This window comes from Ursus arctos, unplaced genomic scaffold (genome assembly GCF_023065955.2).
Source record: "Ursus arctos isolate Adak ecotype North America unplaced genomic scaffold, UrsArc2.0 scaffold_32, whole genome shotgun sequence".
NCBI lineage: Eukaryota > Metazoa > Chordata > Mammalia > Carnivora > Ursidae > Ursus > Ursus arctos.
The window spans coordinates 23,157,014-23,296,407 of NW_026623008.1; the positions used below are offsets into that span (position 1 = coordinate 23,157,014).

Below are 139,394 nucleotides of genomic sequence, written 5' to 3' on the forward strand. Positions count from 1 at the left end.
GGGCCCAGTAACTCCCGCTGCTCCGTGCTACGGTGCTCTTTCCTTAAGCAATAGGGCACAGGACGCCCGCGCAGGATGGAGAGGGCGGTGGGGACCCTGCAGAGTCTGGGCACACCTAAAGAACAGGCTGGACGCCAAGCCAAGAAGCAGCTGCTCCACAACCAGCCCTGTGAACAAAGCAGTAAACTGTCTCTGGCCTCAGGCACCCGAGGCCCAGGCCTTTGCCCTGGGAAAGGCCCCTCAACCAACACAGCTGGTGCTTCTAGGCAGGGCTTCTGACCCTCCCGTGATCACAGTCAGGCCCCCAAACCCTCTCCTCCCTGCCCTGTGTTAGAGCCCTCACCTATACAGGGGACAGAGCGCCTGGACAAACACACAGGTGCTACCGGCAGAATCCTGCCAATAGTCCTGTAACAGAAAAGCGGAAGCTATTAGTAGGCTGCTTTTCAGACGAGGAAACTGAGGTACGCAACCGCAATGACTTCATCTAGCAAGCATTTAGAGAGTGTACCGTACCAGGCATGGGGCGCAAAAAAATAGGGCCTGTCCCTAAGAGTCCCATCGGTGATTTGGATATGGTTTGATCGGTGCCATCAGAAAAGTCTACTTAAATGCTATCGAGGAGGCACAGAGGAATTTGTTCTGTTTGTTGAATGGTGGATGCGCAATCAAATGAAGCAATGCGTGAAGTGGGTCAAGGAAGGCTTCCTGGAGGAGGCAGGAGTGATACTGGAGCTGACCTTGAAGGATGCCTAGGCATTCCCCAAAAGGAAAGCAGGAAAGGACATTCTGGACAGGAAGGAGAAGACAGGCACAGGCCTGTGAGTGAGCGCAGACAGGTGGGGGGATGGCTGAAAAGCAGGGGCGGGGCAAGAATGCCCCCAGAAAGGCAGGCTCTTTACACTTCCCTTGACCAGGCTCCCCTCCTGCCGCATTTCAGTTAGAGGGTGAGTTACTGGTGTCTTAACGTACTTTCTGTCTGTATCTCCTCCACGCAACAGTGGGCGCCCCAAGGCCAGACACTGGGCCTCATTCATCAGGGTCCCCAGGGGCCAGCACAGGGCCTGGCACCTGCAAGCCTCCATAAATATTTGAACAGCTGAGTCCCGCTCTGAAGACTTTGGGCTTTATGCCTGAGGAAAGAGAGTGCCATAGAAGGGTTTCCAGGAGAGGAGGAACGCGATCAGAGCCTTGTTTCGAGAATTAACCAGCAGCGGGGCGGAGGATGAGCTGGCGGGGGAGGCAGCAGCCCAGGTGCCAGGCAGGGAGGGCTTCCGCCAGACAGCGGACTTAGACACGGAGAGAACAGGATGGATTCTGAAGCTATTTCAGAGATAGGCTAGACATGACTTGACGACTAATTCGATTAGGGAGGAGATGGAGGGGGACAGAAAGGCAAGGGTTTAGCATGACTCAGGTATCCAGAGTGTACAGATGAAGCGGAGCCACCAACTGAGGCAGAACCCAGGCCGGGGAGGAAGTCTGGGACGATGGTTCCAGGGTCACTGAGTTGCTAGTGAAGGTCTGAACCAGACATGAAAACCGGAGTCCCTGACTCCCTGTTCTTTGATGCTACTCCACGCTGTCAAGCCTTTCGAGACTTTTTCCAAGAGCATTTCATGTTGATCAACACAAGATTGTGAGTGAATGAATGAATGAATGAAAGAAAGAAAGAAAGAAAGAAAGAAAGAAAGAAAGAAAGAAAGAAAGAGAAGGGCAGGTAGACAGGAAGAGCAGCAATCATGGTTTCTGAAGCATCACAGAAAACTATCCATCGGTCTTTTTTTTTTCCCCCCAAGATTTTATTTTTAAATAATCTCCACACCCAACGTGGGTCTCAAACTCAACCCCGTGATCGCGAGTCGCAAGCTCCGCACCCCCGCTGAGCGAGCCCACCAGGCGCCCCTCCCTTACTGATGGCACACAAACTACATCCGATACACCAGGGTGGGGGAGGGGCAATACCATTCTCCTGAGGCTCTGCTATGTGCTTCCAGTTCCTCAGGCTCCCACTGATCCCCAGTCCTTCGAGGGAAGCACTATTAACCCCATGTTACAGATGAGAAAATGAAGGGCCCGAGTTTCTGAGCATGCCTGTGATGATGCAGCCAGAATGGGGGCGCTGGGATTCAGAACAGGGCCTCTACGCTACTCCCCTCTGCTCTGTTCCCTCAACTGTGACTGAACAGGGACTGTCCTCAACGTAACTGACCGACGTGACAGATGTCTACAGTGGACAGGTGGAAGGGGGAAGGGCTGGATTAGGTGAACTTTCAGAGGCTTCCAGCCCGGAGATCAGGGAGACTTGGAAGAACCCTACTCTTTTCTCAGCCCAGCACCTAGACCCAGTCTGAGAGGCACAGTGCTGCAAGGGAGTCTCTTGGGAGACGATGGACTCTCTGCGGCACCATCTCGGATCTGTTCGCACTCCCGCAAGTGGTGGGGAGCTCCCCTCCCCCTAAATAACCCACTCAGGAAGTTCCCTATCTTCTTTTGGCTCCAGGGTTCGTTCTTCTACCCCCAAGACCCCTGTGAAGTTCAGAGATATCAAAGTTGGGTCTGTGCGGAGTCCTGATGGGGAGGGGCGTAGGCTTGCAAAAAGAGGCTTGTGCTCTGCCGCTGCCCCTCAGGCGTCGGCTGGAGGAGAATAAAGCACATTCTAAGGGGTTAAACAATCAAGAAGACAGAAGAGATCTGGACATTCGCCAGCGGAGCCTCCTCAAATATGTAAAGGCCAGAAACCTGCAGCCAATGAACACTGGGCCAAGAACTGTCCCAAGACTTCAATTACCGCCTGTGTGCTGACGCTCCAAAATCCTGCTGTCCAGCGTCCTCTCTCCTGAGCTGCTGAGCCACGTAACCAACCACCTCCTGGACCTTCCCTCCAAATCTATTCCTCCCTCTGTGTCCCCACCTCAGTGAATGGTACCTCCCACCCAGTCCCCCAAACCTGAAGCCCTAGTGCCCTCCTGGGCACCTCCTCTTTCCTCCCCTCCACCACCCCAATTAGGCACTGAGTTTCTCAATCCTACCTCCCACACGCTTCTCAAATCCACTTTCACCAGGCCGCCGTTCTCTCTAATCAAGGGTACCTCATCAGCTTTGAGACGGGCCTCCCTGCCTCCAGCGTCCCCTGCTTCGGTTCATTCTCACAGTGCCCCATGGCACCAGCTCCAAAGCACAAATAAGACTCTTCTACTGCTCCCTCATTAGTCGGGATGAAGTCCACACTCCCCCAAAAGGCGTACAAAGTCTTTGAGGATTTGGCCCCTTCTTACCTTTCTGGTCTCATTTCTTAGTCCCTTCCCCTTCTTCACTTGGTATTGATCTCCTGAAATTCCTCCAAAATATGGGCTCTCATCTGCTGACCTTTGTGCGCGCTGTTCCCTCTACTTTCTTCAATCGGCTAATGCCTACTGGTGATTCAGCTTCTGGCTTCAATGTCACCTCCTTTAAGAAGCCTTATTCCCGCACACGCTTAGTTAGGCATCCGTCCTGTGCTGTCCCAGTACCTTACACTTACTCCCATTTAACATTTATCACACTGATTCCACAGTTTATCTATTTGTATCACTCTTTCCTTGGAGTATTACTATATGCCAAACACCACACCAAGCACTTTACATGGATTATCTCCTTTAATCTTTACAGTAACTCTTGAGATAGGTACTCTTATGACCCCATTTTAAAGAAGGGGAAAGTGAGTCCTGGACTTTGGCAAGAAATTTCTGTGAGGAAATGGCAGAGCAGGGATGTGCAGCCAAATCTCTCAGTCTCAGAGACTAAGCTCTCAATCACTGAAACCCATTAAACTGGCTCCCCGATCCAGGACCACAGGGTACTTGAGTTTCACTACCCCAACACCCAGGCCATGCTCGAGGACCCCGGGGCTGGAGGCAGTGGAAAATTAGTTTTGGCTCCTAACAATAGGTTGGAATCCTGCAAGGCTATGTTCTGGGTAGAGGGGAGGCAGCACTAAGCCTTTGGATGCTTTGAAACAACCAGGTATTTCCTTGGAATATCCTGGACCAGAAGCTGCACCGGTGGGGGATAAAAGCACCACTTCTTCTATTCTAGACCCATTTCTCTCCATGCTCCTTTTCAGTATTTCGCTCTGAGCAGAAGCCCAGGCCGTGGGGCATAAGAGCAATCACAGCCGCAAGGGCCGCCACCAGGCCCTGGCACACACTTGCTATCAACAATGTGCCAAGCTCGCTGCGAGCTTTATCAGTCTGTCTTCATTTCAGCCCTATGAAGTAGTATTCCTCCCTTTTTAATGGTTGGTCCAAGGGCATACAACTATTAAGTGCTAGAAGTAGAATACTGCCTAGTTGTATCCAACCTGGAAGTTCGGGCTCTTAATTTCTATGTCACCGCCTCTAGCATGCATACAAAACACCTCCAGAAGCTTATTAAGATGTAGCCTCCTGGGCCCTTCCTGGGCACAGAATAGGTCTGAGGTGGAACCCAAAATGTGCACTTCTTTTTTGTTGTTGTTGTTGAAGATTTATTTATTTATTTGAGAGAGAGGAGAGAGTGCGACAGGCAGGCACAGAGGGAGAGGGAGAGAGAATCCCAAGCAGACTCTGGGCTGAGCACAGAGCCCGACACAGGGCTCATATCTCACAACCCTGAGATCACAATCTGAGCCAAAACCAAGTCAGATGCTCAACTGACTATGCCACCAGCACCCTTGTTTAAAAGTGTGCTTTTTAAACAAGCTCCTAGGTGATTCTGATACAGACCATCCAATGCACCACTGCAATGTTTGCCCAACCTGTGTTCCTCAAGAATACTCGTGTTACCAAAAAATGACCAGAAATTTTAGAAAAAGGGGGTTGGGGATGGGAGGGAGTTCCGTGGTTAAATAAGTTTAAGAAATACTGCATACTCTATCCCTCTCTGGCAAATTTACAAAGCATATTAACAAGTTAAGAATTCTGAGAGGCCTCACGTTGAACAAACTTATTCAGCTGTATTTCACAGAGTATTTCCCAAACTTATTTAACCACAGACTCCTCCTCTATTAGCAATACCTATTAACATTTCATAATACCCAACAAATGAAATGAAGCTTCAGAAGCCCTGCTAGGTTATACTTCCTCCTAACTAACCTCAGCCCATGCTAGCCTCTTTTTGTCTACCTCTGCTAAGTATGAAACGAAAGGAGTTCTAAGTTACAGTCCTGGCCTCACTCCCTCACTTGCTATACTGTGACCTTGGGCAAGCCACTTTAACCTTTTTGGGCTCCTTCCTCAGCTATAAATTGGGGATAATAATCTCTGCTAGCATGCTTACTGGGCCTTCTTCACTGGGATTAAAAAGGTCCAAATACTATGTACAAAAGCCATACAGGGCTGCACTCCCTCACCATTCTTTTGGCATGTGACTGTACTCAGTTGAGCGTTTCTAATATCCCATATAATTTTGTTTTCCAATTTTCCCTGCGTGGGTTTTACCTCCTAAATTAGTATGATCTTGGGCAACTCAGGAGCCCTCCCTAGGCTTCAGTTTCTTAAAATACAGGTACGATTTTGAGGACCCTCCTGGCACTGACCTTCTAGGAGTCGAGAAAAAAATCCAAATACTAAAATACTGTTACACTCTTAGAAGTACCAAATACTTTACAAGCGTGACTTCATTACTATTCATGACAGCTCTCTGAAGTAGACCCTATTATTGGGCCCAATTTTACAGAGGGGGAAACTTAGGCTCACAAAAACAAAATACCCTGCTTAATGGCTCATAACTGTTTAAGTGACGGAGCCAAGGTGTGAACCTTCTTCTGCCTCCAAGTTAACTGAACCACTCTACCGATCTGTCAACCAACAACGGATTCTGGCCACAGAATCACTTTGCTGTGGTGTTCCTGGATGGATCAAAATGGGCTGGGGAGCGGGGAAGAGGCATTTGCTGACAGCTTCCGGGTTCTGCTGCCTGCCCGGAGACTGCAGGTTAAGTTCTGTGTCTTCTCTGGGTTTCACTTTTCCTATGCGTGAAATGGAGGTGTTAGACTAAGTAAACAAGGTCACTTGAGGAACCTGCGGAAACCACAGATTCTCCGGATCATTCGCATACAGTACGTCAGGGGTGTATTTTTATCTGACGCCCCGAACGATGCCGACGAAACCAGTACTCTACACGTTCTGTTGGCGTTGCTGAGCCCGCCGGGAGCCCCCGCGGGAGTCCTGAGAAGGTGTGGGGCCCCGGCAGAGACCAGCCTGATTACGTGGGGTCCAAGGTCCCCAAATCCTCAAGGGCGCGACGTCAGAGGGGGCGCGACGAGACCTCCCAGACCTGTAGTCCGGCGTGACGTGAGACAGGCGCGACTGACCAGCCCTTTCGCCTTCTCTGCCGCGCGCGACCTCGCTAAAGCCAACCTCAGCGTGGGAAGGGCGCGGAGAATACCAGGAGAAAGCAAAGCGGGGTCCGGGCCTGGACTCGGCGAGGCCCCTACCTGGAATCGCCCGCCCCCTCCACACACTCACCTGCCCGTACGGGTAGCTGGCCATGGCGACTCGACGTCACACGTTGGCGAGGGGCGGGGCTTCCCGGTCCTAAGCCTGCCCCGCCTGGGCCTGGGGGGTGGGCCCGCTTCTGATTGGATGTCCCCGGTTGTCAATCCTGGGCGCAAGGGTCGACGGAAGTGACGTTCTAGGGCGGCGGTCGGGTGCCTCAGGGACAGGCCCGAGACGCCAAAGATTGGGTGAAAGTTTCCGGAAATCTCGTTCGCTTACTGGAGGGGCTGTTCCTCCCTTTCCTGCCCTAGCTTAGGCCCCAGGGCTGCTCAGGCATGGGTATTTAGTGAGAAGCTTGGGTCGGTTGTTGTAGCGGTGGCCATGTTTTAACCTGGCAAATGGGACACCTGATAGTGGGTAGTTGCGTTCGTCACTGTAAGTTTCCGCCCGCCAGAGGAGGGCTCAGGCGGTTGCCGTGACAACCGGGAACAGATGTAGGCCTCCTGGACAGGGTGAGGCAAGGGCGGAAGTACTTCGCTCTAATGTTAAGACACCAATTAGTAGCTTTAGAGTGAGATTTGTGGTCTTTGCGGAGGAAAATCCCAAGCCATCAAAGTGAGAGGAAAATTAGATCATCTGGGGTCTCTTCTTTCATAAAACGGGGATACTGTGGTCCAGAGAGGCAGTGACTTGCCCTAGTTCACAGTAGGTTGGGGCAGAGGTGGCCCAGAACTGGTGTCAATGGACGCCATTATAATGATTAATCCCCAAAGTAAGTCCACTTCTGGTTACTGAGTGACCACATAAAGTCATGTACTTACTTGCTCTTGGTGGTTCAGGCTCTGCACTTGTTTGCATGCCTATTTGACGAATTGTTAAGTTCTTCCGTGTGGGCATAGATTGTATGTGGCTTTACTGGTCATATCCCCTGTACCTAGTACAGTGCTTGGCACTGTATTTTTTTTTAATCAATAAATTAATAGTGTTATGAGGTGTTATCCATTCCAGCCCATCTATCTAACCATCTAGGCAGGCACTTTCCAAAATCGCTCATCATACTACTTGTCCATTGGACAATGGCTACAATGGCTCCTCTTCATCTGCATCTGCAAAAAAAGGCCCAACCTCTTCATTCCGGCACTCTAGGCCCTTCATAATATGACCCAACTTCACCTTGGTATTTGGTACTGTTACTGTGCTATATTCCAGGCTGCCTCATATAAGAGTTCTCTTTGATATTTTCCCCAAAACTGATTCCCCTCTTTCATCTCAGAAAATTCACCCAGTCTCTCAGGCAGAACCTAGGATTGTTCTAGGGTGGACTCTGTTTCTCCAGATGCTTTCCCACCTCCATTTGTTCCACTTCAAAAGTAGACCCACATCTCCTTTCTTCTCCCTGTTTGCACTATCACCCTAGTCCAAGATTCCATCATCTGTGGCCTGAATCATTGCAGTAGCCTCCTGAGCAGTGTCCCTGCTTTCGTTCTTTCTCCCACTCACTATTCTTCATGGAGCAGCCGAAGTGCTTGTCTTAAATGTAAATTAGATCATGTCTTTCCTGGGCTTACTTTCCTTCCCATAACCTACAATAAAATCTAAACTCAGCCTTATGACCTTCACAGCCCTATGTGACAAGACCTTGCCTGCATCTCCAGCTTCACTTCCTGTCCCTGCTGTCCCCCTCAGTTCACTCCAGCCACGCTGGCCTGGTCTCCAGCCCTGGAACTGAGCTCATTCTCACCTCCAGAGTTTTGGATGAGCTCTTCCCTCTTCCTGGAATGCTCTTCCCTTGGCTCTTCACTGGCTGGCTCCTCTTTGCCATCCAGGTTTCAGTTCAAATTTCACCTCCTTGGAGGGGGGCATTCCTTGACACCACATCCAAAGTAGCATTGCTCCCCCACATTCTAGTCATCTATCATATTACAATGTTTCATTTTTTCATAGTATTTGTCACTACTTGAATTGTCCTCTTTAAAGTTTACATGTATATTGTAGCATTGTCCTTTTCTTATTCTCTCCTATATCCCCAGTACCTAGAATAGTGTCTGGAATGAATTTAATAAATGTTATTAGATGTCATCATCGTCATCGTCGTCGTCCTGTATTGAATACTTACTGGGTGCCCGATGTTGTGCTAAGTACAAAGTGTTGTTCATTTCCACCGCAGTGCTTTGAGATAGATATTACTACTCATTTATAATGAGGAGCTGAGGCTGACGGAGGCGAAGTGACTTCCCTACTAGCAAAAAGATAAATGGAGAGGTCAGGATTTGAACCCAGGTCCACAGCCTTTAACTACTCAGGAGTTTAACTACTTAGTAGTCTTCTTTACCTTTGTAAGCCCCCTACCCAGTCCAAAAAAAAAAAAAAAAGGAGGTAGAATTGAATTGCAAAATCTCAGAGAGGAGGAAGTCCTGTAGTTTGGGCTGAAGGGCAAGGGGTATAGGTGACCCCCAGACTACAAACTGGGGTCATGTGATGTACATGTTCCTCCGCAAGTATATTCAACCTATTGAGTTCCCACCCCTTACCAGGCTGTTCTAGGTGCTGAGGATTAAGTTTCTATGAAGATCTCACACCCCTCACCCCCTCTGCCCAGCAAAAAGCTCCTAGGGAACATTCTGTTGGATGTCTGTGTTCCTTGGGGGCAAGAGCATCCAAGTCATCTCTCAGGCACTGAGACTAGCCAAAGCCAACGTCCAGGGCTGTGCCTCTGAGGACTTGGGGCAGGCCCAGGTGTGTTTATTTTGGAGCAGGCTGGATAACAGGAGATCAAGAATTCCAAAGACTGAAAAACACTCAACTCATTTCCAAAACCTCAACTACCTGAGGCAGACAGAGGTGGGTGGGAAAGTTCCTGTTATTGTTTCAGCTTTAGCCAAAGGGGAAAACTTGGATTCCAGCCCTTTTTAGAGCACAGAGCACTTTCCTGAGTTCATGGAAGCCTTGTGGTTGACCCATTAGAGGTGAGGCAAAGCTTGGTAATGGAAGGTCCATCCACTGGAAAATATCACCTCCCCTAGGGACACATCATTCCCCCCAGGCATCCTGGATCAGCTCCAAGCTCCAGTATTGCTTACTGAGAAGGAATACCAACAGCCACCTAATTATTGTGGAATTAATTCTCTTTGATTCCAACTAGATCCAGTTCTGAAATTTAAATTGCAGTTGGATGCTGTGGATGAGAAGTTGATTTGCAGCTTTCCACAGAACCAACAGAAAAATGAGAACAGCAGACGTGGCACTTTGGCCACACTCCCCTTCCATTATGGGATCATACAGAGAGTACATTGATATATTCTAGTCCCATAAATTATTCAGGACCACACCAGAAAGATCTAGTCTTGTAAGGGGTTAACAAGCCACATGTGAAGAAAGCAGCTCGGTTCTGTTGAATTCTGGTGACAGGGGAAACTATTATGACAAAAGGGAAGATTTAAATTCCAGAAGGCATCAAATTTGGGATTTCTCTCTGCAGAACAAATCTGCAGCAGCCTTTTCTCCGTTTTAGAGAGCAGAGGGTTCCTCAAATTAAGGATCCTCCAACCCATTTTTCACTTTGCTGTCAGTGAACTTCCCAGCAGGCAAATCTGCCCCAGCACCCCCTTGCAGAAAACCCTTGCCTCCCACTGCCTGCCCGGCTCACCACTCCACATTCCAGCCACAAATGGCACTGTGCCCTGCACTGTGCCCCTGTCACTCAGCATGCTGCGCTTAACCACCTCTGGACCTTGGCACGTGGTGTTCCCTCCGCCTCCATCCACCTGTGTCTAGACAAGGTTAGGTCCCTCAGCCCTGTGCTCCCCTGGCGCCTGGTACTGCCCCGCCATCCCACTTTATTGTAATTACTTGTTTAACTCCCTGCTCTCTCTGGAGACACCGTGGGGCGGGGGCCAGATCCGTCTTGTTTGCCTCTGACTCCCCAGAGCCTAGTGCAGTTCCTGGCACAAAGTAGTGAGAAGAAAACGGACTCATCACGTGCCGATCTGAATGATCTGTCTGCTGCCTTGAAAGCCTGGAATATACTAAGAAATGAAGACCGAAGAATAACAGGGCGGGAATGTGAGAAAGCTGCCTAAAGCTTGTGTCCCTCCTTCCTTTCTCTTCAGCTTACCCAGCTCCTGAACTTATGAGCAAAATGCGTGGATTTTTTGCTGACCACAGTAACAGAAGAGACTATAAAATTCAGCTTTCCATCTGGTTCTTCATGGTCCAAGAAAATACAGCAATTCCAAACTCCAGAGAGACAAGCACTCCAATCATGAAAGCTTAAAGCAGCCTGTTGTAGACTCCCCTAAGAGCTGCGTGAATGTGACTCAGGAAGAAAAGTGAGGAAAGCGTCATTTACTATGCAAGGATGGATTCCCTGGTGGCCCTCGAAGGGTAGGAATTTGATATTTCCCCATAGTGATATTCCCCTCTGGCCTTCAAAGCCAACCCGCCTGATCCAACAGCTGGTCCTTGCTTCCTTCTCTACTCACGCCAATGTGCTCTTTATCATGACGCCAATCGTCAGCGCTTCGCAGACTGGGGCCGAAAGTGGGAGCTGGCCTTCCAATAGGAATGCTTTAACATCTGTCCTCATGCACCGTCCAAAACCGGCTGCTACTTCAATGGAGAGATGAGACATTTGCTTTCTAATGTCTGATGTGAGAACCAGAGTTAACTGAGAATTGCTGATGAGGGGCAAAATAAGAATTGACGCGCCATTGATCTGAAAGTGTCACGTGAGACACTCGGGCATGCTCGGGAGTCGGCCCGATGTCATTCCCCTGGCCACTGGCACGCCTCTGCTCCTGGCAGGAAGAAAATAAGGCAAAGGTTCTGAAAAGCCATCAGTAGGCTGGTCTATCTGGGGCCCAACTGGAGAAGGGCATTTTCAGAACTGTGCTGGAAATGCCAGCTCTGGAGAGGTGACAGCCAGTTTGAAGGCTTCAGGCAGTTTGGATAAGCATCTAGACTCTGGGTGAATTTCTGAGCTGGCTCTGTGATCCCTTTGAAGTTTATCCAACTTGAATAAACCTTCCAGAAAGCAGGGACCAGTAAAAAGGCTTTCCTTAAAAGTCCCTCTGGATGTGCCCTGTTGCTTTCTCACAGGGCAGCCAGCCCATCAGGACAAGAGATGTGAAAAGAACAGAAGGAAGAGGCTTGAGAGGGAATAGTTCCATGATATTCAACTTGCCCTCTCCCCCCCCCCCTTTTTATATGTGGAGAAGGAGACAGACGGTAGATCACCGAATTCCCAGCGGACTTTGGAGACCACACCCTGAACTTAGATCTGACCATGGCTTGCCAGTGACCCCTTTGCACCGAGGCAGCCTGCTTCTGAAGGCCTAGCCTAAGATGTGCAGGAAAAGCATCACATACATTAGACGAATGAAGTTTAACAAAAGACCCGTTTGCAGCCCAGGAGAGCTGGTGTCAGGGCCTGCCCTGTATAGGCAGAAGGTTCCGTATCATTTCCTGGAGAAGCAGTCTTGGCTTGCCTAGGCCGGGAGCTGAAGCCGATCTTTCCTGTTTGCACAGAGTTCTAATCACAGAATTACTGGAGCGGCAGGAAGAGCCTGCTCGCTCGGAGATGCTGCCGGCAGGTGAACACCCCCGCCTCCACGCTGGGTGGCATTTCCCCAAGTGCACCCTGGATCGGCTCTGGGCCACTCTCAAGAAGTAACAATGGTGGGTGGGGTACCAAACGCTGGTTTCTCTGGGGAAGCAACCAGGGAGGCGCCTTTATGAGCCGTAAGTGGGGCCTTCAAACCTGCCTTTGGCTCATTCGTGGGGACAGGCTAAGTGATGCCCCTTCTCTGACTGAGAACTGTGCCCCAAAGGGCAGGACCCAAGGTCCCCAAGCATGACTTGGAAGCATCTAGAGAGGAGAGCTGAGCTGAGCTGGGGGCACCCCCGCCAGCAGCATCCCACAGTTCCACCGGTTGACCACAGACACAAGAGAAAGGCCCTTTCTTGACCCTGGGCCCAAATGACAGGGGGATGGCAGAGAGGTGGTGGCAGCAGCAGAGAACCCCACTGGAAGTGGGGTGGCAGGTAGTTTTGTCCATTTATTGATAAAAAAATATTAATAGCAATTAAGAAAAACAAAACATTCACAACCCATCACAGAGTCCTGTAAGTTTCAGCCACATGTTCCCAATGGAGTCCTTCATCTGACGGAGCTGGTGATTTCAGCCAAAAGGCCCCTTCATGTTCTTCATGGGTGGGTACTGCTGCTCCATGGGCATGGCCCCAAAGCAGTCAGAGGGGCTACAGTGGCCAGCCTTGCCTGGCTGGCCCATAGGACCTGGGGGGCCAGGGATGCCAGGAATGCCTTGCTGGCCCATCGGTCCAGTGGCGCCCATCTTGCCATACCCCGGAGGGCCTTGAGGACCTGGGTGGGGGGGAGGGAAGAGTCAGAGAAGGAAGGTCAGGAGACCCAGGTGACAAGAAAAGAAGAAATCGTGCTCATGGTAAATAATACCTTACGTGTGGTAAATACGTGTCAGGTTACAAGAGGTTTTCGCGAAGACCTGATCTGATCCTTACGTTAATGGAACAATAACAACATCACTGGCCAGTTTTAGTGGGAGCTCCCATGTGCCAGGCACAAGGCGAGTGCTTCTGCACAACGATTCCGTAAGAAAGAAACTATCGTCTCATTCCATAGATGAGGATGCAGGCTCAGAGAGGCTGCCCCCGCAGGGTACGCATTCAGCGAAGCTGGGTCTCAGAGCCAGGCCGGCAGGCTATGGTCACTTCTCTTTTCTTTCTTTCTTTTTTTTTTTTTTTAAAGATTTTATTTATTTATTTGACAGAGAGACAGCCAGCGAGAGAGGGAACACAGCAGGGGGAGTGGGAGAGGAAGAAGCAGGCTCCCAGCGGAGGAGCCCGATGTGGGACTCGATCCCGGAACGTCGGGATCACGCCCTGAGCTGAAGGCAGACGCTTAACGACTGCGCTACCCAGGCGCCCCACTTCTCTTTTCTGCTCTACAGCCTGACTTAGGGACCTCGGTCAAGTTTAGACAGACAGGATGATGCCAAGCAGGACTTGAATTCGCCTTCCCTGGCCCCACCATGCCCGATGGCCTTCCCCTGTGTCCTGCTAGCCCGGTTTAAGGACTCGAGGACGGGCCCTGGGTCTTCCACGCCCACCTCCGCACAGCCTGGCATCGCTGTAAATGGTGGCTGAGAGGCCTGTAGTGATTTGGGGTGCTACACAGCTATACTGTGCTGTAGAAGGGACATGAGCAAAGCAGATCTCGGCTGCTCAAGGTTCATGCTCTCACGTTCTGGCTCTTCCTACCTGGGGGGCCGGGGAGACCATTTTCTCCTGCAATGCCGATGCCAATATCCCCCTTTTCACCTTTGGTCCCGGGCAATCCTGGGACAAAAGAAATAAAATGAGTCCTATTCCTGAGCAGAAAAATGACACACTCGGTCAGATTATTTGAAACACACACAGGCACATGAGTATCAGAGTCACGATAGGCCTCAGGCCACGCTCCTGGTTGCCCCCAGAGAGCTCCAGCTGCACCTCGGGAACCAGAGGGCAGGGCTACCTCTCATTCCTGGCACGCCCTGCCGTCCTTCTCTGCCGATCTGACCAGGGAGTCCCGGCGACCCCGGAGCGCCTGGCCGGCCTGGAGCACCGTCCTTCCCTGGGGGCCCTGGGCGTCCCGGAGCTGCGGCCATCTCCATGGGGAACTGCATCCTGGAAGTGTAGTAAGCCATCCTCTCTGCAAGAAAGGCCAGGGACAGGTCACCAGGTGCCCCAGGGCCTCACACTGGTGCAGAGAGGCTGCCAGCATGGAGTCTAAAACGGCCTTTCTTCAAAGGGGAGTCAGAGCAGGGAACACGGGGCCTGATCTCCTGAGTGGCCTCCTGTGCCCTCGCCTCCACCTTCCTTTGCACGGTGGTCTTTCAGCATCACGGACTTGAGGATGGCCTCCCTCTTCTCCAACACCCTCATTAGTCCACCACTGGCTTCCTTGCTTGGCATTCAAGGTCTGCTTCCCAAGCAAGATGGCTAGCCTCGCCAGGACGGGGTCCATGTTCTCCCCAGGCCCTAGCATGGCAAGGCTGGATGAACAAATGAACAGGAAAAAAGCTTAAAAGTGAAACCACCCCGGCTATCTTATGGTTGCTGCTCGCCCCTCTATTTAGAGCTCACTTCACGCAGACTCGTTTGATTTCAATTTTCTTGTCTGTCTCCTTTGCTCCAGTGGGGGCTCAGGGAGAGCGGTGATGGGGGGGGGGATCATTTTATCTCTGAACAGAGCAGGTGATAAGGAAGGTCTGATGTCTAATTGAACATATGCCTGTAAGTGGAGGGGGGTGGTGGTGGGTGATGAGGGAGGGGAATTGAGCCTTAAAGAAAAGGAGGCCGGGGCAGGGCGGAGAGACAGCTGGGAAGGGCCAGCGGCGCCCACTGCCGCCCAGCCAGCTGCCAATTACCATCAAACATTTTAATGATCTCTTGTCTGATGAACCTCTTGATTTCATCGTAATTCACCATGTCTCCCTGAGGAAAAAGAAGACAACCTGCCTCAATTATACTTCCAAGCCTGGTGCTGTCCCCCTGGGAATAGATCTTATGGAAATAAAGGATAAGGAGGGGGACAAAGCTTCTAGGAGCCTCCCACAGATGCTTAATCCAGGGTCCTAACCTCTCTGAAATGGTGCAAAGCATTTTGTGGACCAGAGCATTTTTCTGGGGAGAGGGTTCCCAAACCTCCCCGCTCTCCCACACATGGGTGAACCATCTATATAAGAGTCACGCTCTTTCCCTCAGAGTCAGCCGGAGCTTCCAAAATGGTCCCTGCAGCACCCACCCTGCATGCCTGCTCTGTGGGACGGTGCCCATGGCTGCCAGCCTCCCTCCTTACCATGGAGCCAGGCATCCCAGGCAAGCCGGGGCTCCCTGCAGGCCCCGGAGAGCCAGGGTGGCCTCTCTCTCCTGCCGGACCTGGTGGCCCAACAGGCCCCATGGAGCCACTCTTGCCAGGCCCGCCAGGCATGCCAGCTCTTCCCTTCTCTCCTGCCTGGCCCTTCTGTCCTGAAGGTCCCGGATCACCCTGCAAGGACAGGAAATCACATCCAGCATGGCCAAGTACTATCGAGTCCACTAAGTGATGTCGCAGCCATTGGTCTCTCTCTCCATCCCCCCAGCCGGTCCTTGGAATCTTCCTCTGCCTGTGGCCACAGCATCCTGACAAGTTGCCCGCCTCACTGCCCCCAGAGCGGTCCTCTGAAAAGACAGTGTCATGCCGTTACTTCCTGCTTAGAAATTCTGATGGCTCCCAGCCACCCTCAGGATAAAACCTGATTCCTTGGCCAGACATTCGAGATCATTGGTGATGTGGTCCCGATCACCTCTTCTCCAGCCCCGTTTCCCCGTCCCTGCACCTGCAGCCATGCCTCACTGGTTAGAACTCTGCTTCAGCCACACGGTCTCCGCATCCCTCCCCCCGGAATGCCCTTCCCCTCCTTCCACCCGGTACACTCCTCCTGCTCCGCTGGAATGCTCCTGCTCTTTGCACAGCCTCCCTGACTCCCTAGGCTGAGTTGGGTGATATGTCTAATCTTCTGTAAAGGCTGCCGTGCCCTAGCGTTAAGAGTGACAGGACTCAGTGAGCCGTTATTGTTCAGAGACCTCTGTTTACCCAAGGCTGGGACAGAGGGTCTGGAATATAAGTGAGATCAAGCAGATGCTGGCAGCATGAATGAATGAATCCATCCACTGGTCAATGAGCGAATGAACTTGAGATTTCCATCCTCCCAATCAGGGCTAAGAGACAGGCCCAAGCGAGAAGTTTTTAGAGATGAGGTTGCTCCAGGTTCTGAGTTCTGCCCATGTTTTTCTTCCTGCCCACTGGCCTTCTTGTGTCTTCTCTCCATGGCTAAAGTCGTAGTGTGGAGCTGGCCTTCATCCCTCATATGAGTTTTTCCCCTCAAAACCAGCCAGTGCCCACTCACCTTTGGACCAGGGGGTCCATAGAGTCCCTGTTTTCCGGGGGGTCCCTAGAGGAAAGCAATAGTCAAGGGTCAAGTCTGGACAACATCTCCAAGCCATCCCGGGGAGGTAGGTGTTGTGAAATGACCACCTTCCATGGCCCTGGGGTCTCTGGCTGTGTCCAGCTGGGTTCTGTGTGAGGAAGGACAACAGCTTCTTTCTGTTGGTTGATGGCTAGAAGGGAGATGATCCCCCAGGGCATGGCCTTGTGTGATCATGTTGGTTGGGTCCCTTGTCACAGATGAAAAGAGGTGAGAAGTCAGAGCAAAAGGGCCAGTCCATGGCATGTTGGAGGGCCTGGCAAGAGCTGGTGTGCAGGAAATGTCTGGAGTCTGCCACCACCGCCACCACGACCATCATCATCACCACCATCATCATCACCACCACCACCATCATCACCACCACCATCATCACCACCATCATCACCGCCATCATCATCACCACCATCACCACCATCATCACCACCATCATCATCACCACCACCATCATCACCACCACCATCATCATCACCACCACCACCATCATCACCACCACCACCATCATCACCACCACCACCATCACCACCACCACCATCATCATCACCACCACCACCATCATCATCACCACCACCATCATCATCATCACCACCACCATCACCACCACCATTATCTATCACCACCATCATCATCACCACCATCACCACCATCATCATCACCACCATCATCTATCACCACCATCATCATCACCACCACCATCACCACCATCATCACCACCATCATCATCACCACCATCACCACCACCATCATCACCACCACCATCACCACCACCATCACCACCATCATCACCACCACCACCATCATCACCACCACCACCATCATCATCACCACCACCACCATCATCACCACCACCATCATCATCACCACCACCACCATCATCACCACCACCACCATCACCACCAACATCACCATCATCATCATCACCACCATCATCTATCACCACCATCATCATCACCACCACCATCACCACCATCATCACCACCACCACCATCATCACCACCACCATCATCATCACCACCACCACCATCATCACCACCATCATCACCACCACCACCATCATCATCACCACCACCATCACCACCACCACCATCATCATCACCACCACCATCACCACCACCATCACCACCATCATCATCACCACCATCATCTATCACCACCACCATCACCACCACCATCATCATCACCACCATCATCTATCACCACCATCATCACCACCACCATCACCACCATCATCACCACCATCATCACCACCATCATCATCACCACCACCATCATCACCACCACCACCATCATCACCACCACCACCATCATCACCACCACCATCATCACCACCACCACCATCATCACCACCACCATCATCACCACCACCACCACCATCACCACCACCACCATCATCACCACCACCACCATCATCACCACCACCATCACCACCACCATCACCACCATCATCACCACCATCATCTATCACCACCATCATCATCACCACCACCATCACCACCATCATCACCACCATCATCACCACCATCATCATCACCACCATCACCACCATCATCACCACCATCATCACCACCACCATCACCACCACCACCATCATCACCACCACCACCATCATCACCACCACCACCATCACCACCACCACCACCATCACCACCACCACCATCATCACCACCACCACCATCATCACCACCACCATCACCACCACCATCACCGCCATCATCATCACCGCCATCATCTATCACCACCATCATCATCATCACCACCATCATCACCACCATCATCATCACCACCACCACCATCACCACCACCACCATCATCACCACCACCACCATCATCACCACCACCATCATCATCACCACCACCACCATCACCACCACCACCATCATCACCACCACCACCATCATCATCACCACCACCATCACCACCACCATCACCACCATCATCATCACCACCATCATCTATCACCACCATCATCATCACCATCACCACCATCATCACCACCATCATCACCACCATCATCATCACCACCATCACCACCACCACCATCATCACCACCACCACCATCATCACCACCACCACCATCATCATCACCACCACCATCATCACCACCACCACCATCATCATCACCACCACCATCACCACCACCACCACCATCATCATCATCACCACCATCATCTATCACCACCATCATCATCACCACCACCATCACCACCATCATCACCACCACCATCACCACCACCATCACCACCACCACCATCATCACCACCACCACCATCATCATCACCACCATCACCACCATCATCACCACCATTCGTCACCACCATCATCATCACCACCATCATCATCATCACCACCATCATCATCACCACCATCATCTATCACCACCATCATCATCACCACCACCACCATCATCATCACCACCACCACCATCATCACCACCATCATCATCACCACCATCATCTATCACCACCATCATCATCACCACCACCATCACCACCACCATCACCACCACCACCATCACCACCACCACCATCATCATCACCACCACCATCACCACCACTATCATCATTACCACCACCATCATCACCATCATCATCACCACCACCACCATCATCATCACCACCACCATCATCATCACCACCACCACCATCATCATCACTACCACTATCATCATCACCACCACTATCATCATCACCACCACTATCATCATTACCACCACCATCATCACCATCATCATCATCACCACCACCATCATTGGCTCTCTTTGACCAGGGGCACAGTAAGAAAAATAGTGAAGAACAAGTGTCATGCATCCTTCTCCCCAGTCCCCAGTCCCTCTCCCCAACGCAGCAAGGGCCACTAATTTCCTGCATCTCTATCTGGAGGGACTCTGGGTTCAGGGAGTGTTTAGTGAGTGAACAAAGAGGGGTGAGGGCAAGGTGAGGCACAAGCAGCTGCACACCTCCCCCCCCAGGAAAGGAGAAGCCCCGCATGACAATACCTCTTTGCCGTCTGCACCGTCTGTACCGGGTTCACCCTGTGGAGTAGAGAGCGGGAGACATGTGATGGGCGTCCCCCTAGCATGGCGTCCCTCCCCTGCCACCAAGGGACCACAATTCTCTAGCTCTCACCCTCAGGCCCATGGGCACGGGCCATGGAAACTTAGACCACCCCCCCCAACTCTAGCCTGTTCTGGAGCCCTACTCCCTACAGCCCTGGCCGCCCCCTGACCAAGCTGGGCAAGGGCAGAGCGGACCGCACACTCCCGGCTCCTGGCTCGAGGTCCTGGCCTCTCGCAGGAGCCCCAGCTCTGAGTCTCTGTTACACATTTGCCACGCGGAGGCAGTGCTTGTGAACCTCTGTCCTCAGTGAGGTCCCAGAGACAGGCCAGGCAGCCTGAGCCTGCTCCCTCCCCAGGACAGGATGGGCTCAGCCTGGGCCCAGCCTGCTTCTGGTGAGATGGTGGGAAGAGGAATCTGTGATTGCCAGGCAACTGGCGGATGCATCCGGGGACCCTGGAGGCTCCAGGGAAGGCCAGAATGTTGGAGGGACCTGCCTGCCCGGGGGCCGTGGCAAGAATCAGAGTGTGTGGGGCGCCTGGGTGGCTCAGTCATTAAGTGTCTGCCTTGGGCTCAGGGCATGATCCCAGCGTTCTGGGATCGAGCCCCACATCGGGCTCCTCCGCTGAGAGCCTGCTTCTTCCTCTCCCACTCCCCCTCCTTGTGTTCCCTCTCTCACTGTCTGTCTCTATCTCTGTCAAATAAACAAATAAAATCTTAAAAAAAAAAAAAAAAGAATCAGAGTGTGTAGGGGAGACTCGGCCCTCTTGGTAGATGGGCCCACCATTACCCTTGCACGGGCTGGAGTCATCCACCCCATTGAGGCCACCAGCCCCAGGGTCATGGCTACTGCTCCCGGAAGAGAACGCCCTGACCTGGGGGCTAGGAGACCTGGGTTCCTGCCTCAGTTTCCCCAGGAGACTTCATCCCTAAGACTGGCAATCCATCCACCTGATGTGGGTCACTTGTCCGGAACCTTTGAAAGAGGGAGGTGTGCAGAGTGGCTAAGGATGCAAGTTTTGGAATCAGGCAGGCTCTTCCGCTCACTAGCTGTGCGATTCTGGGCCACTTACTTAACCTGGCTGAGCCTTGGTTTCCTCATCTGTAAAATGGGGACAATCAGACCTACTAAATAGGGTCGTGGTACCAATTAAATGACAGAATGTCAAGCACTTAGGTCACCATTCAGCACACTGTCAGTATGGCCAAGACAGCACAGCTCTTAGTATTAACGCCAGCGGAGACCAGGAGTGGTTTCTGAGCTGCCGAGGGGCTGCGGTAATGGCGCTGCATGTCTGGTTCCCGACATTTACAGATTCTCTGTGGTGACCGGCCAGCTCCCCTGGGGAGGGGGCAGGGGCAGAACAGGTGCCAGGTCTCCCCCTGCCTGACACCAGGTCAAGGGATCGGCACGAGCGGTGCATAGTCAGGGGCGGTGGCCTGGTGCGCTCCTGGCAAGCGCTGGCTGGCAGGGCTTGTCCTTTCTTCCAGAAACGACGGGACCCTCAGGTGCAAGCTCCAGGCTGCTAGCTCCCGCGCTCACAGCCTCTCCTTCCCTGGAGACCCCGACATGCAGCACTGTGCTCAACTGACAAAGCCGACTGGCCCTTTTCCTTGGGGGCTATGCAGTGAGATGTGGGGTCTTACCGGGGGGCCAGGGTGTCCGGGGGGGCCAGGCTGGCCTGGAAGTCCTAGAAGGCCCCTTTCTCCAGTGGCTCCCCGATCTCCTTTTAGGCCCTGGAGAGAAAGGAGGTGGATGGTGAGAGGGGACAGGAGAGGCAGCCGTGAACGCCACACAGCAGAGGCAGGTGTCACTGTGTGCCTGGGACCCCTGCGGGGCGGGGCTCGCTGTCCCAACCTCAAGCGGGGCCCCGTGATGGCCTCCAGCCCCCTCCAAAGGCCTTTATACATGCCACTTGAGGAGACGCTGGAAGCAGGAGAGGCTGAAGCCAGGGAAGGAGGGGGACGGACACAAACTCCTCTCCCCGCTCCCGGCTGTGAAAGAAGCCCCAGCCAGACTCCCGGGAGGGAGGGACACAGGGAGCAGATCACTCACCATTGCAGAGATCCCAGCTGGGCCCGGCTGGCCTGGAGGCCCTGGTGGCCCCTAAAGAAAGATGAAGTCAGTGGGGTGGAAAGAGTCTCGGGTAATAAAGCCCCTGGAGACAAGCGAGGGACCAACGACAACAGCGGGGACAGACCCTGAATACAGCTGCGTTCTCTTCCCTAAACTCTCCTTCCTTCTGCTGTTGCACTTGAACTTCTGCCCCAAGATGTGTGCCAGAGCTGACGCCTAGGGGGCCCCTGAGCTCACAGGACCTGAGCAGACCCTCTGGGACCCACGGCCAGAGCTCAGGGCAGAGGGCAAAGGCCTGAAGGTTAACTATGTGGGCCTGGGGTTGTCTGAGGCCCCCCGCGTCCTCCTGTTCTGTGGGAGAAGCAAAGAGCAGGAGCAGGGGGCTGCGTGGCAGGGGCTCAACCCCAACCCCAGAGACCAAACGGATAAGGCCAGCCCTCGGACCCCGGACCTCCCTGGTCTCCTGCTCTGCGGCCACTGGAGGGCAATGGGACTCACACCTGGGGGTGCTCCCACCCCGCTGGGCTGGGGCGATGCCCCAATACCCTCCCCATCTTAGAGTCACAGCTCAAATGCCAGCTCCCTGGTTAGAGCTACACCTGCTCTGAAGCCCAGGGCACGCAGGTCTCTCTCACGGCATGCCCCTCCATGCTCCCAGATGGAAAGTTCTGGAGGCACGGACCCTGTTCTACTTATCTCTAGACCTCTGGGGCAGGAATGTCCAGCACTGGGACTGGCATAGAGCAGGGGCTGAGGCTGGGCAGACAGAAGGGAGAGAAGGCAGCTCGCGCCCCCTTTCCCAGCCCCCAGCGAGCTCCCAGAGGGCTCACAATTCAGAGCGTGGACTTCCTTTCATCTTAAATGTGAGCAGTGACTGGGCTACACCTAGGCTCCCCGAGCCAGGGCCTCTGGACCCTTCGAGATCCACACACACGGTGATGAGGACCCGAGAGCTCCTCTTTCTGGTCTGAACTATTTTTAACATTTCCAGATGCCTCTTGGAAACTGTACGTCTGCCACAACAGGCCTGCAATCAAACGCCAGAGTGTTTCCTTTGCTCAGGAACCCCATCAGCTCTGGCGTCACACTGATCAAAGGCGCCCGTCGGCAGCCATCTATGTTACTGAGGAGCAAATTCAGACAGGGAAACTCATTACTGCTTAATAACTGTCCTCTCCAAGTTGTCCTACCTCTGTAAGTGCACCACCCACGCACCCGGCCGGCACCCACGCGAGGAGGAATCATCCCGGCTCCGCTCCTTTCACTGCTCCCGCCCCTCCCCCCTGCGTGTCGGCAGCAAGTCCTCCACACACAGCCCCTCTGCCTGCTGCCACCACTCCGTGACCACCCCATCCCGCAGGGACACCTCGGCCTCCACCTGCGCCCCCTCCCCTCCTGACCACACCCCCGGGGGCCAGGTCTGCAGCAGGTCCTCTCCAAGCTCAGCTTTCCGGCTAAAGCTCTTCTCAAACTCCACTCCAGCCACGCTGACCTTGGGGCTCCCTGCACCCCAGGCCCCTCCCTGCCTCAGGCTCTTGGCATCAGTTGCCCCCACACACACACACCCTCCCTTCCGGCCTGGACATTCTTCCCCCAGACTGCCAGACACATGGCTCCCTTTGTCATTCAGGCCTTGGCTCCAATGCCACTTCTGCAGGGAAGGTGCCTCTAAAGGCGCCTCCCAGGCCCTGTCTGTGACATCACATCCCCGCCTGAGGCCTCCGCATTAATCTGTTTGTTTGTTATGCCCGTGCGCAGCTCTGGGATCAGGGGACCTTGTCTATCTCGCTCACCGCCTTAGCCTCCTGCTTGGAGCCGTGCCTGGCACGGAGCAGGTGCTCAATTACTGTTTGTTGAATAACTGAATGATGCCAATGCGCCCAGAAAATAAGAAAACGGCCGAGAGCCTGGGGGCCACTGGATGAGAAGGGCCCAGAGCCCCTCACCTTGCTAAGGGGCTGCTCCTGGGGTCAGCTCTTTCCGGCCATCGCCCTCACCCACCCCAGTCCCGGCAGAGTCCTCACTCTCATAAAGGCGGAGGCAAAAACGGGGTAACTCACAACATGGCCGGGGGGGCCGGGTCTTCCCTGAGGTCCCATGGCACCAGGCTCACCCTGTAGGAGCCAGGAAAAAAAGGAACACAGGAGCAGACTTACACACACGGGGTCGTCAGGTGGGAGAAGACTGAGCAGAGCAGGTGGAAAGCCAGCAGTCAGAGACGCGGAGCTGAGTCCGGTCCTCCAGGCGCGCGCTTTCCAGGGCCCGAGGACCAGCCCTGCCCATGAGTATTGTTGGAGAGAGAAATCGGAGCCCGCAGCCCGAGAAGGCCAGGCTCTGCTTGTTAGATGACTACCCACCAGGCTGCAGGAAGGGGGAGGTGAGGAGGAAGAAGGCGGAGGTGTGCAGTTTGGGGCAAAACCTCCCCCAGAAGGCCCAGGAGAGGAGGCAGCCCCTGGGCCAGTGAGAGGGAGGGGGTGGCTGTGTCTCGGACTCAGCAGAGCCCAGAGGCTGCCTGAAGCGAGCCTGTGCCTTTACCTCTGCTCCGGGCCGGCCACTGCTGCCTGGGGGACCTGGTTTTCCACAGTCACCCTGGAAGAGAGAGGGCTGACTGGAGCTCAACAGACCTCCAGCCCCAAGTTGACCCCACATCCGAAGAGGCCTGCCCCCTGCCCTGACTCCGGCCAGCAGTGGTCTGATGCCTTCAGGCTGGTGGACGGCGAAGCCTGACGCACTCTGCCTGTGCCGGGGGTCTCGGGAGGCTCGGATGCTGCCATGGCGTCCAGCCAAGGCCCGGGTGGCGCGTGCACTCCCACTGGGCTGCCCTGTCTGCCTGAGGTCAGGCCTTGAGGAGAGCTGAGAAGGTCCGCTTGGCAGAAGTCACCAAGCCCTCACCTTTGGTCCTGGGAGGCCAGGGTGTCCCGTTTTCCCCTTGAAGCCCTGGAAGAAAAAGCGGGAAGCTGCCACAGCCCTCGCCCCAAGCAGAGGCCACTTCCCTTGCCTCCTTCGTCAGGCCGAACAGATCAGACCCATCCACAATCATCACATGGTCCTTGGAGGATCTGGATTTGAGCTGCCCCGCTCCCCGAGGCAGAGCCCACACCAGCTCAGCTTTGGGACCTCTCAGCTCCCCGCTCCTTCCTGCAGCTCAACTTACCGGGGGTCCCATGAGTCCAGGGGGGCCAGCGGGACCAGGGTCCCCCTAGGGAAGAGACCAGGGGCATATGAGACAGGATGCCCATTCATTCACCACTGTCTTCCCTCTCTTCAGCCCCTCCCCAGCTATCTCAGGATGGAGAGAATGTCATGGGAGGCAGAGGGAAGATTCCAAGCCGGGCTTGGCCTCTGACTGGCTATATACCCTGAGTGAATCCCAGCCCTCTCTGAACCTCGATTTTCCTTTTTGGGTGCAGAAGGGGGTTGGCCTTGATGCTCTGCCCTTTGCCATGCCCCCTCCCTTTCAGATTCCCCAGCAAAACAGGACGCAAGGAGCCAGGGCTGCTCAAGTCCTTCCGTGCCGGCAACCTGTTCTACCTGACACCCAGCCCAGGATCTTTAGTTGCCTGAGTTTCTGGATATAAATCCACTCCCTTGGCTGCCTGCCTTTGGTGAGACCCAGCTCATGCCACCTGGTTAAGGTGACCAGAAGAACTGAGGAACCAAGGGGCTCTGGTCCTATCAGAGAAGTGGGGTGTGGCGAGAAGCAGGTGGAAGGAAGGCAGAGGCCTGGGGGGTTTGGTTTCCTTCACTGGGCTTTCGTTGACTTTGGCTCTTGGAGGAGGAAGAAGGAAGGGGGTGCCCATCATCTCACCCTCAAGCCCGGCTTGCCGTCCTTCCCGTCCAGACCATCCAGGCCAGCTGGGCCCTAGAAACAGGAAAACGGCATTATCTGCATACTCTTGCTGGAGCCCTAGGAAGTGAGAGACCTGACCCAGGCCCTCCACCCTGTCCACCCCTCACCCAACTCCCACCCCAACTAAACCCACACACGTGCCCACATGTAGACACGTGCACACAGCACATACCCGTCAGGCTAAGAGGACACACACTCACCTGAATCCCAGGAGATCCTGGTGGCCCGGCGGGACCAGGCATGCCTGGTGGGCCTCGAATCCCTTCGCTGCCCTGGAAAGAGCCCATCCCCGCAACAAAGTCAGCCGGGCCTTGCCCCGCCCTGGGACGAGGCGCTGGGTTCTGATGATTACTGGAAGTCAGGGCAGCTGGTTTCCAGCCCCAGTTCTGCTCTGGCCTAACTGGATATATCCCACACCACGCCCCCAAGAGGATCTGTCTTCGTCTACAAAGCATCCCCCTTTCCACACTGTTCCGTGAGGAGGGGACAGAGCCTATTCGGTCTAGCATCTTCTTCAGGCTTGACCCAGGGACCGACACAGTGGGTGCTCAGTGACGTGTGCCAAGTAAAGGCATACGTTCAGTTCACATCGGTCCCGACAAAGTGCCAAGCACTATACAGCTGCCGATCCTTCCAGATGAAGAAAGGGTGCCCCTGTCCTTGAGAAGCTCACAGTCCCGTGTGGAAGAGGGAGTGGCTCGCTCTGGCCAGGGCTCAGGGGAAGCATCACAGAGGCATCACCAGATGCTAGACTCTGATGGACAGCTGGGATGCGGACAAGTGGGGAAGCAGAAGAGGGCATGCCAGAGAGAACGTCAGAGAAGGAGAAAGATTTGGAAGTGGTCCTGTGCCTGGCCGAGCCAGGGTGTCTGTGGAGCCCGTGTGGGGAGGGGGGTGCAAGGCAAGGCTAGAGGAAGGGAGAGCCTGATGGGGGAGGGCCTGACCACCGGGCTAGACTATCTCACAGACCAGTGCTTTTCAAACTGTACTTCTCAGAGCCCTGGGGGTTCCTGGAGGCGTGTCAGAGATGGGTGCACGATTGGGAGCCCAGAGGGTGGGACCCAAGACCCCTGCCCCTGCATTAGCCAGAGCTGCTCCACTCACGTCTGTTTTATACACGGAGGGTTCATGTAAGCTTCTGTGTGATGAAAGGGCTCAGGGACTTCAAAATAAAGTCTGGGAACCACTGTTACAGGCACTGGGGAGCCACTGACTGTTCAAAGCAGGAGAAGGATGAGAATCAAGGTGTGAACTAGAATGTTGACCGGAGAAGCAAGGGGGCAGCTTGGTGTGGTGGGCTGTCGCGTAGCCTAGTGGAAAGAGAGTGGCTGTTCTGCAGCCAAGGGGGAAACGATACCGCTAGAGACCCCCCACCATGGGGGGTGGGAGGAGAGCCCCGGGTGGCATTGCAATGCCACCAGCTACCAGGAGGGGCCAGCACAGCCCCAGAAAATGTCAGTCCCACAGGGAACGCAGATGGAGAACCCCTGGCCAGAGGTTTGGATTCTCGGCAGTGACCAGCCTAAGAAGAGCAGGCAGCACTGGTATACGAAGTCAGCACACGGGGCTCTGGCAGTGAGGCACCCAGGGGCTGTCCTGGGCTCGGAGGAAGTCTCAGTTCTGTTGCTATTTTGCTGTTTGCCCCTGGGATGCCCTCAGCCTCTCTGGGCCTCATTGCCTCACATGGACAGCGAGAAGTTAGACCAAGGTGGCCCTTCTAGCTCTGCCAGTTGTGCTATGTCTGTTTTCAGAGGAAAGAGGCTCCCCCCGAAGGTTGCAGGCTCCCTGCCTCGCCCTGTGGGTCATAAGGCCCTCACCCCAAGCTTAGAAGTCAATTTGGGGCCTCATTATTCTACCCAACCATCACCTCCAGGGAGCCCAGAGGTTGGGCTGAGACAGGGATGTCAGCCCCCAGACCAAGGCAGAGCTAGTCTCCAAGCTATCAAGTCAAGCCCAGGGGCAGCCAGTGTGGGCACCCCCCAGGCTGCCGCTCCTTCCGACCCTTGTCACCAGCCCGCAGGCCATGTCTGCCTCTCTGGGCCCTTGAGGACAATCTGCGCATGTTCCGTTCCTGCTGTTGTCAGACCCGGAAGGTGAATGGCCAGAGCTGCTCTGGCTTCAGGACTCCGGGGTTCACAGTCTGGATGTGCTTCCCTCCTCCCCCCAGCAACTCCCCCTCTCATCCCCCCATCCCCCTGGAGATGAAGCCAGCCCACTGCGCTCCAGTCACCACCTCTCACACAGCCCTCTGCCTCCTGCCCACCCCCGGCTCCCAGCAGGCAGACACTGGGCAGCAAGGCAGGCATCCTGGGCCCAGCAGCCCTGCTGGGGCCACGGGTCTGTGGCCCTGTGGCACTTGCTGAGTCTAGGCTGGAGGTCTCTTTCCCCACCGTTGACATAACTGAGCCAGTTCTTGAATTTCCAAAGGCCCGACCGTCGGGGTGGAATGGGGTATGGGAGCTGCATGGCTCAGATCTGTGGCTGTGGCCCACTTGGGGTCCCACTCACCTTCTCCGCTTGGGGTCCAGGTGGGCCGGGTGCTCCTGCTTTGCCTGGGAATCCAGGGGGACCCTACATCAACAACGGAGCAGGCCAGAATGAGAGTGGAGCTGGAGGGGGTGCTCCTTTTCCTTCCTCCTGGGTCTGCTTCACTATGGTTAATACGATGCATTTTGATGCATTTTGACTTCCTAGAAACACCACCTAGGAGTGTTACTGCTGGCTGGCCTGCGGCGCTGGGGCCCACCCAGGAGGCTCTGCCCTCCAGGTCCTGGCTCCTGGAATCAGGCCTGGCCACCCAGGCTGTTCCTCCATGCCTCTTCCCTCCCCTCCCCAGGCCCATCCTAGCCCAGCCTGGCCTGGTCAGGTCAGGCCTGCCCCTCCCAAATAGGACCACATAGACAGGGCTGGCTTTGTGTCTTCACTCACCGGTGGGCCGGGAAAGCCTGGCTGGCCTTGAAATCCCTAGGGGAAGAAGCAAGGGACAGTGTGCTGTGCCGCCCTCTCTCTCCATCCTGGGAGCCCGGATGGAAAGAGTGACCGGGTAAGGCTGCCTCGAGCCATGGGGCCTTGTCCTCCACTCTGCCCAAGATACCCAGCAGGTGAAGCTCTAGTCACAAGGTAGGAGGTTACAAGGATGGGTGAGGGCTGGAGGCTAGAGCTGGTCACCCCTACACATGGGAGGCCACCAGAGAGAAGACCCAGCCCCTTCCCTGTGCCCACCCCCCTTCCAGCTCTCCCCCATGGTCAGGACAGCCAGCCAGGTCCCATGGTCACTCACCTGGTCGCCCTTCTCTCCCGAGTTCCCTTGGGGGCCTCGCTCTCCTCGGGGACCCTGTCACCACAGAGAACAAGGCAGCTGGAACCCAGTCTTTCTTCCCTTAGACCCCAGGGCTGGGCCCGGACCAGGAGTCCCCATGTCCACAGTCCCCTGTCTCCTCCTTCACTCACCGCCGGGCCTGGGGGACCTGGGAGGCCTTCAGATCCTGGTGGGCCCTGGGGACATGACGGAGCAGAATCAGTCACTCTGACTGGGGGAGGTGGAGATCAGGGGACAGGGGCAGAGAGTAGACGGGACAGGACGGGACGTGGTGGGAGGCTGCTCTAAGCCGGCAGGACTCCTCCCCCTGGTTTGCTCCAGCTTCCCTTCTCTTGCCTGAGCTATTGAACCAGCCTCTTAACTAGTCCTGCCACCTCCTAGCTCACTGCAATCCAGCCAGCAACTGGCTGCCATCTCTTCTTCTCCAACATAGCTCTGATTATAATACTCTTGCTCCAAAGCCTTCCATGGCTCCCCTCTGTGCAACTGAATGAGGTACATATTTTCCACCAGTGCTGGGTTTTGAGGCATCCTGTGATCTGGTACGACTCACCCTTTCGTGCTTCATTTCCCTCTCCCTGTCTTATCTTCTGCCTTGCTTGGTCAGACGGCTATTCTCTGAACATACTTTCTACATTTGTACCCCTGGGCCTTTGCACGGCTGTCCTTTCTCCCTAGAATGCTTACTGTTCCTCTATCCTTTCTGGGGCTCTTAAAACCTTGCCAAGGGATTAGATGGCTCTGATCTCTTCCTGAGGTGCCCCCACCCATGGCCTCCCCCTTCGGGATTCCCCAGGATAGATAAGCCTGTGCCCTCCCCCAGTCCCCACTCTATTCAAGGCTCAGCTCAAACAGCACCTTCACAGAAAGGCCTCCTGATCCTCTGCCTAATAGCATGCTGTACACCACCCAGCCCCTTACCCTGCTCTCTTTTCTCCATTGCTTTCTCATCATTTATATATATTGGCTTATTCATCTGTTATGTGCCTCCCTCACTGGAATGTGGGCTCCTGACGTCAAGGGGCACAAGTGCCTGTTTTACTCACTGTGGCACCCCCAGGACAGCCTGGCACCCAGAAGGCCCCAGAGGAGTGTCTCTTATTAAGTAAATGCGCACAGGGCCTCCTACATCGCACCCAGGCCTCACCAACTTGTGAGGGGAAGGTAAGACTAAGGTTTGGCAGGTTGGTCTCAGCCGGACGTGGGTGCGAGTCCAGACTCTGCCCTAACTCACTCGCTCACTCACTGAGGGCAGCATACTGGGTGAGCCATGTCACTTCCCAAGCCTCAGGGATAACCTCACGGATGGGATGTCCTCACCTGAGAACAGCCCCGGCCCCTGCGCTCACCTAGCCTGGAAGGGTGGCTCTGGGCTTGCGGGGTCAGGCCAGGCTCCACGCTGGGTCGAGGGTCCCCCGCCTGCCCCGCCCCCGCCCGGCTTTGCAGAGAAGGAGGAGGCTCTCCTGCCGGCTGATTCCAGGCCCCTTGCCCCTTGGCGGCCCTGGCCAGCCCATCTCCACAAAACCTGCTGGGATCCTCCCTCCAGCCTCCCCTCCGCAGCAAGCAGCTTCCTGCCGGCCAGCCAGCGCCGCAGCTGGAGTGACTCAGGGGGCAGGGAAGCAGGGGGCAGGTCTCTCCCTTCGAAGGCTGCTGGGAAAGTCCGGGGGGGTGGGGGGGCAGTGGAGGCGGGGCAGGGACTGCTCCATTTGGAGTTCTTCCTCCTGCCCCTCCCCCCACATTGAGCTGCGACTCACGACTCACCGATTCTCCCTTCTCTCCTGGGGGCCCGACGTAGCCCCGCTCCCCCTTGATGCCCTGAGCAGAGAGAGAGCTGAATTAGCCCCGTGGCCCGCCGTCATGGCGCTAATACGAGGGGTGGGGACTGCAGCTGGCACAAGCTGGCACTGACAGGCAGATGGCACCGAGGACGACGGCTGGGGGAGGAGGATGGGGCTGCTCCCTACACGCCACTGCAGCCTCAGTGAAAAGCGGGGACACGCCCACCCAGCAGCCTCCTGCCCAGGGTAGTCTTCCTTGGGTCTCCCCACCTCTCCTGTCCTACCCTCCAGGAGGCAGAGCTCAGTCCTGGGGTCTGGGTGGTCTCCCCACCTCTCCTGCCCTACTCTCCAGGAGGCAGAGCTCAGGCCTGGGATCTGGGTGCTCGGAGAGTCTGGCCCTCTGTGTGCAGTGGCTGCAGTCAACCTCCCAAGTGGAGTGACAGGGCCATGCTGCACTACCACAGGGGCTTTGGGGAGACCTGCATGGATGGATGGACAGACAGATGGATGGCCTGGCAGAGGCACAGGCTGAAATGCTTGGAAGGGAGGGAGCCTGCTGGGGGATGTGCCAGCCTGGCCCCGCCCTCACCACCACCCCCAGGCTCTGCTACCCCCAGAGCCAGCTTCCCCTTACTCACAGGCAGTCCTGGGGGGCCCATGGCACCTGGGTAGCCAGGCTGCCCTGGAGGACCCTACAAAGAAAGGTAAAATTATGGACCAGCTCCCCAACATTTCTGTTTCCCCCCTCCCTGGGCAAAAAGAGTAGCCATAGCTAGGATGCCTGAGCTGCCCACTGAGCAGACGCACGCCCATCCCAGGACAGCCACAACCTTGGGCCGGCTCCCAAAGGCCCAGGTCCCTCTGGCTGAGACCACCATCACAAGCCTGGGGCTGGGTGACAAGTTGTAGCCCAGCCAGGACCTGGGAGCTGAGCCAGAAGAAATGGCCCAGAGCTGGGAGGATGAGTTTGAGAGCAAGAGAAGTGGGGCGTGGAAGGGGTAACTGAAGGCCGATGTAGGAGGAGCGAGGGAGAAGAGCCCCCAGGATGCTGCTGGAAGCTGGGGGCAGGGCTGTTTGCTCTGTCCAGGGGGTCAGGGCACAAGGAGATCAGCCTCCTTTGATCCCGAGGGGGTGCAAAGACCCCCAATCTGAGGGATCAGGGGCAGCGAGTTTCAAAAGGAGTCCACCGCCCGTCCCCTACTCGGCAGCCATCCCCGGGGGGCCCCACCTCTGCCTCCCCAAGGCTGCTCACCCATTGCCTTCCCCTGCCGGCCCCCTCTTACCGGTTCCCCCTTCTCTCCTGTCAGGCCCCTGAGGCCTCGCTCTCCTTGAAGACCCTTGGAGAGAAAAATCATAAGAACCTGCAGGGGAAGTCTGTCCCCACCCAGCCCCCAGCTCCTTTTGCTTGCCCTGCAGCCTTCTGTCCCCAGTCCAGGCACAGCTGGGCGTCACTGATGCCCTCCCTTAGGGTCCCCTGCGAGGTGACCGCGGGTGTACCCCAGAAGGATAACTGTGAGAGATGTAGACTCCCACATAGGGGTGCCTCTCAAGCGCATACCCCCGAGACAGGTAACTCCAGAGATGTGCCCCCCCAGGGAGGTGACCCCCAGGGGGTGCCTCTCAGGCCGGTGACTGTCACTGGTGTGCCCTACTTCGGGAAGTGGCGGGGCTGTACCTTCAGGAGGTTGACACATGTGTGCGCCCCTCAGGGGCAACCGTGAGGAGAGGTACCCCTACAGTGGTGCTGTTTGACCAAATGTATCACTGGATGGCCGACACTTACCTGCCCCCCCCCCAACAAATCACCTCCTTTTAGGGATGCAGGGGAGAGACACGGGCAGGCCCCCAGAGCAGACCACTCCCTCCAGAGCCATCCCTGTCACGTTTTAGGGTGGAAAGGGAGATCACTTTCAATGGAAGCCAGAGCCCCCACCCCTCAGGCCTCACCCCGACCTTCGTGGATTCGCCGCAGCGTTAAGGGGGCTGCGTCCGCCCCTTCTCCCTCATGCCCTCAAGAGATGGTGCCCAAACCTTTCCACAACACAAGACAGATGGCTAGACGGACAGATGGCCCCTTCACCCAAGCAAGCAGAAACAGACAAGGTCCGGCCAGGATGAGGACGTGGGGACAGATGGAGCGGTGACAAGGAGGGGCCCTGCTCCCTGAGCCTCCATCGCCAAGCCTGGGAGGAGTGGAGCCAGGCCCCAGGAACACCAGATCTGACAAACAGGCAGTTAGTTTCCGTGACCCGGGAGGGAGCAACAGTGAGGATGGGGATGATTTAAACACACTTGTGACGATGACGAAGGCAGAACAGGTAACGACACCTGGCGGGAGGAGCAGGCAGCGGCGCCGGGCACGGAGGCGCCGGGCCCCATGACACCCGGACACCCAACCGGCTGGCATCACCCAGCCTTGGGCCAGCAGACGGGGCCTGGAGCCGAGGAAGAGGAGAGTCAGAGGAGGAAGCTGGGAGGTTCCTCTAGGACGATGGGAAAGGCGCAAGCACGGCTCCCTTCGGATCCGCGGGGTGGCTCGGCACGGCCCTGCCAAGCAGCGGGCCAGCCACCTGTGCCAGCCTGCAATGTGGGGCCCTGAAGCTTTGGCATCTCTGCCGGGCTCTGTGCCAGGTGCCTGGCAGGGCCCCAAGAACTACTTCCAGCAAATCTTCAGTCGATAGCGAAGGTGGGAGAAGCAGGAGGCAGAAGTGAGAAGGGAGGAATCAAGAGGCCCCTAGAGGCACCAGCTTCAAAGAAGAAGGTAATACAGCTCCGAGGCCTGGGGGTTGGGTGGGGAGGAGTGATGTGGGATTGGGCGAGAGAAAAAGGAGATTGTAGGTGGGGAGAGGGGAGAGAAGATGAAAGAAGCAGGAGCAGAGGGAGAAGGGAAAAGGGAAAGAAGTCGGAGACTTGGGAAGATGTCCAAGCCGCTGGGACCGCAGAGAACCCGTGTCGCTATGTGCCTGCAGGGGACAAAGACAAACATGGAGGCGGTAGGGGCGAGGGCTCCACAGGAAGGGAGACAAGCAAACGCCACAGAGACCTGGCTGGCGGGGGGGAAGGGGAGGTCAAGCAGCGCTAGGTTCTTACAGGCAATCCGGGGGAGCCAACAGCACCAGGAAAACCTGGGGGGCCCTGGTGGGAGAAACAGGCAGGTCACAACTCATAGGCACGGTAACCCTGGGCATCGTCTGGGGCAGGAGGTCATGGGGAGAGGAGGTCACAGGAATATTTCCAAGGCAGCTGGAAAAGAGACTCATTGAAGACACCCGCTCCTCCCCCTTGGCTCCAGGAAGAATGGCTCCGCCATCAGCAGAGATGAGAAACAGCCCCCAGAGTCACACGGCCCTGGCCGAGGCCTCCCGAGTCCAGCTGGACACCCTTGCTGGAGTGCAAGCCCATCGTGCCTGCCACCTGACCTCCAGATGTCCCCAGCTGGGTGGCTCCTTGCTTCTAAGGTGGCTCCCACCAGCCACTTGTTCTCCAAAGAAAGCGTTTTCAGTTCTTCCAGTCTTTCCTGGGCACTTCTAGTTTCCCGCCATGGCAACACCATAGAGGACTCCAGGGGAGACATCCCTGGCCTGGCCTTTGTAGACCTGTCCTAGAGATGGCCCTACAGAGCGACGCAGGGCTGTTCGGTCTTAGCCCCTGACCCCCGTAGCGACCGGTGGCATGGAGGCATGAAGAGATCTGGTCGGGTTGCCACACACTTTCCTGGCAGCCGAGACCATGAGCCAGAAGCTCAGGCCCTCCCGCCAGGGGAGCCTGGGTCCACTGTCCAGGACATTGTAGGGATGGGGAGTGGGAGACAAGGGTGTGCCTGAGGGCCTCCCCGAAGCGGGAGCATAGGCACAGCGGGACGGAGCAGACCAGTTCCAGGGGCTTGGGTGGTGGGAGCCTACAGTCCCCACAGATGCTCTGATGAGGGCGAGGGGCGGGCGGTAGAATTTCCCTCCTTCTGCCCTGCCCAGCTTCCTGGGTACAAGGCAGCAGAACGGTGTCTGGGCATTATGACCCCTTCGAGAGCTTCTCAAGTGGGCCAGGAAACCGCAGATACTTACGATAGGGCCTGGAGGACCCGGGGAGCCCCTCATGCCAGGCGGACCCTGCAAAGGAAGCCAACGGAAATGCAAGAAGAGGCTCAGGCCCCACAGAGCCCCAGGGTCTCTGTGGCCTTCCCCCCAGCTCGAGTCCTCCCACCGCCCGAGTCCGCAGAGGGTGGTAGGTGGCAAAGCAGGCCCATTTTAGCTGGTGTTAAACCTTTCGTTCTGTTCATTCAATCATCCAACAAACATTTATTGAGCAGCTATTATGTCCCAGACACTAGTCCAGGTGCTGGGGACACGGAAATAGACCAAACATAAAAATCCCTGCCACGTGGCACCGACGCTCTAGGGAAGAGGTGGGCAGTGACAAATAAAACAGGGGCTGGCCCATGGTCCTCAGTAGATGCGTGTGGAATGTTCTAAATGAATGAAATGCACGGTCTTCAGAGGGTGACACGTGCACTGCATGGAGGGCCTAGGGGTTCCAGGGTTAGTGTATGTGTGGGGGGTCAGTTTGCGAGAGAGCAGGGAAGGTGTCCCTGAGAAGGTGATATCTGAGCAAAGGGGCGAAGGAGCGAGCCCCGGAGAGGAGCTGCGGGCAAAGGAAGCGGCTGGAGGGGGTGGAAGGGCATCCCCTGGGCCGAGAGCAGCCAGTGTGCCAACAGAGCGAGGGACTCCGAGCCGTGAGAGGTGCCAGGTGATCTGGGACTGGGAGGCCCCTGAAGGACTCCCAAGAGACAGGGAGCCACCAGAGGGCCCAGGAGGACACTTGGCAGGAACGAAACTGCCCCCCCCCCCCTCCAGGAACTGAGGGCCACTTGCGTGGAGACACCGGCCGGGCCCTGGTCTTACCTCTTCTCCTCTCTGGCCGGGCAGTCCCGGAGGACCGGGCAGGCCGGGGCTCCCCGCACAGCCTGGATCCCCCTCGCTGTTGTCTCCCTGGAGTGGGACGGGGATGGTGAGCTGAGCAGCCAGGGCCCTCCCTGCAGGGCCCGGGGCACAGGCAAGGAGCGGGCACGGGTACACTCACCCGGGCCTCCTCAGCTCTTGGGCGCTCCCGCTCTGCGAAGCACTGGGGGGGACAACAGGAGGCCCTCCGTCAAGCGAGGCAGCCGGGTGCTCTCCCCACACCAAGCCACCCCGGAGCCCAGCCTCCTACCCGGGCACAGCTGTCCAGGCCTGGTGCGCCGGGGATACCCTGGTCTCCCTTCTCTCCTTTTTCCAGGAATGCCACCGGGTGGGCTGTCTGCCCCTGGACGCAGTCCCCGCAGATGCTCTGACAAGAAAAAGGAGAGGGCAGTGGGGCATGAATCCCAGGAGGCCAGGGCGGGCCGAATGGGGGAACCCCAGCCCGAACTCAGCCAGGGCACCCCGCCCGGCACTCCCCCCCCTCCCCCCACCCACACCCTCTCTCTCCCCAGCCACATCTCTGCGGCAGCTTTGCTCCATCCTCAGGGGACCCAATCCCAGCACTGGCTTTGAGTTTCCTCCAGGAAGCAGCTCTGTGGGGCCAAGCCAGAGCCACTTTCCAGACAGGCGTGTGGGAGGAGGTGGAGGGGCCCGCAGAGGGACCATCTGTCCCGGCTGTTCCTGCAACCTGCACCCACTGTGAGGACACGCCACGAGGATTCGGGCTGCAAAGGCCGGCTCCAAACACCAGCTTCTCTGCCCAAGGGCGCAAAGGAGCGGCTGCAGGAGGAGCCAGACCCTTTGCAGACACCCTCTGGGGTGCGGCTGGCCCTCCTGCCCCCCCAGATCCTGACTGTCACGGGCTCCCCGGTTCGCCCACCCATGGAAGGGTGTCCCTGGACCCCTGGGCAGGAGCCCCTGCTCCACGTTCACTGTGCACTGCCCAGCCCAGTGATAGTGGTTGGCACTGACTCAGCACGCATGATGCTAGCCATCGTACTAGGCCTGTGCTCATGGTCCCATTCACTCCTGCCAGTGCAGTGAGGCAGGTAATCTGGTAAGCATTCTGGAGATGAGAAAGCCGATGCGCGAAGACACAGCATGACTTGTCTCAAGTGGGGGCCCGTGCTGGACCCCACTCTGCTGAGGCCAGAGCTGGCACTTGGTCCACGGGCCCAGGCTTCTTCTGGGGTGCCGTCTGACTCCTTCTCCAGACCACACTGAGTTCCAGTTTGGGTTCCTCCACAGACCACTTGGTTAAGAGGCCGTCAGATGACATGTGACACAGAAACATGCCAAATCCTGCACTTGGGGTCATGTGATCATGTGCCCAGGGGCAGGAGACATGGGGGATCCCTGGCTTGCCAGGAGCCTCAGGGAGAAGAACGGGGGTTTCATTGCCACACTCTACTGTGATCCAACCCATAGTGGCCGTCAGGAGGTTAACCCAACTGCAAGCTGCTTCTGGAGACATCTGCTGTCCAGAGCGGGAACGGGGCAGGTGGTCCTCAGACTCTGGCCTGACCAGGACCCACGGGGAAAGTGGGAGGTCCGGGACACTGGCTAGCCGGTACTAGACGGGGGTGACCAGGATGGGGTGGGGGCTCTGGAGGGACCCCAGAGGATGCTGAGCTGGAGGAGAGGAGAATCCAGATCTTATCTCCAGAGGTGACTGAGCAAGTGAGGCCCATGTCACCCCTGGTGCCCGGCATGGGAGGCCAGACCAGGCCAGAGCCCTCAGTGTGGTCTTGACGTTATTGACAGCACTGGCACGGGCCGACCCTGTCAGGACCTCATGTCCCCTCTCCTGCACCACTAGAACTGCTCCTGAAATCCTGTTTCTTCCCTGGATTCTTTCTGGATTGACCAGAGGACAGCTGAAGCCTTCTTCCAGGCCCCCAACCCAGTCCCGTCAAAGAACATAAGTAACCTCCACGGCTCCGTGCCTAAGGACCCCACATGTGCACTCTCACCCTCCCGCTCTGCTCTAGAAGCCTCTAGACCCTGCCCTGGTGTGACCAGGGTGGTACAGGGCCTCACTGGTGGCTCCTATGGGCAGGCCTTGGGGCAGGAACTGCCCCCAACATCCACCATGGGGGTACCTTGGCAGGATTCCTTCAAACACACGTTTAGCAAGGAAGACTGAGGGTTCGTTACTCGCCAGGCACTGTGCTAGGCCCTCTGAGACAGCCGCTTGGAGAATGCACATTCATGGCAAACAGCTCCCGTCTGCAGCTCTCCCTGCGCAGTGCTGAGCACTTCCTACAACGATCCCCTTAGGAAGCTTCTCTGCCAATTCCTCCTCCTTCCCTCACTACCCTCTTACCTTAAGGAGGTGCTGTTCAATTGGTAAGGATCCCTGCAGGAGACAAGACAGGAGGGCTCAGGCAGGTGAGGGGAAGGGGGATGGAGACTTACGGGATCAGGGGGAGCCTCAGGAAGCCACATGCCACCCTGGCTTCTCCCTGCCTCGCAGGAGGGAGGGAAGAGGGCCCCCACTGCAGCTAAGGGAGCTGGCACGGCCAGCTCAGCCCTGGGAAGGGCAAGGAGGGGGCTGTACGGTGACCCAGGCTGGTACCTACCAGTTCCGCAGTTAGCCCGGGCTGTCCGGGCAAACCGGTGTTTCCAGGCACTCCCTGCAGCCAGGAAGAGACGTGAGTGAGTGGACTCTTCTCTTGAGCCCGAAGGCCACCCTGCTTCATGCCCCCAGCCCCATGCCCCTTCTCTTCCTGCAGCACCGAGAGCCCGGCGGGCACAAGGCTGGCGTCCATGCTTAGCTCTAAATCTCCAGACCATTTGGGGGGAACATTGAGGAGGCCCAGGAGGGTGACCCCCAAAAGCAGTCCAACAGGAAGTTTTCCCTACATGTTAGCGGAACGTCAGAAATCGGACAGAGGGTCTTCAACCTTGTAAGTAACCATGTTTCTTTCAGTGCTTGTCCATTTCCTATCGAATCTCACTGATTCAGTGCCCTTGGTGGGCTAGGTGGTATCCCACCCAACTTAGAACAAAGAATTCAGACACACTAAGTGCCTTGCCCGAGGTCACAAGATGAGCCAAGTGCAGAGGTGAGATTAAGAGTCAGGACCCCTGGCTCCAATCCCTGCTCTCTTAACCACGATTCCAGCACCCTCCCCAAAAGACATTCCCCAGAACACTCGTGTACACAACAAGGTGGAGGCTTGGGAACCAGACCTATGCAGGTGCGAACACCGACTACCTAGGTAACTTCTGGCAGCTTACTTGGAAAAAAAAAAAATCCCTGTGCCTCAGTTTCCTTATCTGTGAAACAGGGAACCTCTGTGGTGAAGTATAAAGGAGACCGTGACTGTGAGGAGGTATTTGCCACCCAGACTCCCTGTGGCCCCTGCAGGCTCAGGATGCACATTTGCATATTATCCCACGGAGGATATGTTCCCTTTTCAATCCCTTTTCAATCCCCAGTGCCCGACACAGAGGGGGCAGGCATTAAATACAGGCTGAGTGAATGCACCGCTGCACGCCCTGCACTCCCCGCACGGGAATTCCTTGGCCCGTTCTGAGAGCTGGCCTCCCTTCAAGTCCCGGTTCCCAGGACAGAACCCAGCCACCTTCCCCGGCAAGCCCGCCCTGTTCCAGGCCAGGTTCTACCAAGGCCCAAGGCAGACTGGAGGCAGCCTCCCTCCCACAAGCTCCTGCGCCCCTCCCTCTGCACCCTGAGTGAGTTCACAGGGTAATGGGCTCAGGACAGTGGCCGGCACAGGGAAAAGGCCTTGAACCTGGTCGTTATCCTTATGCACCTAAATCCGCCTGCTCCACTTGCTGTTGCCCATGTGTGAGTTCAAGCCTGATACTTGGTGATTTTCTTTCCCTGCCCTCCTGGAACTAAATATCCCACCTGTTGTCCTACCATAGAAGCCAAGAGCTACCCACTCACTGGCTACTAACTATGTAGCCTCAGGCACATTGCTTGACCTCGCTGCCTCAGTTTCCCCTTCTGGGAAATGGATAGAGGATTCCAGGAGATTTCGTTACTTGGGCAAATAAATGCTATCTCTGGGCCCGTTTCTGAGCCTAAAGACGGGAGCTGCCGGACCCTCCCTTCCTTGAAAGGACCGCAGGGCCGACCTGGCGAGGAAGAGCTGCATCTTGCCTGGCACAGGGCAGGTGCCTGTTAGTGGCAGCCTTGGCTTGGTCTCCGGCACTGGCACTGGGCGAGGACTCCGGTGCCTGGGACCAGACTCTGCAGTCACTCTTTTCTGCCTTGTTCCCCCAGCATGTCTTGGCAGGGTTCACACTCCATCAGCCTGTTAATGGGTCACTTTGAAATGACTCTCATGCTTCCCCAAGCAAACTGCAAGACCCCTGCAGACAGATTCCTGCTTCCTGGTGGTGCGGCAGGAGGCTGGGACACTTGGTAAATGTGTGGTTGGCCCATGGGGGACTGAGAGCTGGCTCCGGTTCTGAGCTCTTGATGAGACAGAGAGAATTGGATCCCGGCAGAGACTCCCATCAGCAATGGGGACTCACCAGAACAGATTCTCGCCCCAGGGTGGCAGCGGGGGAACTGTATAAAATCTCCGGGGCGAGGGGGAGGGAGGGAGTAGTTTGTAAAAAGCTTCCGCGTGATTCTGCTCTGCTTCTTCGGGAGCTGGGAGCCAGACACGCAGAAGCCACTGTCTGTCCCTCCTAGGACCTTCAGAGAACCGGGCCCGGTGCGTAGGCCGCCAGGGAGCTGTCCCGCAAGGCAGCGGCAGGGAAGAGGAAATGCTCGGTGCTGGCGAAGCCCAGTCCAGCGCTGCCAATTCTGAGCCCGAAGACCTCAGACAAGATACTTCACCTCTCTGAGCCCGTTTGCCCAGCTGAGACTTAGGGAGAACACCATCTGCCTATCGGAGTTGATGTAAGACTCCAATGAACGAGAGAATGGGTATAAAATAATAATGATGGCTCATGCCTTCTAAGCATTTACTATGTGCCAGGCATGGTTCTACACATTTTGCACGCATTAACTTGTTTAAAATTCACAAAAGCCCCATGAGGTCCGTGCTATAATTATCTCCACTTAACAGATGAAGGAACTGAGACACAGAGAGGGTAGGTGACTTGCCCGGCACCACACCGCTAGCACATGGCAGAGCTGGGATTCAAAGTCAGGCTGACGGGCACTGGAACGCACTCTCTCAGCACAGCGTCGCACGGATCTCCACTCCCACTGCTCTCCCATCACTGGCTCTGGCCTCCCTGCTAGTCCCCCAACTGTCAGGCACAGTCCCGCCCCCGAGCCTTTGCACCTGCTGCTTTCACTATCAGGAATGCTCTCCCTCATGGGCTTACTCACTCATTTCCTCTAAGCCTGGATTCTTTCCAACACTCTTCTCGAACATCTTCCTTGCCCTCCTCCCACTTTCTGACCCCACACCCCGCTTTATCCTCCTCCTCCCTCCTTGCATGAATGAATGCTGCACGCTGCTCCAAAAGACAGGAGCGCCATGCCGGTGTAAGGGATTGTTTGATCCAGATCCTGGGTTCCGGACCAAGGCCTGACCTTAGCCTGAGCTTGGCCCAGGTGTCGGTAGGGTGCCTGGGCCAGCACACAGCAGGGCATTCCTCAAGAAAGGGCTAGGACTGCCCACAGCCTGCCCTAAGGGATCAGTGGGCCTCCCCCATGCTGTCTGGGGAGCAGGAACCTAGAGGAGTGAGGACGGTACGCATAGGTGTTGAGTGGGGGCGCAGCACACGCAGGGGCCAGCACAGAGCCAGAGCCCTGCCACCCCGCCACCCTGCCTCCCAGACTCCCATTCTCCTCTCCCCCTTTACCTGTAGCCCGGGCATTCCAGGAGGGCCAGGTGGTCCAGGAACACCCGGGGGACCCTGAAGGAGAGGAGAAGTAATCAGACCCCAAAGAAGGCTCTGCCCCACCGCTGGGGGCGGCAGCATGAGGGTGGGCAAGCCGCGGGGTGCTGGCGGACAAGTGGAGAGGCAGAGGAGACAAGCGACACACACCTGCGGGCCCGGCTGCCAGGAGCTGCCCATCCAAAGTCCCGGAGCACCCTGGGTGGGAGTGGGGGTCGCAAAAGAAGGGAGAGGTTATAGGCAACGTCCACACCAAGCGCAGGGCTGCGTGGGGAGGCAGCTGGCTGGGGCGCAAAGCCCTGCGGTGCCCTCGCATGTTGAGCCACCGCAGGAAGCCAGGCCTCTCCCCCGGCTGGGGGGAGGGCTCTCAGCACCACTTACCGGCATGCCAGAGAAGATGGGGTCCCCTCGAGAGGGGCAGGAACACTCCCCTGGCTCGCCCTGAAAAGACAAGAGCTTTTGTCAGAGGGTGGCGAGGATGGAGGACCTTCTGGAAACCAACACCTGGGAGACAGCACGGGCTTTAGGGTGGAGAGGCCAGGTTTAAATCCAGGATCCGCCTCTTATGATCGTGCCCTGGGGCAACTTGTTCAGCCTGCTGAGTCCCAGGCTCCTCACCTGTAAGATGAGGGTGAGAGCACCAAATGCGGAGACTGTCAGGAGGGTGGAATGGAAGAACGTACAGAGCTCTTGCCGCACGGGAAGCCCTTAGCCCCTGAGTGCCCCCTGTCGGTGTGGGTTCAGCGTCTGCTGCTACACAGGTGTTCTGCCTCCCAGACACTCGAGGCTTGGCCGCCTTCCCACTCCCCTTGGCCAGGCCCAGCCCCCCACGTCTCTGCCCTCTCACTGCTGGTCCTCCCCAGCTTAGCGCCTGCCCCAGCCTCTGACTCAGGCCCCATCTGCAAATGCAGCTGCCCCCATGGGGCCCTTGGAGCTCTCTGGGTCTCCTGGGATCCTGGTTGTGCCCTGGGCCAGCAACCAGGTGAAGTGAGACGTGTTCGGGGCCCCCGCTTCCTGGAAGCAGGAAGCTGGCGGTAGCAAGGAGACCAGGATGACCCCTCGGCTTCTGCCCTCCAGTCCGGAGCCATCACCACGTGTCTAGGTTCGGCTGGGGGCGGGGCTACAGGGGCGGTTAATTTCCCCCACAGTATTGGCCACAGGGCCTTGGGACTCACCTTCTCTCCCTGAGGTCCCTTTTCACCCTGCCGGGAAGAAACACAGCAAGGTGAGTAGATAGGGGTGTGAAAGCAAGATGCCATAGGTTCCGGCTGCCCCGAGAGCCTGTACTCACCGGAGTCCCTCTGGCTCCTGGAAGTCCAGTTTGTCCTTGCTGCCCATCTGGGCCCTGAGGGGAGAGAGCCCAGGGTCAGCGGGGAGCCTGGACTGCAGCCAGCCACGTGGCCCTCCTGCAGGCGAGGGCGATAGGACAAGCAGAAGCCTGTGTCCCAGTGCCCATGGCCTCGAGGAGGGGACTCTGGCACAGGAGACAAGGAGTGGAGAAAGCAGGAAGACTGGCATTTCCTGAGCACCTTCTGGGTGTCAGACACCGGGCCAAGTGCCTGTCAGACAACGCTGAGTGGGACACCCCCCCCCCAGCCCTGCAGGACAGCACTGTTCTGTTTGACAGGTGAGGAAACTCCAGCCTAAGGAAATTTTGTAACAGACCCCCCCGGCGCGACTGCACCCGGCTACCGGGGGCCCAAGGCCCCTGCTCTCTGTCTCTCCCTTTCATGCTTGACACACATTCTATCACAAAGGTTATCTCAGATGACTTAGCAGGAGATAGAAATTTCTGCTCTTATTTGATCACCCAGGATTTGGAGACTCTGAAAGGCTGTCACTTGTCTGGGATCACACAACTAGCATTGTGTGTGGGGCTGAGATTGGAAAGCCTCCCGGGTGGGATTCAGCCTGAGGGAAGAAGGTCTGGAGAAGTCTGCCTTTCTGTGGGCTCTTCCACCTTCACACTAGGGACCCGAAAGCTCCATGAGGACCAGGACTGCCTTCGCCTTTCACCTCTGCCTTTCCCCTGGGGCTCCCTGGGACAGGCCGGGAGCCTGACGGTCCAGCTCTACTGGGCCATACAGACTGACGGCGTGGACCCGGCCCCTCTGGGCTTCCGTGCACCCTTGGGAGGACTCTATCAGTGATTGCCAAACTGGAACTGGAATTTCTCTAGGGATCCGTGAAGATAGAAAAGATAACTTTCACGGGGCTATTTTCCACAGCACCAAAAGCCCAAGAAAAATTACACACTTGCCCACGACCCGGCATGGCACAGGCTGGCTGAAAGGTAACATTTCTTTGATTTAGGCTAGAATTATACCATCTCGTAACATTCTAGTGGGTTCATGTGGAGCGGAAGCTGACTATTACACGGGTATTTGATGAATGAAAATGAGGAAATGCACTTATTATTTAATCTCTGCAATTTGTTCAATAGACACATCTTTCAAAGCACGGGACTCATTGGTGGGACGGTCATAAAGAGAGGTCTTTGAGGGTAATGAGGTTGGAAGTATTGCTGGTCTAGAGAGATCTGTGCTGTCCAGTAGGGTAGCCCATAGCTGCATGTGCTCATTTAAATTTAAATTAATTAAAATTAAATGAAATTTGCAATTTAACTCCTGAGTGACACTGGCCAGAGTTCGAGCCCTCGGTAACCACTTGCGGCTCGGGCAGAGCAGAACAGAACATTTTCATCATTATGGGTAGTTCAATGGGGCCGCACCCATTTAGAAGATCCCCCAAGGCCCGAGGTTTGAAGTGGGGGTGAGGGAGTTCACATACATGCTTTGAGTCAGACAGACCTAGGTTCAAGTCCTGACTCTGCCCCCTCGCTATCTGGCCTTCAGCTTCCTCATCTATGAAACAGGGACAATAACAGCCGTTCCCTTTCAGGGCCATTGTGAGGTTTAAGCAGATCTCTGTGGGTCTAGAGCTTAGCACCAGGCTCAGCAGTCACTGTTCCCGAAATGGAGGTGATCAGTAACGTCATTAGTCAGGTGCCCCCATCCAGAAAGTGTGGTCTTCCTTCTCGGAAGCTGGGCTTCTCCCCTCCCATCCCCCATGCCGCCAGGACCCCCCCGTGGGGTCAGCCCTGTGCCCTCTTCCCAGCAGTAAGAGCCTTGGCCCCAGCAAGCCTCCAGCACAGAGCACAGAGCACAGAGGACCCTTACCGGAGGCCCAGAGACACTGGCACCAGGGGGCCCCATAGGCCCAGCGGCTCCTTTCAGTCCCGGAGAGCCCTGTGGAAGAGAGGACACGGAGGCTACCAAGGGCAATCAGGCAGGTGAGACGCATCAGACCAGGTCTTGGGTGGCCCTGTGGTGGGCATGTCACAGGTCCCATGTGCCCTGTCCCCTCAGCCAAGGCACTCCAAAGCACCACAGGGCTAGTGCCCGACGAGGCAGAGGCTCACCTTGGCGCCTTTCTCTCCAACGGGTCCAGGTGGTCCCCGAGGTCCTGGAAGTCCCTGCAGATGGAAGCACAGTCAGCTAACCCTTATCCTAAAGCGGCCCCTTCCCAGCCCCCAGCCCTCCTCGAGGCCCAAAGCAGACGTACCTGAATACCAGGCAAACCCTGGACTCCCAGTTCCCCCTGCAAGTCAGAAAACACAGACTGGGCCACAGCTGCCCCAGCCAGCCTGTCCCACTGGCATACCCGGTCTGGGGTGGGGCATCTACCAGCCCAAACTCAAGAGAGCTCCCCAGGAAGACTGTGAGGATAAGAGAGGCAGGGGGCCAAGCCAGTGTCCTCCACAGAAGTAACGGCAGGCCAGGGCTGCTGCCCAATTCCTTATCCCAGAGCTGTGCCCTTGAGCATTTGAGGGCAGGCAGAGCTTTGTAGTTTTGGGGATGGATAGGAGTGGGCAGCTGGCTAATGGAAGTGTTGGGGAGGGTTGGGGGGCAGGTAGGCAAAGGGAAGCCTAAAAACCCACCTGGGGCCCTTGGACTCCCTTTCCTGGAGGCCCAGGCTCTCCCTGAAGAGGAAGAAGGACAATCCTTGACTTGAGATTCCCCACTCACCCTTAAAACCTCCCTCCCCAGCCTCTTCCCCCTTAAGTTCCCTACTTCCCCCTTCTCCCTACTCTGTAGCCGATCTTCCCCACTCCAGGCCCAATGGCCCTATGTATGTGCCCACCCCTACCCTCACCACACATACCTGCAGCCCAGGCTCCCCCCACGCACACATACCTGGATACCTTTCAGTCCTGGGGGCCCTTGAACTCCAGGTAGACCAGGCCGGCCCTAAATGATACAAGTGGCCCATGGGTCCCGCAGGGGAAACGGTGCGGGTGGTAGAGAAGACAAAGTTCAGGCAGGGAAAGACCAGAGGGCAGGCAGCAGGAACTCACCGGTTTACCAGGCCGGCCCACACCTTCTGGCCCCGGCTCTCCTTTGGGGCCAGGCTTCCCAGGCAGTCCCGCCATGTTCATCGCTGTCCCCTGCAGGCTGGGGCAGGCAGTGCAGCCATCACCCTGGTCAGAGATGGGCACAGCCAGGAGCTCAGAGCCAAGGCTGGCAGCCAGGCCAGGAGGAGGCATCAGAAAGGGAGTCTTTGTGCCCCTCTAAGAGCTCTGCCCCTCCACCTCCCCCACCTCAGTCTGGGAGATCAAAACAGCCCCTGACAGTCTTTGCTCTTCTCCCTGCCGTGAAGAAGAGCTGAGGCTTCTCCACCCAGTGACTCTGGTTAACTTGTAAGGCTCACAGCCTGACTCTGCAGTCCTTCACCTCATTAACTCTCAGCCTGATTTCTTTTTGTTCACACAACAAAACGTCCCCTGCCCGACTGACCTTTTCTCCTTTTGGGCCCACGGGACCCCGAACCCCAGGCTCTCCCGACAGTCCTGGCTGCCCGGTGGTGCCTGGCACTCCAGGATCTCCAGGATTCCCAGCATCACCCTGTAAGAAGCTGGGTTCAAGGAGGGCACACCCAGCTGGGGGCAGACTGCCCTCTTGGGAACTAAAGACACTCGGAGCCCTTTGCTGGGGCTGGGGCTGAGGCTGGGAGCTGCAAGGGAATAGAGAGTAGGCGCGGGGCAATAGGGAAAAGGAGGTGGAAAGCTCATCAGACAGGTGGTGCCCACCCATGCCCACGAGGTTCTCACCTTCTGCCCCTTCAGTCCATGGTCTCCAGCCTTGCCCTGGGGAGAAAGCATTTCTAGCACCCGTTCACTCACAGCGGACACCCCTACGTGTCCGGCACTGTGTTAGACCCAGGGACTACAGCAATACGCCGAACAGACCAAACTCTCTGCTCCCATTTTAGGGAAGCCATACTGTATAGATGCAGGGAAGAGACGAGCCAGGGTCCTGCCTGGATGACCCAGGGCAAGTTCCTTAACCTCTCTGTGACTCGGTTTCCTTATCTGTCAACAGGGGTGAGCAAAATGGCACTGGCCTGTCGCCTGTAGAGTCCCTGTGAGGTTTGATGTGCGGGTACACGTGAAGCAGTGCATGGCAAAGGGCGCACCCTATGCCAGCGCTGGCGGCCAGCCATCAAGCGGTAACGATAACGGGCCCCGTGGTGGCCATGGCTTCCTGCGCTCTGCCAAGTGTTTCACGCACACAGCCCGAGGCTTTCCAACCATGCCACGCAGAGGAAACAGAGGCACGGAGAGGAGAAGCAACTTGCTCAAGTCAAAGAGTGAGCAGAAGGCAGAGCTGGAGTTTGAACCCAGGCCTGTCTGGTCTCAGGTTGGTGCTCTGTGCGCCCTGCCCGACGGTGTCCCAGGATGAAGGACTGAGGCCCCTGAGGCCAACCTCCTCTGGAGACAGAAGCACCGACGCTTCCACATACTCCCACCTACTCCCCGCTGTCCAGGGAGCCCAGAGAGCCACGCAGGGGTCCCTCCCTTCCTTGGAGCCCCGCCCGCAACAACCCAGGAGCTCACCTGTTTTCCTGGCAAGCCGAAGCCTGGAGGCCCGGGCTCTCCCTTCTCTCCAGGAGGGCCAGGCAAGGCCACCATGTAGCTGTCCCCATCCTGAGGCCTGGACAGGGCTGGACATGGCTCACAAGGCTCCCCCTGCCAAGCAAGGACACAGGGTTGGGGGGCAGGGATCCTGGGCCAGACTTGGGATCTGGGGCCTGGGGCATCGAGCTGGGCCTGACGTAGCACTTCTGCTGGGCAAGGGATCTCTCAGGAGAGAGGGTGGGAGGACACGTAAGAAGTGAGCGTGGGGGCCATGTCACCAAGGTCTCGAGTGCCACGCTAAGCAGTGGGGAGTCTTGAAGGGCTTGAATTAGGGCAAGTGTGCGCTGAGGAAGTTCACCCTGGCCGCAGCGGGAGAATGTTCCCAGACTCACCTTCTCCCCTTTGATGCCTGTGGGTCCCACTGGCCCTGGTGGCCCCTGCGTGATTAAAAAAAAAAGCCATGTGTGAAGCCTAGCACCTGCCTGGACTATGCTGGGCACCGTCCAGGTTTGTTGTCCCCCCCCCCCCCCCGCAGCAGGCAGCACCTCCCACATTTCCTTCTGCCCAAAGCTGTCCTATGCCGAGCACACTCACCTGCTGGCCGGCTGGCCCTGCCTCCCCAAAATTACCCTGGAGCAAAGCAGAGAACATAGGGTCAGAGTGAGGCGGCGTGACAGGGGCTGGGTCAGTCCCAAACCACAAACCGCAAAAGTAGCCTGTGAGGAATTCTAGACTGACTAGCCTTCTCATTTCCTGGCGAGGGAAACTGAGGCCCAGAGACGGAAAGGGGATTTCCCCCAAGGTTCCCAGGAGAGTCTGTGGCAGGTTCCCGCCCCCAGCCTCACTTCACAGAATCCCAGCCCCGCACGCAGCCTTCACCCGGCACACAAAGATCATTCTTTCAGTTATCCGACAGCTATTCGCTGGACGTGCACGGGCCGAGGCACCGGGCGGAGGCGGCGAGCAGCGCATCAACCACCTTGTGGAGTTTGCGTACTTGTGGGGACAACCGGAACCTTTTGAAGTCACAGCAGCTGTAAACCGTGATGAGTGTTGCGAAGGGAACAGGCAGGGAGATGAAACAGAGGAGGCCGTTTTGGACAGGGTGGTCAGAGAAGTGTTGACCACGACTATTATCAGAAAGACAGGAATCAGGCCAGCCAGCGAAAGCAGGGGAGGGTAGAGAGGAAGAATGTGCTAGAGAGTGGGAGCCAGAAGTACAGAATCTAAGAGTTGGTCCAGAGGGGAAGGAAGCCACACATCTAAAGCCCGAGAACCAGGGAGAGGAGAGCCAGCAGAAAGGGGGCAGGGGCTGGTCGTCCGGGGTCTCGTTAGGCATAGCAGGACGTTGGTATTGAGTCTGTCATGAAGGGTTTTAAGCAGGGAAATAGTGAAACCCGCGTTCTTTTTACAAGGGCACATCATGTTAGCTGCCGGACGACAAAGGGGCCGTGAATGGGCTGCGGTGGCCGCAGGCAGGGGAGCCCCGCTGGGGCTCAGACCACGGGGGCACTCGTGCAGGTGGAGAGGAGGGGGGGCAGGGGGGCTGCTGACAGAGTTGCTGTTGACAGAACTGTCAGATGGAGGCGAGGGTGTGGGGCAGGCAGGGTTCCAGGAGGCTGCAGGTTTGGGGCCGGAGGGGCTGGGGACAGGCCATTTACTGAGACAGGGCAGCCCGAAGAGGAAGCCGCTGGGAGGTGGGGGTACAGAAGCTCCCGCTGAGCACTGCCAGGAGGGGTCTGCCTGACAGAGGGGGTCTGAACACACATTGTGGTGTTTGTCACCCTCGAACACGCATCCCCCCCCACCCCCCGGCACAGAAGCCCTCATGTGAGGAACACTGTCATTTGTCTCTGCCACAACTGTAAACACAAATGGCAACACGGGCACCGAAATCGGGTGACCCAGCCGAGTGGCGAAGATTATAGACTCCAGCCAGATTCCTAGGCGCAGATCCCAGTTCTACTCCCAAACAGCCATGTGACCTTGGGGAACGGACTTGGCCTTCTCTGCCTCCAATTCTTGATCCGTAAAACGAGAAGAATGGAGTAGCTCCCCCATCGGGTTTTAGGAGGGCGAAACAAGTGAATCCATGCGCGAGCGCTTGCAGCGGCGCCCGGCACATGGTAAGTGGCAAAGGATAGTTAAATATGGTTATTTTATTAAAAGGTAGTCTTATGTGTGCCTAATTGTTTTAGATGATCAATAAAATAAAAATACAACAGCAAGGAATTCCCTTGGAGAGCACGAGGGCTCTCACAGATAAGTTCGTTGACTTCCATCTGCAAAGCACTGATGAATTTTTTTCACTGTGGATTTGATCTCTTGTCTGTCTCGTCCCTATTTCCTGCCTCCCTGCCAAGAAGTCCTAGTGTCCCTGACAGCTAACTCAGATCTCACCTTCTCTCCTTTCAGCCCTGCTGGCCCTGGAGCCCCAACTTTCCCCTGAAAAACAATCAAGTCACAATTAGAGCCTCTTCCCACTCCCACCCCTGCAAGACACCATGGTCCCAGCAGCCTCCCAGAAAGAGAAAGGCCAGCCTGGAATGACGAATGCCACGACTGCAGGCAGCTAGGCAGTTCCTTCTGTTATAGAGCCGGGCACATGGAGGTTCTAAGAGGGAGCCCCCGGAGCAAGCAACCTGGGGCAGTGTAGGGATGGAGAGGGATACGAGGCTGCAGGCCTGGGACACCTGCTTCGGGGCCTCCTTCCTGGTCTCTGCCTTGAGACTCAGAGCGGGAGGAGAAAGGGAGGTCACCGGTGTGGCAAAGATGGGCTGGACTGAGCCAAGCTAGTCACTCACCGGAAGGCCAGGCAAACCGAAGCCAGGGGAGCCCACATCTCCTTTGGCCCCTGTGGAGGGCCCAAGATGATGGGTCCCTACAGCTAAGCTGCAGGACAAACAAGAGTCTCCCTGGGGAAGGAAGAGAAAGAATCAGAAAGGCTCCCAGCAGTCATGGGGTGGGGGGCAGCCAGGGGACCAGTGGTCCCTTACCTTCTCTCCTTTGGCGCCTTGGATGCCAGGGTCTCCCTACAGGGAGAAAAGGTTTATGGGCTGAGGCTGGGCCTGTTGGGGCACCCCAAACTTCCTAGCCATATGTAAGGACAGCAGTGTTATACACCACAGACCCTTCAAATACCCAGGGGTCCTATGGGGTTCAAGGTGGGCACCCAGAGCCGGGGCCCATCAACCCACGTAATAGATGGAGGAAATTAGGCCAGGCTAAGCTACCCTACTGAAAAGTTCCTGTACCTACCCGATCACCTTTCCATCCAACAGCTCCCAGGCCCTCCTGAAAGAAAGTGTGGATGAGGGAGTGGAGTGGGGTGGGGAGTCAAGCCGAGGACCCTAACCCAGCCCTGCCCTCAACCAACACCCAATCCCAGGAGGAGGGCACAGCCTCACTCACTATAAGGGCTGGCTCCACCCCAGCTTGCCCAAAAGGCATCTTAGAGCCTCCTCAAGAACCCTAGGACCTAGCCATGGCGACCTGGGTGGCCTTCTAGCCCAGCCCTAAACTCTATGGTTCAGCCCCCCTCCCATCTAGAGCCAGGACTCTCTGGCAGCAATCTCTCTATGGCCAAGAGGAGTACCCAGTCCCTCTGTCAAGTACCCAGCTCCTTTCCAGGATCATGCTCCCAGGTTTTTTGTGGGGCCCTTCCACGGCCACCTGGGCACTCACCTTGGCTGGTGCAGGATCACCTGGCTCCCCCTTGGGCCCTGGCTTTCCAGGGAGCCCCACGAAGTTCTGGAAGCCTTCAGGCAGCGTTGGGCACACTTCACAGGGGTCACCCTAGCAGAAGGGAGAGACCATGAGTGGACAAACAAGGGGGCTCCTAGAGAAGGTCCAGCGCCCCTGATGCTCAGTGTTGCCTTCAGAGGGGGGCTCCTACTCCCACCCCATCCTGGTACAACCCAGCCTGGATCTCACCTTCTCTCCCTTCAGCCCCGGCACCCCTGGTTTCCCCTGTTGGAGAAGAAGCAGTGAATGTTAGTGATTAGTGCAGGGCAGAGGGACCAGTATGCCAAGGGAGGGCCCAAGGACCTAGCCCCCCCTCTCTCTGAAGGCCTTGATAGAGCAGCCCGGGGCATGGTGGGCAGCAGCCCCCCTCCCCCTCCAGACTGGGCTTACTTACAGGTTTCCCACCAGGACCTTCCTTTCCTGGCACCCCCGAGCTGCCCTGTGGTCAGAAGAAGGGTTAAGGGGGAGGCTCCTGGCCACGACCTCAGCCCATTCACCCCATCCCCATCAGTCTCTTCTCTGAATTGGCAGGATGACCTCAGCCAAATCTCCCATCTCCTCCTGTTCGGCTTGGTCAGCAAGCACCCCCCGTCTGCTGCCTGTCCTTCTCCACGTCTAACCTAAGTCCTTCTGCTTGCAAAAGTAGGAAGAATATGAGGCCTCTGTGTACCCCATCCCCAGTGCCTCAGGTCAAGAGGAATCTGGGTGATGCCAGAGGAACCATAGCAGACAGACAATCAGACGTTTCCAGGGCTTTCTGCTCATCAAGGCATAAGACCCTAATATGAGCTTGGGCCCTGCAGGTGTGGCCTTTCTGATCATCGCTAGACTTAGGCCTACCTGTCCCCATCCTGGAACCCAGGCCAGGGCTCCCATGTCATCAGGCACTGGGATGGGGACAGTCCCCACTGAGGGGCCTGGCTGAGCTGAGCTAGGATCCTCAGCTGAATGCCTGGCTCCTTCCGCCCATGCTTGGCTGCTGCCCTGGGTCCCCTTCTCTCTCCATCCACCACGCAGGGAGTCTCCCCAGTGCCCACACTCCTGCCTATGTTTACCTTGTCTCCCTTCGGGCCTGGCGGGCCGCCTGGGTCCCCCTAAGGGCAGAAACAGTATCAGGTAGAGGCCCCTCAGGGGCCCCACATCACGGCGAGACCTCCCCGAGCCCCTTCCCCCAACCAGCACCCCCAGGACCGAGCCTTATCTCCCCAGTCTCAGCCAGGCAAGAGAAGGGTCTCTGAGGAAAGAACAGTAGGAGGGGCCAGGAGTACTCACCGGGGTCCCAGGAAGTCCTATCCCAGGGGGCCCAGGGAGGCCAGGGCGCCCAGGCTCTCCTGCCAGCCCCTCAGGCCCAACAAAGCCAGGGTCTCCCTGGCACGGACATAAGGTAGGTGTGAGCGAGCCGTCGCCTCGGCCCCTCCACCCACTCTCCATCCCACAGACACCCACAGCTCACCTTCTGCCCTTTGGGCCCCATGACGCAGATCTCCCCTGGCCGGCCCTGTGGGGTCGGGGAAGGCAGAAGAAAAGTCTGAGGCCTGGCACCTCCCTGGGGTAGCAGCCACCTGCCCGCCCTCAGTGCCTCTCCCCAAAGCCAGACTCCATCCCTGTGCCCCGAGGTCATCAGACGTCAACATCAGGGCATTAGAGGTCAGGGGCTCTTAGGCTGGGAGCCAGGGGCCCTGGGTTCAAATGCTTTTCTGTCCCCTCCTTTCTCTACCTCCCCCTCCCTGGGTTTCTGTTCTCCTGTCTGAGCAAGACTAGCAGGTTGGACTCTGTGGCCAGTTCCAGCATTGTGCCAAGGGCCGTGGGGTTGCGGGGAGGAAGGGACCCAAGCACCGTACATCGCGGCCTGGCTTTCCCGGCAAGCCCTTGACGCCTCCGTCTCCCTTCTCGCCTTTCTGGCCCTGGGGAAGGAGAAGGGGAAGTGACTGGGGTTGAAAGAAGGGGCTGGAAGAACCAAAGCAGTTCTATCGGGAGGTAGGACCACTGCCTCCTGACCCCTAGTTTCGGCCTCCGCTGAGACTGAAAGGCTTCAGTCACTCCAGGAAGGTGGGCAACAGCAGGAACCCCTGAGCCAGCCAGGCCAGTCTCAGGGAGTCTGTGGCATTTCCCTCGGGGTCTGGTGGGAATCTGGACAGGGCAGGGTGACTGGGAGGGACAGAGAGTCTTACGTGGGGATGGTTCCCTCCATGCTCCAAGAAGATTTTAGACACCTCCCTCCTCAAGTCTGAAGGGCCCACAGACCTCCCTGGCACCCTCCCCTCCAAATCCAGGCCCATTACCTTCTGGCCTGTAGAGCCTGGAAGTCCTGAGGGTCCCTGAGATAAGGGGGGGACACAACAGAAGGGGTGAGGGAAGGAGGGAGAGGCTGGGCCAGGACCCCACTGCCCTGCCCTAACCCCAGTCCCACACTCACCAAGGCTCCTGACTCCCCCTTCTCTCCCTTCGGGCCTTCTGCACACTGAGCGGGGAGATAAGGTGTTGAGAGGGTTCCAGGGTCACCTCGTGGGCTGCCAAGGGCACAGCCCCTTCCCTGGGGGCTGAGCCCATATTGGCCTTGAAGCAGGCCTTGCCTCCAGGTCTTACCTGAAGCGGGGCATCCGGGGAGATTCGGACACAGTCACTGCCCTAAGGGGAGGGAACGAGGGATCAGAGTGGGACCCTGTCTTGAGAAGGATAAGCTTAAGAGTCCCACAGTCCCACTGGTCATCTTCTAGGTCCCCCTTAAAAATAGAGGCTCCCATACACTAACTCCTAGAAAGACCTTACCCATCAACCCCCATGAGGGCCAGGCTGCAGGAGTTTGGCCAGCGGATGGGATGGTTCACATGCCAGCCCCCCCACCCCGGGTCACAGCCTGGCAGGGCCCCGCAGTGGGCATGGCTGGGGTACTTACCCGGGCTCCCTTCTCTCCCTTGGGGCCTGATGGACCAGGCAGGCCTCGCTCACCTTTCCCTCCCTGTGAATGAGATCAAAACAGGGGCTGGGACCAGGGGGAGCACACGGGAGCCCTGAGGAAGGTCTCCGCAGTCTGTCTTCTCTACCCATCCCCCACGCACGCACGGGTGTGTAAATGAGCACCGCCTGCCCCCACCCCCAACCATGCACACAGCATACGGATTCCATGTGCATTCATCCATATGGCCCTCCCACCCCCAAGAGGCTATATTTGGCAAATCTATAGTCTCACAAAGAGGGTACTTTCCCCACACCCCTACCGAAGCACGCGAGCTCGCACGCAGCTCACCCAGGGCCCATGGACACACGTGCACACATACACACATGTGGGGTCGCAGAACCACGACGGCGTTAGGCTGCCTTAGCTCGAATCCTGCACCACCACTTACTAGCATGTGACTCAAGGGCAAGTCACATCACCTCTCTGAGACTCAGTTTCTTCATCAATAAAATGGGCTTCCTGTCAGCCCCGACCTCAGGGGGTTGTGGCAAGGAAGAAACGTGACACGAGGCAGCCCCAGGAGTTGTGTTATACACTCTCGGGTGTGCACAAGCACACAGTCCCATGTTTATACACACGCCACCCACCCAGTCACTCACAGGCTCGGTGGTCCTGTCGGGCCCACGGGTGCAAGGGCTCATGCCCCCCGCCACAGGGGACCACACACATGTGAACATGTGTCCCAGGAGGCACACAGCCAGACCCCCCGCAATCACTCCGACACCCCCAGTCCCACATGGGGGGCACAGCTGGCTCTCAGGTTTTTCTGAGTAAAATGATAGCACCCGCCCTGCAGGATGCTTGAGGGGGCGGGAAGGGGATAGATGGGCAAGGGGAGGCCGGAAGCCCGCTCAGAAAAGCGGCGCTCTTAACGTCCTTAGACACACACAACCCCCTACTCTCTCCAACACACACACATACAGGGCTGGGTACCCTGATAGAAACACACAGCTATGGGGCCACATGCCGTGGGACAGGCTGGGACTGCCAAAGAGAGCAAGAGTGTCCTGTTCTCCGTCTCGGACTCACCTTGGGTCCAGAGGGACCGATTGTGACCTGGGAGGCAAAGAGAACATTATATCTCAGAGACGGAGGAAAAAACAGGGACACAGAGAAGGTAAACGATTAAGCCAGGGCCACACAGCATTGTGGCAGGACCCACAGCCTGAATCCAAGACCCCCAGCAGACCAACAGCTCTGCCTCTAAGGCCACCCAGCAGGCTGCCTTTATATCCTAAGGCTGTCAGACTTGCAGAGGGGTCTAACCTACCTTCTCTAAACTCCACCCCCTGGTTGTTAGGATTACAGGGCTGCTCGGTTGCCATGGTAACTCCTGCATATCTGGGGACCATCAGCCTTACCAGATTGGGTGGGGGGCTAGATGGAAAGAGGGCCAGGCAGCAGGGGGGTACTTCCTGTGTTCCCCTAGGTCAGGGGGCTTAGAGCTGAGGGCACCCGGGGTTGTGCCCTTTATGGACTAACGTGGCATGTCAATTCAGAACGTCAGGCTATGGGAAGTAATGACTTATGCTGCCCACGGAAGAGGCAGAGTTGGGTACTAGCTGCGCTCGTACCGAGTTCCTCTCCCTTGTCCTTCTGGACTCCCAGAGGGAGGCTGGACCAGAGCCAGCTAGAGAGACATAGGAGGAAACATCCTGAGCCAACATGGGTTTGGGGGCCAGTGCTGGGCTGTGTCACCCTGAGTCAGCTTTCCCCTTCTCGAGACCTCCAAGGTGATGTAGGAAGCCTTCAAGCAGAGCTGCCCCAAGTTCAGGGGAGTGGAAAGCCGGGATCAGCAACCAAGGTTCTGGTCCCACCAGCCACCACCCTGTCCCCATTTCACCCTGGATCCCAATACATTGCCCAGATCACAAGGCATGAGGCTTCCTTCCATGCAGCCCTTGGTGAGGATGGGGTGGGAGTCAAGCCCAGCTCTGGGGGATGTTGGGGAGGGAGTGTGATAAGAACACAAAAGCTCATTTGTCCTTAACCAGGAAGCCAACTAACCCACTCCCAGCCCCCGCCCGCCCCACCCTGCACACCCTCTATTCACTCACATTGCTTTCCCGGGCACCATGGACACAGGGTGGGCACTGCAAGGGAAGAATGGGCCAGGCGGTCAGTTCTGAGAGCCCGGGACCAGCCCTCCCCACCCCATGCCTCCGCATGCACACAGCAAGCACACAGAACATCACATGTGTCCTGGGTGAAGTCCAAGGGAGCAGGAAGATAGGAATCCCACTAAACAAGCCTCATCGCTCAATTCCCAGCAACCCAGAGCCACGCCATTCCTCACATGAGGAAACTGAAGCCCAGAGAGGAACTGCAGTGCGATCTGGGTCACACAGCGTGTGGGGGCAGAGTGAGGCCCAGGATCTGGGGTCTCAAAGCCAAGGTCTGGATTCTTCCCATGATGCCCTGTGGCCCTTTGCTGCCAATTCAGCAGGAGTGTCCAGGACTCACCCCCGCCCCCCATTTCCACCCACCCAAGGAGAGGCAGCAGGCAGACCCGGCCCAGCACGGAGCACTAAAGGAATACTGGGAGTTTTGTAGTCATCCCAAACCCCCATGCCCAGGCTCTGGTGCCCCAAAACCTGTCCAAAGGGTTCATGCTGGCACCTCGTCAACCAAGCTCTTTTTGCCAGTCTAGATGGGAGGCTTACCTCATCGGCTGCTGTCTCCTGACGGGCCTGGGAAGAGGGAGGGCATGGTAATGGGCAGGAAGCAAAGGCTACAAAGCCTGCTTCCAATACTCCTACCCAAGAACCCTCAGGAGCGGGTGCCCTACACTGTGCCAGGTACTGTCTGTCTCGCCCCCACTCACCCCTCCTTCTCGGAGCTGGCACCTGTACATCCCAAGCTCTGTCCAGGAGTGGGGGCAGGGGGAAGAGTGTGGGAGTACCGTGGCTTATTCAAGGGGTTTACAGAGGGCACAGAGAACAGACCGAGGGCACCGTGAACTCCGCCCCCTGCCCTCCCCCTACCATCTCTACCTTTGTTCCCCTCTCTGCCTTCTGGCTGATGCTTCCGGTCAGCTGGGTGTCCACCTGGGCAGACGGAGTAAAAAAGGAACTCTTGAAGATGGGGTAGTGCAGGGGCCCACGCTGGAAACGGGCACCCAGGTAGGGGCATGGGCCCAGGTACCCCCTCGGTTGGCACCTCCCAAGGCATCGAGAGCCTGCTCAGGCCCCTGGCACTCCCCCAGGCCCCCTCCTCTTCTTCCCACCCATGTGATGTCGGAGAAAACAAGACCATGAATCAATGGGATCCTGTGTTCCTGCAGCCAAAGGCTGGGCACGATGCCCAGCGGGCAGGGAGGCTGCCCAGCCTGGGGGTGGGGCAAAAGGATTAACTGGGCTTCCCTGTCACCCTAAAGAACCTGAGGGCAGCTGGCCATGGTGCTGGGCATAGGATCAGCCTGGCATTGGCTGGGGCTGGGCCCGGGAGAGTGAGCAAGCCCGGAGGGAAGCAGTGTGGCCTGGCCTCTGACCCCAGATACCCCTGTCCTGGAGAAACTGCCTTTGGGTGCAAGCCTGGTCCTGACCTCACCAGAGGGGTCTGGGGTGACATCAGTGAGGGGCTGGATAGTGCCGGAGCTAGATGGGCACATCTCTCAATGCCAACGTGCAGGTAGACACAGATTCACCCAGTGGGCTCTCGCCTCTCTGAATCCTATAGGGGTGGTCCATAGACAGGTGGGGCTTCCGGGGCCCTCCCTCCCCCAGGCACAACTGGCCCTGGTGCTAGACCTCAGTCCCACCAGTACCTACCTGTGCTCGTGTCTACCTGCCCTGCCCACCCACCTTGCTGTTTTGAGGCTCCTCTAGACAGAAGCAGCGGGTGTAGACCTTGCCTTCAGTCTGTGGATTGATCTCAATGAGCTCATTGCTCTGGGTGTCCCGGCGGGCCTTGGAGGTCTCTGGGGGACACTGTCCGGAACGGAGGAAGGGCTGGAGTCAGTACAGAAGGCAGACCCCACCCACCCACCCACTTATCCTAAGATAGTGCACTCGCGTCCTGGCCGCCCATCTCCAGCACACTACACCCCTGGGAAACGCCCCAAATCTTCCCTGCTCGGCCGGAGCTGGGCCACTCACCCCGCCTGGTAAAATTTCACAGCACCCCTCCTCCAGCACCAGCTCTGGGTCACAGTAGATGTGTGCCTCCTGAAGGTCAAACTGCAGGGGACACACACGCAAGTCAGGTTCCCACTTCATTGATCAAATAGCTCAGTGTCCTGGCTGCCCGGGGGGCCCCGGGGTGGCTCCGCCCCAGGATTTGCCCTCAGAGGGTTTCCAGTCTCTCCCGGGGAGACCATCAGGGTATAGCTGTCGCCAAAAGCAAACCAGAGCTTCACATGCAGGAAAGACGGAGAGGAGGGAGAAAAGTTCGCTTTGGCCCAAAGGAACAGGGGTGGAGGAGGCCCCATTTCAGCCGGGCCTTGAAGGACCAGTAGATATTCCGCAGATGGGTATGCATTCCAGGTGGAGGTGACGGCAGAGGCAAAGGCGAGCAGGCAGGAAAGCAGCAGGTGAGATCGAAGACGAGGAAGGAATTGACTAGAGTTAGGCCATACAGACAGATGTAAAGGAAGAAGATACCATAGACATTTCTAGAAACAGACCATGAAGGGCCTTGAATGCCAGGTTGATATGTGTAGGCTGCATCTGGAGGGCAGTGGGGAACCGCGAGAGGATTCCGAGCCAGGGAAGGAGCTGGTCAGATACAGATTCCAGGGAGCTCACTCAGGCTCCCAGGACATGGGAGCAGAGGCCAGCGTCCAACCTAGCACTCACCGAGACGGGTTTCCCCTGCTCGGCATCCAAGCCCAGAAAGACATGGCCCATGGGCCGTATGGGTTGCCGGGGCCCCAGAGGCTGAGAGGAGGCTGAGGTGCAGTCCACGTGCACAGAGGCCACACGTTCAGCCACACTCAGCACCAGCTTGTGCCAGCGCAGGTCAAAGAGCTGGGGCACCGGGAAGATGCAGGACACGAAGTCGCCGTCTTGGCCCCGGGCCCGGAGCTCCAGGCTCCGCTCTTGGCTGTTGACTTCCAGGGAAATCTGCGGAGCATTGGGAAAGGAACAGGACAGAGAATCAGAGCCCCTCGGGCTCAGTATGGCAAAGTTCGGGGCCCTCCGGGTCATTTCACAGGAAGAGGAACTGAAGCCCAGAAAGAGAGGGAAGCTGGTAGGGCCACAGAGCAGCCCACTCGGAAAGGGGATAGGAGCTGCTGGAGTGGGGGCAGCCTCGAGGGTGGGTGCTGGGGATGGGGCAGAGAGGCCCCAGAATTCACAAGCTGCTCGATGCCCCAAGAGTCATGGGGGGCACAGGGGGTGGGGTCCAGCTCACCTGTGGGTACCCATCTCCATCGGTCACTTGAAATAAATACCACGTGCTCTGGTGGGTGTGTTTCTTCAGCAAGAGTGTCAGCACCAGGGCAAACTCATCGGGGAGGCCCCGAGGGAATACTCGTCTGGGGGTAGAGCAGGGAGGGGTGCTGAGGCTCAGGGGAGAGACCACCTGCTGCCCACCCTGGGCCCTCAGGACTGCCGAACCGACGTGAGACACGCACAGGCCCACACCTCCAAACCGACACATGCATGTACAGGTCCATTCGCTCTACCAACATTGACTGAGTGCCTACTATGTGCCAGGTGGGTCTGGCTGCTGGGGATAAGGGTGGTGCAAACACAGAGAAGGTTCCTGCCCTCGTGGAGCCTTCAAGTCTGATGGGGGCGGGGGGAGAGGTAGGACCCTAAACAAAGAATCCCCTGGATGACTATGTCACTATTTCGTGACAGTTGTGGTTAAGTTCTTCCGAGGAACCCAGGATGCCCTGGGATCCAGGGCAACCAGGCCTGGGGTAGGAGAAGAGATGCTGGCAAAGCATAAAAAGCATTCAGCGTGACTGGAGCAGCGAGCAAGAAACAGGAACATTTTGGAAGGTGAGGCTGGCGAGGGAAGCAGGGGCCAGACCCCCTGGGGACTTGTGGGAGTTTGAACTTCACCTGCAGGCACATGTGGGTGCACACGGTTGTACACACACATACACACACACGCTCCTGGGGTCTTCACAGTGCCCACAGGATATAGACCTGTCCCCTGACTGCCAGCCAGAGGTGGGGAGGGGTAGAGGGAGGGTGTGCCACGCATCTCCTCTGTGCCTACCCTGCAAGCCCCAGGGGTGGAAACCAGGCTGACTCCCGGCAAGGGGTGGGATAAAATGACCCACAGGTGCCCCTGGGCTTAGGCCCCACGTCCAGAGTTGCTGGGGAGTATTAATTCCCAGTGGTCACGCTGGGGCCTTTACCGCACTGGCTGGGTGAGCGGGGCTGTCCCCAGTCGCAGGATGAGGGGCCCCTTGGGGTTGCGGATCTTCTTGATGGCGGATGCTCTCATGAGGCTGAGTCGGCGGATGAGATTAAAGCCTTTGGGGGAGACACCAGATGAAGAGCTCACCTGGGCAGGTGAGGAAGGGGTAACAGCCACTCCAGGAAGATGGGAGAGGGGGGACAGCAGAATGAGATGGGCACTCACCGGTCACGTTGGTCGATAAATGACTTCTGTGTTCCAGCTTGAGTCCTTCCTGTTGTGAAGGTGGGCATTGCTCACCTGGAAGGGAATTGGCAGTGGGCCATTCAGTGGAGTCTGGCTGAGGAGTCCAGGCTCCTGGGGAACCTGGAGAGAAGCAAGTTTTTGTTCCCCATTCTGGACCTTTAACCAGGCCCTGCCTTGGGGCTGCTTTCACCTCTTGCCTTCTGACCCTGGCTGCCCTGGGAGCCAGGAGGACCCCCAGTATATAGATGGGAAGACGGAGGCCCAGAGGCTGAGAAGTGAATTCATAGCAGAATAGGACCAGAACTCCTGGAACCCAAATCCCCCAAGATTCCAAGTCAGAGGGCAGGTCAGCAAGAGAAAGAGCACAAGAAACTCTGAGCAGCCCTAGAACTCAGATGGGGCAGAGAGCTGGATAGACACATGTACTCCCTCCTGCATATTTACCCAAGCAGGAGGCAGGGGGCACCTCAGGGTAAAGAAAATCACATTATGCATGCTTGTGTTATATACAAGCCCATGAGCATGTCTGCACACGTGTCAGTTACGGATGCCTGTGCCACCGGGGATGCCATGTGCAGCTGGTACACGTGTTCTCAGGAGTGGGTGGGGTTTACTTCCTACATCTAAAATGGAAAAGCAGACCAGACACAAGTCTGAACCAACAGAATGACTTTTCACCTGAAACAGTAAGACAAGACTGAGGGCCTGGAGGGACCATAAGCTCAAGGGAACTCCCAGGACCTTGGGGCTCCAGACAGGGTATATGAAGTGGATAAAGCCTGCTGGAGAGGATGGCTTAATTATGGTCTCCAAAACCCTGAAGGGACAGACAGGCAGCCGTGGGCCTCCCTCCTCTTAGCGCTGACGGAGCAAAATGTCCGGGAAGGTGCTACAACAGGAGATAAAGGCCAGACTCAAAAGGCCTTTCCATCACTGCAGGTGGGACAGCCGGGACAGGACAATGGACACAGTTCCTAGAAGCTGGGCTTTGAACTCCCTGGTTGCCTAACCGGAAGCAGGAATCCTGGATCCCTAAGTCCAGTGACCCCTCTGAAGTCTCCCTCCCCCAGGTCTGGCCAGAGAGAGTATCACTGTCTTCAGCATCGGCCGCAGCAATGGGTGACTCATCCCTTGGCAATGGGCCCAGATTCCTTACAGATGTTGAAATTCTCTGCCCCAGCCCCCAGGGGACCCGGTGAGGGAGAGAGCAAGGCACACGCGCATACACGCAGAAACACATATGTACGCACACAACCTGCGGCCAGTCACGTGTGCCCCGGTGCACTCCCCTCTCACAGCTGCGCCTGCTTTCTCAGCCTCCCTCGGCTCGGTTCGGGTTCTAGGAGTTCTATTTCTGCTCAGCTGGGCAGCTAAGCTACGAAGCCCAGAGGGCACCCAGCAGGACAGGGCAAGTTGCCCGGTCAACTTCCTCTGGCTTTGGGCCCTGGAAAGCTGCACCCTCTGTCCCATCCAGCGTCTGGGCCTCGAGGCGGGCCCTTTATCCAGGATCCAGGGCCAGCGTGGAGGGGGAGGAGCACGTGGGCTGGAGGATGGATTCTCCACCATGAAAAGAACTGGAAAGGCCTGGGCCTCTTTCAAATTGCAGCTTCCTTCTGCAGGGACCTCACGCGCCCGGCCGGCACTGTGTATACAGGATGGGCTTATGTGCCAGGGAGGAAGGGTGTCCTCGCACACACAGAGACTGAGGAATGGGTAGAGTTGCACGGATCCACTCCGTGAAGCAGAACGGCTCAGAGAGGCACAAACATGCAGACAGAAGCACACAGACCCTCCGGCGCACATGGCACCAACGCCTCGGGCCACCCCGAGCCCACCCTCCGACTCTTCATAAAGCTCGCGTGCCCTAGGCACACGGTCACACATGTACATGGGACCCCGGCATCTCAGGGAGCCAGGCACAGGCCGACGGCACCCCGACCCTCACGTGGCACCTCACCTGTATCTGCCCCCTGGCTGCACGTGGCCCAGAGACTGAGCAGCCACAAGCCAGGAACCCAAGACGCCCACATCCTGGTCCGGAGAGGTCGGCCACAGCCACAGCACCTGGAAACCACAGACACCGTGAAGCTGGATGCCTGAGCTCCCACGGCATGATCCACAGGCAAGCAGCAGCCGGCCCACGGGAGCCAGGCCCTAGTACTGGGGTGGCAGGAGGCCTGGCCAGGCATCAGTCCCTCTCAGAGGCCCAACCACAGGCCTTGGGCTAGGATTTGGGCCAGGGTGATACTCAAAATATTTAACCACCGGTATGGCACGGACGCCGACCAGCCAGAGCAGAACGCTGGCGGGACCGTTCTGGGTCCGGGCAGCGTTTGATGGCGCCAGTGGATAGTTGCCGGATTAAGGAGAGATCCAAAAGGTCCTAAAAGGCCAGGTGAATTGGGATAGTGAGGGGCCTCGAGACAAAGGCTATTTACCAGGACACTAGAAATATTTCAATATTTTATCAACCTGGATAGCACTGCATTGCTGTATACCAGCCTGGTACCTGGCTGGCTGCACCCAGGTCAGCCAGACAATCCTGCAGGCACCCACGAGGTCAGGGGCTGAGTGTCCTGGCAGGTATCACAGAGTTGGGTGTGCCCAAGGAAGCTTTCCCCATGGGTATGGTGGGTGGGAGAGCAGGTCACCGGGCTCAGGACCTTGTTGCCAACCCTCCCCCGCTGATGGATGCTCGTCTTTTAGTTTTATTAAACCCTGATGGATGGGCCCAGATAAATCAATGCAGGCTCAGCAAGCGGCCAGCAGACCCATACATCATCCGGCCTCCCCTGAGACAGGCAGCTCGCACGTGCACACACAGAGTCATTCAGGTGTCAGCATGACACACGCAGGTACACGGGCACATATCCACACAGACCCATTAGTGCCAGTGCGTGCATACAGATCTACCTGCACACGGGCTTGCTCGCAGAGACACATCTACCCAGACATACCAGTTTGCACACACACACGTGCGCATAGCCGGCCTATGACTACCCCTCCAGTAGGCCCTCCTGTCGGGAAGTTCTTATGCAAGTCTGACCTCATTCCCCCCAGCTGTTATGGAATTCTATTTCCCTTCCCTCAGTCCTGAACAGGGAGTGAGGGTAGGAAGGGTCCCTCACCTCACTATATTTGGAGATAGGACCCCGATCCCCTTGTTCCTGAGGCAGAACTGTTCCCCCACCCGACTCATGCTTCTTCCTAGTGGTGGGCACATCTCATCACTCAAAACCCTATCCTGGCCTCCCCGTCCTGCCAATCAGTGGAAGGGCTGCCAACTGTGGGAGGCATGTGAACGCATGTGGAGGCGGGAATATCGGTGTGCTTGTCCCCTTCCTGCTCCTCATCTCAGGCCTCCACTCCCCCTGGCCCCAGCCAGAGCAGAGGCTGCAGGGATAGGACAGAAGCTTCCAAGGATGTGATCCCATCCTAATACAAAGGCGCAGGTTTGGGGGCAGGAAGAGCAGAACTGGGATGGAGTTTAGAGCTCCCCGCTAGAGAAGGCGACTGAGGTCCAGAGGCGGGATGCCACTTGGCCCAAGTCACACAGCAAGTTGGAGGCAGAAGAGGCACTTCAGCCCAGAGCCCCGAAGCGGCCCACTCCACCCCCACTTACCGTGGCTGGGGATCCCCCACCTCACTGAGTAATCCAGGCAGCCCAGGGCAGCCAGCCGGGGGGAGCGGGGCCTGGGTTCCTCAGGCCCGCGGGGAGGTCCTCGGTCTCTTCTGCCGGGCCACCAAGCCCCAGCTTCCCAGGTCGCTGGCTCCGGGGGCTGAATGCTGCCCCGCGAGCGAACGCGCGCCTGTCTGCCCGGGACCGCCGGCCACTCCGGGTGGGGGAAGAGGGGCGGTTCCAGGGGGCTGGGGACTCGCCAGGGCCGCTAATGGAACACAGCTGGACCCGCCCGCCGAGCGGGAGGCGGGAGCGAGAGCCGGGAGGGGGCTCCAGCGGTGGCAGAGGCGGCCGGCGAGACGCACGGCCCCGCTCCCGGCCTGGCCCCGCGCCCGCGCCCGCCCCGCCCGCTTCCCCGCCAGGTGAGCTCTGGCGCGAGCGGGGCGGGACCCTGCGTGCCCCGAGCTGCCCGGCGAGGGGGCTCCGCTGCCGGCCGCGGCCGCGGAGGTGAGGGGGCGGGGAGGCCGGCCCTTTAAGGGCCCGGCCGGAGCGTGAAGGGCCTCCCCGGTGCCACCCCCTTCCCCTCTCCTGGCTGGGCCTCCAGAAGGCTGGGGAGGGCGGGCGGGGGGTTGCAGACCCTCCTCCCCAGTTCCGTGGCAGCGGTGACGTGGCTACTGCCCAGGCCTCCTCGGTCAGCTTTTTCCAGTTTCTCAGCCTCACATTTCCAGTCAGTCTGTTCCTCGGTCTGAACTGAAACGGGGGGGGGGGGGGGGGGGGGAGGGGCTCCTCCCAGGATGGGGGGTGGGCGCTACATTAACCCGTTCTGCCCTTGCCTCATGTCCCAAGATGTGGAGCCCAGCAGGTTCCCTTCTCCCTGACTCCGAGGTCAGAAGGGCTCCAGTCCCTGTCCTCTGCTCTAGCTTTGTGGCTTGGAACTTACTATTTAACTCGGACTCCCTTTTTCATCTGTATGATGGGATAATGATCTATATACCTCACAGGGTTGTTGGGAGCAGGAAATGGGTGGAAGTCTATCAAAGGGCTTACACAGGGTCTGGCACAAAAGAGGAGCTCCATATGGGGCGCCTGGCTGGCTCTGCGGTGGACCTTGGGACTCTTGATCTTGGAATCCAGTGTTTGAGCCCTGCCTTGGGGGTCCGGTTTACTTAAAAAAATAAACATGCAAGAATAGCTATAAAAAAAAACCCAAAAGAAGAGCTGTAAGACACTAGGATTGTGAAGAAATAAAAATATTATATTAAAAAAGGAGCTCAATAAATATTCACTGATATTATCATTATTACCATGAACACTGGCAGGAGGTGGGGGTGTGGGGACTGGGATTCAAGCATATACACCATCAATGGGACTTGTGAGTGAAAAGGAGCAGGTACGGTGTCTAGTTCTCTCCAGAGACCAGGGGTGATCCAGGTGACCCTCCCAAGGGTACCCCGCCCAAGGTAGCAAACAAATTTCTGGGCACAAGGGCAGAGGATCTACGGAGAATCGGGGTTCAAGAGGCCCACGAATGGGAAGAATGAATGTGGGGGAGGGGAGAGCAACTGGGGTGCCCTGATGAGGGGAGACTGCCTGTAGAAGCAACATGGTTGAACCGGAGCCCTGTGGCCCCATCTAACCCCGGAGAGGCGGGAGCAGGTCTGGGATTTCCCGCCTTAAGAGCCAGAGGCGCTGAGTCAGCGGAAACCCCAACCAAGCCCACAGAGGAGCCCCACTGTGGTCCCGGCCCCAGGGAGCCCGGAGCCGTCCCAGATGTGGCTACAACGACGGTGGTGGGGCCTGGGAAGTGCTGAGCTCAGCAGGCGGGAAGCGGAGGGGTGGGGCTTTCTGGGCACTCGGGCCTGAGAAGTGCGGAGGCAGAGGGTGCTGCCCCAGAGGTGGGCATTTGGGAAGTAATAGGCAACACGTACAGGTCAGGGTCTGTGCTAAGAACTTCACATAGGCTGACTCCTTTACTCCTCGCGTCCACCCCAGGAGGGAGAATTCTATTCTTATCCTCGTTTTACAGTTGGGGAAACCTGGAGCGTAGGAACGATGCAGCTTGCCCAAGCTCACAGGGCTAGGAGGCGGTGGGACAGGGACCCACGCCCAGCTCGCCCGCACTCACAGCGCAAGTTCTTAACTACTAGGCCATCTTGGGCGACTCACGCCCTTCCCCCTGTTCATACCCAGGCACTACCAGGCAGGAGGGGAGGGGTGGACCCAGAACAGCCAGAGCCAGAGGGACCTGAGAAGGGGGAACCCAGGTATCTCCCTGCAGCACCCCAAGAGTACTCCCGAGATCCACCAAGCCTGGGGTGCTCTCTAGGCCTGGATACACTGCAGACACAGTCTAGAAAGGTGCCCCTGCCCCTTCCTCCCTGCGGCGCGTGTGTGCACACATCCAGGAGCATGCAGATACGCTCTCTCACAACACGCGTGTAGACTTCACATGCACATGGACACACTTATGTTTGCACACACACACGATAGTCCTCCCCATAAACAGATGCAGAGACACATATGTGAGCACATATGAACCCACAGAAATACATCCCTGGACATACACCAACACAGGTGCCTAATTCTCAGAACGCACGGGTACAGCCCTACATGCACTTGGGTATGCACACCCACAGATATGTCTGCACGAGCATACGCAGACACGCAGACGTGCCCACAGGTGTAATTACCCCTAGGTGCGAGCAGAGAGAGCTGCAGACCTACGGCGCATACGCGTGCGTGCACACAGACACAGGCGGCTCCCACACTGACCATGCACGCATTTACATGCTTCAGCCCCAGAGGGCCCCGCACACCAGCAAGCAGGGTCTCCTGTGGGGCCGGGCTCAGTGCCCTCGCCCCAGATGGCATCACCACGAGGTAATCAATGCTGCTAATCGCCACCAGCTGCCCTGGAGCCTGACTGCCGCTGCCGGGTGGGGCTACCAAGGCCTCCTGGGCCTAGCACAGTGCGCCCAGATGTCAGCCGTGCCCCAGGGCCGCCCACCCCACTGTCCCAGCTGGCCATCGGGGAATCCCCATCTGGCAGGGGCAGCACAGGAAGCTGGGGGAAAATGAAGAGCCCAGACAGGGCCTTGTCCCAGGACAGGCCCAGGAGCTCCCATGCAGCCGAGTGGAGGTGGTCTGAACCCCCCACACACACATGCATACCTGGGCCCTGGCATATGGGCACACAGGTGCACGCATGCACGCATGCACGCCTATCACACATGGCCCAAACAGACCTCCTGATTATTCCCCACAGATCTGCTGCCTCCTGTCTTCCTCATTCCAGTAAATGCCACCGTAATTCATTCAGATGCTCAGGCCGAAAAACTAGGAGTCATCCTTGGTTCCTCCCCTGTTGACTCTACCTCCAAAATACAGCCTGCACCCACCGGCTCCTCCCCACCCTCACCCAAGCCACACCGGCTTCTGCCGGGACTGTTGCAGGAGACTCCCAACCCCTACCTCCCTCCCAGCAGCCAGCAAGGCTTTTCCAAATCTGTAGCTTTAAGTCTACTCTCCTGCTTCAATTTTCTAGTTCTCATGTCACCTAGAATAAAACCCCAAATTTTTGCCTTGGTCTTTCTAAGAATCCTTCACGATCTGGCCTCTGCCTTCCTGTCCAGCCACCTCGCCCCAGAAGCTGGGGCCCCACTCACTGGCTTCCATTCGCAGTCCTGAATTGGCCTGGATTTTCCCCTCAGGGCTTTTGTCCCAAGCCCCTCCCTCTGCCTGGAAGGATTTGCCCCTGATCTTTGCTGGGCCTGCTCTTTGAAGGTCTCACCTCAAAGTTACCTCCTAGAGTGACCTTCCCAGACCACCCGATCCAGAGGACTCCGCAGTCGCTCCTGATTACATGAATCTGTTTTGAATCTCTGCATAGCTGCAGTATTTGTGCGTGTGTGTGTGCGTGTGTGTGTGTGTGTGTGTGTGTGTACTGTCTTTCTCTACTAATAAGCAAGAGGCTCCACGGGGGCCTTGTCCACAGGTACTCACCTGCCCACCGCTGAGCCTGGCGCCCCAGAGGCCTCCCTGGTGCAGTGGTGGGTGAACGCACGCCGCGTTGTCCCAGCACTTGGGCGCAGACGCGCCCCCACAGGAGATATCACGCACTAGCACAGGCGTGAGTGAACACACGTGCAGAAATACACGCGTGCAGCTTCTGGGCCACAGAGGAGAGACTGAGACCAGAGGACCAAGGTCACTCTCTGCCTCCTTTGGTTTCTCTGAGTGTCTCTGTCCCGTCTCCTCATGACTCTAGCTATCTCCCACGGTCTCTGCCCTTTTTTCTCTGTGTCCGTGTCACCGTCGGGTTTTCTAGCATGCCTCTTCCCTGGGACTCTAGCCCCTCTGCAGCTCCCTCTCACCTCTGCTTCTAACTCCCCTGTGTGCCTCTGTTTGGAGATCTACATCTCTAACTCCGAATCTCTGTGTCTCTGGGCTCTGTCTTTTTCTCCCCTTTTCTGTATCTACATGTTCCTGTCTCCTGTCTCTCTATATCTTCGAACTGCCCTGTTCTCTGCTTCCTTCACCCTGTCTCAGTCTCTTCCTGTCTCTATCTGCCCGTGTCTCTGTTTCTGGCTCTGTATCTCTGACTCTCTGACTCGGTTTCTCGTTCTCTCTCCCTCCATCTCTTTGCCTTAAATCAGTCCTGCCGCCTCGTCTCCACAGCTGTCTGCATCCCTGTGGCGGGGAGACCCATCTTTCACCTCCAGCGGCAGCTTTATGGTCCCAGTGGGTGGGCTGGTTCTCCACTCAGCCGATGCCGATGCCCACCTCCCTTGTCGGGCTATGGCGAGCTCCACACACAGACAGCCTTGGCCCGGGCCACATTTACAGATGCCCAACTGAGGGGCCTTATTCCAATAGCTCTTGGCACCAGGACCTGCTTGGTTGGACCTGCTTGATTGGACCACCGTGGAGCTCCCGGAGACGTAGGCGCAGGCTCTGATGGGCACTGCTGCGGATATGCTGATGGCCGGGCAGGGGGTCCCTGGGGGGAGAAGGGAGAACACACTAGGTCTCGTGGGCCCCGACTCGATTGTCCCCTGGGCTTGGCCCGCTTCTTCTGAGGGAACTATTGGGAGGTGACGGGCACAAGAGCCCTGGATTCCAGTCCCACCTTTACCCACTGTGTGACCCTGGTCCCCCGCCTCTCCAGCGTAGGCTCCCACGTTCACCCACCTCACCTCCTGTCCTAAAGCACCTCAAAGCCCCTTGTCCGATGGCTCTACCTCAGTAGTTCTCCACCGAGGCAATTCGGCTCTCCAGGGGACACTTGGCAATGTTTGGAGACACTCTTGATTGTCACAACTTGGGGGCACGCCTACTGGCATCTGGGGGGTAGAGCCCGGGGGTACTGCTCTCATCCTCTGAGTTGATAGGATACGATACTTCCGACGACGCACAGGACAGCCCCACAATACACGAATTATCGGGCCCAATAGTGGCAAGGTGGAGAAACTCGGCTCTACCCCGAGGGGAAAATTCTGCTCCTTGGAATTCCCACGCTCTCTGACCGCCCATAAACTCTTCATCATACTCTGAGCAGGGGTGGGGGCCGTTAGAAGCCACTGGCGGTGATCCTGGCTCTGCCTGTAACAGCGGCAGCTAAGATTTACTGAGCCTTTCTAACGCACTGGCTGGCACCAAACATGGAGAAACTCATTTTAGTCTCACAGCATCCACAGGAGGCCCAGGCACAATCGCGATGCCCATCCTAAGTGTGGGGACGCAGGCGGAGGGAGGTGAGTCATCAGCTGGCAAGAACGGAGCTGGATTTGAACCGGTCAGTTTGGGACAGACCCACAGCACAGAGCTGTCTCTGGGAAAGAGTCCACACACACAGTACTGGGCAAGTCCTTTTGCCTCTCTGAGCCCCCCGGGGTTTTCTTTTGTTGTTGTTGTTGTTGTTTTCTTTTCATCTGTCAAGTGGGATCTACTCTCATTAAACACAGCCAGCAGCAATTCTAGGAGATCAGGCACTCTTCTTGCCTCTTCCCGGGCTAGAAAGACAAGGACTCAAGACTGAAGTCTCAAGGTCATAGGGCTGGGAAGCGGTGGAGCGGAGATTTGAACTGAGCTCCGCCTGACCTTCTGATTTGAATCAGGTCACCTGCAGTCCCCCAAGTGCTACAAAGCAGGAGAGCAGCAGTCCTCAAGCACGGAGGACTGGTCCCACGCAGGCCCACCCCCAGGGTTTCGGATTCAATACAGCTCGCTTTTTGAGTAAGTTCCCAGGCCATGATGATGCTGCTGGCCCAGGGGCCATATTGAGAACCCCTGCAGTAGAACCTGGTGTTAGATCACCTGTCCCTGGGTTCAAATCCTGCCTCTGGCTGCGGCTGGCTCTGTAACGGGGCGGGGTGGGGGAATGTCACCTAACCTCTTCCTCTGAGAAACAGAGAGATAATGGCAACATCTATCACTCAGGGATTGCTGGAAGGATTGAAGGGGATGATGACAAAGCAAAGGCTTCTCTCAAGGTGCCGGCACCTAGTCAATGCTCAGAGGTGCTCACTGGTATAATGATCCCCAAGCCAGGCAACTCCCCGCCTCCCCAGACAGACTGGAAGCTCCCAGAGGGTAAAGGACTGACGCTTCCTCTTCTGCTGTCTGCCGTCCTCCTCCCCAGGCTTGCACAGAGATGGTATCTCAGGACAAGCACAGAAGGGCCATTGGGACGTAGCCCTCATTTATCAAGGCACCCCAAGGGGCCTCTGCCCCACAGCACAGAGCCTCCTGGAACAGGGTGAGAGAGGAGCACAGGCAGCATCGAGGACCCCAGGCTGACCTGGCCCCCAGCCTGCCTCCAAGGTCGCCCCATCCCCAGTGATCCCTTTGGGGCCAAGTGTTGGCCTCCCAAGGCCCTGCTGGGAGAGTTTCTACCCCAGTACGCAGCTCCGTCCTGCTGTGCGACTCTGAGCCAATCTCTAGTCCCCTTTGAGTCTTAGTTTCCTCATCCAAAAATTAAAGAAGAACTCACAATAGTAGTTAAGGGTGGGGTCTCCAGCCCCAGGATAATTGGGCTCACACCCCACCTTACCCCTTACCTACTACCTGTGTGACTTTTGGCAAATTATCTCACCCCTTGTGGGGGGCGGGGGGGAGCTTCTGTTTCCTTGTTGGTAAAACATGAGATGATATGGTGAAAGAGCTAAGCGTGGTTCCTGGAACTCAGTAGACGGCAGCTACTCTGTGCGGACGATAAGAGAGCGAAACCCTCACCATCACAACACACGATCTGTTGGCAGGTTCCCCTGCCCGCGAGCCCTCCACACCCTTCACTTTGAGACTGTCTTCAGCTACGTCCCAATAGGGGGTGGGGGAACAGCCTCTCAGAAGAGGTAAATCTCAACAGAGGCTTGGAAAAACAAGGGGTGTGAGCGGTGCAATCAGTTATGAGCCATTGAATTATTGGAGTGAATTATTTGTGTCCTGCTAGACTATATGCCATACAAAGAGCTGCTCTGGCTACCATTTTATCCCCAGAGCCTATGACAGAGACTAAGCTCCCGGCAAATATTTGCTGCATGAATGAAAGAGGGGCCCAGCTCCTGTAAAGGACACACTCCCCGCCCTGGAGGGCAAGCCAAGGAGCCTCCGGGGAAGGTGTGGTTAGAAGGGGAGCATCCAGAGACTCCCAGATACTTCCTTTGCAAGCAAAAGCCTCAGACAGTTGGAATTGTAAATTCTTTGAATCCTGGAATCTCTGGGTGGAGAGAAGGTTTGCTGTTTACCCAGCCCCACCTCCTCCCAGTAGTGCCCGGGGCTGGGCTAGGGAGGCTTGAAGACTGGGCTAGGAAGGGAACTTGAGGGAGTGGGCAGGGGAAGGGAAAGTTCAGGGCGAAAATGCAACTTTTTCATCAAGGCAGAAAATCAAATTAAAGGTGGGAGAGGGTTTGATTCCAGCTCCGCTACTTCCTGGCTTTGTTCTCTTAGGCAAATTGCTTCCCTTCTCTGAGCCCTTAGTTTTCATATTTATAAAATGGGGTGATAATGATAACACCTAACCGCATGGAATTTGGGGGAGAATTAAATGAGATAATGAATGAAACTAAGCCAAGTCCATATAAACACTCAAAAATGTTCATTAACATTATTATTATTATTATTATTATTATTGGGGAGGGCTAATAATTCACCAGGGACTCTTGCTCTGTACCTCACACACACATTCCTATCTGACAGTCACCCCATCCCCTTCACTATTTACATAGCTGATTTCATGTCACTTTGAGAGGTCAATGACACTTCTGACAGATATAAGACAGGGTTGTTGTTTTTTTTTCCTCCACGAAGAAGCCTAAATAACAAATAATATATAAAGAACCAAAACCAACTGGAGTGTTGTCAGCCTTGACCATTCAGAGAAGGCCTGACAAAGAGGACAGGTGGTTGGAAGGTAGGGGGAAAGAGCCTAAGACTTGAGGACCTGGGTTCAAGGCCAGGGTCTCCCTTGATACACTGTTTGGCTTGGGGTGGGGGGAGGTCCCTACCCTCTGGCAACAGGGTAAAGCCGAACTTTGGGGACTCTTGAGCCCCTTCCATTTCCCCCAAGTCTGCAGGTCTTAAACCTGTAAGACCCCAACATGACCCCTCCTCGGAACTAGGCAGAGGGTCAGGTAAGCCAGACCTGTGCAAAGCCCAGGAGGCAATGCCGCCTCTCCTCTCCTCCCACCGACTCAGAGCCAAGTGTTCCCCACCCATCCCAGTGTCCCAGTGACCATGCCACACCACCTTAGCTGAGCAGCTCCGAGGAGGGGAGCTTGCCCATTCAGCCTCTTCTGCACATCGGAAGTGGAGAAAAATAGTCAGAGATGTTCACAGACTTGCTGAACTGGGATCCAACCCAGGTTCAAGAAACTCCCAATATGCCTCTGCTGCTTTCTAAAAAGTAATTTTCGGGGTGCCTGCGTGGCTCAGTGGATTAAGCGTCTGACTCTTGGTTTCAGCTCAGATCGTGATCTCAGGGTCTTGAGATCGAACCCCACATAGGGCTCTGCACTCAGTGCAGAGTCTGCTGGAGATGATCTCTCTCCCCCTCTCCCTCTGCTCCTTCCCTGGCTCTCGTGTTCTCTCTCACTATCTCTGAAATAAACAAATAAAATCTTTAAAAAAATAAAAAGTCATTTTAATCATTAGGACAATCCTAAGTGTCTATCATGATTCTCATTTTACAGGTGAAAGGCTGTCAGCCTCAACTTGAGCACGTTACAGTAAGGAAACAGGCACTAAGAAGTGTCTTGCTAAGAGGCAGAGCTAGATTTGAATCCAGGGCTATTACAGGACAGTCTGCTCTGGGATAGACCCCTTCCTCTTTTGGGGACTCAGTTTCCTCTTCTGTAGAATGGGGTGGTAGCTCCGGAATCCATAAGATCCAAGTTGGGACTTTTTTGCGCCTCTGAGCCCAGGTCCCCACCCAGAAGCCTAGAACAGCCCTGTGGGCCTGGGCGGGAGAGAAGGGCAGGTGTAGACCTGACTGTCCCGCCAGGGAGTTGGGGGAGCACCGCCGCCAGACGCACAAAAACAACTAAATAAATCAGGGCTGGGAACTCCTAATTCTTCCCGGCTGTGGCTGCTACCGCTACGCACACCCGGCCTGGCCTGCCATTGTCTGGCCAGTTCCCGGGCCCTGGGAGGGGACAAGGCACGGCCAAGAGCGTGGGGTCCAGCCAACAGAGCCGGAGTGATGCCTGGCCATCAAGTTGGCCTCGGCTCCCAGAGATGAGGGGAGGCCCCGCGGGCAGGGTGACTCAGGCATCCCAGACCCCCTCCTGGGTGGGCACGTTAGGCGCCTATGTCTATTTTTAGAGCAGGCTCCAGGCTTGAGCGCAGAGGAGCAGGAAAGGGGGGCCTCATAGGGGCGCAGGCGCCTGACCAGCTCCTCCCGCTCCCGGCTCAAGTCCCAGGCCCTCAGCTGTCTACCTAGAAAAGAATGGAAACATGGGGTGGGGGGAATTGCAGGGGGTGAGGTGTAGGCCCGAGAATGCGTCCCCCCTCCACCCTCCTCCCTGCTAGGCCTGGCAGTTCCAGGGAGCTGGGCGCGGCCTCCCCGGAGATGTGACCTCTGTTAAGTAGGGCCAGGAGTCTTGCGACGGCGGGTCTGTCTGGCTATTGGACTGGGGGCCAGGGAGGGCGGGGCTCCCGGGAGACCCAAGTGGCTAGGGAAGGAGGGGAGGAAGCTTCCAAGTTGGGGGATCCCGATCACACCCCGCCGTCGGCCACGCCTCCAGCCCACTCTGGCCACGCCCCAGGCCACACCCACGGCCGCTGCCTTCCCAGACTCCACACTAGGCCCCGCCTCCTATCTGGCTCCGCCCGGCCCTGGCCAACCTTGCATCCCGTTTCCAAGGTCCAGAAAGGCCTAGATGCCAGGCATCGGACGGCCTGGGACTGGACCTGGGCCTGCCTCGAGAGGCCGGAACAGAAATGAGAGGAAAGGGTGCCTCCTCCCCCAGCGTGGGGTCGGGGAAAAGGAGAGCGTCGGGGGGTGGGGTCAACCACAGCTCCATTGACAGGGAGGTCTCAAAGCTGAGGGCCTATCTGTGGGACTCCAGCGGTTTTTGAGGCCCAAGTGCCTGAGGCCCCTCGAAACACAGAAACACTGCTGTATTCGTGGGCACAGAGCAGTATGCCGAGACACCTTAGGCGGAGATCTCTGGGCTGATAGCCCACTACCGGACCCTAGAGGTTGAGGTCACGGTCCTGGGAGTGGGGGCAGTTGATAGCCCCAAATACTTGAGCTTTCTTGGCGAGTTCAGGAATTCGGGGTTTGGAGAGGCCCAAGTGAAGGCCCATCCCTGGGTGGGGGGAGGGGGTGAGGGGCAGAGGATGGGAGGGGAGCCAGTCTCTTAGCACCAGCCCTCCATCTAGTGGGAAGTTTGGGAATCGCAGAGGGGTTGCAGAGGTGGGGTGGGGGGAGGGGTCCGTTGCGCTTCGAATACTTCCTCTCCCTGGGTGAATACTTCCTCTCCCTGGGTGTCCTGCTGGCACCTACCACCACCATCCTCCCGAACCCAATCTGCTCCATCGCAGGGATTGGCCCCAGATAGTCATTCGAAGCTCTGTCCTCCCCCCCCCATCCATATGGATGGTGTCCTCTTCTGTCCATCCAGGTCACTGCCCCAGGTTCAGGCAGCCACCGTCCTTTGCCTGGATCTCTGCAGCTCCTGCCAACTACTGCCCCTGCCTCCAACTTTACCCTTTTCTCCCGTCCATTCTTCTGCTAGCCAACTAGCGTTTGTTTTTTTTTTAAGATTTCATTTATTTATTTGACAGAGAAACAGCCAGAGACAGAGGAAACACAAGCAGGGGGAGTGTGAAAGGAAGAAGCAGGCTCCCAGCAGAGGAGCCTGATGCGGGGCTCGATCCCGTAACGCCGGGATCACGCCCTGAGCCGAAGGCAGACGCTTAACGACTGAGCCACCCAGGCACCCCCCAACTAGAGTTTCTGAATCAGAAATCTGGTCATGTCATTTCCTTGATTAATATCTTTCAAAGGATTTTTATGATCAAGATGAACAGCCAAACATTGGCTGGGGACTTAGGAGGCTTTTCACCACTTAACCCCACCTCCTACACACAGGCCAGCTGTCAGCTCTTCACACACCCCTGCTGGCGCTCACCAAGAGGTCTTCCCACCTGCTGTTCCTTTTTCCTGGAACACTCTTCCTTGCTGTTCTCAAGGCTCAGTCTGGCAGAAACTCTGCTGCTTGGGAGGCTTTTCCTGACCCCTTGGAATGAGTTCGGTGCCCCTTGTCTGAGCTCCCACCGCCCTGGGTGCATCCCTGCCCCTCTCAGAGCATCACTGCTTGGGTCTCACCACTTAGGCACTCCTGTGACAGGATAATTTATTGAGATCTTCGTTGTTTTGCTCCCCTCCCAGTTCCATGCTGATAGCCCAGCCCTTTGGTTTTCCTAGCCTCAGGGAACTGTGCAAGGCTGAACACAAAAGCTGTTTGAAGTCTGATGGCTTATCCTGACTTTGGAAAAAGCTAACCTTCTGGATGGGATGGTGCTAGGTATTCCCAAGGGATGGGGAGAAGAGATGGCCAATGGGGCAGACAACGGAGGCGGAGCAGCTAGCTGCAGAGCAGGCAGAAGGGGGGTCCTGGGAGTGGTAAGGATGTGTCCAGCAGCGTCCCCTCCTCGACTGGTGGCGGGAGCTGTGGAGGATGGGGAGTGGTGCTCAGGGTAGAGCCCAGGCACTAAGGTTCTAGCCTTGGTGCTCGGAAGTGGCAGAGGAACAGATGAGTTGCCAAACTTCGAACCCCCTCGAACCTCGAGAGACCACGTGAACTGAGACAATGGGCATCTCTCTGTGATCAAGGTAGACAGAGGACAGGTGGCGCCTCCTCCAAGCTTAGGCCCAAGTGGGACAGCGGGTCCTTGCACAAGACTCTGGAGGAGGTGGCAAGGGGACCCCAGGGATGGTTGAGATGACATTTGCTGCCAACTCATAGGACAGGGCTTTGCGTGAGTCAGACTGGAGCTGACTTAACAAGAACACAGAAATGGAGTATTTCTTGAGTTTGTGCGCTAAGATTTCCACCGCCGCACCTGTCTGTCGTATCTGCACTGTGGGGCTGGGCCCGTGCGCCTCACTCAGAATTGAATCATCGGGACCTAGCGGGGTGCCTGGCGCATAGTAAGTGCTCAAAATGCATCCGTTGAATTCGCTTTTCCTTGGTAGCTACAGAAATCTTCCTAAAACCCAGGTCTGCTTCAGTGATTCCCCAGCAACCCTCAGAATAAAATCCAAACCCCTATCATGGCGGGCAAGGCCCACTGTGATCGGAACCTGCCTCCCTCACAGCCTCATCTCTGCATCCCCTCCCCCTGCACTCTCCTCTCCTCTCCAGCCAAACCGCACGATTCACCGTTTCCTAGACTTGCCAGGCTGTTTCATGCCTCCCGTGCCTCCTTTGCTTACCTGGCCCCTGCCCCTTTCCCTGCCTGCTGAGCTTTCAATTAGTCTTCAAAGCCCAGTACAAGTGTCTCCTTCTTTAAGAAGCCTTCCCTAATGTCCTTTCCACAAAGGCAGAGGCGAGCCCTCCAGCTCTGGAGCCTGCTGCTCATGTCCGTGTCTGACTCTCTCTTCCCCAAGCCCCCGTTCCCAGACGGCGGTTTCTCCAGCGTGGTGAGTCCCCAGGGTCCCGCACCCTGCCACGTACACCATAGGCTTTCCAGAAATGCTCACTGTTCATTGAACATTAGCCCTGACCCTCCAAGGACTCATGATGTGACCTCAAGCCACCTCTCCCCTCTGTGGGCCTCACTTTTCCTCTCTGCACAATGGGGGTGGGAGTGGACCTCGATGGTCTCTGAGGGCCCTTTCTTCTCTCTGCCAGGGTGGGCAGCGCTGGCGCGTCGAACACCATTCACCTGTGTGCCCTGCAGGCCGGCCAGGGGCAGAGCACGCTCAGATGGACAGCCGCACTTGTAGCACCCGTGCGCGGCCACCTGGGAGCAAGGCCCTGCCTATGCTGGTGCACGTGACTCTCTCGCACAAAGGCGTGCCTGGTCTTCTGGACATCGATGCTCTGTGCACCCAACCCCCAGCCCCAATCAACCACTGGCCCTGACAGTGAAAAATTCAGCAGGAGCCAGACCTGCCAGTCCCTCAGCAAGTTAATATGCAAGGAAGGAGCCTCCTGCAATATGCATGCCCTGAGGCTGGCATCCTGTGGGGCTTTCTCCTTTCCAGGCCTGCGTCTGCGGTACCCTCCCTCCACCCCCAGGTCTAGTCACAGACACGGGTGGCCTGTGGCATGAAGGGCCAGAGCTTTAGCTCCAGGTATCCCCCTCTTGATGTCCTATGGGAACCTTAATCTCCACGTTCATTCCTTCATCCAATCAACAATATCTAATAAGTTCACATCATGTGCCAGGCGGTGGTATACATGTCAATAAACATCACCCTGTCCTGCGCTCAGAGGTTCACAGTCTAGTGGGGAGACAGACTGATAAACAGGAAACAGGTGCTGTAGTTTCATAGGGGGAAAAGCAGTACTAAGGAAGGATCAGGCTGGTGTGATACACAATGACTCAGGGCGGCAAGGGGTATGTAAGGAAGGCCTTTCTGAGGGGATGACTTCAGTCAAAAGATGAGGAGCCAGCAAAGCAGAGAACTAGGAAAGAACCTTTCCTAGAGGGTATAGCACACGCAAAGGCCCTGTGGTAGGGGAAAGTAAGAAATGTGTTTGAGGAGCAGAAAGGAGGCCACATAGGTGGAGCTCCATCAGTGAGGAGAGAGTGGCAAGGGACACATCAGAGCTTGGGCCACAGTAGGGAATGCCCCTAGAAGGTTTTGGGCAGAGGAAATAAAATCCATCCCTTCTTTCTGCGTCTCTCCTCGTTGGTATCGTTCTTAGAGACTATGTGTTCCTCATCTTCACATCGTCAGTTCCCAGCGCAGGGCTTGGCATGAGCTGGCATCAGACAATGTTTGCTGAATAAATGAATGACGACTTCAGGCTCTCCTGGTTTAAGGCTTGAATGAGTGGCTGAGAGTGGGTGAGCAGGGCCACTGAGCAGGCCTTGGGCAGCTCAGATGGGAGTCATCTGGGCAAGATTAATACATTTAGGTGCCCTGCCCACTGAAAAGAATCTGGTGTTCTTCATACATAATTCATAATAGGACTAATACTATTCTGTGAAGCATAATACTTACAAGCATGCTGAAATGGAAACAACTTCTTTTTGAATTTTTCAATTGCAAAATTTTGGATAAGTTCATTGAAGCAGAATTTCTTTCTTTCTGCATGTGTGTGTGTGTGTGTGTGTGTGTGTGTGTGTGTGTGTGTTGCTGCCAGCTTGCCGGTGCTCCAAGCTGGACTATCTGCCCCTTGGGTCAACAATGCTAGGAGGCAAGCCTGGCCCAACTGTCCGTCAGTGAAGTGGTCTTGGCTTTGGGCTCAGGACAACAAGGAGTGCCGAAGTTGCCACAGTGGCCCAGGCCTAACTGATAGCAGGTGGCCCATAGCAACATGGCTGGCAGCTTCTCCAGGCTGCACCAGATGTGGCAGGGGCTCAGTGCAAGAACTTGTAACACCCCCCGGGGCCACCAAGGCTTGCTGTCCCTGCCCATCTCTGACCCTCTGAAAACTGTACAAAGTGACCAAGGCACTAAGAGACTTCTCAGAGGAAGAATCTAGGGCTCAGAAAGGTTATTTAACTTGCAGTCACTCAGCAAGTGGGGATCAAGTTGCAATTTCAGCATGAGACCGGCCCCCAAGCCGACTCCATTCCCCTCCTGATGGTGGGTGGGCCAGACCAGGCCAGAGTGCCAAAGGGCATGGCCTACCTGTCCAGATCTGATCCCAGAGATGACAAGAACAAACTGTGGAGCTGAACCCAGCTCAGCCTTGCGGGGGGCTCTGTCCTCCCCCTGGCCTCTTTTGCTGCCCAGCTGAGCTCTAAGCTCCAAGCACTCCCAAGGCCTTGCCAAGGCCTAGAGCTGGACCCTTGTCTCAAGGTCTCCACGTGGGTCCCACAGCATTATATAGGCACTGTGCTAGGCACCCAGAGGGGCTCCAGAAGCTTGCATGGAATAGCCCTTGGGCTCTGGGTCCCAGGATTCACTCTCACTTCTCTCCCACAGTAGCAGACTTCACAGGTTCTATCCATCATTCAATTCCAACCACACCTGCTCTGCTTATGGACCCTACAGGGAATTAGGCTCAGTCCCCACCCGGGAGGAAGGTGGACCTCCTGTCCCCACCTCAGTGTTCTCCCTGGAGACAGGGCTCAGGAAAGTCAAACAACAGATCAGAGATTCTCGGGGAGAATGGGAAGGTGGGTGGCTCAGGGCAGGACTCCCACGTGCAGGCCAGTTTTCGCAAGCCAACCCCAGGGTAGGCTCTGCCTCCACTGGGCTCCCACACACTCCACCCCCGCAACCCCCTGTGGGTGGGAAGTGACAAATGAGCCCGAGGAAGCGGAGAAGGGGAGGCAGGGATCGATAGCATTAACATGATGCCCAAATTAAATATTGACTTTCTTGGCTGACTCTAGGGATGCCTGGATTGATGGCTGGGGCTGTGCCATGCACCACAGGGGATGGGGACATACCAGCCTGGAGCAGGCCTAGTGGGGAGGCTTTTGGGGAGGGCTCCTCCCTGCTCCTCCTGACCAGGCAGAGAGGGCTGCAGAGAGTCCAGGGCACATGCCTGTATCTCCATCTCGTACCCTGGGAACTCCCCAGGGAATCCAAAGTTTCCTCCTCCCAGAGGTCTTAGAGCTGAGGTTTTGTCGAGTGCCCACCTCTACCCTCTATCCCCTCTTCAGGAACTGCCGCTGGCCGGCAGCCCAACAAATGAGTAGAATCAATCTCCATGATGATATCTATTACCAGGTCTCAGGACCCTGCCTCAGAGAATGGCAGAGCTGGTTATTTTTGGTCTGTCATTATGTAGGATCTTGGGGAGGGGGAAGGATGACCTCTTTGCATTCCATCATCCTTGCCAGCTAATTCACCTTCAGAGCCTACAGCAGGCCCTGAGCTTCCTTTCCCTTTTCATAGCCCCGCTTCAAGAGTTGTCTATACGGTCTTCGTTTCTTCACCTTCCACTCACTCTACGGCCCACTCTAATATGGCCTCTTGCCGCACCCATGACCCTAGTCCAGCTCTTTGTGTTCCACCCCTGTGTGTCTAACCACCTACTTCCTACTTGAAATTCCCCTTTGACCATCTCCAATGTATTTCCAGGTTCACACACTCAAGTCCAATGTCATAATGTGTCTCCCCCAAAGCTGGTTCTCTTCCGGTGCTCCAAATCTAATGGTACAGTTGTTCGTCAAGGTGCATAAGATAGAAGCCCATGAGTCATCCTTGGCTCCTTCCCATACTGTCCATATCAGGGACTGACAACTCCACCCACTACATACATATAAATTCCATGCACCCTCCACTAAATTTCCCTTCATGGATGGTCTCCTCACTGGTCTCTGCTTCCATCCTTACTCTTCACTAATTACCCACCCCCCTCCATTTCCCATCCACCCAGAGCAATCCTGTTAATATATAAATCTGATCATGCCAGTCCCCAGCTCAACACCCTTCTTGACTTCCCACTAGCCTGCATGCCAAAGCCCTTATGGGAGGCTCCTCTGCCCTGGATACTTAGGATGTATGTTGAGGGCCTGAGAGGTTAGGGGTCTTCCTGGGGTTGATGGCCTTGGAGAAGTGCAGGGAGGAATAATATGGGGTCCTAGGGACTGGCCCTAAAAAGCCCCAACTGTGGGACCCCATAAACTGCCAGGGTAGGCAAGAAGCCTTGAGGGAAATAAGTCCAGAGAGGCAGAAGTTGGCAGCATCCTGCACCCAGGGTCTCCCTCAGGCCTCCTTGGTCACCTAATTTCCTTTTAATTGGTGACTAATGGAAGTGAATTAAACTCTATTGTGTTTTAATGTGTCTGTTCATGTGCCAGTCCTAACCTGACTCCCTTCTCCCAGGGTCTGGGGCTGCAGGTAGAAGGAAGGAAGATAGGCTGTGAGGTGGGGGGAAGGTCTCCTCTGGACACCCCTTCCCTGTCCATGTGTATCCCCTGAATACCTAGATTCCAGGAACACTGACTTAGGACCTATTCGTGCTGGCACTGTGCTGGGAATTTTCCCTACGTCACCTTCCTGAACCCTCACCACGACCCAGTGAGGCAAATAGTACTTGTACCTCCTTTCCACGGATGACATTGAACTGACTTGTCCAAAGTCACTGCCTTTATTCTGTCTAGAGCTGTGCTGTCCAGTATGGTAGCCACTAGCCATACATGGTTACTGAGCATTCAGAATGTCACAGGCTGAACTGAGATGTGCTGTCCATGTAAAACAAACACTAGATTTCAAAGACTTAATATGAAAAGCAACATAAAGTATCTTGTTCATAATTTATGGATCATGTGCCGAAAAAATGCTTTTGATATATTGGGCTAAATATATTATTTAAAAAAAAATCCCGGAATGCCTGGGTGGCTCAGTCAGTTAAGCGTCTGCCTTTGGCTCAGGTCATGATACCGGGGCCTAGGGATGGAGTCCCACATCGGGCTCCTTGCTCATTGGAGAGCCTGCTTCTCCTTCTGCCTACCGCTCCCCCTGCTTGTGCTCTCTCTCTCTCTCTGACAAATAGGTAATAAAATCTTTAAAAATAAGTAAGTAAGTAAATAAATAAATAAATAAATAAAAGCTCACCTTTCTCTTTAAAAATGGCTACCAGTGAATTTGAAATTTACAATTACATGTGTAGTTTTCCTTTTTTTGTGGGACATTCCCCCCAGGTCTGGTCTTTTGAAGGTAGGGCTGGTCTGCTCACCCATGACCCTGCCATGGCCTGGAAGGCAAAGGAAGCTGCAGCTGAGCTTGGGTGAGCCCCCGGGGGCACGCTCATCTCCTGGTAGGGCGGCCCGTCCCTTTCAGCACCCTGGACAGCACCCTGGCTTCCCCTTGGTGCCTCGTATAGCGTCAAGGCCTAGGAAGGAATAACTGGGACAGGGGTAGATGTCACCAGCAAAATGCTCCCTGTGAATAATATCAGTGAGGAAGGCTGGGTAAGAATTATCGATATCCCCATTCTGCAGGTAAGGAAACCAATGTTGGTTTGTACATCCCATCTGTTCAGTCAGTAAAGATCCATGATGCCTGCTCTGTGTAGAGCCCTCGACTGAGGGCACAAACCTGAACCACATGGACGTGAATGACACCAATTCTGTGAGCAGTGTGACAGTGAAAGTGTGTGCCAGGGCTGAGGGAGCCCAGCAAGTGCTGACTGCTGAGATGGGGAGTTCAGGGATGGCTTCACAGACGGGCCACTTGGGCTGGAGCTAGAAGGGTGAAGGGATCTGCCAGTGCGAGCAGAAGGGAGGTCCAAGCAGAAGAAATGGCGTGTGCCTAGGCACAGAGGTGGAGAGACAGGCCAGGAGAGGTAGGCAAGGGTCCTATCACCAAGGGCCTTGTATTCTGGGCTAATTCTAGGATCCTCAGGAGGCTTCTGTGCAGGGCAGTGGCAGGCCAGGGGAGTAAAGGACTGGAGACAGGAGGCAGAGAGAATAAGGAGGACGAGGAGGTGAGAAATTCAAGTCCGGGAGAGAAATGACAAGTTGTAAGCTATCAGCCCTAACGGAAGGGCTATCAGGCCTACAGATAAGGAAACCCAAGGCTGATAGGGCCTGTCCCAGGTCACGCCTCACACGGCAAGGCAGTGCCTGGGGGAGTGAGGACTTGGGGGCAGAGAGGCGCAGAGCCTCAGCCCAGGAAAGCTCTGTCCCCAACCACAGACGTGAGCAGCCTCCCACCTCAGGAGCCTCTGCTACAGCTGTGGTCACTGCTTGAGCAGAACGAACAAGGTGAATACCAAGCTGCCTCAAACCAGATGCACAGTGAGAAACCAGGGGGGAGGGGAAGGCGCTGGGTAGCTCAGCCCCGGATCCCAGTGGTGGCCAGCGCAGCCCAGGGCGGGGAAGAGAGGAGACCAGAGTACAGGAAAGACACTGAGAAGGCTGTGGCGGTAACTCAAAGGAAAGCCTGACCCGTGGCGTGAGGGGGGGCCCACTGGCCCAAGGTCAGGGCCAGGGGCTTCGTTTGTACCCATCGTGCCCATCACAGCACCCCAAACTCTGCCTGGGCCAATCACAGCCCTTCCTTGGGGAGTGATTGGAATATAAGAGAAAGTTTCTTCTTCTCTGGGGGCAAAGCCAGTGATGGGAGCTGGAAGGAGGCCTAGTGCGGGGGTGAGGAAGCTGGCCTGAAAGAATGAAGCTGACACAGAGCAGCTGTAAGGGACATCTGGAGGGACATCTGGGAACATCTGGAGGCTTCTGACCCTGGGTTCCATCACCTATGGACAGCCACACATGCCCACCATCGTCCTCGCTGCAGCCTGCAACTCCTGAGTGAACAGAGTCCCCTCTTACCCAGGCTGGCTGGGATCGAGATTCTGCCACTCGCAGCCACAAGCCCCAGTAGAGTCACTTACAAGGTGTGGGAGTTCGGGAAAGTCATGTCCCCTCTGTGAGCCCTGATTTCCTCATCTGTCAAATGGGGGAGTCACAGTACCTACCTTGAAGACTCAGACGAGGTCGTGCCTGAGAGAGCCCTGTGCACAGTACGTTCCCCGGGCTGCCCGAGTTGGGGGAGGCCGGAGGTTCACAGGAACGCCGGGGGCCTGGAAAAGCCCGGGGCCTAGGGGCACAGGTCTGAGGACTCCGCTCCTGGTCCTCTGACCAGGCCACAGCAGGCAGGATTCAGAGAAGGCTGGGGGAGCCTGGACCTCCGTGGCCACCATTCCTCCAGGGGGCTGTTAGCTGTGACCTGCCGCAGCAGCCAGTCCCTTCCCCCTTCTCCCCCATCCAGGCTCCCACAGCACCTAACCCCTCCCTCTGATGGGTCAGCCACCCCTCAAGCCTGAGTCCCTGGGGAGTGGCCCAGGGGTGCCCGTGCTGCCGAATGACCAGGCCGGCAGCGGCACCTGTGGCCCCCGCTCCCGATGCTGCCTGACCACAGGAGCACCACCGCCCTCGCTGCAAGACACGTCCACATGCCAGTCCTACACTCCCTCTTCCTGGGTGCCATCATCCACTCGGGCATGTGAGGAATACACCCCAGCAATGAGTCTCCCACCCCGGCCCTCAGGCCCCAAGCCAGCCTGGCCCTTCCACTCCACACCCAACCTGAGCCCTGGACCCCGAGGCTCCCCCTGCTGCTCCCCAACAGCCAGGAAGGTCGGGTCCCAGGGAGCTGAGCCCCAGCTTCCTGTCCTATCAGGGGGAGGCTGATAAAGATGAAGGAGGGCGGGCTCCACTGTCTGCCGAGCCTAGGCTTGAAATCCCAGCTCTGACCCTGATAGTGACCTTGAGCAAGTCACTTCCCAATTCTGGCCTTGTTTTCCCATCCACAGACCTAAAACCTTCCAGGTTATTCTGAGGGATCCGGGGCTGTATGTGCGAAGCTCCCAGCACAGAGCATAGCATGGGACCAAGTGCCAAGTGATAATAGCTAAGCCTTTAGAAGCGTCTCCCGTGCCAGGCCTTCGCTAAGCGTTTTGTGCATATTAACATGTCTCATCCTCTTAACAACCCTGCGAGGTAGGTACTATTACCAGCCCTATTCCACAGAAACCAAGGTCCCTAAGCTCTGCCTTGGCTCCAGCCCAGGCCGTCTGGCCTCTGAGTCCCAGTGAAAGCAGCCATGACCATCATAGCCAAGGAAGAAGGCCAGCTGCAAGGGGTCCCATCCCACATTCCCAATCTTCGCACCCCATCCAGGCCCTGACGGGAGACAGGATGTGCCCAAGGTCACCCAGGGAGTCAGGGGTAAGATGGAGTCAGAGCCCAGGTGCCCCTTCCCAGTCAGGGAGGGCTTGACCCCATTATACAGTTTGCTGAGACCCAGTGAGGTGAACCGAGAAGACAGGGGAATAAAGCTGGGGTCCCAGGGCTGGGCCTTCACCTGGGGGAAGCAAACAGCTCAGCAGCAAAATCCACAGAGTGAAGTTTATTCCCGACAAAGTTTCCCTCCCCCCTCCCCAGCCCGGGACAGGGACAGACAGCTGGGGTGAAGATGGGGGGGCCTCTGAGAAACAGGGGAAGGGCTCTAGCCCCCCAGGCCATGCCGTGTCTGGCTCCCCCAGCCCGGCTGAGTCCACTGCGCCTCCCTGCCCAGCCCTCGGGAGAGGGGAGGGGGCGCCGGCTCCTGGGTGGTTCCAAAGTGGAGTGTGAAAATAGAGAGATATATATATTTATACGCAGTGGGCAGTCCGGTGTGGCACTCACACCTCTGTCTGGAAGTCACCATCGGGTGGCTCTGTGGGCTCCCAGGCGGCTGCTCGGTGCAGGCCCAGCCGTTCTCGGGGCTTGGGGGGCAGCGAGCCCAACGTCATAGACTTGAAGGTGCTCCAGCTCTGGTGTCTCCGCTGTTGGGACAAGCCGGGATGCTCCCCAGGGCTGGGCTTCTCCTGTGGGAGGCAGTGGGAAGGACCCGTGGAGCTGGGCCAATATCCTCTCGCTCGTTGTACAGGACAAGCTGAGGAGGCCCAGAGAGGGCCAGAGAAGCCCAAAGTTACCCAGCACCCAGGGGCCTGAATAGAGTTCAAACCCAGATCCGCCCGGCTCCAGAGTTGGGTTCCCGAGCCCTGCGCTCTGAGAGGCCCCTGGGGTCGTTGTCTTCTGTGTGCCCACCTTCCCAAGGTCCTGCCAGAGCCCCTGGCAATGCCCCCCATTCCCAGGCAGTCCCAGAACTGTCACTTATGCCATGGGTAAGCCCTTGGTGAGGTGGGCTGAGGTGGCCCAGGAAGGGGAGGAGGGCTGGGAGGGAAGCAGCCGCTCAGATCCCACCTGACCCTGACCCAGCCTGCGGAGGGGGGACTTACGCCAGACACGCTCCGTTCGGCTGTCCCACCCGAGGACACACTCCACCGCTTCTCCCTCTGCAACGGGGGCCATGGGTCAGGCTCCGACCCTGGGGGGCCCTGTGGCGAGTTGGGCCCTGAGCTTTGGGCAGAAAAAACTCGGGAGGAGCCCTCACCTTGGCTGTGGACTGGCTGCGGTAGCGGTCGAAAGTGTGGAATTTCTGGTTGAGCTCGTGGTAGAGTTCCGAGTGCCGCTTCCGGGTGTGCATCACCTTCTGGGAGCCGCAGGGGGTCAGAGGGGGGGGACGGCATCCGGCGGCACGGTGAGCCCCCCCCGCCCCCCCTCACACCCTGGCTCCCCGCATCTGGCCTGCTGTTGGCCCTCCAGCACAAGGCCTGGCTCTCCCTCGGCTTCCAAGCTCTGGGCTGGGGCTCGGGTTGGGGGGGGATGGTGGGAAAACCCCACGGAAGCCACAGGCTCGGGGTCCTTGGGTCAGGCTCCGCTATGGGGCTTTGGCTCATGTGAGGAGTGGACCCTCTGGGGACAGACACCACAGACAGATGCCCCCCCAACACACACACACACACACACACACGCATACACACACATACACACAGGCACACACATATACCACTTACCTCAAAGTCCAAGTCTGAATATCGTAACTTCTTTCGCTGGGAGGGAGCACCGAGGAAACAGTGAAGGAGAAGAAAGTTTCTTAGCACATGGGGGCTTTAGAGACCGCAACCCTGTTACCCAACCTCTGCCCTCGCACCTCCCTGCCAGCCCAGGGCCCAGAAGCCAGGAATCCTTAAGGGCAGCCCTCGGGGTTGGAGGGACAGGGCAGCGGCCTAGGGGCTGAGGGGTTGAGGCACGACCCCGCCACAGGGCTATGGCTCCAGCCCCGGCCCACACTCCGCTGCTCCTGCAAGGCCCACACGTGCCCAAACCTGCCGGCAGACACTCACGGGGAGCACGCACACACAGACACACCACAGACACACAACCTAAGCCGAGGGGCACAGAGACACGGAATCCCACATGGGATCCCAGAGCAGACACTCCTTCCCCTGTGCCCCGGACTCTACCCCTCCACCCCATCCTGCCCCATCCTCTGGCAGCCACAGGCGCCCCTCTCCTTGGAAGCTTCCACTTGCCATGCAAACACAAGGACTCGGGTGTTCAGTCCTTCCTTTGACCCTGCCTTGCTGACAAACCAGGTCTTGCCTCCCTGGCCTCTGCGCCCGTCCAGGCCCTTGCTGGCCCAAGAGCACATTCAAGGCCCCATTGACTTAAGCAGCGTCCAGTGCCGCTCAAGGAGGAGGCCTTAGAATGTTGGCACCAGGAGCGCTCATGAGACCAAGGTCAACCGTCCCAGGTTACACTGGGGAAACTGAGGTCCAGGGAGGGGAAGGGACTTGCCCCAAGGCCCTCAGGGATGATGCTAAGACCACCAGCTAAGATCTCCTGAGTCCCGGGCCCAGCAGATGTGGTCATCACCACTGGCCTCCATGACACCACTCTCTCCTGCTCCTCCCACCTCCCCGCCTGCCCCTTCCCCACCATCCCTGGCTTCCCCAGCATGAGGCTCTCCACGCTTGGCCCTAGGCGCTCTCCTGCCCTTGACCACGCACATGTGTGTGCCCTCCCTGTTCTGGCCACATCTCTCTTTCTGGAAGCAGCGGGACATCTCCTCCTGTCCCAATGCCCACAGGCACCACGTACACAGCTGTGCCCAACTAAAAAAACTCCGAGTTCCCCGCCCCAAACCCGCTCCTCCGCCTCCACTCCACGGCAGTTGCCTGCACCAGAATCCTGGACGTCATCCTTGACCCCTCAAGACACCGCCACATTTAGTGCTACCTCCCACACAAAGAGCCCAAAACTGGCCCCTCCTCCGTGGCCCAACCCTGGGCAGGTGTCCACAGAACAAAACCTGCCGTTGACGCCGAACGCGCTCCTCCCCGGCGCTGGTGTATTTTGCCTTTGTTACGCCTTCCTGTTCCTGCCATCTGCAGCAGGAGCGGGCGCCAAATGTTCAAAAAACATTTTTGGGAGAGAAACTAAACTTGCAAACCTCTAGCTGCTAACTTAATTTCCTTTGTGCGGAGGATGGGGAGAGGTGTCGGAGGCCAAACATGAGCAGCCAACGGTGTCTGAGCTGTGACTCCTGCCCCTGTCCTTGCCCGCGTTTCCATCATCCCTCCCAGAGTTCTAGAATGTTCTAGAGTTCTACAGTGGCTCCCCGCTTGTCACCTGCTTGTTCCCAGTAATTCCCTGAGGAGGCCGGAGGGAAGGTGGGGCATCCACAGAAAACACACAGGCAGTGAGACACAGGGGCTCATGTTTTCTCAGGAAGAGAGGGTCAAGGGCCAGAGGCCTAGGGGCAGTGCCTGAGGCTGATGTCAGGGATGTTAACAGCATCCGTTTCCAATTATCTGGCACTTTCTACCTGCTCCACACCGAGACAAACGTTTTATACCTCTCAATTAGTCCTCGGAACAACTCTACAAAGAGGCTGCCCTCTTCACCAACGAGGAGACGGAGGCTCAGAGCGAGACGACTCTCGGGATCTCACAGCTGATCAGTAGCGCCCAGATCCAAGCCCACACCTGCCAGACTCAGAGACCTAGGCTCCCAGCCCCTGGTACGACTTCCCTAACATCACGACACCAGGCCCCTCCAAGGAAGACCCGTCTTAACCGGTCACCCCAAAGAAGGCACTGAAGCAAGTGCGAAGGCCCAAAAAGTGTGCCCTCCGCGCTCGGAGCCCCAGCCCATCTGAGTTCAGAGAAGCCAGGATTCCCTGGTATTGGGGGGAGCGCAAACCGAGAAGAGAGGCATGGAGTACACACTCCCAGCCACGTCGGCCAAAGGGGCCGCTCTGGGGGCGCTGCTGGCTGTCCCTCCCTGCTGTGGCCTGTGACTCAGACATAGTCTTGGGTGCACGCAGGCAGGCCTCCCACCCCCACCCCGTGCCCTACAGCCCCTCACCTCCAGGGAGCCCAGCTTCATGGCGGAGCCTGGCACAGTGCGGGGCATGGTCCGGCTGCGTTCCCCTGGCTCAGAGACTTGGCGGGCACTGGGCGTCGGCGGTGGCGGCTGGAAGGTCATCCCGTAGGGGTTCTGTAGAGACCCATAGGCAGGGCCCAGCCCCAGGCCTGAGTGGTCCACAGACAGGAAGCTGGGGTAGCCTTCCGGATGGGCCAGTGTCTTGGCAGCCCGCCGAGGGGTGCCCTCGGGCCGGGCCCTTGGGGGATCTTCACCAGCGCCGCCCCCGCTGCCGGGCTGCAGGCTCAGAGTCCGCCGGGGCAGCACCATGTAGTCCCCCTCAGAGCCCGGCTCCGGCCGCAGCCATGTGAGGTCCAGCTGCCGCAGGCCGCCTTCCCCGCACATATACACGGGGTTGGCCTCCTGTGGGGGCGGTGGCTCCCCCAGCCCTGGTGAGGCCGCCATGGGCACCAGGATATTCCCGGGCAGCGGCGAGAAGCTGAGGCCGCCCTCGGGACCCACGAGGCAGGACTTGGGCTCCTCGTCCTCGTCGAGGGACAGGCGGGACAGTGTGCCCGTGATGGTAGATGGGTTGCAAGTGTTGACCTCCTTGAACAGAACTGAGGGCAGGAGTGGGAGAGAGGTAAGTCCTCAGGAGGAGGAGTCCCTGATGCCCCTGCCCGGGCTGGGTAGGTACCAAGCCCCTGAGCTCGGACTGAGTCCAAGGAGAGGAAACTGAGTCCTGGAGAGACGGCTAGGTGGTGGGTACTTTCTCACACACGAGATGGGTTAAGAAGAGGGGTCAGACCGACCCAGAGGCCCACAGCAAGGCAGGGCAAGGGATGAAGCCAAGGCCCAGCTCCCATAGGTCAGCTCCCGGTGCAGGTCCTGACCTCTGACCCCCACAGCCCCAAGGCTGTGAAAACGGCCTTGCTCTTCCCTGTCCCACCCCCCACCCCCGGCAGCTCCTCCCCAGGAGCCAGAACTGGAAACACATTCTGGTAAGAATCATGGAAATGATATAATAACGTGACAGCCACTATACATCAAGCACCCTGCTAGGCAAATGTCCCCTAACTCATTTAAGGCTCAGAGAAGTCAGCCGTTTGCCCAAAGTCACACAGTAAGTGGTGTTCACAGCTTTGACTCAACTTAGGGCTCTCTGACTCTACAGCTAAACCCCACAACCGGACTGTTCACAGGGCCTCCTGTGGTGGGGCTGCAGGCCCTCCCTCCCTTCTCGTCCACCCCTGGGGGCCATTCTCAGCTCTTGGACGGACTCACCTGTCTGACAAGCCAGATCCACATCCTTTTCAAAGTCTGACTATAGGCAGAGAGGAACAGAGCAGATGGGCAGAGAGAGGGTCCATGTATCAGGGTGGGGGGAGGGAGTTCAGGCCTCTCCCCAGCCACCCAGAGGGGCTGCCCTCGGCACACTGCCTGACGGAGCCCAGAGGGGCCCCTGACAGGGTCTTGTCCAGCCTCGGCCGACAGGTGGGAAAACTGAAAGGGGAAAAGACTGGCCCGATGCCACCAAGCTGTCAGTGACTGGGCCTGAATCAAACCCGATCTCTGTCCCCTCCCTGTCTCTCACCCCCTCCATGGATGCGAAGACGAACCTGGGGCAGGAGGACTAGGGGGGGCATACTCAGAGCCCACCCGCACCCCGCCGTGGCCTCCTCACTCACCAGGATCTGCAGCTGCCCGTTCTTACAGGAGTCAGGGGAGTCTTCACTCTCATCCGCCCGGCACACGCCCATCTGGCACTTCACCACGTCCTGGACCTGGGGGCAGCGGGTGCCTGCTGGGCCTGAGGCCACCACAGGGCCCCTGGCCACAGCGAGCTGTGCCTCCCACCCCAGACACCCAGGTGGGTGTGGAAGGAAAGAAGTGCATCCGGTGTAGGGGGAAGGTCAGAGGGGAGAAGGCGCCCTAGGAGGTCCGAAGGCCAAGGCCAAGGCTGCCCCATGCCACCAGCTTCCAAACCCAGCTGGGGGCCCGGTTAGGGATTGGCTCCTCCCCGTCGGCACAGGTGAAGTGGATGGGAGGGGGCGGGAGAAGCCCAGCCCCACCTCTCGGCGCAGGAAGCAGTGCACCGCAGTGATGACAAAGCCCTGCGCCGAGTTGAAGACAGCGAAGAGCGCCTGGAAGAGGACGGAGCGCCGGTCTGTCATGGCCAGGACGGCCGACATCCAGGTGAGCGCCAGCAGGGGCAGCACCACGCAGGAGCTCCAGAGCGAGGCCCTGAGGACGGCAGCAGAGGGTGCATCAGGGTGACACTCCAGGGGACAGGACGGGGGTGGGGGTGGGGTGCTGAGTCCAGGCCTCTGTTCGGCCTGGGGCCCTTAAGCTGCCCAAGACTGGCAGGGCTCCGAATCCAAGACCTCAGCAATGTCCCCAAGCAGACAGAGGCCGAGGAGCTGAAGGCAGAGAGACAGAGAACAGAGACAGAGAGCGGAGAAGGGCGGCAGCGGGGCCAGAGCAGGGACCAGGAGAGGTGGGAGGGACAGACACCTGGGACTGAGCCCGAGGCAGCGTCAGGGGACGGAGACAGAGAAGGTAGAAAGAGCCGGTGGGAGAGAAGACGGGGAGGGAGGCAGATGTAGGTGCTGTGAGTTCCAGCCCCATTCTGCATGGAATCACAGGCCTGGGCTGCACCCCCAGAGATTCCAGGAGAGGCGGGAGGGGGCCGGACAGGAAAGCAGCAAACACGGGGAGAGAGCATGAGACGGGCAGGCCGACACAAACAAAGATCCAATGGTCAGAGAGCATGGAGGACGTGAGCGCACACATCTTTGGGCATGGGGTCAGGCCCAGTGCAGCAGAGCCTCTTCCCCCTCTCAGGTCCCCAAGGAGGCGGTGCCAAGCTCCCAGGGGGGCCCGCTCAGAGCCCTGGGCAGAAAGAGCGTAGCTGGGGCTGGCCGGAAAAGCCGGGGTCATAACCGAACCCACACATCCCCCACCTCCTTGAGCAGGGACGGCCAAGGGAAGGGGCAGATGGGCCCTGGCTTCCAGGCCCCAGAGCCAGCCCGCCCTTACCAGCTAGGGCCCACGTGGGCACAGCAGGGCAGGCTTGCCCTACTGGGCCAGGTGCCACGCCCAGCCTACTCTGCCTCATGAGCACCCCGGTAGGAGAGTCAGGCAGGGGTGGGAACAGCTCTGGACAAGGCAGAGAGACGGGCAGGGGGCCAAGACCTGTCCTAGGAAGAGAAGTTCGGGGCTATTCAGCCTAGTGGAGGGGGGAGGGCAGGGGGGCGGGCACAGTGGTCTCCACAGCCCCTGGGGGCGCAGCCAAGACTCAGAAAGGGCCTAATCACAGTCATAAGAGCTACCACTGATTAGCCACCAGTCTTCTGCCAGGCCCTACACTGAACAATTTACATACATTAGTTCACACTGTGACCAAAACAACTCCAGTAAACAGGCATGGGGATCATTATCCCAATTTACCGATGAGGAAACTGGAGTGCGCCCAACTGGGAGAGAGAGACAGAGCTGGGATGCAGACCCAGCCCGGCCACCTCCAAAGCCCAGGCTTTTAACTGCTAGTTCTGAGACACTGGGTCAGGGAGGCAGACAGCAGCCCAGGCGAGAGGGAGCTTTCTCCCCTGCGCAGCTTCCCAGAGACAGTGCCGGCTGCCTCCAGAAGCAGTGAGCTTCCCCGACCCCGGAGGTGTGCAAGATAAAGCTGGAGCCCCACTGGTCAGGGAGGCTCCGATGGATTTCTGGCCCTGGGTGGGAGGTTGGGCCCAAGGCCCCTGGGGATTCGTTCATTCACTCCTTCTGCTCTTAACGTGGCTCTGATTTTAGGATCCTCGGCTTCCAGGGGGTATGTTGGTGAAATAGTTCTCCATCTCTAAGGGTCTCTGTCCCCCCAACTGATTGTGAGATTCAATACCTCTAACATTCTAACTCTCAGATTCTAGGACAAGTGATAAGACTAGGATTCACTCATCCTAACATTCTTAGCTTCTGATTGTCTTATTCTAAGATTCTATCATTCCAAGGTTCTATGAGCTCAAAAATTCTAAGGGCCTAAGATTCTAAAAGCCTCTGTAGGTTGGGGGGGTATGAGGAGGGCTCTGCAGCTGTGCCTGGATAAAACATAAGCTGGGAGTGGGGGCAGGGGTGGGAGCAAGGGGTGGGCACAGGAACCCAGCATTTTCCAAGAGGCACAGACATTCACTCCCCATTGCCCTTTGCCACGTCAATGCCAAGCCCTTGAGAGTGTGTGGCAGTTGGCAGGGCAGGGCAAGCTTTCCAGGGCACTGGGCTGATATCCCTCCTCCCCCCAACCGTGGGAACTGCCCCCCATTCTTTTGCCCCCGCCCGCCCCCACCCCCACCCCCCCGGGGGGCACAACTAACATGGCGTTCCTGGCCGAGGCTGAGCTGAGCAGGGGGCTGGGGACCGCTCCACACGCTGAGCAGGGGAGGAGCAGGCTGGCCCAGGGGCACCGCTCCGACCTCGGGGGCGGCACAGACATGGGAGAAGGGGGGAGACACATGGGAAGCGGGAGGAGACGGGGCAGCATGAGCCCCGAGTGGGGTGGGAGGGGGAGGGCAGACGAGAGAGAAAGAGGTGGGTTAGGGTGGGCGAGGGGCTTCAGCGGAGCACTCCAGGTGCCCACCTTGCCTGCACCCTTGATGCACCAAGGCCAGGGAGCCCTGGTGGCATCGGCAAGCCCTGAGTCTCCAAGAGTCCCGGCCCTCCCTCCCTGCATCATTTCTCACAAGGCCAAGTCACAGCCCCCTTACCCGGCCCTCTGCTTCTTGGACTTGTCCGAGATGCCATCACGTGCCATGAGCTTGTTGAAGACGATTATCCCAATGAGCATATTCACCTGGGGGTCCAGTGAGGGGGGGAGACAGGATCACCAGGTGCCCTCCTGGCAGGGAAACCCCCATGTTTCCCCTGGCAGGGAAACTCCCCCAAGAGCTGGAGTGCAGGGAGAAGGTAGAGCCCCTACGGCCACACCCTTCCCAGGATGCTAAAGGGGCACATACCAGGACAATGACAGCTGCAGGGCCCACAAAGGCATAGAGCAGGCCGCCCTCCAGGGAGAGCCAGCAGCTGGGGTGGAGGGAAAAGGGGGGGGCATCAGATACCACCACTCAGTGCCCCCTGGGCTGCTGATGGGGCAGAGCCTCCAGCTGGGTGACAGTGAGCCTTGGACTCCGGCTGAGCCTCAGTTTCCCCTCTAACAAAGACCCAGCCCTGAGCCCACCATGGGTATCGAACAAGGTTGATCCCTGAGCTAAGTGGTTCTTAGAGATCACCCCCAATCCCAGCACATCCTTTTACAGTTAGGGAAACAGAGGCTCAGAGACAGGGAAGAATTGGCCCACAGCACGGCAGGCATGGGCCAGGACCGCAGTCTGAGAAGACCCCATGCCCAGTGTGATGCCCAAACAGGTCCACTAACCCCCTGCTGCCCACCACGGGAGGCCCACGTACTAGCTGGATGTACCATATCCTTTGGTGCGGGTAAAGCCAACAGACACAGCCACCACAAGGGCCGGCAGACCTGGAGGAGTGGGGAGGGGGGCACAGTGAGACGGCTGTGGGCTCTCCGAGCTGTCTCATCCTCCCAGCCCCAGCGCGGGTGACCCCGGGGCCCAGAGAGCGGGGCCAGGGCCAAAGCTGACCCTGTCCTGCTGCTCCTGCCCCCACGGCCCAGCCACAGAGGCCAGCACGGGCCCTGCTCACCCCAGCCCAGGCACAGGAAGCGCTTGCGAACCAGGCGGGTACGCATCCGTCCGATGACAGCCAGGTAGGACTGCCAGGCCTCCGTGAGCACCCAGCAGAAGGAGGAGAGGAAGAAGAAGTGCAAGAAGGCGGCAATCATGGTGCACACACCCTGCGGGGAGAAGGAGGGAGGGAGTGGCCCTGAGCAGCCACGGAGGTGGACGGCGCCAGGCTTCCCACACCCCACGCTGGGCGCCGCCGGCCGCCCACCCGAGCTCCGCCCCCCACAGAGCCCTGTCAGGCACCCCCGCCTTTCTGCACCCACACACAGCACGACACGGGCCTGGTGACACGCACACAGCACCCCGCATCCGGGAGGCAGGCGGGCAGGCAGGCCACCCCCACACAGACATGGCTGGCGGGGAGGGGGACAGACGGGAGCGGCTGTGCCACGCGTGGCCTTCACAGCGCGGGCCGAGGGGGCAGAGGGCGGGACGGCCAGCCGAGGTCATCCACAGGCACGTGGCACGAAGAGGCCCGGCTCGGGCTCCACAGATGAAACCCGCCTGACGCATGGGCATGCCAGCTCAGCTCACACACATGTTCCCAGCCGCACACATCCACCACTCGAGTACACACACCCCTCTCCGATGGCCTCACGTCCACTCACACACGCTCCTTCCCACTCCTACCCTCCCCCAACACAGGGCCCGGGTGTATACAGACAGCCGCCATGTGGGCACATCCGTGCAGACACACGCGCACCGTCTCCGGCAACACTCTCCGCCCTCAGCCCTTCCGCTCCACTCTCACCCTGGCGCCCGTGCCCTGCACCTGCCTTGCTCAGCACCCGTGACTGGCCCACGAGGATCAGGATGTTGGATGCCAGGATGGACAGGCAGAAGTTCAACAAGATGATGGAGCGCTCGGATTTTATGAACCTGAGAGGGCACGGTGGGCAGGGAAGGAGGAGCTAGCCGCCCCGCCCAAGCGAGGCCGGCTGGCCACCTCCCGCTGCACCCTGCCCGGCGTCCCACCTACCTCCAGAAGGCGGCGTAGATGGCAAGGAGGGTGAGCAGCGCCATGCAGGACACGGCGCAGCCAATCACGAGGGGGACCGAGGGGGAGCCTGCCATCTCCAGGGTCTAGGAGGGTGAGCAGGCGGTTCACCGGTCACTGGGCCAGGCGCCTGCAGGGGTGCCCTCCCCCTCCCCACTTCCTGTCTAGCCCCGACCGGCACCTACACCTTCCTCACACTCGCCGTCGTATCCACGTGTGCACAGGGCAGACAGAGTCACACACATGGACGTGCGTTTACGCTTGGCTGCCCGCACTTCACTACACACAACCAGACACGCACGTGTGTGTACACACATGCCATTGCCCACCAGCACACGTCCCTAGGCACACGTCGTCCCTGTGAGCACCCTCCTGGCGGCACGGACTTCTGTATGCAGTCCCCCGAGGGCACCTGCTCAGATGCCCGCGCGGGGTCACCCAGGTCCCCGCAGACACCGCCACAGATGGCTCCTGGCAACCGGGGAGAGGCCCCGCCCACCGAGCCCAGGCACCTCCCTCCCGCTCACCAGGTCCTTGGGCGGCTGGGCCAGCACGGCAAAGGTGGACAGGTGCTGGCACTGGCAGCGAGTGTGGGCTGCCTGCGTCTCCAGCGTCTGGCAGCTCTCAGTGTCCCAGTCCCCCGAGCTGGCGTCTCTGGAGTCAGGAGAGAGGTGCAGTGATACCCAGCCCAGCTCCGTGGCCCCACCCCCGGTGCTGGCGGAAATCCAGGGTAAGGCCACATCCAAGAGGCCAGTGGCTGGGAGCCCCAGGATGTGCCCTGGACCCCTCAGGCTGAGGACAGCCCCAAGGAACCCACTCGCCCTCCAGGTGAGATAGCCGCCCGACAGAGAAGTGCTAGTGCTGCACCCCACACACAGAGCCCCTGCCCAACTCACGCTCTGGAGTAGTCCCAGCTGGCGCAGTGGGGATCCGTGGTGCCCTGGGGAGCAGAGGTCACGAGTGCAGCGTGGGGTGGGGAGCTCACCACCCTGGACTACCACCCATCCTGCCGCGGCAGGCCCCACACAGGCCGGAGGTTCGGCCCGCTATCGGATAGGCCTTTGGCTGCCCACGATGGGGTATCCCCGGGGTGACCGTCTGGGCCCCCACTCACGTTGATGATGTAGGAGAGCTCCACGGTGATAAGGGGCTCAGCTGGTGGCTGGGTAGGGGGCCGCACAGTCACTGTCATCACCCTGGATGTGACGGCCAGCGGGGGTCTGGGGGACAGGTACTGAGGTCAGCTCCTGCCAGCGGCAAGAACCCGAAGGTGCTCTGGATAAGGGGCAGGGGGCTACCAGGGAGCCATGGCCTGGGAATGGCCTAGACTAGTTCAGTGGGGCCCGGGACTTCAGGAGAGGTCTAGAGCTCAGTCCCACAGCCCTGGTCCCGGGGAAGCCTCTGGAAGCTGCACAGACATCTGAGAAGCACCTGTGTCCCTAGCCAGGCAATAGTGCCCAAGGTCCAGGAGGCTGCAGAGGGAACTCCCCGCGGTCAGCATAAGCTCAGTCCTCTTCCCCAGGTGGCCCCTCCACTCTTCCCCGGGGACTCACCTGGGGGGTGGCAGGATGAGGCCGAGTGTGCGGTAGAGCACAGCACCGATCACAAAGTAGGACGACGACTCCTCGGGGTCTGCCGGCAGGAGGCGCTGGTGGGAGTGGCCGGGGCCAGGGGGCACGGTTCCTGGGCCCCTCCCCCTGCCAGGGCTGCCCACTGGGCCAGAGGCAGCGGGCTTCCCTGGGGAGGAGAGGCTGAGCACCTCCTTGGGTAGGAAGAGGCGGTCCTCCGAGTGCCGCACCCAGTCCTTCATGCCCCTGCGGCCACGCATGGGGAACGTGATGTCGCTGGACACGGCGGAGACCGGTTCGCGCTGAATGCTGATCACTGCAACCCGCACCAGACACGGAGGGACAGAGGCAGCAGGAGAGTCACAGGGGAAGAAACAGAAAGGGGAGAGGCAGACACCGAGGTTGGTGCAAACACACGGGTGGGGGACACGCGCACAGAGAAACCACCCGCGGTGTGGGAGGGGAGAAGAGAGGGACAGAGATACAAGGAAGGGATGAAATGAGGGAGAGAGGAAAAAGAGGAAGAGCCGTCAGATACCATCCCTCCCCCCACAGCGGCCTGGGTTCTGCCCTCTCCAGTCCCCGCCCCCTAGCCTGCCTCCTGGTACCCAGGTTGTCTGTGACAATCAGAGAGCTCTGGAAGGCCTTGAGGGCATCGCCCACCAGGTGAATGAAGTCCTCCACGACACGCAGCAGGTGCACAGAGCCAGGGGATACCTGGAGACAGACAACAGATTAGGGTCCGAGGCAGGGGTGGGTCCTGGGGGAAAAGGCCTGGAAGCCCAGCCCCTCACCTGCTGAGCATCATCCCACTTTTCCTTGTTCTCTGCATCCACCATGAAGCTCACCACCTGGAAGAAGCGCTGCGGGCAAGAGCCACGGGTGTCAGGAGATCCCAGCCCCAGGGACCGTGGCTTCCCCCCAACAATCACACGTCACCCCCCCAGACTCTGCCACAGGGAGCCCAACCTCCCGCTTCAGTCTAGGGGGCCCTCCTTCCTTCTGGTGGGGCAGGGCGGTACCTGCACGTCGTCAGCCGAGGGCACATAGGTGGCCCTCTTGAAGGTGTCAGTGACATTCCTCAGAATGTCCACAGAGAAGAGTAGGTCCCCACTGTAGTAAGTGCGCCGGGCGAGCAGCTCCTGCAGGCTGCGTACCACTTGTGACATGCCCTCCCCTGCCAGCATGCGCTGCCCCTTGGCCAGGTGCTCCCGAAGCTGCAGGGGACAGGCGGGCTGCTGTTACCATGCGGTCAGGAACTGGGACCGGCCGCTGGCCCATCCTGCTCCACTCCACCCACTGCTTGCATCCAAGAGGGGGAGAGAGGGGGAAAAGGTCAGAGAGAGCTGCTCAGAGGGGCTCATAGGAGACAGAGTCCAAGAAAAAGACCTAAAGATACTTGAAAAAGACCAAAATAGAAACAGCTGGAGAAGGGAGGCGCTCAGATGTGCACATAAAAGATGACAGGCCCGGCACAGGGACAAGGCGCCTCCCCAGCCCAGAGGGGTCATGCGCACTCGGAAGCGTAAGGCACCCTCACTATCACTGTCTTTCAAACACGAGCTCCGCGTGCAAACGCAAGCACCAAATACAGTCAGACACGCAGGACACACAGGCCACGTTCGCTGCCGACATTCTTCACCCCCCGGCAGGCCCTGGGCTGGGCACTGCGGACCCAAAAATAAATCCAATTTTGTCTCTGCCTTTAAGGAGCTCCCAGTCTAAGGGGACACAGACATTCTGAAGAGCATTCGTGACACCTCATGACTGGGAGGCTCGGGGGACCGGAGGAGCACAGGAGGTGCCAGGAATAAGGGAAGACACTGGAGAGTCAGGCCTGGAGGTATGAGTAGGAGTGTGCTGGGCAAGGAGAGTCACTGCCAGGCAGAAGTGGGCATGGCATATGTATGCCAGGGCACACGGGCAAGAGCAGGAAGCAAGGTCCCTCCACCCCCTTGCCGAGCCTGGGACAGATCCTGGGCCGCTCCAGCCCGGCGGGGCACCCTCACCGACAGGTACAGGTAGCGGTACTCGTGGGAGATGCAGCGGGCGAAGCTGGGCAGACCCCAGTAGGCCACGCCCTGGGCACTGAGGAGACAGCGGCGGCTGGCAGACCCTGCAGGGAGACAGGAGGGGACGCGGGGTTGGGTGTGGGGGCCGGACTCCTACCCACTTCACCCCACACCTGAGCATGGAGGCTCAAACAGGTGGGGGGGGCCAGAAAGGAGTGAGCAGGAAGGGCGGGGGTGGGGCTTCGGGGAGAGCCACCCCCCTCACCTGAGGCGTTGGGGGGGCACTTGTTGTAGATGATCTCGCCCGCAGCCGCCTTCTTCCACGTCATCAGCATCACGTACTCATCCCTGCACATCTCGTGGAAGGCTGTGGGGACAGTGGAAGGGCTCAGCTAGGCCCACAGGCTTGTCCCTCGACCCCCCGGCGTCCTGCGGCCGATACCTGGACATCTCTTCTCACTGCAAGGCTTCACCTCCTCTCCAGTGCCCTCGCAGGGGTAGCCCTGCGCGCCCGTGGCCTGGCACATGCGGAATCGGCGCTGCCAGCCCGTGTCACACGTCTTGGAGCACAGGCTCCACGCGTTCCACGGCCCCCACTTGCCATCTGCGGCTGCAGGAGAAGGGGGGCGTGAGTGGCCCCAGGTGCCCCCCGGGGGTGGGACTGCCACCTGCCACCCTTGCACCCAGCACTCACCCGGGCACTCGAGGTTGCTGCACTCGCGGGTGTCCGTGAGGGCCCCCGTACACGTGGCCCAGGCTGGGCCCGCCACACTGCACTTCCGGCTGCGCTGCTGGGTCCCGTTGGCACAGGATGTGGAACACGGGCCCCAGGGACCCCATTCTAGCCACTGGCCTTCCACTGCATGGGGAGACACAAGCAGGGGTGGCCGTTGAGCAAAGGGTGTGGGGACCAGTGGGGGAAGGGAGATGGCAAAGCCTGCTAGGCATTCAGACTTGAACCGGGCCAGACCCACGGGACAGGGGTGGATGAAGGGGGGCTGCAGTTGGCAGGTGGTGCCTGGGCCTGGCCCTGCCTGCCTGTCACCAGCTCCAGGAGCACAGGATACCTCTGCGCTCAGCACCAAGGCGGCACTTGCTCTCTTTTGGTTAGGGAAATGGGCCCCAGGGACAGCTTTGGAACTTTGTCTACTCTTAAGCCCAGATCTGTGTCCCTTCACAGCCGGGCTGGCCATGAGCACCGAAGGGCAACGAACAGGAAGGGTATCCCGGGACTTAGGGGAAGGGGCGGCCTTCTTTTGACAGGGTTAGAGTGTGCCAAGTCTGGGCCGCGCCACATCACCTCCCACGCTGGCAGGTACACTTTGCCAGTCTCCCCATGCTTGGTTCAAGTTCATGGGCCCCAGGGACAGGGCACTGGACCTGGCTGCCTCCCCTGGGTCTCCCGACCCCCACCCGGCTGGGCAGCGCCCGCCTGGAAGCCCACGGGCGCTACTGACCCGGGCAGGCAGCCATACTGCAGAGCTTAGTCTGCAGCTCGGGACCCTCGCAGGCCTTGCCGCCGTGCTGGGGGGGCACGCAGGTCCGCATCCGGCTCCGGGACCCCCGCCCGCAGCTGCGGGAGCACAGGCTCCAGGACCCCCACTCCTCCCACACGCCGTGCACTGCAAGGAAGCACGTGGCCGGTGGCTGGGCGGCACTTTGGCCCTGCCCACTGCCCATCCGCCCACCAATCAGGAGCTCCGGCAGCTCTGCGACCGCTCCTCATTGGCTCTGCATTGGGCCCCAGGACTCCGCCCTTTGGGGGGGATGTGGAAGACCTGGGGCTAACAGTCCCAACTCACACAGGATCCCTCCTGTGGACACCAGGGCAGGGAGACTAGGACCGACCCAGGAGGGGAGCCGGGGCTCCTCCTCTCCTGGGGGCACGGGAAAGCCCAGGAAAGGGCTGAAGTTCCACCCCAGCCTACCCCACCCCAGCCCTCCCGATGCCCGGACCCAAAGCAAGAATCCAACGTGACAGGCCTGGGGCAAGAGTAGTGCCCCTCCCAACCCCAAGCGCATGGACACACAAAGAGACATGAACCTCTACACGGACACTGACACAGAGAGCTCACACTCTGGAACACAGCTTTGCCCCAGCCTTCTGCAAGCTCTTGCCACACTCCTGGGTGCTGACACCCCCTTCCCAGGTAGCCCTACTCTAAATCCATGGCCAGGAGCTGGCCATGGCCTAGGCACTGCTGCACTCCTCAGGGAACAAGGACCAGGACTGGCTGAGGCAGTCCCCACCTCCCCGTGACGGACCACCTGTCCCAGGCAGGCACATGCACATTCTCAATACTCCATGCTGGACTGAGGAGGCTCCCTGGGGACTAGGACGGGGAGTCAGAGGAGGGGGGGTGGTCAAGCAAGGTTTCATTTAAAAAAAAAAAAAGTGGCATTTGTTTTAGATCTTGAAGGACGGGCTGAATTGGAACAGCCAAGGTGGGGATAGGATGAGAATAAGCCAATGCAGGGAGATGGGGAGTGCAAGGGGCGCTGGTATGGCCGGAGCATCAGGAACACAGAGGGCAATGGGGGGTAAAAAGATGAGTCTTGATTACCAGGACACAGGCATCAGGGGAGTGCCGGGCCCAGAACCAAGCCCACTGGTGTGGGCCCTGGTCTGATTCCTCTGTGTTCCCAGTGCCCTGTGTGGGGCGGGCTGGGCACGGTGTGCGGGACAGTCAAGTTTGCCGAGTAAAAAAAAAAAGGAGGCAACCCACCATTTTTGGAAGATGAACCCGCCCAAGTCCCGGGCAGGACCTACCCCTGCAGGCAGAGCAGGCGGGAGGATGGGCGTACCTGGGCAGGTGGCTGAATTGTTGCAGGGCCGGGTCTCCCGCAGGGGCCCGCTGCACAGGGTCCCATAGGGGGAGGACACGCAGGAGCGGGTCCGCACCTGCAGACCCTGCCCACACGTCAGAGAACACACGCTCCATGGGGACCACTCCTCAGCCGCGGGGTCGCCTACGAGAGAGGGACAGCGTCGGCGGCAGGGGGCACCTCCCGAGCACTCGGCCTCCTAGGGATCCTCCTACCCTGACCCAAGTGACAGGCTCTTAAGGAGGCCGCCCAGCCCTGCCCACAGGCCTCACGTGGCAGAGATGTGACTGAGCTCTAGGACACAGACACAGACGGGCACACGCCAAGCACACATGCCACCAGACGCCACATCGTCGGGCCCCCGCCGCAGAGGAAGGGAGGCGGGCCCGAGTTACCTGTCTGCGCCATGTAGAGCCCAGGCTCATCTGCAGACCTTGGCCACTGGGTTTTCACCTTCGGTTCCTCTTCCGGCTCCTCACCTGGAACACGGAGGTGGTGGCAGGGGCTCAGCAAAGGCCAGCTCTGTCCTGCCACGGTGGCACAGGGAGGGCGGCCTTGCTCGCCTCAGCCTGAGGGCCTGGAACCGACTGCAGGCGAGGCTGACCGAGCGTCCGGTCCTTGCCCCTGCCCCACCACCGCCATTTCACAGCTAAGGAAACTGAGGCTCAGAAGGCCGCCCAGGACTCGCCCGCAGCCTTACAACCGTCTTCTCCTCCGCTTGCCTCAGCTGGACTGAGGGAGACTGAAGACGAGTGGCCACTCACATCGGCGGGCTCTGGAAGGCTTCTGGGCCATGTGCTACCCATACCTAGCTCCTCCAATCCTCCTCTGGGAGGCAGGGACCATCGTCTCTGTTTAAAGATGAGGACACTGAGGACCAGAGAGGGGAAGTGACCTGTCCAAGAGCACACAGGCTGGGTGAGCCTGAGGCCCAGGCTCTTTCCCCTCACGGGACTGACTCCTCAGACTGACAAACAGGCCACCCCCCTCACACACACCCCCCGCCTGCCTCTGGGACGTGATTCATGCCAAGCCAGGGGCTGAGTGTGCGGCACTGGACTATGACCTGAAGGCCGCAGGTCAGAATGTGGCTCGTCTGAGACCCAAGGGCCTGAGGCAGGTGCCTACAGCCTTGCAGACCCTCCTCCCCACTGCCCCTGTGGCTGGGGGAACAGCAGGTGCTCCCCGAGGCCGCTGCCGCCTCGGCCCCAGCCTCAGCAGGCTCTCAGCTGACCACCCTGATTTGTGTGTCTGGTCTAGGCCTTGGAAACCACCAGTGCTGGAGGAGGGGCTGGGAGCTCCTGTTCTCCAAAGGTGGCCCCTCCTGCTCAGACGTGAGCTCATCCGGGCCCTCTCCCACAGGCCAGGCAGCACAGATGGGGGCTGCCACGAGCACAGAGGGGAAAGACCCAGCCCATGTAAAGGCTGCTGGACAGGTGGGAACAGCATTTGGGACAGGACTCAGCCCATGCTGGCTCCGCACGAGAAGGCACTGCTGGCCCCCACCCCCAGGCCCTCTTCTGTATCTGAAAGCCAGGTCAGCACCCAGCAGGCACGGGATTTGAAGGAACCCAAGAGGGCTATGCTCTTCCTGCCCCCTGCTGCCCAGTCCAGGCTCTGCATCTGAGAGAGAGAGCTCTATCCCACCCGGCGTAAAGAGGGCCACCTTGAGCAAACCCACTGGGCAGGGGGCCCTGAAGTGCCACTCAGCCCAGCTTCTGGTCTCATCAACTCCGGGGTCCTTCCCTCCATCTCAGCCACTAGTCTCAGAACTCAGTCTACATCCTCGCCAAAACTTCTCCACTAGCTCCGAAACCTGGACCCCCGGGATGGCTTTGGAGTCAGACAACCCTGGATCCCACCTGGGGCATGGACACTGACCCGCTGTGTGACCTTGGGCAAGTGTCTTTGCCTCTCTGACTCTGTTTTCACCTCCGTAGAACAGTACTCGGAATACCGCCTCCCTTGAGGGCTGACGAGGACTCCCTGAGAGGGGGCCATGAAGCCCTTAGCACCCTGCTTGGCATGTGGTGAATGCTCAGAAGGCAGGACCCATCTGGCTTATTTTTATCGTCTCCCTCTCCCCTCACAACCTGCACCTCTTCTGCACCCCCGCTTGCCACCCTTCAGCCCCGCCGGGCCTCCTCCCTTCAAACAGTGTCTGTGACCCCTCCCGGCCTCACTTTGGGCCCTGCCTCCCGCCATGCTTGCCCACTCCTGAATCCCCTCACCCAGCCCTTCCACCACACCCGCTCAGCCAGTCCCCAGCCCCGGAGCCTTGTGACAAGCCGCCTTCTCCACGCCCACCCCCAGGCTGCTGAAGAAACCCACAGCTGTGCCAACTGGCACCAGGACAGATTCAGGGCTGCATATCCGCTGGGCGCCTGGGGCTTCTCAGCAGCACTCCCTGGCTCCCCGCCTTCCCCATTCTCCACCTTCGCTGTGCCAGACCTTGACCTCTCTCCTTCAGCTCATCTCTGCCCCCTCACTGTCTGCAAGGAGCTTCTTTACAGAGAAAGCAGACGCTGTGACATAGGAGCTCCCCCACCAACACTTGCCCCCGACTTCTTGCCCCACCCCTCCAACTCCCGAATCCCCTGCCATCCCTCTTACAAAGGCCAGCCTCCCACCCCCCACCCCCGTCCCACCCTGGCCTGGTCCCGCATCTCCCCGCCCACCCTCCAGGAGGGCTCCATTCATTACCCTCTGGCTCAGCATTTGGTCAGCACGGTCTTCTCACGGCAGCCCAAGAATGGACCTCCATTCTGGGGGGGAGCCCTCCTTCGACCCTCCTTCCTCCTCCAGCTACTGCCCCCCCCCCCCGCTCCTCCTCTCCATCAATAAGGGTTCCACAGCTGGCACTCTAGTTTCTCACCTGCCACTCACATCCTGGCTCAAATGTCACCTCGCCTGGTAATCCACTGCAGTCTGGCTTCTGACCACATCTTTCTGCTGAAACTGTTCTTGACAAAGTCATCAGCGTCCTCCTTATTGCTAAGCCTATGGACGCTTGCCGCTTCATCCCGCTTGACCCCTCGGCAGCATGGGGCCCCATTGACTCTTCCTGCCTTGAAACACTCCCCTCCCCAACTCTCCTGGTTTCCTCCTACCTGTCTGGCTCCTCAGCCCCAGTCTCCTTGACTGCTCTGTCTTCCTGCTACTTCCCACATCAGGCAGCCACGCTTTGTCGGGTTTCCACCGCACCCCCCACACCCCCTCCCAAGGTTTAATTTAGCCCCTCTGAATGGCTGCTCCCGAGACATTATCCGCAGCACCCCCACGCTGGGCTTCGCTCCTGTGTAGCCTCCTGCCTTCTGAACAGGTCTCCTGATGAGCAGCCCTCAAATTCAGTCCGTCCAAAATTGGACCACCATTTCTTCTCAAATCTTTACCTGCTTGTTTCCTACCTTTTTCACCTCGAAAACTCCTACCTGATTTTCAAAATCCACCTCACATGACTTCTCATTTGTGAAGTCTTCCTCATCCCCCACTCCCCAGGCAGAGTTGGCTGTCCCCTCCTCTGTGCGCCCTGTCACCAGAGAGGATTCCACCTTCCGACCGACCGTCTGAACTTCCCCACGCCCATGGGCCTTTTGAAGGAAGGCTGTGGAAGCCATCTCCCTGAGCGCAGTGAACCCTGGCCCCGGATCCGGCCCAGAGGCATACCAATAAACACCAACGAACATGTCCCTCCTAGCTTCCCCCCAACCCCACCCCACATGGGTCAGTGGTAATGGTCCCTTGTAAATCTTGAGTATCAGCTCCACCCAACAGTCCTCCACCTAGATCAGCCCCATCCTGACACCCATGTCCTAGTAAACATTCTACAGATACTCCCCGACCTATCACAAATCCAGCTGAGAACTCCCTCATCCAGCTCCCACTTTGGCGTCTTGACATCACTGTGTCTGTGGCAACCCCCACCCGCCAGCCTGGCATCCAGGATGGCCAGCAAACGCGGACCTGTTGGGAGAGCCGTCTGACCTGCTCGCCGTGGACTCCCACTGCTTCCTGTGGTCTCCACAGCCTCTACAAACAGTGCACCAACTCTTTGCTTTCCAGCCCCGTGATAGAACCAGAGGTGACGTCAGTGGTTTCTAGAACCCCCCTGATTTGAAAATCAGAATGTGTCCCAGGCCCAGCTCTTGAATCCTTCTTCTGGCCTCCTGGGCTGGACCAGAGAGGGGAGGGGACAAGCCCAAGGCCACAGGGCCTACACTGACTGCCCTCCCTTCCACCCCCACCCCACTTCCCTCAGAAGGGAAGCCAGGAATTCATGTCCCCCACAGGGGAAAGGCAGGTCTACCTGAGGAGGGGGGACACAGGTGAGACCCGAGGAGTCACCCACTGAAACCGCGTTTATTCAGCAGAGCACGTGTGGGCCCCAGCTGGCTTGGGGCCCACCCCCAGGGGAGTCTAAGAGGCAGCTGAGCCAACAGGATGAGAAGGGGTCCTGGGGTGTGAGCGCCCCCAGAACTCCTGAGTGTCTCATCCAGGGAGCAGCACGAGCTTGGAGGACCCGGGGCTTGGATGCTCACAGTCCGGCAATCTTTCGGCTTTCTCACCTGGGAGCCCGCGCTAGGCGGGCCAGGCCTGCTGCCTGGTCCCCACTTCCCTGCTCAACCCCTGATGACCTCTTCAGTGCTCTGTTTTGTTTTGAATAAGGTAATATATACTACACAACCCCTACTTGCCAGCCACCGTGCACCCTACCTCGCCTCGTCTCCTCCTCACGAGGATGGGTTCTCCCGTGTTACTAATGAGGACCGAGGCTCTGAGGTCGCACACTGGAGAGAGGCTGAGTGGCATTCGAACCCAGGCCCGCCTGACTCCTCCGGAGGCCACACTCTTTCTCCTGCACAGCGCTGGCTCTAGCAAAATGCAGTCCAACTTGGAGCTCCTCAGGGATGCCTTTCTTAATTCCTGTGGGACCTCAAGTCATTTCCGCCCCCACCTGCTCACCCCAAAGCCCCTCACACTTGCTACTGTTATCCTGTTTTCACACCACCTTCTAATTGTTCCTTTGCACATCCACTCTCCATCCGTGAGCCTGATTCTCGTCGGGAGCCTCTGAAGTGATCCTCTGGGAGCCCAGCTGAAACCACTCACACACTCCCCCACCTAAGGAACTTTCAGTGGCTCCCCACTGCTACCAGTGTAAACCTCGGAGCCTGGCATGCGCTGGCCCCTGCTGACCTGTCCAGTCCTGTTTTCTTCTCCCCACCAGGCAGCCAAGCATGCTGCAAGGTCATGTGGGCCAGTGGGAGGGACGTAGCTTTAAGAGCCAGACAGTGGCAGATTTGATTCCCAGTTCCACCGGAGTCTTGCTGTGTGCCCTTGGGCAAGTTGCCTCACCTCTCTGAGCTTAAACATCTTCAACTGAAAATAAAAATGATACATCCTGCCACAGGTTCAGAATCAAGTGAAACAAGAGATATGGACTGCCTGAATACAATAAGCTCTCCGTGGAAAGGGAGTCAGGCAGGAGTCGGGCTCATCGCTCTTGTGGGCACGATGGGAGGGTCTCAATCTCCCTCGGTCCTCTTGCAGAGAGGGCCTCACTTGGAGCAGCAGAATGCTCCGAGGCATTGATCAGGAGTCTGCTACCTCCTTCTTGTCATCTACATGCTTTCCTCTCTGCGATTGGTGTTTCCTCCCCCCTTGGAATGCCACTCCTCCACCTTCATCTACCAAAATCTTCAACACATTAAATGCTGCCTCCTCCAGGAAGCCTTCCTAGGCTGACCACACAGGAGTTTGGCTGTGCTGGTCCCTTCTGCGGCTGAGACCCTAGGCTGCCACCCTCTGTAGCTGTGAGTGTCCCAGGCTCGTCCCTCTTGTGGGCACGATGGACGAGTCTCCATCTCCCACGCTCTTGCACAGAGGGCCTCGCTCCGAGCAGCAGAATGCTCCAAGGCATTCAGCATACATGGGCCAGATATCCCTGCGCGTTCCCCCACCCCGGTCATAGAGGAGCCACTCGTTTCCCCCCTCCCCTCGACACTGGCAGGCAGGGTGGGCGCAGGCTCTCTGCCATCTGAGCAAGACTGCAGACACCTGCTACACCGCGCTCTGCAGACCCTGCCCCCAAACCCCACACAGTGCAGCCCCCTCAGCCTCCTTTGTCATGAATGTGTTAAAAATAACCACGATAATCATCACTTCCACGGGGAGAGCAGTGCGATTTACAAAGCAGTCCTCCCTCCCAGGGCTCTCTACACCCTCCCTGAGGCTGGCCCCGGGGCCCCGAGTAGGCACCCACAGATCCCCTTGAAACACGTCTCTGTCGTGTCCCTCCACGGCTTCCCGCCCCCAGCAGTGCCTCAGAACCCCGCGGGGCGGGGGCACCGAGAGATGGCTCTGAAAATCCCAAGCTCTACCTCGGCAGCCCGATGCCACTGGGTATCCCCGTGACAGCAGATGCCCAGCCAGAACGCCAGTTCCCCTCCAGTGACTTCCTCCCCCAAGCTGCTGGCCTATCCACCCGGCCTCTCAACAGAGCGCGCTGGGGCCCTGCCACCTCCCCCATGTGGCCAGGGCCTCCTGGAGAGCAGGGACCCCATCTGACTCATCCGGCCTCATCCGGCCTCCCCCACGACACCCAACTTCTTGCGGCCTTAAGGCCCTCAGCCAATGGGGGACAGGGTCCCAGAGCCTTAACCCCGTCTCCCAGCACTGGGGCTACTGCCCAGTAACGCCAGTCTACTAGACCTCCCTGTACCCACATGCTCACACCTCCATGTCTTGGCCCGGGCTGCTTCCTTCTGCGGGGTTTCCCAAAGCATGCGGTAGGAAATGACTTGGGGCGGCTCTCAAACATGCCGTTAAACAACCCCGGATCATGGACAGAGGCAGTTCCCCCTTCCAGGTCTCTTTTAATTAGGGGCGACTTCCTGCCCATCTGCCTGGGGTGGTCTCGTTCGTGCCCGCCCTGATGCGAGCAACAGGACCCCCTTCCCCTGCTTTAAAACCTCAAAAATGTCCCAGGCTAGATGATAAATTCTAGGGTGGCTTTCCTTTTAATCCTTCCAAACGCACACAAGATAAAGTCTGTGCAGTCCGAGCCTTCCACACGTCCCCAGCACGTGCTCATTTCTCTTTCTAACAAATCGAGAGGAGCGACAAGCAGCTGGTTAGAACTTACTACCGTTGCGTTGCTTTCACTACGATTGTCTCTTCCATTATCTTCTACTTCAAATAAGTGATACTCCCTTTCCATTCATGATGTGAAATTTCTTCCTAATATATTAATTTTTTTAAAGATTTTATTTATTTATTCATGAGAGAGAGAGGCGGAGGCAGAGGGAGAAGCAGACTCCCTACTGAGCAGGGAGCCCGAAGCGGGACTCTGGGATCAGGACCTGAGCCAAAGGCAGACGCTTAACCGACTGAGCCACTCAGGCACCCTAATATATTAAATTTTAAAAGCGCTTCCTTTTTTTAAAAAAATTCACGGGCTAGTGAATTCCTATTCACTCCTCAAAACCCAACTTTGAATCACCTCCTTTAGACTGCCTTTCCACCCCTTCGGGTTGAATCCCTCACTCTTCCTGCTGCCTTGACATGTGGCCCATGTACATCATCCCTACTGCGCTAAATTAGGACAACACACAGCGATTTATTAGGGATTTACCACGTGCCAGGCACTGTGCTAAGCACTGACCCATAGCCTCTTGCTTAATCTTCACTATTACTCTGTGAAGAGCTCTCCTGGCCCCATTTCACAGGTGTTAAAATGGAGGTGAAGAAACTTGCCCACAGTCACACAGCTAGTCAGTGGTGGGGTTGGGAACTGAACCCAGGGCCGGGTGACTTTGGCCTATGGCCTTGACCTTGATCACCATACACCAGTGGTCACTCTCCCTCAAAAGAGGGCAGCAGGTGTGTCAGGCTCACTGTGGATGTCGTTCACTCAGAGCCCACCCGCGGCCTGGCACAAACTCCACTCCGATAAAGACATGAAGACGTAAGTGATGGATGGGCAGCTGAGATGTCTCAGGACTCTGGGCCCCTCCCCATACTGTGATGGAGCACGCAGAGCCCCAGCAGCACAGATCAGGGCTGGAAGGACCTTCTAGGAAATGTACAGCCTGTGCTAGGTCTCCCTGCCACCCCCCACCCCCAGAGAGGCCTGGCCTCCCCAATGTCTGAGCCCCAAACAAGCAGGTAAGGCTGCACTTCCTGCCACCAAACGAGGCTGGTCAGAAGAGGACAACAGGGCCTGAGCCCTGGGAGGAGAAAGACCAATCGAGGACTGGGTTGGGCAGGCAGAAGTAGCTTCCCAGAGGAAACAGGGCTCGAATAGTGCTGGGAAGAATGGGGAAGATCTGAATAACCAAGGACCAAGGACATTCCAGGTGAGGGAAACAGCCCAAGCAAAGGCAGGGAGTCCAGAAAGCAGGGGCTTGGGGGCCAGTGAGGAGCCCCAGGCAAGGGCAGGACAGAATCAGAGGGAAGGCTGCAAAGCAGGGGGCGGCGGGGTCTGGGGTGGGGCTGGAAGGCCAGGCTCGAGAGTCTGGGCCACGACGGGGAGTCTGGATCCGGGAAGTGATGCACATTTGACAGGAGGTCCTGAGGCCCCCAGGGGCAGTCCCTTGTCCAAGTCACCCAGCAGCAGTGGCAGAGTGGGGATTTGAACTCTTGCCTCAGGAACAGAGCCTAGATGATGGAGAAGTGGGTGAGCAGCAATGGCCAAGGATGGGACAGTGGCTCTGGGGAGGGCAGGGCGTGTGGGAGAGGAGGGGGAGGGCGGCCAGAGCAAAAGACACCTTCTCCCGGGTATCGCTCCGCACAGCCATCCCCTGTGGCCAGTGCCTCATCAGGTCTGGAGGGTCCGTGGGCAGGAACTGCAAGGGGCAGCTCTACCTCTCCCCACCCCGCCCGATTCCTGCCCCGGCCTCAGCCGGCATCTGCTGAGCTCCTTCCTGCCTGCCTTCCCTTTCTTCCTCTCTCCCCACTTAACAGATTGCGGCAGCAAGATGGCACAAATTTATGGCTCAACTCACCAAAAATAACAAGAGATCTATCAAAGGCAGTTTGCGTGAAATTAACAGGCGCCTGTACCCTCTTGTCAAATGCACTCCACTCCAGCACTGCCCACCAGCTCCCGGCCTCGTGGCTCTTCCAGTAGCGACTCAGCCCCACCCCACCTGGCCTTGCCGTTGATTCCACTTGGGGTGTCCCAGGGAAGGGGAGCACAGCTCCCCTGCTGCAGGACCTGGCAGAGGGGCTGGGGCGAGGGTCCTCCTCGTCCTGCTCACCACCATCCCCACCAATCTTGTCCTCAATCTGGCAGTTCCTTGTGTGAGCCGGTTCTCCTGCAGCTGGTCCATGTGTCCAGCTGGCCCGGTGGGGTGGGGGTGGTGCTACCACCAGGCACCAAGTGCCCTCAGCCCCGATGACATCCTGGCCCACAGACGCCCCCTGCCACATGGAACGAACTGAGCCATATGTCCATTGTCTCCTGCCCCTAAGAGATTGGGCAGAAGGGAGGGGATGGCAGAGAGGAAAAGTCTCTTGCCTGCCAGGGGAGAGGAAGGAAGTCTGGGCAGCCGTGTGCTGTGCGAGTGCACTTAGGAAGACTGATGCCACCTCACCCCCTGCAACTCCCCACAACAGCCCTCCCTGCAGGCAACCCCAAGGCAGCCTAAAAACATGCCAAGCAGGACAAGGGGCATGAGCCGAGGTCAGACGTGGAACAGCTGGGAGCCAGGGGCTCCCTGCTCAGAGATGATACCAGGCCTCACGCCCAGGGACAGTCAGCATCCAATCTCCACCCATCCCCAGTTCCAGAGGCCCCCGCAGAGGCTGTGATGATTATGGGGACCCAGTGGCCTCCCATCACCAGCCCTCTCTGACCCTCAGTGACACCCCATCTACCAACCAACTCCTGCTTCCGGCTTCCACCGAGCCCAGCTGGCTGCTTCTGGCTCTGTGCTCCACATGGCAGCCTGCCCAGATGGTGCCCGCCCATGAGGGCAGAGCCTTGCTCCGTCCACTGCAGACCACTGGGCCGATGGACCACAGGGAAAGCCAGACAAAAGAGCCTGCCCTCTGCTGAGCACGATGGGGGAGGCCCCCACAGAGTGATAGGCAGTGACCGCCAGGCAGGAAGAGCCATAAACCTCCTGATATACGCCTGGCGCTCTCCGCCGATGTTCGACAAAGAAGCGAAATTCAATTTCTTCCTGCAGGCACTAAATCCCAGGCCGGCCTCCAGGGCCTGTAACCTGCCCACGGCCTGGCTGTCACTCGGACGGCTTCATCGACCAATGTTAAAGGCCAAGCTGGCCAGGGGGAGAGGCCAGAACAAGGCCACTGGGCACTTGCCATGGGTAGGCATGGTGCCAGATGTCTTCTGGGGGAGGCTGAGAAGCCCCTCCCCTCCCCCATTGCATTGGGAGAGGCCACTATCATGACAACTAATTAATTCAGAGAGACCTCCCCATTTTACAGATGAAGAAACTGATGCCAAAGAATGGGGTCCACTCAAGGGAGTGGTCAAAGGCAGTGCCCAACTCCAGGGCTCTGGCCTCCAAAGCAGGGGTGGGGACAGGTCATATTCCAGTACTCCTAGTGGCCCTCACACAAGACCCCTTGCCTCCCTGTAAATACTCTCAGGCCAACCTATTCTGACTTCCATCCCTGCATGACACCCTCATGCTGGTAGGCCAGGACCTGTTACCCCAAATGGGGAAACCGAGGCCCAGAGAGGCAAGGGAACTCCCTTTTAGTACGAGAGCGGGGGTCCGGACCCCATATCTGCCTCCCTCCCACCCCATTTCCTGCCAGGCCCACTGGCCAGTCTCGGGCCCAGCACGGCTCGGCAGGCACAAGGGATCCAGATGAGGGGCCAGGGGCCTTGAAGCTGCAGGAAGGAGGGTCGGCAGAAGGTGGCTGTGGTGAGGGAGCTGGGGTGGGAGCAAGAGCAGGCAGGACTCAAGGGCTCGCAGAGCCTTTGCCCAGTCAGCAGGAAGCTCTAGCAGCTGGCAGCCTCAGTCCCAGAAGACATGGGCCCAGAGGGGGAGACAGGGGATGCTGGGAGCTGAGCCAGCCCAGCCCTCCAAAGCAGCCTCGAAGCCCAGGCCTCTTCACCCAGGCACCGTCTTCTGTACCTCCCTCCGCCCTGACCCTGGGGCCACTGCCAAAAATCACTGACCCGTGTGGACAGGAACACGTCCCTGCCTACCTACTCTCCAGCCTCCAGGCAAACTTGTCAACTTGCAGTGCCAGGACCTGCCACGGTCACTCCCAGCTTGGGGCCTTTGTTCGCATTGCTCCCTCTGCCTGGAATGCCCTTACCACTTCTTTGGTTTGGCTGGCTTCCATGTGTCCTTCAGATCTCTGCTCCTGTATCACTTCCTTCAGGAAGCCTTCCTTGATTGCCCAATGTGGGGAGTCCTCTCCCTGGGTTCACCACACCGCATTGGCTGACCTCTGCCCCCCATTCACCCACCCAGACTGCAAACTCTTCTAGAGTGAGGTCTAACCCAAATCCATTTCAGGGACCCCGACATCGGGACAAGGCCGGACACAATGGGGACGTGGGTGAAGGCTGCGGAATCTGTCAAGACGGGTACCAGAGGGCACGCTGGGCCCCCTGGACACACCCACCCCACCAGGGCCCTGCTCACACTCACCATATCTCATCTCGGTCGTGAACAGGTCATTGCTGCTCCCTGAATGCAAATCGGCCTCAGCGGGTGGGGCCGGGCCCCCGGGCACCAGGGCATTGGACAGCGTGTGGGCCGCAGGAGGGCCTGGAGGCGCGGTGGTGCTGGCGGGACCGGCCCCCGCCTCGCCAGGGCAGCTGCAGCCCGGCTGGGCGAAGCCACAGGCCCGGCCGGCAGCGCGGCCACACTCCTCACTCCAGCGGCAGAGCACGCCGCAAGTGAACTGGCTGGAATTGTTGTTGTTGATGAGCAAGACCTCAACGAAGCGGAAGGCCAGGGCGGCTGGCGCCAGCAGGCGCGGGGCCTCCGACGGCTCCGCCGACAGGCACAGCTGCACGAAGTTCTTGTCAAAGTGCAGGAAGGTAAAGGGGCCCGAGCCGCCGCACAGTTCCAGCCCCGCTGCCGCTGCCTCCTCCTCGTCGTCGGGCCGCCCCGCCTCTGCCTCCGCCCGGGCCACCGCCTCCCCTGGGCTAGGCCGCAGGCAGGTGAAGTTGACCAGGTAGTGGTCCAGGGGCAGCAGACGGGGGGCGAAGTGAGTGCACACCTGCTCCTGGCGGTTGAAGCGCAGGTAGAGGGAGTACTTGGTGGGGTCGGGGTTCTCCAGGGTCCAGGAGCAGCCCGAGGCGATGGTGGGAAAGAGGTCCTGCAGTGAGAAGGCCCCGTAGAGCACGCCCGAGGCCAGGGCGGAGCAGGCGCTGGGGGCAGGGTCGAAGGCAGCGGCCAGGCGCAGGGACAGAATTACAGATAGTAAGAGGGGACAGGCTGGGGTCATCCTATGTCCCTTGCCCTGTGGAGAGAGACGGCGGTCAGCAGTCCCAGGCACTGCCAGCATGAGCTCTCAAGTCTCCTGTGGCTCGCTGCCAGGAGTGGGCCTCGCGGTGAAGACTTTGAAGTCACCCACATCCCCCTGTGTGATCTTAGACAGGGGACTTGACGCTTGGAGCCTCAGTCACCTTACCTGTGAAATGAAGGCACGTGGGGGAGTGCCTGACTCTGGAAGCCCTTGAGAAACATCAGTTGTTGTCTCTGTCACCCTGTGATTCCTCGGTCAGTCCCACCAGCCAGAGGCACCTGGCCCGACACTTGGATCTAGCCCCATCCCCACCACCCAACTGGAATTCTCCAGAACCCTTGCTCTCAGTCGCAGTGTATCGTGATCAGCTGTGAGGCGCGTCATGCGTAATCCAGCGGTAATTGTCAAAGGAGCAATGTTTGACAACGATTTGCTTTTTTATAAATCAGAGCGATTCAAGGTTATTCTCGGAACAATGTCATTCTCACTCGCTTGCTTTACTGAGTGGGCGAGAAAGGGGAGGAGTTACCACTGGTGTGCCAGGGGCTGTGCACAACCTGAGCCATGCCCATGGAGGGCACCGCAAGTATGAACGTCATGACTGCCGCTGCGGTGGATTTCCTGGTGGAAACGGTGGGAGGAGACATCTGCAAAATGGGTGCAGTCTTCCCCGTAACCCCTCTTCCCTTCCTGCCACAGGGTTATCGTCCAAGGCCTGGCTCAGGGCCCGCTACCCCCAGTGAGGCCACCAGCCATCCCCTAGTTCGCAGCTCCTGTAGCCCTTGCCTGAAAGTCCACAGCCCCAGTCATCACCTCCTGCCCCTGCTGTCTCCCCAGCTCTAGCTCACTCATCTCAGGAGTCTTTAAGCTCCTAGGAGCTTAACCTAGGAGTGGACACCAGAGTACACTGATTTCTCCGTCCCTGCCAAGTGCTGCACTGAGCCGAACCCCCAACAGCTGTGAATGTACTCCAGGTGTGGGCAGGCGAACAGGACCTAGGCCATACCCTGCAGACATGCAGGGCGGTCAGGCCCAGGTGGACAAAAGCTGGCGGGCAGGGCACCTGCAGGTACCCTCCCACCCACCAGGCCAGGCCGGAGCCACTGCCCACAGCCTGCCCAGCCTCCACCCTAGCTGTCCAGAAAACGGAGCCTGGTACCTGGGCTGGCTCGGTCCTGCTTCCAGCCCTGCCCCCGAGGTGATCCATACTGCCTCCCTCCTCCGTGCCAGCAGCAGAGCTCACAGCCCTGGATGGGCCCCTAGAGTCTGGTTGCTCCACATTAGAGGAGAAAAGATGAGGCTCCGAAAGGGGAGGCGGCCTGCTCAAGATCACACAAGAGTGATCCATCTGGGACTGGAAGCCGGGACCTGAAGCCCCAGCCCGTGGTTCCGCCTCGTCCACCAATAGCCTCTTGCTCCATCCCCTTCCTTGCCCAGGCCTCAGGCCCCCTGATGGACAAGCCATGAGCTCTGGGAACTGAGTCACAAACAGAGGATACTTCACAGGTGTGGCCAGATGTTCCCAAGACCCTGAGGCTGCCCGGGCACAGATTTCCCCTTGGCTCTCTAGGAGCCTCGGCAGTGGCTGGAGGGGCAGGAGTGGGAGGGCAGGGGTGGGAGGGCAAGAATCAGAACCCCAGAATTCCAATCCCGGGGCAGCATCCGTGGAACGCCTCCCTGCCCCCAATCCTGCACCTGCCCCTCCCCAGCTGTAGGGGTCAGGGGGGATAGGGGGACAAGCTCAAGGCAGGCTCATTTACTGGGGAGGAGCCACCCCACCCTCCTCCAAAGACCCGCATGGACTTATTCAGCAGAAGTCAGAACAGGCGGTGTCTCTCCACTGCTCCCGCCAGAACTGAAAAAGGGACGCAAGAGCCCTGGCCTTCCCTGCCCACATCATGCCTGTCCCAAACTGTTCAGCCCGCCCAGCCTGCTGCGACACCAGTGAAGCCAGTCGCTGATGATGAGTGACATCCAATCCCCCCGCTGCCCCCAATTATTTTTAAGCAGGCTGCAAAATTCAGGCCATAGCTGCCGCTCAGCAGAGGGGAGGTGGGGGCTCATTATAACTGGCCTCGCCTCCCCCACTTAGAGCAGGGTGGGGAATCTACACACACACACACACACACACACACAGAGAGGCTTGAACATCACTGCACCGTGCGGACATGCACACAAAAGCACGTATGCACAGACACATGAAAAGACAGGTGTTCATAGGCCTTCTGCATGTGAACAGACACATGTGCACACAGACAGACACACAGATTAGTGAAGCCACGGATGCGTGAATTCACACGCACACAAAGGTACAGGCCCTCACGTGTACAAGGTGTAAGGAGCCAGACACTTGTACGCTTGCACAGAGATGCGCAAATGTCCTCTCTCGGGTGAACACACAGGTAGCTGGCTCTTGGAGGCTTAGCACATAACAGCTAAGTGTCGGGATCGGACTTGCTGCTCCTTCCTTTGTGTGTTCCTGAAGCTGGGGGCTCAGAACCCCAACCCCCCCAGACCCACCGCCTGGGCCTCAGCTGCTCCCTCCTCCAGAGCCCGACACATCGAGAAGCGCTAGGTCCAGCTCCTCAGAGCCACAGCCTGGCTTCTCCACCACGGAGCCACCTCTAAACCCTGCCAAGCCCCCTCCTCCACTCAGTCTCCTTCAGACACCCCCTTCACAGCAGTTCTGGAATTTCACCCTGGGTATGTATGACCCTCGTGGTTCCTGCTGTGACAGAAGACCTTTGGGGGCCCTTTATTTTAATATCGTTCCCCATCCATAAAATAAGGCAAAACACCCAATTCCAAGCTAAGCCAGAGAGAGCCTCTCCTGGGAGAGGACCTGGAAGGATCCTTACCTCACGGGCAGCCCAGGTGGTTATTAGCCATGATCACCCTCCCTGAGCCTCAGTTTCCCCCTCGGTGGGATGGAGACCACGATCCCTGCTCTCAAGATTGTGCGCACCTGCTCATTCAGCCTCCCAGTGAGTTCCCAGCACCCAGCCCGGCCCAGGCAGAGCACGCACACGTCCCTTCCCCTTCTCCCCTCCTTCTGAGGACCTCACAAACTCTCCCTGCTTCCCTGCTGAGCTCCACCACGGTCTCTGGGAAGGCCCTTTGGACTGAACCACGGAAATGACTTTGCCACGTCCAAGCCCAGTAAGATCACAAAGGTGCCCAAGAGCTGGAGAGGACAGGTATGGCGCTCAGCTCCCAGGAAGAACTTCCTGGGTCAGGAGGTTAATGGAGAGAATAATCAAAAGGCCTCCTCCCTCAGGACTTCAGTGGGCTGAGATCGGTGAGCTGCCGGTTGGCACAATCTCAATCACAGGGACACCCCCCCCCCCCGCCTCCATCGCATGCGTGCCGCCAGCCGCCAGACCTGAGAATCCCACCCTCTGCCCAAACACTCTGAGACCCTGTTCCTCCCGGACCCCACAGGTCCCCGGCCTCGGGCTTCCCCTTCTGCACCGCTGAGGGAATCGGAGGCTTTCGCAGCAGCTGGCAGGGACAAGACTGGGGGCGGGAGGGGGGGCACCTCAGGGCAAGGGCTGGGTCTCCGGGATCCCCGGGATCGACCACCTTGTGCCCTGCCTGCTGGGAGCTGCGGCGCTGGGTGGCGGAGTGCGGGGAGCCCGCGCGCGGGCGGGGGAGGGGCAGCGGTGGGGGAGGGGCGCGGCGGTGCGCACATCGGTCGCGTTTATCCACCTGGCAGCTCCAATTCACCGGCCCGTCACTCACCCTCCGCCTCCCGGGCGCTCGCTGGGGGGCCGAGCCCAGGCAGACACGCGGACGGGGACCCCCCACTCGGGGCCTTCGGGTCCCCTGCACATACACTGGCCAGGTGGCAGGGTCCTCAAGGACCCCTGTCCTGGAGCTCTGATACCCAGGAGGGCGCACACCTCCATCCAGCTTCTGGGGCTGGTGGGCAGGACCCGGGGGAGGGGGCTCCCCTGAGTGCGGCCCCGCCTTCTCCACCTGGCAAAGAGGGCCGCTCCTCCTCTAGCTCAGGGGTCTTTCAGTCCAGGAAGGGGCTCTCCCACACACCACCAGGAGGGAGACGGCGGGGGGGCGGGGTACCGCGAGGGCGGGGGCGGGGGGGGGCGGTGACTCAGCCACCCTCCGCCCGCCTCCCCGGAACTTTGCAGCAGCTGGAGCTGCCGTTGCTACAGGAACCGAAAGCTTTTGTTCCCCAATGTCAGGGCTGCCCGGGCAGACTGGAGGCTGGGAGGCCGCCACTCCCCGGTGGGACCCAGGCCCAGCCACACTGCCCAGAGGACTTCCAGCAGCAGAACGGCCGGATTCCAGTCGTCTCTCTCCCCCTTACCCGCCCTTCACCAAGCCAATCCCGGTAAAGCCAGGTTTCTTCAAACTCTTGGGGCTCTCAGACCGGGTCTCCCCCTAACTCTGACCTGGAGCACTAACTGTCCTGGAAAGTTCCTGATGGCATCTGACCCCCTGGGGAGAGGTAAGAGGTTCCTCTGTGTACCATATGCTCCTTTGTGGCTGATTTCCCACGTGGGCCCCCCTAACAGGCAAACCTACCTTTGGGGACCTTGACTTGGGTTTCTTCCCTGCATTTACCCTACCTCCCCAGCCTCTACACTTGAACCAGGACCTCGGAGACCTTGGCCTGGCTTTCACTGATGCCCCTCTGGCCAGAGCTGATCCCAGAGCAGTCCAGTGGGATGGTGAAGGATGGATGAGGGAGGGGAGAGGCTGCCAGTCACAGGCTCCCTGGACCCACTCTGGCAGCTGGATGGTTTCTGGCTTTATTATCCTGGGGGTTAGAGTGAAGTCACTAGAATGTGTTCTGCACTTCTCCTCTGGGAATAGGAGTAGTGTGGAGAGGGGCCTGACCTTGGCTTTGAAGACAGCCCAATAAACCAATCATTGTTGAGCATTACTAGGTGCCAGACACTCTATACAATCTAATTTCATTCTCCCAGCAACTATATGAGGCATTTATCACTGACCCATTTTATAGAGGGCCAACTGAGGCTCAGAAAGGTTATGTAGCCTGCCCTGGTCACACAGCTTTTGAACCCAGGTCATCTGGCCAAAAGCTGAGTTACTATTTACCCAGCTCCATTACCTGGGCGTTGGGAGGGAGAGGAGAGGGCAGAGACCAGCTGAGACCTCACTTTGGGTTACAAAAATGCCTACCACACACACGCACCCCAGGCCAGACTTCTCCCTTTCTGAAGAGTGATTGGGCGGGGGGAGGTAGAAGAAGGGAGAAGAGAAGGCAGAGAAGGGAAGAAGAGGGAGGAAATCTGTCAATCTCAGTCCAGGCAAGACCCTCACTCAAGCCTCACCACCACCACCATCAGGGCATACCCCATCCAGAGTCCACATTGACCCCTATGGCAGCAAGGGGGACACTCCCCAGGTGCCTGCTCTGTCCCGGGGCCAGGTGGACTCCCCCACCGCCTATGCCATGCCCAGACCAGACTGAGCCCACCTTTGCCCCCACCCACCACCTAGTGGGGACTACCATGGGGTAGACAGAGGCTCCCTGGGGACACCTGCCCAACCCAAACAAGCCCATCCAGACCATCTCAAATTCTGGAGCCAGTCCTTCTGGTCTGTCCCTGATAGCTCAAAGGGCTCCTGAATTCCTGCTGGGATGAGCCCTCCACCCCACCCCACACCACCCTACCCTACCCTCAGAACATATGGCCTGACAACCAGAACTGTTCCTGCATGGCTAGCACGAGAGGACACCCGGCCTCGCCCGCCAACCTCCTCTTCCCTAGGGACTTCCCAGCGCCAGTCCCGCAGCCACCGCTGCTGCTGCTCCGGCTGCGGAAACCTGGGGTTACCCGCGGGAGGAAGAGGGGCAGCGGGTCCAGGGCTGCGGGCAGGGGGCGCCAGAGGACGCCCAGGGGCCCGGCCGGCAGCTGGCGAGGCGGGCAGGCGGGCAGTATCTCTGGCCCGGGAGCCCCTCCCCCCGCGGGCACCAGACCCTTCGCCCGCTCTGCACCGGCCGCGGCGCAGAGGACTTCCCTCGGACCGAGCTGACTGCGGGAGTGGCCGCCAACTTCACAACCTACAACCCCCCCGCCCCCGCCCCATCATGCCAGCCCCCGGGGCTGCGGGAGGGTGCGTTTGGTGCCCGGCTCTATGCCCCAAGGGTGGGAAGAGAAGGATGGGGGATGGACAGACTCCGACCAAAGATGGACACGGGAGCCAGGGATGCAGGGCCAGTCGAGATCCCGGCCGGAGAGGAGGGGGCTCGGAGCAGACATGGGGGACACGGCCCCAAGTCCAGGCTGAGGGGGAGGAGACTTGCAGCAGAGATTGGCGAGGGATAGAGACTCCAGGCAGATATGGGGGAGGAAGCATCGGGACAGAAATAAGAAGGGAAGCATGGTCGGGGTACTGGCGCGGGGAAAGGCAGTAACTATGAGCAGACATGGATGGGGGATAGGAAGGACTCTGGGCAGAGATGAAGTGGAGGGGAGGAGCAGGGTCCGGCATACAGACGAGGAGGGGCGATTAAGGGGGAATACACAGTGGAGCTGCAGGTTGGAGAAAGGGGCTCTAATCAAGGTGGGGGGCGCACTGCCAGGATCCAGGCTAAGATAGGAAGAGACTCGAGACAGCAATGGGGGTGAGGTCTGGGTCAGGATTGTGGGGGGAGGGCTTTGGCAGAAATGGGGAAGGGGAAGGGGGTGGAAAAGGGACTCACCAGAGATGAAAGGGGCCTCGGCCCCAGGCTTGGAAGTTCCCAAAGAGATGGGAGTGGGTAGATGCAGAAAGAACTCAGTTCGGGAGGGGGAGGATTCAACAGAGATGGGCTAGGGGAGCGCCCCGGGTCCGGGCCGGTGCGGAAACTCGGGACCGCGCCGGAGGGCTCGGTGCGGGGCCGGGTCGAGCTCTGGGACCGAGCACTCACCTGGGCGCCGTCAGCAGCAGGAGCGGGGGCCGGCGCTGGCGGAGGCAGCCACGGGGCGCAAGTTTGCCATCCCTAAGGCGGGGGCCTGGCCGGGCGCGGGGCAGCTCGCGGCAGCGGCGCCGAGGGGCCGAGGCTCCCGCTCCGCGGAGCGGCGGGTGCAGAAAAGGCGCCGCGGAGCAGCGCGGGGCGGGCGGGCGCCGGGCCGGGCGCGGGCTCCTGCCGCCGCCTCCTCGCCGCGCCGCCCCCCCGCTCCCCGCTCCCCCGCCCCGAGCACCGCCCGCGCCGCGCGCCGCCTCCTATTCGCGGGCGGCGGCCGCAGCCCCGGGCTCCAGAAGCCGGCGCCGCATCCTCGGTCTCCGAGCTCCGCCGCCACTGCCGCCGCCGCCGCCACTGCCGCCGCCGCCGCCGCCAAACCCGGTTCCTCTGGCCGCTCCGGCCGCTGCCCGCAGCGCGCGCCGGGCCGAGTGACGGCCGAGGCGGGACGCGGCGCCTGCGCGGGCTGGGCCCGGGAGGGGGCGCGCGCCAGGCCGGGCGCGAGGAGCCGCGGGAGAAGGGGCGGGGGGCGGGGGCGACGCGCGCCGCCTCCTGTTAAAGGGGGAGCAGCGCCAGCCGAGCCAAGCGCACCCTCCTCCTCCCCGCCCTGGGCCCCAGGCGCCGGCGCGGGAGAAGCCCCGGGTAAGCCCCCGCCCCGCCCGCAGCCTCCCGGACCGCAGGATGCGGCGATCCGCGACGCCCCTCCAGCGATACCCCAAGCCGGAGGCAGCTCGAGCATCCAGGGTCTCCGGGGCCCCGGGGCGGGGGGTGGGGTGGGGGGGACGCTGAAACATTTGCCCCACCCTACCCCGTGTGCATTGCAAATTGTATATCCCTATGCATGCAGGTGCCACTCCTGTGCGCTGAACTTTGCATATGCTTATGCACACAGGTGCCCTGTGTGTGCACTGCAATGTTGCCTGGCTCTGTGCATGCAATCGCTACACACATACACAGTGTGTTAACATGTGTTCAGGTCTTGAATGTATGTTGGCTGTTCCCGTGGGTAGAGATGCTATATGTGTTCAAGCTTGCAAGTGCCACATACGTGCTGAGTGCCCTGGGCCACTTGTACGTAGGACCCACATAGGCACACTGCAGTGTGGTATGTTTGGTGCATACTCTAGTGTAAACTGCAATGTTGCATGTCCCTAGGCACGGGGATGCTACACGTGTGCAGTGTGTTACATGTTTTCCTGAGTGCCTGTCTATTCCCACAAGTGCCTTTTCCTGTGCCAGGGGCGCCCCCATGTTGCATCTGTTTGCGTAGAAGCAGCCGGAATGTACAGGCCTGCCCCCTCCCCAGCCTGGCACTGTGCAGTTGGGTGGGGCCAGAGCCCACATGGTGAAAGTGGTTCCCAGGGAGATGCCTATGGCTCAGGGCCCTGGTCCGGTGGTTTTGTGGCCTGGGCATGTTGCCACCAGGAAGGTGGGCGGACCAGGGACACACCACTTTGGCCAAAGACAAGTAGGTTAATCGGATGGCTCTGGTCAGAGGAGGAGCCAGCAGGGGGCAGCTTTGCAGTGAGGGTTGGGATGGTTTCAGGAACCCTACTTTTTGAAGGTTCTCTGGCCAGGAGGGGGATAAGCCTGGGAAGCAAGGAAGTCCCCAGTTCCACCCAATCCCGACCCCACCTCTCCACTGGAGCCCCTTGAGTTGTGTCACCCTGGAGACTAGGGCAGGATGAGAAGACTCCACGTCCCCCACCCGGGGGCAGTACCAGGTAGAGGCAGAGAGAAAAGCCCCCTGTTCACTCCCTCTGTCTCTCTCTGCCCCCCTCCAGCAGTCTCGGTGACATTTGTTGTGAGTGATTGTGAGAGATTATCGACTTTAATGGAAGGAGGTAATAAGGGGCGATGAAGGAATCTCACACGTCACCTTAAGGGAATTTATGAGGCTGTATGAGGCAGGGAGGAGGGCTGGCACTTTTCCTTTCCCAGCGGGAGCCCAAGGAGGCCTGTGCCTTAAGCCTGGCACTGGCAGGCAGAGCTCCTGGGTTCTTGCTGGGCACCCTCGAACACACCCCAGGTCTCTGGGTTTGGAGGCTCAGCCACTACTCTGAAGGCCAAGGCAGGCCTTGCCATCTACAGAGTGTGTCAAAAGCCACCCCAAGGGCAGTGGGAAATCCCAGGCCTTACTTCGGCATTGCGAAGGGCAGTGTGGGGTGCTGGAGTTCAGGACTTAAGGAGGTGGGCAAAGGTGGGGAGAGTGGTCAGGACATGAGGTAGGCATAAGGATGAAGGACAGGTCCTCAGAAGCTTCCAGGACCCTGTACTCCAGAGCTCTGGCCCCTTCCACTCCCGCAGGGAGCCTGCCTCCCTCTTTATGAATATGCATTGAATTAGCATACTAGAGACCCAGAGCCCAGAGAAACCCAGGCAGGTCTCTCTCGCAGATGTAATGCAGCTGGATCCCTGAGGCCCTCCCTTTCCCCCCAGGATCCAGCTGGGTGCAGGGGTAATGGGAGGGGCTGGCTCTGGAGAGACAGCAGCATTTTGTCTGTTTCTGTGTTCTTGGTAGCCCTCTGACTTCTCAACCCCATTCTTTCAGCCACAAAAAAGTATGCCCTGGGAAAGGCAGGTGGTCAGACAGAGTGAGGGACTGACAGAGATGGTACCCCATACCTGGGGGCTCGCGGGGAGGGGTGGCGAGGTCAGTAAGGCACCAAGGGCTGAGGGAGCTGGGTGGAGAGAACAGACCTCCCAGGGGTTGTACAGCAGCAGGCTAGATGAGGGCCAACCTCTGGAAGGCTCTCCTGGAGGTGCCTCCCTGCATCAGGGCTTCCCCACCTCCTTTCCCAGGAGCCCCTGCCCTTCCAGACTCACTCTGGTGATAATGCCGCCCAGGAGGACTTGGAGTAATTACAAATCGTTTCCATATTCAAATCCAGCTGGTTGAAGAGAAATTACTTCTCTGACAGCCCAGACGGGGGTGGGGAGAACAAGTCTAAGCCCCAGGAGGGGACTCTCGGGAGCCTAGGGCGAAGACTGGGCAAGGGAAGGGGCCCCACGCAGAGCTTGAGCACCGAGGGTTTAGGCAGAAGAAAGGGATCCCTCCCACCCAGCCCTCCGCCTGAAACACAAAGACTGGGCAAAGGACAATGACCCCCAGCCCTTTAGCCCCATTTGGGACTCCTTCTGGAACCTCTGATGGGAGGTAGCAGACCCATCCTGCAAGGGCAACTAGAAGTCAGGCTCTCTGCCATGCTCTCAGGCTGCCTCCCTAGGTGACCTTGAGAAAATCCCTCCGGCTTTCTGAGCCTCTGTTTCCTCACCTGTGAAATGGTATAAATGATCTCACCCGGGCTCCAGTGAGACATCGGACATGGACTAGCAAGAGCTACGCTCCTGAAAGGGGCCTTTTTAAATCATTGTTTTATTACCAGTTAATTGGTATTTTGGATAACAATGACAACCACCAGTGGTCCATTCCAGAGGCAGCACAGCCCTCAGTGGGGCAGTTCAGGAGAGGATAGTGGGTCTGAGGGGTACAACCCCGGCCTCACCAGCCTGGCCTCACCAGCCCGGCCTCACCTGCCTGGCCTCAGCCCTGCCTCCCACTGGGCCAGCCATTGCTATGCTTCGTTGCCCTTTAAACAGATGAGAAAATGTTCTTCTTCTCTTCCCAATGATTTATTTGGCCCAGAGCCTTGTCAGGTCTCCTTCCAGCCGGTGGGACCCGGGAGGGTCCCTCCTTCAGCCCCTACCCTCCACTGACACTCAGCCAGACACCCATGGCAGCCCAGAGCTCTGAGTACCAAGGTCCCCTTCTAATCCCCCAGCCCCACCCCAGATACCTATCAGAAGCTCATAACGTGTTCCCAAAAAAACACTCAAACGCATGTGACAGTCTTCTATCAGGGTCTGTCCCAGAGCTCATGTGACAAATACCTCACTGCTCTAGATGTCATGGATCCTGGAGGGGTATCCTGGAAAAGATGGACTGGCCCTCTCTGCCTGTGGGAAGTCCTGCATGTCTAACTTCCATCTTTCCTGCTGCAGATGCCGAATGGCTTCGGAGCCTGGGGCAGCCCAGGCTGGGCGTTTATCATTTTCTTGGTGCCGTAGATCAAGGGGAGGAGGGAGGATTAGTTGCTTTCCAGCCAGATCCTCCCAGAAGTTTAGCGTCTGGCTTGTATGCAGCCCTCTGGGCAGTGCCTGCATTCTCTGGCCCCCAGCGTGGGGAGCAGAGAAGACCTTTAGGGTCCTCGGTGATCCTCATACATACCTTACACCAGAGGGCGCGCGTAAGAGCCTGCCACCGAGAAGGTGCCTTTGCTCACCATTCAACAAGTATTTATTGAGTGTTTACTACGTTCTAGGCACTGGGATCCAGGCCATCAGCAAGTTCCGATGCTTCTACCTCCCAGAATATACCAGATCTATTCACTCTTCGCATCCCCACTGCCAGCACGGGAATCCAAGCCACCAACATCTGGTGCCTGGACCTCCCTTCTTTAATCTCCACTCCCGCATTTCTACCTCCCAGCCCCAGTCCCAGTCTGTTCTCCTGAGCTTTCTTTTTAACATGGAAATCAGAGCACCTCTGCGGGAACCCTCCATGTCTTCCTGCTGCACTGAGCACCTGACCTTCCAAGCCCCGCATGATCCTTACCAGCCTCTCCAGAGCCATCTCCACTACCCCACCTTCACCCCAACCTCACACAATATTGGAGTAACACGGGTCTTCTTGAAAAAGTCCAAATCCTTCTTCCCCCTGCACTTGCTCCAGTTCACCAGGAAGGTCTCAATTCCAACATCGCCTCCTCTAGGAGGCCTCCGGGATTACACTTCTAAAGCAGTCCTACCCACCCACCCCCAATTGCTCCAAACATGGCCTTGCATTTCCGTCACAGCATCATTATTTGAAAATATGTTGTCTGTTTCCACACATGTCCTCTGTTTCCCCTGCTGGACTGTGAGTTCTCTAGAGGCCGAGACCTTGTCTATCCGTTCGCAGTCGCATGCCCTGGCACACAGCGTTATGCCAGGTATGTGGTAGGTATTTGTCAATGGAATGAACGGTCAAAGGGCAAATAAAGACCCTGCCCTCACAGAGCTTCTGGTCTGTGATCCTTGATCCATGTTTGTCCAATAAAACAGTGTTTTGTAGTTTCCAGTGTGATGAACTAGAAAGGACTTCTGCCCCTGTCTCTCACTGGTTGTGTGACCTTGGACAGGTCACGTATGCTCTCCACGCCTCGGTTTTCTCTTCTGCGAAATGGAAATAATGATCCCAACCTAGCAGAGCTGATGTGAGTCACAAGAAATGATAAAAGATGAAGGCCTCACACAGCGCCAGATCCAGGGAGGTGTCATCTGCAGGAACGGGGCCCTCTTTTGAGGCTTTCTGAGGCCTGCAGCTGTCCCAGGTTCTGAGGACACGGAGATGACTCAGAACGGGGCTCTGACCTTGAGGCCTTCCCAGTGCCCCCTCCCTCCGACCCAGGGAGAGAGGAGTTCTTATCTGCTGAGATCACTGCTGTGAAGGAAGCCACCGGAGTGACCAGGACAGTGTGAGTGTGCGAACCCTGCAGAGAAACTGAGTCTGAATCCTCTTCTCTGCAGCTCCTCCTCTCCTTCTTTGGAAGCCCCTCGTCCTTTCCTGCCTTCCCTGCCTGTGTGAACAGACACGCACACGCACACGCACATGGACACACGTACCGACAAACCCATATCCACACACTTACACAGTCACTGGCCCACAGACGTACATGTGCCTGGGGGAATACAGGTGTATAAATAACCACACACCCACAACCCCAGGACACACACCCCCTCCATTTTTCTGGCCCACTGGGGACCTGTCTGTCTCATCAGTCAGTCCTGTCACCTCCGGTTCTGGGCTGAGGTTAGATACCACCCCTCCCGGTTGCCTGGAGGCAGCCTGGGCTTTTCCCCTTGGTAAATTCTCCTTGAGGCCTAATTCCACACTCCCCTGTTGAGGGCCTTAAGGACAAGGACCCTGGCAACCACTCTGGACACCCAGAAATGACAGCACGATCCCCTGTACCCACACCCCCAGACTGATGGACAGGCAGAGGGTGGAGGAGTCAGAGAGGAGCCGCTCCCAGCTTCCTGCCCAGGTGGAAAGGAAAGGGGAATCCCTCAAAGAGGGTCTGGGACACTTGGCAGGCATGGGGCACACCGGCAGTGGGGGGCCAGTGTGTTCCCACCATCTGGGATGCCCCATGTTCTCTCCCCCGGGCTCTGTGCCACCTGGACCCAGCTGGACTGGGCTTGTGCCAAGCAAGCTTAGCAGGCAAGGGCAGGGGCGACCTAGAGGTCTAGAGGGACCAGCTCATCCCGTTGAGCCCCTCTGTGGGCCTGACACTGAGCCAGCTGCTTTTAACTTATTGTCACAACAAACCCTTACACCGGTGTGTTCACCCCCATTTCCCAGATGAGGAGCATGGCTTAGAGGGAGACAGAGAGAGAACCCCAGCCCCCGCCATTTGGCAAGGCCCTGCCTTAGTTTTGCCTCTCCCTTGTCCCCCCTGTCACCCCCACGGAGGACAGACCAAGCGCCGACTGTGGAAAACAATTTATTTCAGGATTAGAGCTGATCTTCTGGAGAGAACCAGCTCCCTTGGGATGAGAAATCTGGAGGGGTCTGACTCCCAGGGCCTAACCCCTGTACGGAAAGGCTGAAGCAGGACACCCGGGTTTGGGGGAGGCAACCGGAGTTGCTGAGGGTTCTGGGAAGGACATCTCACAGGACCACTGACTGACAGGTACACACCTCCCCAGCGGGCATAGCCACACTCCTTGCTGACACACCCCAGGAGGACGTCCCTTTTGCTAGACACGCATCACCTCATGCTGGCAGTAAAGCAGTCAGTGCTGGGTGAGAGGGTACTCCTGCTATCTCACCGCCAAACCTGGCACAACTCTGGTCTCTGGGGGTCCCCGGCCGGGGAGGGGGGCAGGCCTGTGGATGGGGTAGGGGGCTGGGGGAGAAAGCTCCGACTGTTGTGGTTGGAGGGGAGAGGCCCTGGGGTGCGTTGCCAGCCGGTGTTCTGCATGTCAGAGTGGGAGGGAGTGGGGCTGAGCTCGGGTACACGTGTGGGTGGTTGTGTGCGTCAATGCGTGGGGAGAGAGTCTGTGTGTGTGTGTGTGGTGTGCCTGTGCGCAGGTTTTGTGTGTGTCTGCCGAGGCCTTGTACGTCAGAAGCCTGGGCCTGGCTCCGGGATCTCTGCTCCGTGTGTGTGTGTGTGTGTGTCTTTGTACGCAGGGTGTGTGGCCTTCCATGCATCATTTCTCTGTTTGTGTATACGTATGGCATATAATGCTTACAGGCACGTGATGCTGGGGTTCGTGGATCCGCTCAGTGTCTAGGCGAACGTGGGGTGTGTTGACAGGGCTGGGTTTCGTGTTGTTGGAGTGTGTGTGCAACCAGTATGTGGTGTTTCTTTGTATTCCATGCGTGAGCCTGTGTGTGTGCACGTGTGGGGGAGTGTTTTCAGGCCTGTGTCTGTGCCTTTTGCTGGAGTATGAGTCAGGGCATATGGCATTTGCAGGTCTGTGTGTGACTATCTCTGTGTGTCAGTGTTTGGAAGGTGTCTGTGCCAGCCTGTGCTGTGTTTCCCTGTGTGTACTTGGGGGATGTCTGCGGGCCTTCAGGTGGGGACTGGGAGGGGGGTGGCATTGTGTGTCATACTATTTGGTGTGTGACTATGGGTGGTTGTGGCCCTGGGTGTCCTCTATATGTGCCTAGATGAGGGGTGTGGATTGGTGTGTAGTGTGTGTCCGTAGATCGGTACAGATGACATGGTTATTCTTGTCTTCGGGCACTTTTTAAGCTAATGCCTCCCAGGAAGCCTCTTCCTCCCCCGAGGCTGAGACCCCCCCCCCCCCGGGATGCTCTCCGCTCCCAGCCATCTTGGCCAGCTCTGCACTTGCGTTGCCTGGGAGGGGGGCGGGGGGGTAAGGGAACCCAGAAGCTGCCGGCCACGGGTCAAGGTCGCATGGCTGGAAGCGCAGGGGCTCCTTCTCCTGGGGCACCCCGCACCCCTCCTCGCTCACAAAGGGCCCTACCGGCGAGGCCGCCCGCGCGCCCCTCGCCCTGCCCAGGTCTCCCCTGAAATGAATTTTAATTTCCGCTCTGGGCGGGCGGCCATAATGAGGCTGGAGCCAGGGGGGCGGCGGCGAGGTGCGGGGCGGCGGGGTCGCTGAGCTCAGGAGCCCAGCGCGGATTTGAATTTCAAAGGCAGCTGCGGCCCAAGCGCGTCTGCGTTGTGCGATTGTGTGTGCGGCGCTGGTGTGTCGGCCCAGGCGCGCCTGCGTGTGCGGCGTGTGTCTGGGCGAGCGTGTTTTGTGAGTGTGCCTCTGAAAGGCGCGCGAGCCCCCGCGTGGGCTGCGAGTGCGAGTGTCGGTGAGCCTGAGCGGCCGGGGGTCTCTGTCACCGTGTGAGCGTCCACAGCGGCGTGTCTGTGCGCGCCGATCTGCGTGCGAGTGTGTATTTTTAGGACGAGCCTGCACCACCGTCTGTGTGTGTGTGTGTGTGTGTGTGTGTGTGTGTGTGTCCGTGCTCCAGGCCCTGCGGTTGGCTGCGAGAGGGACCGCGCGTTTCGGCGCTGGTGTCTGTGTCGCCGAGTGCATGACCGCAGGGCTGTGAGGGTGTGTCCGCGTGTCTGTGCCCACGTGTGGATGCGCGTTTGCTCCTGTAAGTCCGTGTGGGCGTCTGTCTGTAGGAACGCGTGTCCGTCTGAGCGTACCCGAGTCCCAGCCCCTGCGCGAGGCTGCTAGTGTGTCGGTGCGTCCGTGCGCCGGGGGTCTGTGTCACCGTGTGTCTCCCAGCGCTGGCGCCGCCGAGAGCGGGCGTGTGCGCGAGTGTGCGGCGGCCCCGGCGCGGGGCAGGGGAGGGGGGAGCTGGGGAGGGGGGAACGGGGAGCGGGGTGGGGGAGCCAGGGATCCCCCAGGCTCGCTCGCGCGCCCGCGCCTGCAGCGGCCCCGCTCGCCGACCCGCGGGCGCTCAATGGGCTCTCGGGAGGCAATGGCCGGAGAGGGATGGGCCGTTAGCCCGAGGGGCGGAGCGGCGCCGGTTTCATGCCCTGGCTCTTCCGAGGGCGTGGGGGCAGCTCCTCCGTCGCGGGCACCCGGCCTGCGCCGCTGAGCGATCGCCGCCGCCCTCTGCCTGCACTGGAGACTGAAGCTAGAGACCGGGAAGGAGCGCCGGGGCCCCGAGGCCGCGCCATGTTCTAACAGGCACTGGCACTGGCACTCACGGACCCTAACTCAGACACACAGGGGCACACTTACACACAGGAGTGTGGGCCAGGCGGCCGTCACCGGGCTCCCGGGTCAGGCCCACTGGTGCACACCCAGGAAGGCACGCCTGTGAGCGAGCACGTGCGTGCGCACACACACACACACACACACACATACATCCAGAGACACAGGCAAATTCGTGGGCACATCTCACACTTACTGGAACAAACTCACCCCTCCCTGGGTTTTGGACCCTGTGGGGTGAAGAGGGCGGAAGCTCAGAAGTCCTAAGGAAAAGGGGCAACCTGAATCACTTCGTGTTCCCTTTACTCTGTCAGGCCCTGGGTTGGGCCCTGACAGGGATAGCTCACCCTGCATCATATCTCCCAGCAGCTCGGGGAGGGGGCGGTGCAGGCACAAAGACCCCAAATCCAGTTATCCCTGGTCATTCCCATAAGGTGCCATCGCACAGCCAGAGGCAGGCAAAAGCCAGTGGCCGCCTTCTCATGGGAGGTCCCCCAGGGTCCTGGCTGGAACAAGCAGGTGCTGTCAGAATGCCCAGAGGACAACAAATTAGGAACTAGGGAAGGGATGATGGTTTCAGGTCCTCCTCCTCTGCAAGATTGGGACCATTTTGAGAAGGGGTAGGGGCTGACTCCTCCCAGTAAGACTCGGCAAGGGGTCTGGCACCAAGGGGCTACTCCCAAAACACTATTAACTAAATTTAAAAAAAGAAAGAAAAAAAGAAACGAGTCAGAGAATGTAGAGGACCACCTAAGGGCTGAAGGAGCACCACACAGAGGCAGAAATCGTATATCCAGACTCTCTGCATGGCTCTGTGTGTGTGTGCGTGTGTGTGTGTGTGTGTGTTTGGGGGAGGACACAGGAAGCTGGAGGTGAGGCTGGAAACACACCACTGTGGGCCTTGTAAGCTGAACCAGAAGTAGGTTTTATTCTGAAAGTAACAAAGTTCTATGGAGGGTTTTGGACAGGAAAGAACCATAGTCAAGTGTGTTTAAGGAGAAACAGCTGGGTGGGCAACTGGAAGGTGGATTTGAGGAATCCAGGAGTGGGGAGGAGGAATGGTGAGAGGCTCATTCATTCATTCATTCATTCATTTATTCATTCAACAAATATTTACCAAGAGATTACTAAAAGCGTCTAGCACTGGAGCGCCCGGCTGGCTCCGTTGGTGGAGCATGTGAGTCTTGATCTCTGGGCGGTGAGTTCGAGCCCCACGTTGGGCGTATAGCCTCCTTCAAAAATAAATAAATAAAACTATCCAGCACAGAAGGGGTGAAATGGATACAATCTAGGACCTCAAGGAATTTCTGGAACCTGACTCCTTCACTGCTGAGCTTAGGGGGAGTTCACCTTCAAGTGGGGGAGGGGAGGCAGACACCAAAGAATAAATACATGAAATGGTAGTGTTGATGAGTACAAAGAAGGAAAAGAGTGTCGGAGAAGGAAGCAGGGGTGTTAGAGGAGAAGGGGGGGCGGGGTGATTCTAGGTGAGGTGGTCAGGAAAGGAGTCTCCGAGAAGGTACCCTCTGAGCAGAGACCTGAAGGAGGTGAGGGCTATGTAGAGGAAGACCCATCTGTAGAGGGAAAATCGTAAGTGCAAAGGTCCTGAGGGGGAGTGCGCCATTTACTCACATGGGGAAAGACTTATGGGAAGTCGATGATTTCTATTTTGGACATGCTGCATTGAGGTGCCTTCAGGACATCCAGCGACAGGGCCCAGGAAACAGGAGAGATTTGGGTAAAGATAGAGATGAGGGAGAATGGAAGCAGAGGCACGGCTGCAGGAGAGATTAAGGCTAGATGGCAGGCAGGGAGGAGAACGGGGAACGGCCCACGGTGTAAGAGTCAGTTTCAGGGAAAACAGCTGCTGGGAATGGGGAGCAGGGAGAGGGACCATGTGACCAAAATCGCACCCCCCCCCTCCAGAATGGTCCTGGTACTAGTTCCCCTCCTGCCCATCCCCCTGGGGCCACAGTCTCTCCTCACCTGCCAGTTGACCCTGCTGCCTGGGAGAGAGCCAGGGAAACAGGCAAGGGTGTTGACAAGAGCCCCTTTCCACAAGGAAGTCCCCTGGGCTCCCTCTGCCACTGTCCTGGCCATCAGAGCCAACCTGTCCACATTTAGTGCTTCTTTCCTCAAGGACTCTGCAGCTCCCGCAGCAGAGATCAGTCCCAGGGAGCAGGGGAGCCTGGACTGAGCGTCCGGAGGGCCACAGACTTCCTAGGTGGCCCCTGAGCCTCCATTTCCACCTCTGTTGGGATTTGGAGGGACAACCCCTTAGCAGGACCTTCCGGCCCTACCAGGACCAGAATTTCTGAGGCTCTTTCATCACATTTCAGATGGTTTCGTTGGTGTGTTGTTAACCGTTGAACAACTGGCTCGGGGGAGGGACTGGGGAGGCACAGCCTTGCTCGGGAGCATTGGCCACTTTCCATGGTGTAAGTCCTCCCGTGATGGTCAATTGAAACAACCAACGAGAAGTCAACCGGCTGGCAAATTCCAAAACACTGAACAACAGGCTCTCGTAAACTGGTATGAGCTGGTTCCAGCACCTTTACCAGACTCCTTCCAGAGAGATGGAAGGGAGGCAAAAAGTCCGGGCTGGGCTTGGGGGTATGTGCCACTGGGGGTGGGAATTGGGATTTCTAGCCACACGCATCTTCCTTCTCGACACCCAAGTCGTTCCCCAGGAGAGGCCGGAGCCCCTTGTCTGCCCCCATTGCTCCTCTGACTTTAACCATGTGACATTCTTCCTAGGCCTCTCTCCATTGCATTTCCTACAAAATGTGGACTGGTAACCACAGCCTCACCCACTTTCCAGCCTCCCTCTCAGAGGGGCCCTTTTTTTTTTTTTTTTTTTTTTGGAAACAGAGGCCAGCCAGCCATGGGTTGTGCCACCCTGACCCACAGCTAGGCCACAGCTGTGGGCATTATAGACAGGCAACGTGGACATCTGGCCCAGCTCTGCCGCCAGCTCTCAAGGGTTTCCCCTCCTGACCTGTCCTCAGTTTCCCCATCTGAGAGAGAGGCAGCAACTGCTGGTCTCTGTGAGATTCGGCCATTTCTATCATTCCTTATCTCAGCCCTGATGGCAACTTAGGGCCTCCTCTCTCAGAACATTTCCCCAGCCTCCTAGACCCTCCCAGCTCCAGCGGCCCCCCACCGCCTCTGGCTCCCCAGGCTCCCCGATAAGGGGCCCAACTAATTACATTAGGATTTCATGCCAATTAGCAAACAATTACACGGGCAAATTGGTACCTAATTTGGAGCAATAACGACAGCTCCAGTGGCCGAGGCAAGATTGCTGCAGACAAGACTGTTCACTGGGCCTGGGCCTCCTGGAGCCCCTGGAGGTTGGGAGCTGCCAGCTCTCTCCCTCAGACCTGGGCCAAAGTCTGCAGTTCTCCTTTAAGGATCTTTAAGTGCTGTTTCTGTTGATGACACGGTCTGCCCAGGCCTTTGCTAAGAGAAAGGCAGAGAGGAGAGGGAGGAAGGGTGGACAGTAAGGAGAGGGGAGCTGAGGCAGACAAGGCCACCTTCGCTGAGGAGGTGGGGAAGAATGGGAGACGGGAATTCGCTGGCCAAAGGCTTGGATGCTTGAGTGGGTCATATGAGCTTAGGACCAATGGAAAAACCAGTTAGGCCAGAGCACAGGCTCATGCCGGAGGGTGGGAGGGCTGAGGCAGTAGAGGTGGGTAAGGCCAGCCTGGGAATGCCATTACAGCGGATTGAAGCAGGCAGCTGGAGGCCTGGGAGCCACTGGGGGCTCAGGGGAGAAGGAGGAGACTATGCTGAGACTCATGCTGGGTCCTGACTTTGGGCCACCAGCAACCACCCATCCCACCTACAGCCGCCATGCGGTCCCCTCGAGTCTCCCCTCTTAACATCACTGGAACCCACTGCCCTTGTCCAGGACCACAGAGACTGTAGCTGTAGCTACCAGTCCTGCCCCTCATCCCCAGTCCATATTTACCCCCTAAGGAACAAAGCAAATCAGAGTCCTCATTTGCTTAAACCCTCAATGGCTCCCCAGTGCTCTCAGGAAAAGTTCAAGCACCCCACCTCACTATTCACTGCCTTTTACCATCTGACCCCTGGACCCCTGCGTACCTCCCAGCCTCTCTCCCTTTCAGCCCCCACAGCCACCCGGTGTCCTGGGAACTAGACCCTGTTTCTGATTGTGCCAGGCTCATTCCCACCTCCCAGCCTTTGACTCTGCTGTTCCCTCTGCCTGGGTTGCTGTTCCAGCACCTCTTCTTTGTTACCAAATGCATCCTTCCAGGCCCCTCTCCTCTGCCCCCCAGATTCCTCCAGGAAGAACCAATTCTCCTGTCCTCCGGCCTCAATTTGTCACCTTCTTCTGTGACACTGTTCACTCTGCATCGAAGCTGTTGGTCTCAGCATCTGCCTGTCCCACCGGACTCGGAGCTGCTCACAGGTAGGGCCTGGAGCTGATCTATTCTGTGTCTCCTCCATCCAGCATAGAAAGCAAATGAACAGAGAAGACGAAGGGATGAGATAAAAAAATTTTCCCCTGAGGATGGTGGGGAAACTGAGGCAGAGACGCAGAGAAATATTCATGAACCTGGTGGATGCTTCACTTAGAAAGGAAAGCTGAGTCAGCTTTTGGCACCCCCCCCCCCACCCCATTCACTGGAGCCAAGCCCTGATTCCATCCCTCCAGGTTTTCTTCCTGAACACCCTTCCAAAGCTTGGAGTACCTCCCTTCAACCCATTCCTATCCAGCTGTTTTCACCTCTGCTTTCAACAAATGAGGTAAAGGAAACCCCTCCTAAGCTAAGGATACCCCTCAAGATAAAGGCAGCTCTCATGAGGGCAATGGCACAGCAAATTGAACTACAACATGAAGGCCTAGGGACAGACTCATGGAGGAACCTACTGACCATCGGCCCCTAAAGTGATCTCTAAAGGAATGAGCAACGGGGAAGGGGTGGGGTGGGGGCGGGGGGTTGACCTATCTAAAGGAGACCACGCAGAGGCCCAGGATGGAACACAGACCTTCCTGGAGGCAGGGGGATGACCTAGCTGACTTTCCAGACAGCTTGGTTCCCAACCTGGGGGGCTGCTACTCCGTCTCAAGGCCCATCACTCACGTTAATTACCAAGAAAAAGCCGATTTCTTCTCATTTCCAGACTCCGAATGACAGTATCATTAGGCTTCTAATGTGCAGAGAAATTGTGCGTGTCTGTCTTGGAACATGTCCTAAGCCAGAGTGGGTGAGGGCACCCCCAGCTAGGATTTGTCTCCAAGGCGCTCCCTGTGGCAGAGGGCCAATCGCAGGAAGAGATGCTGTGCCACCAGGACAAAGGTACTCTCCCTCTCTGTTTAGTGGGCCTCTGTCAAAGGTAAACAGAGCCAGCAGTTCCCTTCTCAGAATGATACAAGGGCACAAACCCCTTTGTCTCAGTCGAACTTGAACTTAGGCCTGTCTGGTACCATGGCCCATCCCGGTCTTGCCCAGACCTTTTGCTCTGAGCTCCCCGCCCACCTCTGGACCACCGGGTGTCTGGGTACCATCTCGTGTCTGGGAGTGGGAGTTGACTCTTCCTGAACATTCCTTCCTCCCTCAGCAAAGCCACCGTCCTACACACGAGCAGCCGTCAAACAACAGCCACTGTTCACAACCCTTTACACATCTCTTTACACTCTTCATTGTGCTTAATCCTCACTCAGACCCGCTTAACATGTGAGGAAACTGAGACCCCCACAAGCAGAGTGATTCGCCTGAGTTCACGTCTCAGAGCTAAGCTGGAGCCCAGGTCTGCCCGACGTCAAAGCCCAGGCTGAAGGCAGTCTTCAGTTCAATCCATCTCGCGCTCTGGGAACGCGTCCTCTGTCCCTGCTCCCGGTACAGAGACTTGGACCCAAACAGGCTCTGCCCTCAAGAGCTGAGGTTGGTGAGGGAGAGGCAGGATGTAAAAATATAATTATAGCTCAGTGTGTTCTGTGCATGACACAAAAGAGAAAATACAAAAGGTTTATCCGCACCAGTAATCAAAGACATGCAAATTAAAACAACAATACGATGCGGTTTTACCTACTGAAATTAATACAGTTGTGCGTGTGTGTGTGTGCGTGTGTGTGTGTGTAAGACAGCACCAGTGTCGATGGGAACTGAAATCTGAGGCACTCTCAGACTCCGCTGATGGAGGGGTAAGTTAGAACAACTTTTCTTACATTTTTTTAAGTAGGTTCCATGTCCAACGTGGGGCTCCAACTCACAACCCTGAGATCAAGAGTCGCGTGCTCTACCAACTGAGCCAGCCAGCCCCCCCCAGAACAACTTTTCTGGAAGGCCATCAGGCCATGCTGTCAAGGGTTTTAAAAACAGACCTCTTGGGGGGCGCCTGGGTGGCTCAGTCGTTAAGCGTCTGCCTTCGGCTCAGGGCGTGATCCCGGAGTTCTGGGATCGAGCCCCACATCAGGCTCCTCCGCTGGGAGCCTGCTTCTTCCTCTCCCACCCCCTCTGCTCGTGTTCCCTCTCTCGCTGGCTGTCTCTCTCTGTCAAATAAATAAATAAAATCTTAAAAAAAAAAAAAAACAGACCTCTTGGTCCTGTTAATCTACTATTAGGAACTCGATCCAAGAAATAACCAAATACTGAAACGAACCGTGCAAAAGGGATACTTATTGCCATTATTTATAACTGTGAAAAATCACAACCAACATAAATGTCTAGCAGTAGAGGGTTGGTGAAATAAATTATGATACATCCACATTTAAGAATATTACACAACCATTAAAAGTCATGTTCGTGAAGAATTTATAATGACCTGGGAAAGTGCTCACTATATAATGACAAGTTAAACCAAGCTACACCTGTAGGATACTCTGAATTTTATTTTAAATTTTTTAATTAATTCATTTAAAGAAAGTCTGAAAGGAAATAAGCTGGGAGTTAATCTGAGAGGATTGTGGGTAAGTTTTTTGTTTCAATCAGGACTTTCTGTTTCTTCTAAATCTCCTCCAAATTTGTGGGGAGAAGTCAAAAATACATGCAATGTGTGGGGGCGTCTGGGTGGCTCAGTCAGTTAAGCCTCTGCCTTCGGCTCAGGTCATGATCCCAGGGTCCTGGGATCGAGCCCTGCATGGGGCTCCCTGCTCAGCGGGAAGCCTGCTTCTTCCTCTCCCACTCCCCCTGCTTGTGTTCCCTCTCTCGCTGGCTCTCTCTGTCAAATAAATAAATAAAATCTTAAAAAATACCACACACACATGCAATGTGGGGAGGGGGAGGAGGGGGGAGGATGTCATAGGAACATAGAGGCTCCTAACCCCAGTCAGGGAAGGCTTCCGGGTAGAGGTGAGGTCTGCGCTGACTCTCAGAATGCCTTATCCAAAGGAAGGAGGACTGGTTCCAGCCTAGGAAACCACGTGCAAAGGCACAGAGGCAAGAGAGATCCTGATCTCTTCTGGAAACTCTTAGTCTCTTGTGTGGCTGGGTGAAGGGGGCACAGGGAAACCCAGGCAGGGAGCAGAGACCAGACTGGGGAAGGCCTAGAAGACCAGGCTGAGGAGCCGATGCTTTGCCCTGAGAACCAGGTCGGTCGATGGTCCCAAGCAGGGGGTGTCACGGGATCCAAGTTATGTTTTAGAAGGATCATCATTGTGGCTGCGGAACGGAGGCGGGGATTGGGGCACGGGAGGGAGGACGAGGTTCAACCTGGAACTGGCAAGGCGGGGAGCGCTGAGGGGAGGCCGTTGCAGTGCCTGGGTGAGGGAGGGGGTTGGCCTGGGCTGCGAGAGGTGGCAGAGACCAAGAGAGGAGGAGCACGCTGGAGCAGTGATGATGAGATCTGACAGGACTCGGTGATTAATTGGAGAGGGGAAGCCGGCTGGGGGAGGGGAGGCTCTGCCTCTGACTAGAGCTCACACACACACATGCACACACTCAGAAATTTAGACCACACAGTTTCAGGAGTGACTTTCCCCCCATTTCCCCACAAAGGCGCAGATGTGGACCTTATTCGATATTTAGCGGCCGACCCTGGAAGAGGCTGACCTTGGCTGGGTCACCACACCTGGGCACCCCTGAGCCTCTGTGCTCCCAGCCTGCATGCCCAGAGAGTGGGGGTGGCCAGGG

The 139,394-nt window shown here is 57.9% G+C and overlaps 3 protein-coding genes across 7 annotated transcripts in view; all 3 read right to left on the minus strand.

Annotated features, from left to right (window-relative positions):
* Window positions 1–6,569, minus strand: part of PEF1 (penta-EF-hand domain containing 1) — a 16,655-nt gene extending 10,086 nt beyond the window's left edge. The window contains exon 1 of the mRNA XM_026516820.4: window positions 6,489–6,569. Coding sequence (XP_026372605.1) covers window positions 6,489–6,512 — 24 coding nt within the window. The 5' untranslated portion in view covers window positions 6,513–6,569. The remainder of the gene's footprint in view (window positions 1–6,488) is intronic.
* Window positions 6,570–12,501: 5,932 nt separating this feature from the next.
* COL16A1 (collagen type XVI alpha 1 chain) lies at window positions 12,502–64,391 on the minus strand. Of its 4 annotated transcripts, none has more exons than XM_044390478.3 (72): window positions 64,172–64,391; window positions 62,507–62,613; window positions 60,529–60,669; window positions 60,302–60,419; window positions 59,341–59,464; window positions 58,785–59,051; window positions 58,086–58,166; window positions 57,792–57,917; window positions 56,982–57,035; window positions 56,652–56,678; window positions 56,046–56,081; window positions 55,018–55,044; window positions 53,926–53,988; window positions 53,616–53,657; window positions 53,446–53,490; window positions 53,312–53,347; window positions 52,871–52,933; window positions 52,483–52,527; window positions 52,302–52,397; window positions 52,085–52,123; window positions 51,424–51,468; window positions 51,219–51,254; window positions 50,970–51,080; window positions 50,544–50,579; window positions 50,282–50,317; window positions 50,090–50,200; window positions 49,686–49,730; window positions 47,880–47,915; window positions 47,678–47,722; window positions 47,265–47,396; window positions 46,479–46,514; window positions 46,165–46,272; window positions 45,726–45,848; window positions 45,565–45,618; window positions 45,309–45,350; window positions 44,933–44,968; window positions 44,790–44,843; window positions 44,548–44,616; window positions 42,660–42,713; window positions 42,544–42,570; window positions 41,750–41,809; window positions 41,519–41,566; window positions 41,333–41,386; window positions 38,116–38,169; window positions 37,860–37,892; window positions 35,784–35,900; window positions 35,655–35,696; window positions 35,477–35,563; window positions 34,640–34,684; window positions 33,669–33,713; window positions 31,862–31,915; window positions 31,217–31,270; window positions 30,562–30,615; window positions 28,932–28,976; window positions 28,762–28,815; window positions 28,410–28,445; window positions 27,990–28,052; window positions 25,682–25,753; window positions 25,440–25,493; window positions 24,786–24,830; window positions 24,524–24,568; window positions 24,167–24,220; window positions 23,692–23,745; window positions 21,611–21,661; window positions 21,202–21,291; window positions 19,497–19,532; window positions 16,427–16,471; window positions 15,337–15,525; window positions 14,906–14,972; window positions 14,011–14,187; window positions 13,755–13,832; window positions 12,502–12,840 (listed from the first exon to the last, which is right to left on the minus strand). In XM_044390478.3, exons 2-72 carry the CDS (start codon window positions 62,577–62,579, stop codon window positions 12,638–12,640), a joined length of 4,944 nt encoding a protein of 1,647 aa, XP_044246413.2. In that variant the 5' UTR covers window positions 62,580–62,613; window positions 64,172–64,391; the 3' UTR covers window positions 12,502–12,637. The 4 variants fall into 4 exon arrangements, with proteins under 4 accessions (XP_044246413.2, XP_057161246.1, XP_044246414.2 ...); XM_057305263.1 differs by having other exon boundaries at window positions 60,529–60,598; window positions 62,502–62,613; window positions 64,172–64,390; XM_044390479.3 differs by lacking the exon at window positions 41,519–41,566.
* A 21,276-nt stretch (window positions 64,392–85,667) lies between these two features.
* ADGRB2 (adhesion G protein-coupled receptor B2) lies at window positions 85,668–115,112 on the minus strand. 2 transcript variants are annotated; one of them, XM_057305215.1, is made up of 29 exons: window positions 114,299–115,112; window positions 103,055–103,138; window positions 102,639–102,803; window positions 101,291–101,455; window positions 100,528–100,692; window positions 100,276–100,443; window positions 100,099–100,200; window positions 99,831–99,937; window positions 98,844–99,038; window positions 98,616–98,684; window positions 98,430–98,538; window positions 97,807–98,137; window positions 97,368–97,473; window positions 97,150–97,193; window positions 96,781–96,907; window positions 96,236–96,339; window positions 96,033–96,135; window positions 95,216–95,366; window positions 94,964–95,033; window positions 94,513–94,579; window positions 94,264–94,349; window positions 91,579–91,750; window positions 91,195–91,290; window positions 90,791–90,830; window positions 89,510–90,126; window positions 87,154–87,189; window positions 86,691–86,786; window positions 86,536–86,592; window positions 85,668–86,121 (listed from the first exon to the last, which is right to left on the minus strand). In XM_057305215.1, the coding sequence occupies exons 1-29, from the start codon at window positions 115,101–115,103 to the stop codon at window positions 85,936–85,938; spliced, it is 4,623 nt and encodes a 1,540-aa protein (XP_057161198.1). In that variant the 5' UTR covers window positions 115,104–115,112; the 3' UTR covers window positions 85,668–85,935. The 2 variants fall into 2 exon arrangements, with proteins under 2 accessions (XP_057161198.1, XP_057161199.1); XM_057305216.1 differs by having other exon boundaries at window positions 86,691–86,789.
* Window positions 115,113–139,394: the final 24,282 nt, after the last annotated feature.

Coding starts and splice junctions, on each gene's coding strand:
- ADGRB2 (XM_057305216.1), bottom strand. CDS start 115,103: ATGACCCCAGCCTGTCCCCTCTTACTATCTGTAATTCTGTCCCTGCGC. Junction 94,350..94,512: donor CTGCAGCTGTCATTGTCCTG/GTATGTGCCCCT, acceptor CTGGACCCCCAG/GTGAATATGCTCATTGGGAT. Junction 86,593..86,690: donor GCAGCCAGTCCACAGCCAAG/GTGAGGGCTCCT, acceptor CCCCCGTTGCAG/AGGGAGAAGCGGTGGAGTGT.
- COL16A1 (XM_044390478.3), bottom strand. CDS start 62,579: ATGTGGGCGTCTTGGGTTCCTGGCTTGTGGCTGCTCAGTCTCTGGGCC. Junction 24,831..25,439: donor ACGGCAAGCCGGGCTTGAGG/GTGAGATGATGG, acceptor TCTCTTCCCTAG/GGGGACCCTGGTCCCGCTGG. Junction 12,841..13,754: donor TGGTCTCCCCGGCCCCCCAG/GTAGGAAGAGCC, acceptor CCCCCCACCCAG/GTCCTCAAGGCCCTCCGGGG.